Source organism: Tetrao urogallus, assembly GCF_951394365.1.
Source record: "Tetrao urogallus genome assembly, chromosome: 13".
Lineage (NCBI taxonomy): Eukaryota > Metazoa > Chordata > Aves > Galliformes > Phasianidae > Tetrao > Tetrao urogallus.
In genome coordinates this window covers 9,766,942-9,887,705 of record NC_136826.1, presented here as the reverse complement: position 1 = coordinate 9,887,705, position 120,764 = coordinate 9,766,942, and the positions used below count along the sequence as shown (strand labels likewise).

General features: G+C 42.7%; 3 protein-coding genes across 4 annotated transcripts; 2 read left to right on the top strand and 1 right to left on the bottom strand.

The window, feature by feature from the left end:
* Positions 1 to 5,748: 5,748 nt before the first annotated feature.
* HMGN5 (high mobility group nucleosome binding domain 5) lies at positions 5,749 to 13,226 on the top strand (the record flags this gene model as incomplete). Its single annotated transcript, XM_079541920.1, has 6 exons — positions 5,749 to 5,763; positions 6,768 to 6,797; positions 7,210 to 7,239; positions 8,184 to 8,234; positions 11,701 to 11,844; positions 13,179 to 13,226. The coding sequence occupies 6 exons, from the start codon at positions 5,749 to 5,751 to the stop codon at positions 13,224 to 13,226; spliced, it is 318 nt and encodes a 105-aa protein (XP_079398046.1).
* Positions 13,227 to 32,340: 19,114 nt separating this feature from the next.
* On the top strand, positions 32,341 to 82,158 carry BRWD3 (bromodomain and WD repeat domain containing 3; the record flags this gene model as incomplete). 2 transcript variants are annotated; one of them, XM_079542084.1, is made up of 41 exons in its annotated part: positions 32,341 to 32,377; positions 32,469 to 32,527; positions 32,716 to 32,745; positions 32,949 to 33,008; positions 41,074 to 41,224; positions 43,613 to 43,711; positions 50,238 to 50,398; positions 52,283 to 52,504; positions 53,265 to 53,365; positions 54,043 to 54,113; positions 55,519 to 55,619; positions 57,401 to 57,441; positions 60,587 to 60,691; positions 62,120 to 62,273; positions 62,771 to 62,905; positions 63,686 to 63,814; positions 64,213 to 64,438; positions 65,054 to 65,224; positions 67,025 to 67,208; positions 67,676 to 67,769; positions 68,442 to 68,591; positions 69,346 to 69,422; positions 70,374 to 70,551; positions 70,877 to 70,993; positions 71,300 to 71,407; positions 72,544 to 72,668; positions 72,888 to 72,970; positions 73,506 to 73,617; positions 73,890 to 73,951; positions 74,039 to 74,194; positions 74,471 to 74,591; positions 75,360 to 75,485; positions 75,577 to 75,658; positions 76,122 to 76,178; positions 76,699 to 76,842; positions 77,126 to 77,278; positions 78,601 to 78,764; positions 79,388 to 79,485; positions 80,002 to 80,160; positions 81,202 to 81,309; positions 81,371 to 82,158. In XM_079542084.1, 41 exons carry the CDS (start codon positions 32,341 to 32,343, stop codon positions 82,156 to 82,158), a joined length of 5,499 nt encoding a protein of 1,832 aa, XP_079398210.1. The 2 variants fall into 2 exon arrangements, with proteins under 2 accessions (XP_079398210.1, XP_079398211.1); XM_079542085.1 differs by lacking the exon at positions 81,202 to 81,309 and having other exon boundaries at positions 76,702 to 76,842.
* Positions 82,159 to 107,962: 25,804 nt separating this feature from the next.
* TENT5D (terminal nucleotidyltransferase 5D) lies at positions 107,963 to 109,147 on the bottom strand (the record flags this gene model as incomplete). The annotated part of the gene is made up of 1 exon (XM_079541887.1): positions 107,963 to 109,147. Exon 1 carries the CDS (start codon positions 109,136 to 109,138, stop codon positions 107,963 to 107,965), a length of 1,176 nt encoding a protein of 391 aa, XP_079398013.1. The 5' UTR covers positions 109,139 to 109,147.
* Positions 109,148 to 120,764: the final 11,617 nt, after the last annotated feature.

Genomic DNA, 120,764 nt, shown 5'->3' with positions numbered 1-120,764 from the left:
GCGCTGGAGCCGTCGGTTTGATTCTCAGCACGCAACAGGCAATTTTAATTCTTTGAATAACGTTGTATTGCTCCGATAGGTAGGCGTTTATAGAGATAAAGATTAATTTGGGGGGGGATAATACTACCTTTATTTTTTTAATATTGTTACATTGTTCCGATAGTTCAGTGCTTGCACAGCCCCTCTCCTGGACCTCCATTTTAGACGTCCATTTTGAGCACCTTGGAGCGCCCACATCAGTGCTGCTCTTTGGATCAGCAGCATGCTTTTGGAGCACATCTCCCACACTGTGCTTGGACATGCTGGCACAGAGCAGCCTCACAGCCGCCCATTTCATGGCGTTCAGATGACACCGGGCTGGAGGAAGGCTCCAGGTAAGCACACAGTACCCTGCAGCAGCTGTGTGAACACGGGGCCCTCTGTACCAGTTCTGTCACTGTTCAGATGCATTCCCACTGCACCGCAGTACCTGCAGAGGTAGGCACAACCAGAACTGCTGTGAGCAGGTGTGGCAAAACAAACAGCTCTGGCAAACATTTTTGGCAGACAGTATCTTTTACATGAAGAAAAAAAAGCACCCTGCACTGCTGCTGGCACAGGCTGTAACATGACTGCATGCAGCAGCAGGTCCAGGGCTCAGCAGCAGCAGCAGCATGGGGATTCCCACTGCTCCCTGCCCCTGAAGCTTCTCGTCCCAATGCTGACCTCCATCCAGGCAAAGGCTGGCCAGCTGCAACTCCTTCTTATGGTTTTGTCTCTCATTATCCTTGTACCCAGCACTGGCAATCCATCCCACCAGCTCCAAGCCATGGCCTGACTAGTCCTGTTGTGTTCTGGGCATCTCAAAATGGCTGTTGGAAAGGCTTGTAAAAAACAAGTGCTAAATGTGGTGTGACTTTGAAAATCTTCGCTATGCTCTTTAGGTCACAGCCCTCCCATGTGCTGTCTCTCCAGGAACTGTTTGTAAAAGCTGGTGCTGCATTAGCCATCTCCTAAGGCTTTGTGTGGAAGCAGTTTCAAAGGAAGACTTGCACACTTCTGCAGGGATGGTGGGGACCATCTGGCAATGGTTAGTTTGTTATTATTCACTTTGTCAATTTATTCTAACCCTTACTGGTGCTTCAATGTGAGACAGATCCTCAGACAAGCTTGTGAGTTCCTGTCTGGGAACTACCCCAGCCTTCTTCACAATAAACACATGCAAAAAGCTCATTTGGGGCTTCTGTGGCAATTCTGTCTTTTCTGTGTATTCCTTTGTATACCTTGATAGCAGATTGGCTCTAGAAGATGTCTCTCAGGCTTCCTGCTCCTGATGAGACTGAAAAGCTTTTTCAGTCTTTCTGCAGGTTGCGTGTCAGAGTTACATGTTTCAAGAAGGACAGAAGTCAAAGGAGTGATTCTGTGGATATTTTGCCTTTGTTCAGAAATGTCTTGAGTTGCTTAGGCACAAAAGGGTGATCTAGGAAAATATTCATCAAATATTCATCTGACATCAGGAAGAGGTTCACCTCTTCTTTGCAGGAAATTCCTGCCTCAGGCAACAAATATTCACCAAATATTATGAACAAGCAAACATTTTGAAAACATTCAAGACATGATTAGCAGCTCTTTGGAGGATATTGGAGAGATACAGATCCCTGAGTTGACTGGTTAATAAACAGAATAACCAGGAGTCAAACCAGTGCAGGAGCAAAATAGAGAAGACTAAGTCTTGCTTGATTTTGCAAAGATTGGAGGCAAAAAGTGGGCATAGTTGTGATAGATTCAGTCTGAAAGCATTTTCTTGCACATTGCTCGTCTGTAATTTCCCAGCCTTCTATAAATTTGTCAGCATGTGAGCACTGCTCTGTAAGTTTAGTGTGGGTAGTTTAGATTGCATATTCAGAGTGCTGGCTGTGTTGTTTTGGTTATGAGATAGTCATGGTATGTTTCTGTTTGCAGATGGGGAGGTTTTGCCTCTGTGAGTCTATAACCTGGTTCATTTACCTACACTGAATATAAAATTTAGCAGAAACTGTAGCACAAAAAAACTAATAATCATTTATCTGTAGTCTGGTGATACGCTAACATAAATTCAGACTTAGACCTTTTTGTACTGAACCTATAATACCAGTTTTAGGAAAAATGACCCCAAAAAGATCACATGACACAAATTGATGATTCAGATTAAACTTACATCCTGGACCCAGTCTGTCAGAAAGACCTAACCGAGTAATTCTGTGCAGGCGGGCTGTATGCCAAGTGAAGTGTATTACCTCCTGATACTGTAACATGTCATATCGAGTACTTTTTGTCTTCCCACAACACACGCAAGGCCACTGTACAGCCGTAAAGCCAGTGTAAGCCCCATACTGCGTGCTGGGATTAACATCTGTGAATCTGGATCAGATTTGTACTATTGCATTAGCGCCCATGGTAGCATGGCCTCCTTTAAGGAAGATGAACAGCAAAGAGCAAAGGTCCTCGTGGTGGCCATGCACGTGAGTGCTTCTCTTACCTGCTGCTTGGTTACGATCACAGCTGAACGTACAGCTGCCTGTGTGGCTTAGAAGAAAACTCAAGCAGCCATGGCCACCTTCCCACTTATTTGATAGGTGACTTCCTGTTCTTTCCAGTTATTATTACATAACAGAGTATTTCAGTGCTCCTTCCACTTGGCCTGAAGGAAAGGTGTTTAGAATATCCATAGGTATAACCAGGTCTGTAGGTCTGCACAACAACAGCTGCAGTGCAATGATACCATGCCACAGTTTATCCTATCTATTGAGAGGGAAGTGGTCTTCTAATTAATGATTATTCCGTTTAGTTTGTGGTTTAATGAACATTTTTGGAGCAGTTGAAATATTTGAAAAGTACAAAAACAAAGCACATGAAATGTGAAATTCCAAGTGAATTTTAAATCTGTCCTTAATTTCCAGTGCATATTTTGACCTGAGCTTTCAACCAAAGTGCTGTCGTGCAAGCTGTTCTCATCAGGAAAGCAGGCTGACCTACTCGACAGAATTCCTGCTCCTCTTCCACAAAGACTTGTCACAGAATACAGGGAGAATGAAACAGTAACTACAGACAGGTGAAACTTTCCAAGGCAACTGACAACAGCAACTGAAGCACAAATCTTAGCAATGGTGAACTTCTATTATGGGACACACATACTTGAATGAAGACCCAGGGCTTTTGAAATGTGTTTTAGACAATTTTTTATTTAGAAGATGGAGAAATGAGTGGAAACACTATTTAAAATCTTGATTAATAAAAGAAAATGGCTGAGAATATAAAGGTGGCGTGATCAGTGGGAAAGGAGAGCAGTTACTGAAGGGCATCAACAGAACAACAAACCTTCTAACATAGAAGGCACATGGGGAGAGAGCATTAACAACCGACACGAACAAGAGTGTAATGCAGCACTAATGGCAGTGTTAAAATATACAAGCAGACTTTCCAGATTGTGCAAAAAGTGGAATCAAGCACACAGTTAAGAATTAGCACTGCAGAATAACATGGGCAGGCAGGAACAAAATGAGAGGCAAAATTAGTACCTGAGAAGGATATAGGAACACGTTATATCTATATGCACAGGAAATAAAAGCAAAACAAGTGAAAATATTGTTCACTGCTGATAGAAAAAGAAGGCACACGCACACAGAAACCAGCACGTCAGTTTCTTCAGCCTTCAGAACTGCCTTGCAACCTGTTACTGAACCGAATGTTTTGGGGAGGTGACAGCAACAAGTAGCAGCAGGAAAGAACCCATTACATTGAAGTGGTTACGTGGTTACACAGGTTGGCAGCACTTGGAAAACACACTCCAAATTGTTCAGGATGCCAGCCAGAGAACTTCTGAAATTATTGGCGTGTAGCTACAAAAAAATATTGTGGAATTTGTGGGCTCTCCACTGATTGACTAGAGGAAGGAGAAGAAAGGTGAACTTGTGAATGGAAAACTGTTCAGAGTAAATCCAAGGTTCCAGGAAAATAATAAACTATTAATGTGTATGTACTTTGTGAATGAGGTAATTTAAAAAGTGACAAGTCAGAAAGTCACTATGAATTTGTAAAGAATGTGGGGAGCAGTTCAGATGACAGCATCACTGAAAGCGTTCTGGGGAGCAGAAAACGAATCTGAACCAAGATGGTGATGCCACTGCAAAGTTGGCAAACGCCATACTGAGATAGCTAGTCTGGTTAGCCTGATGTAGATGTAAGGAAGAGTGCAAGGCTGAAAGGACTTAGGCAGCCTAAGAATGAGGAAAGGTATAGAAAATACAAACTATGAGAACGTAACACATATGAGAATTTGCTAGAAAAATGAAGTTTGGACGTGATAATATTATGTGAAACAACGATCTAAAACTCTGCTATAAGTTGCAGATTGCTCTTACATAAACTCGGTGTTGGGCAGAGAAGCTTCAGTTAACTCACAGCCAGCTCAGATGCCAGGGCAACCTGTGCAGTGGCACCGACAGCCAAGCGCCAAAACGCTCTTGGCAGGCTGCGGAACGCGCCTTGCTGGGGGCTTTCAGAAAGGTTCGACTGCCTTTTGCCAGGAGTGAGGCCGTGCCTCAAGCAGCGGCTCCAGTGCGTGTGTGTCCTGCACTTTCCCCAGAGAGACTGACATAACAGGTGCCACAAGCCTTACTGGAACGCGCACTTAGGACAAAACGAAACATCGGTTTTGCCCGGGACCTCCGCACAGGGTCTACCTCACCGGAGGCCCCGCTCCAAGCAGCACCTAAGGCGGCTGGGCCGAGCGAACGGCGCCTTCCAGCCGGAGCCGGGGCCCACGGCCCCCGCCCGCCGCCGCCCGCCCCGGAGGCACTCGGGCCGCGCGGCCGCCCGGCTCCGTGCCGCCTCCTCCTGCCCCCCGCCCGGCACCTTCCCGCCCGCGCCGACGCCGGCACCGCGCGGGGCTCCGCGCCCCGACCTCGGCTCCCTGCGGACAAAGGCGGCGGCTCGCGGGGCCGCCCCGAAGCCCGTTCCTCAGGTACCGCTCCCGCCGCCCCCCCCCGGACCCGAGGCGGGATCGCCCCGCGCCATGGCGGCCCCGCCAGGGACAGAGCGGCCGCCATGTTGTCGTCCTGCGGCCTGCGCTAACTTTGGGGAAGTTTCTTTCCCGGCCTCTGGGGGGACGCGAGGAAGGAGGAGACGGGGGGGTGGGGGGGGGAAGGCAGCTCGGCGGCCGGCGGGGCAGCACCGCGACGCGCGGAGCCGTTCCGAGTGCGGCGGCGACGAGCGGCCGCCTCGCATCGACACCGCCCGCCCTCCGCGGGCCGCGCCGGGGCCGCCGGCGGCGCCGCGCCGTATTCACCGCGCGCGTTAGGCCGCTCCGCTGCGCAGACGGCGTAAGGCCGCCGCCGGCCCTCCGTGTGCGAGCGTCTCTCGCGCTACGGCCTCGGCCCCGCCCCCCGCCCCCGCCCCGCCCCTCGCGCCGTTTCCCGCACGCCCATTGGCCGCGGCGGCCGTCACTCTGCGGCTGGGCCCATCTCGCGCTCCCCATTCATGCAGTTTGGTTGCGTGTTGGTGTATTTTACTGTTTGCAATAAAGAGGGGGGGATTTTTTTTTTGTTCAGTTTCTGCTGCAATTAACTCTTGGTCCCGTCGACGTCTCTTTTTTTTTTTTTCTTTTTTTCTTCTTTTTTTTTTTTTGGCAATCCCGCAGGACGCTCGAAAACAGTTTGCCGGCGGTTCCCTTTATATTTTTTACACCTCTCCCGATCTCTCTATTTTGCAATCAACTATTAAGGTGCAACTATGCCCAAAAGAAAGGTAAGCGGGGCAGAACGGGGGCGGGAGGATTACGGCCGTTTGTGCACAAACAGCGCCGATTCGCCGTGTGTGTGTGTGTGTGTGTGTGTGTGTGTGTGTGTGTGTGCGTGCACGCAGAGTTTCGGCGTTTTCCATTTTTGCTGCCCGTCCAGCAGCGCGACCGCTCTCGTAGGGCCGGAGCCGCGCGGCGCGGAGCTGCGAGTTCACTTCGGGCCGCCGCCGGGCGCAGCGCGGCCGTCTCCATGCTGCTCCCGCCGCCTCCATGGTGCCGCCGCGCCTGGGCCGCGCCGCGCCGCTCCGCCGGGCGCCCACCGCCCCGCGCCAGCCCTGGGCAGCGCCGGCGGCATCTGGGCGCGGATATGGCCGTATCCCGGCGGCGCTGAGGCGCTCACGGTGTCCCTTTCTCCGCCGTTTGCCTTTGTTCTCCTTTTTTTTTTTTTTTTTTTTTTTTTTTTTTTTTCTCCCACTTCTTGTCATACCAGATGGTTGTGCAATGGTAAATCGGAGCCATTAGGCGGCGCAGAGTTTGAAACCGTCCTTGAAGGGAAGCGGGGAAGGAGCCGCCACCATCATTAACAACTTTCTCTCGGCCCACGCCGCCGGGATCTCCCGCCCCCCAGCCCCCCGCCCGGCCCCGGGGGACCCTCACCGCCCGCCCCTCCCAAGGGCTCCCAAGGGCCCCGCGCCCCCCTTGGCGGTGCGGGCTGCCGCGCGCTGCCGGCCGCTCCACGTGCTCGGAAGGGATCCCGGCGCGGCGGGACGCGGCGCGGAGCCGCGGGGCGGCGGAGTGCGCGCGGAGCTTTGTCCTTGCGCGAGGCCGGCGGCGACCTTGTTGTGGCCGCGGATTTGGCGGGAACTTTTTAAACGCGGCGACGCCGCGGCGCGGTGACGTAGCGGCTCGGCGGCCGCGGGGCACGCTGGGAGCTGTAGTCCGCCGGGCAGCTGTGAGGCCGCGTCCCCGCTCATCGCCCTGCCTCTCATCGCCCTTCTCGCTTCTCTTGCAGGCTCCAGCTGAAGGCGAGGCGAAGGAGGAGGTAGGATTTCCTTCCTCGGTTCCGCTCTGCGCAGGACTTCTGTGGCGGTGTGGGTTAAATCCGAGGTTCCCCTTACGGGTGTGAGCCCTCGGCATCCCGCTGCGGGACCGCCCGTCCGCTCTGAGTCCCCCAGACGCCGCTCTGCACACCGGCCGTTCGGGGCCCGGGGCTGCGGGCCTCCAGGCCCTTACAGCTCAGACATGGCCCTCGGGGCAGTAAGGGGACGTGGTTACCTGGCATCTCAGTAGGGCTGCTTGTGCAGGGGAGCAGCGCTGAGCGAGCCGTCAGCCCTATATCCAGAGGTTCCTAAATCCTGGGGTGTGCAGGGTGTGTGCTGTGTTGTGCTGTGCTGTGCTGGGAAAGCACAGCTCTGTGCTTGCTGAGCTGTAGTGACACCTCTTTCTTTATGCAGCCAAAGAGAAGGTCAGCCAGACTATCTGCTGTGAGTATTCCTCTCTGATCTCTTCATACTCCATCTCATGGGATGTTAAGTTCTGGGGGAAAGTTGCAGAGAGACTGTTTTTTCCTGCTGCTGCTGTTAGAGGCCAAGTTAACAGTATAAAAATATTTAAGAGTAAAATTCCTACTTTATGTGTCTGGGTTTTGAGCAGCAGCACGTTACAGGGCTCACTTTCACACATCTCATGTGAGTTGTGCAAGTCGTTTCATTCATCTATTAGTGAACATACGTCTGGACCCATGAGTTGGGTATCCAGACTCAAGGACTATTGATTTTAAGACAGACTTGGTGTCTGTAGGTCTCCTCACTACAGATACCTGCCCATAGCTCTTTAAATTGTCCACGCTTTCTTTAAGCTTGTAATTTGCCCATTGATTTTCAGTGTCCAAGTGTTGGGTAAGCTGAGATCTAGAGGGTGTAAATCTCTGTTGAGTGGTAGGGTTCAGCCCAGAGTCAGTCTTACCCAGGCTCTTGGTATCCTTTCCTACAGACTTAGTGTGCCCAGCCCTTTTTTAAGCAGTCTTGGAAATGCCAAGTGGATAACAGTTATTATTTAAAAAAGAAAGTACTTAATTTTAGTGAAAGCTAAGATGTGTGTTGACTTCTAGAGTTATGTGCAGATGTTAATACGTCTCATTTTTGACAGATGCTTGCCTTCACAGTAGACAGTGACACTCAGACACAGTAGTGATCCACTCACTAGTGCTAGTCAGCATCTGTGCTGTAGCCACTGTAAGGTATATGAGGAAATGTGAGTTTGAACAAGAAAAGATATTGACCCATCACTGACATTAATTCCTTATTACTACAGAAAGAAGCTGTCAACTCAAAATATCTTTTGTTGGAGTAGTTTTCAAAAGTTATCAGTGTAATGCTAAAACTTGTATAGGGCTCATCTGACTGTTTCTTATATGTGTTTTGTACAGAAACCTGCTCCGCCTAAACCGGAGCCAAAGCCCAAAAAGGCAGCACCTAAGGTAAGTGTTGAAGGTATCCTGAACTGAAGTTAACACTTCTGTTTTCCAGGGTACTCATAGAGGGGGAAAAAAGCACTGAAACAACCCAAAACATTCACAACTTTTTTTTTTTTTTTTCCATAGTTTTCTTTAAAGATTGAGTCTTGTGGGTTAAAACAATGTGAAATTGTGACATCAAATTAATTTAATCCAAATTCTCCTGAAGGAATGTGGTAAACTGATCAGATTTTAAGTCAGTTGTAGTGAGGCTCTACTGCTGCCTCACAAGGCCATTCTGTAGTTTCTTACCATGTATTGTTGGGAAATTGTATTGATTTCAATAGAGATCAGAGATTCAGTTAGGGAAGGCATTGAAAATCATGCTTTTAATTGCAGTTTCTTATTGAGTTTTCATTCAGAGGCACTCCTTTCATTTATCAGCTTATCAGATTTTAATCACTGGAGATAAAGATCTACATACTCATTTCCTTAAGCTGGATATTTTCCGAAATGTCAAAAATATCAGCATGTCTGACAATACAGCTAAACAAGAAGTATTTACATTTTCTTTGTGCTTTGGAGCAACAACTCGAAACATTAAAGGAGGCTGTTTCTGTGATCCATGAGGTATTTATTCTTCCTTTCTGCCACGCTTTCCCAGAGGTCACGGCTTGCAATCCTTTTATTTTAGAGCTATCAGTAAATACTCAGATTGCATTAGGCATTTGCTATTGGGAAAACAAAAAAAAAAATTCTCCTTTTAGTCTGTTTCCATCATACATTTTCCTTGGTGGTTTTGAGCAAAGCACAGGTTTTTAGTTACAGAAGGGTATGATGGCCTGAGAACCAGGTGCTTTTTTGTACACATTTAAAAGCCCTCACAATCACATACGGCATCATGGGCTTCCAGACGATGAAAAAACTGCTCTGCCTCGAGTTCTGCTGTGTGGAGCAGCAAAAAACGTCACGAGGAGAGGACAAGAAAGAGAACCCCACATGCTGTCTGGGGATCCCCCATCACAGTGGCGTCCAGAGCAAGTTTTTCACATCTGCATCTTGGCTGTGCAGCCTGAACTTCTAGATCCCATTCCAGAGCGGCGGGGGAACCCAGGAGCCCTGCTGCTCAGCATTCCTGCGGTGTGAGCCGCTAGCATTCTGCGCTGCACCTCCCTCTAGTGGCTGCTCCCTCGAGCCCACATTGCTCCTGTAGCCCCAGCGGAAAGAGAGCTGGGATCTGCAAGTGCTGGGGTCAGCTTCTGCTGATCACTCGTGCAGAGGTCAGTGCAATTGCATACGATGCGTGGTGATGGCTTTTCTTCAGGCTTGCTTTTTTATTTTTCATTTTGATGGAAACATCTAAAGATTTATACACAAAAGCTGTGCTAACAGAATTTTGGAGTTGCAGAGCTAAGCATTTAAAAGTTAAGGACTGTAAGTGACTGTTAGAGCCTACTCCAGTCCCGTGCTGCACGAGCTGTGTGGTGCATCTCCTCTCAGGGACTGATTGCTATTGAGTTCTGCTGGCAAGTTGTGAGTTGCCCCACACCCAGGGCAGCGGCATTGTTCTTCTTGCAGTTAAGGTGTTGGTTTGAATCTAGGACAATTGAGCTTTGGCTCTCTGAAGCTATCTAATACAGGACCAGCATCAATGCAGAAGGGGTTGTAGTAAGAGGTACTTAGTAATAATTCTACAGGATCCTGTAGTAATTCTACAGGATCCCAAGTTCCCAGTCACAGCTGTATTGTGCAAGGCACTTTCTTTCCATTCAGAGTCCAGTCGTAGAAAGTAATTTCTCTGGATTCTTCTCAAGTCTTGTTTTAAGAGGCTTTGCCAACAGACAGTAGTCTGCAGAGCAAGTGACTAACACACCTGTGCTGCTAGAGAGCCCTTCACAGCAGACTGCTTTTGTGTGCTTCAGAGGTCTCCAGAAGTTTGTTCAAGGGACAGAGAGCAAGCCAGTATCGCAGCAGCGTTGCAGTTCCAAACCTTAACACTGCCAGACACTTCCAGAACAGTTATGTGCTGGTGTTACTCTGATGGTTATTTTTCTTGGCCTTTTCCTTCTTCCACTCTGCCTCTTGAAAGTGTAAGTGGTGCTCTTTCAACTGGGGGAAGAGGGCGAGAGGAGGCAGATGGCTCTCTTTCCTGCTCTATTTGACGACTCTCTTCCTTCACTCTGGAAAAGAGCTGTTGTGTATCCTTCATAAGTCAGTCCCCACAATGGAGGAGAAGGTTCTGGAGAGTGGGCACAGCCTGGGGGAAGGAGACTTCTAATGCCACTGAGCTGGAGTTTTCCAGGTGGGCTGAAATCCCTCAGGAAGGTCAGGCTGGGGAGTGGGAGGATAGAGAGGAAAAAGCCTCACACCTGATTGGTGCCACCAACCTCCTGTCTGAGCTTTCCGCACTGTTACAGGACTTGGTTTTAATTTGGGTGAGTTTTTTATCATCAGCATTACTGAATAATCAGGTGGCTTTGCTCTTACCATTTTGTGTCTGTGATTGACATTAGCAAACAACTCATTTTTGGTGTGAATTAATTTTGTGAACTAATAAGCTAGGAGTTGAAATAAGCATATAGACTTTCTAGAAGTTTTAGACACTGGGACAACTCCATTTTCTGACTAGGTAAATGTGTGTATTTGCTATTTATGTGCTTAGCTTCATTTACCTTTGGGTAATAGTTTTGGAGGTATTTATTGTTCTTTTGTTGGAACCATGTTTATCAGTCATGATCTGCTTAGATTCTCTGATGGTTTCTGGTTTGCTGGTTCTTTATTGGCAGCAAGGGGCAGATCCTTGCAAGTGAAACTGGTAAGAAACCATGCTTGTTTCTGGGTTAGGGTCAGAGTTTGACCTTACTGTATAGAAAACTGTTACTACAGAAGTTGTGGCATTGAACTTTGTTTTGATTTAGTCTGATCAGCCATACAAGAAAGTGTGGTTAAATAATAACTGCAAAGTTTGCGTTGTTATTGAAGTGATGCTGTTGGGCCCCCAGCTTGTGCATCACACAAATGGTTTATTATAGTAAGGAATATTTCGGGCAGACAAGGGGGAAAGTCCTTTGACTACAGCTTTGTTAGAGTTTCTAAATAGGCCTCAATAGCACATCTGAAGTATTCTGGTATTTCCACTAGTTGCACATGTTCTTTTTGTTCTTTGGTATGCCTTTCAGCAGCACAGCAGAAATACAGGCCAGTTCAACTCCAGCATTTTTTAGCTAATTTAATTGAATGCCTATTTAAAATAGGAATTCTTTTAACCCCAGCTGTGACTGCTTTTATATTATGCACTTCTCAGTAGCACGTTTGGGGCAGAATAGAAGGAGAACACTTCTCCATAGAAACCTTCATCTCATCTTTGTCACTAGGAAGTTCTGTGTGTAGAAGAAGGTTGTGTGGACAGGTTCAGAGTTGTGAATGTGCAAATGAAGGCATACGAGTTGGAAGTCAGCATTTGCCATATCACAGTTTCTTTTCTTAACAGAAAGAAAAGGCAGCAAACGATAAAAAGGAAGACAAAAAGGCAGCAACAAAAGGGAAGAAAGGAGCCAAAGGCAAAGATGAAACTAAACAAGAGGATGCAAAAGAAGAAAACCACTCTGAAAATGGAGATACCAAAACTAATGAGGTACCTTAGCTACAGTAAACGTGGGAATAAACACAGATGTATTGGTAATGCATCTGCTGGAACTAATGATTGGGGCCTCCTGTCGGAAGGTGCTGCGTTCACTGCTGTCCTGTTAAGACACACCAGCTGCAGTGTCTGCGCAGGGCGACTCCCAGGGAGAGCCTGAAAGAATAGCATTCTCCTCAAACTCTTTCCTGCTATGTGGTAGAGCCCTTCCACAGGTGGTCTGTGCTATTGTAGTGTCCCTCTCTGTGTTGGCACAAGAGCAATGCAGAATATCTGGGGAACAATAGAGCTCAGAAAGATTGCTGTCCAACCCTGAGCTGACTTTGCATATCCTCTCTGGACTGCTGGATTGCCTATTCTGCTCAGCACGGGTTGGTACTGTGCCAGAAATCTGGTTTTAAGTTTTGCACAATTCTTTAAAACAATTCTTCGCATCAGAACAGTTCAACAAGAGTTCTTCAAAACAAACTTGGTCTTGTCTCTTGATCTGAAAGCCTCTTTCTTATAGGTTCTTGGTCTTGTCTCTTGATTTGCAAGCCTCTTCCTTGCAGGTTCTTACCGTATCAGCTACTTACACAAGAGCTGCCGTTTGCTAGGACTGGCTACAAGCTTCAGTCCGCTCCTGATGGCCTTTTCCTAGCACTCCTGTTGCTGATAGAAGTGCAACATTTGCTACAGGCTCCTTTTATCCCTGCAGCTGTAGCCTAGCCTGTTGTGTACTCCAGTGCTGTTGATTTACAGTGCTCTCTCTTCGTGTGCTGAGTATCGCTACAGAGTTAATGGGTCATTCATTTGTTCATTCTAAAAAACAATTCTCAAGCTTCTCTGCTAAAAATTAATATGGCACCATCGTCCTTCCAAGGACCGCTGATAGGAGCTTGGCAATTTTGATGTGTTGACTTAGAAAGTAATAGCAGACGTTTTATAGAAAACAGGTGAGATCTGCCTCCCTGAAGTTCGTACAACACAGTATTTGTGTGTAGTTCTTACACTTCCTATGACTGGACGGAGATGAGGACGTGAACTTCCCCTAGCACTTGATTGATCCTTATCTAAAACACGTTTCAAATTCTGTCTTTGGATTCTCTTATCATTCTGATATTAATCAGTCATCAAATGATACTCCTCCTCCACGGTGTAGTTTTTAGAGTTATCAGCCAACGCGTTGTTGTGTTGATATTATTGGTAGTAGCTGTGCTTTCCTGTTTATCTACACAAAGTGTTGTCCATGTGCGTGCTAACAAAGTAGTCTCTCTTTGATGCTTGTTAGAATGGGATCCGATTAGCATTACAAATAATATTTCTATTCTTCCCAAACACTTTTATAGGCACCAGCTGCTGAAGCATCTGATGATAAGGAAGCCAAGTCCGAGTAATGTTAACCCTGCCCTATATCTCCATCATTTGGTATCCGTACCTCCATGCTGTATTGTTAACAGAGAGGAATATTTTTATCAACTATTTTATAAATGCAGGTTTTTTTAGCATGAATTTAATTATGGAACATCTTCATCTCGGTTACTTGGGAATTAAATCCCTAACAAACAAAACAAAACAAAAAAAAAATCATTGTTTTTAAATTTTGTGATTGTAATAGTTTGTATGGTACATGGAAAGAATAAGTGGTGGTAGCTTTTGACTTCTGTCAGTGTGTCCCTTTTTGTGTAAGTCATGCTTACAGAGTTCAGATTTTAATTTTACCCTTGTACGTGTTGTATGGTTTCTTAAAGTGGGGAGGTCTCAAAACAAATAACTGTGTTAAACATTCCAGTGGTTCTGTGGGTTGCTTTTATAAAGAAGGTGAGCTATTTTCATGAAAAAAAAAAAAATACCTAAGAGCTGGAAATCTGTTGTTTTCCCAAATGTAATTTTATTTTGTCGGTTTTGAAAAATAAATAAATAATGAAAAAAAAGTGTAATCATGTTTTTAAATGAAATACAAGCATTTCTTTTAAAAGGGCAGGTCGGTTGTATGTACCCACTGTTAGGAATTTTGCTGGATTTATCTTAATAAAAAAGACTCCTCAAAAACTGACTGTGGTTCGTTGCTTGTGCTGCACACGCGCTGCTGGAGCTGTGCTGGCGGACCTGTGCAGCTGGGACCTGGCATCCACAGCACGGCCGGTGCTTGGGCCCCTGGCTCCCGCCGTTGTGTCAACAAAACCGACCCCGTGCAGTCAGGATGGGAACAGATGGTTCCAGAGGAAAGGCGCCGCCCAGCATTCCCACATGGGAGCTTGCGTTCTAAACCTTGCTTCCCCGAGAGAAGCTGAGATGTTGGTGTTGCCCAGCGTGCCTTAAGGGCTGTTGGTGTTATGAGCTCTGGTGGGTGTTGTCTCCTTTACGTTTCAGTGCCTGGTAATTGATAACGGTTTAGAAGAGGGGTCTTCCTTAGAAATAGCAGGTGAGCTTGGAGATAGCAGTGCTGACAGCAAACGTCTGGTAGTGTAAAATGGTTTTCTGTTATGCTGGAATGGCCATAGTACCAGATAAAGTGCGTGCTTACCTACCTTTTACTTATAGCCTCCTCTAATATATCCTACGTACAGAGCGTTTTCCTGCTTAGCTTCCCCCAGCATGATCATGTGTGTATTTACAGAAAATGGTTTCCATGAATGCAAGCCTGTTCTGGGAATTGCTGCTAGACTAGGCAGTATACATAGGGGTTTAATATGTTTTACCTAGTCTTATTTCTGTTGCTACAGCTATGCTATACAATTTTTTTCAAGGACACTTCACATTTTCCTCTCTAAGCCACCTTCTTTATGGTCTCTTCACATTGATGACCAAATTTATCATGTATTTGATAGGAAGAAAAATGTCTGCAATGCAGAAAGTATGTTTTGTGTGTGTGTGGGATTGTTTTGCAGCTCAGAAATGTGAAATTCCAGGAGGCTGCACAGTTCATCTCCTATCCACAGCCCAACTCGGTGTCTCAGTGCAGTGCCCTGTATGAAATGGCTGTTCCCTGAGCAGCACCCCGGGGTGCTGGCTACTCGGTGATGTTTAGTGGTGATTTCACCTCCAAGGCCTAAAGCACAGATGATTTTTATTTCTGCTGTGACACCTTTCATGCCATAGATGTGCCCTGTTAAAGCAGCCAGCGTATGTGAGCTACAACTTCCTTGCAGGGCTGTTACACAAGTTCAGGTGGTATTTTTCCCTCCTAGGATTTTCTATGGGCTGCATCTGTCGCTGTGTGAAATCTCATGGTGATTTAGTGATACCAGGAGATTCTGCGTATTTTAGGTTGAAGGGATCCAGTGACAATTCAGATGTCATCCCCACACTTTTACGCATGAAAATTACTGAATTTAGCTTGCTTTTGGGCAATGAAGGATCGCTAATAAGCACGGCAGTTTGTTTCAGAGACAAGATGCAATAGTTTTTAGGGTCTGACCAAATGCTGCTCGAAGTTGGTGCGAAATAGCAGTGGGCCTGCACAGCTTTAAGGATAAAATGCATTTTGGAATAAAGCATATTATAGCTGCAGTGTCTCCTCCCAGCTTCCAGTGGTTGCTGGGCAGGGGCGTAACACAGCACATCTGGTGTAATTAGGAAGGTGAGCTCTTTGTGCAAATCTCAGTGACGCCCCTCTCTTCCCAGTTTCATTCTCCCTTAGTGTTTCAGGCGTGGTTATTTAAATAGTAGCCAACAGTATGAGTATGGTTGGTATTTTCTTCCTAGCAAAAGGCTCATCCATGTGCCAAAGTGTAATCAGCCCATCACCCACTAATTGAGGTCATTCTGTATGTTAGGTCACATTTCTCCATTCTAATTCAGAAGCTGTTACACAGAGACGTACAATTGAGAGTTTGGTTTTGTTTAGTTCCCCTTTCAGTGCCAGGGCGAGAGTTTTCTTAATTCTATAACTATTGTTACAACCAGATTCCTGTTACAAATAAACTCAGAAAATTGCTTAAGAACTTTTCATACAAACCTCGTTGCTCAAGTTCACAGCTTTTCAGAGCAATGGGATATTTGAGTGAGTTGCACAATGAAATAGATTTCTGCCTTCTGCCAAGCCCTCCTCATCTGGTACTCTTGACATCTTGACACTGCAGCAAAGGCAACTCCAGTTTATGGCTGACCAAAAAGTGGAGGTTTCAGTGGGAAACTGAAACCTTTCACAAGCAGTCAGTTTGGGTGTCCCTGATTCCAGGCTCAGTTGGAAGGCATGGAGAAACCCTTCACCAAGCTCCTTGGCTCTCCACTGCCAGAGCTCTCGGGCATAAGAAACGTGTTTCCTATTCTAGTTCTGACTAGGAAAGGTTCTTAGAATGGCTACACAGGCAAAATCGATTTGGGCGTTTGATTACCATTACTGAAGATAACAACTCCAGACTCGACAAGGTGTGATGTGGCAAACAGCTTCCTGAGTCTTAAGACAGCAATGGTTCTGTAGTGGCACAGTGGTGCTCTCAGCAAAGGGAGGAGACTTCATGTGAGTAAGATGCATGTTTTGAGCAAGGCACATGTAGAACTGTCGGCTTGCATTTTGCACTGAGACCTGGTGAACGGTGGCGATGCTGCTGCTCATCATGAGTTACAGACTGTACGTGGAGGTAGTTTGATGAATGTTACACCCAGTTTAACGAGCGGACCGCAGGCACCAGTAAGCAGGAGCCCTACAAGGAATTGCAGAGTTGGGTGTTTGGCCAGGGCCAGGGCTGCTGGAACACAGTGCAGCGCTCTGGGTGCAGTGAAGCAGTGCTGGGTCACATTGCACCGTCAGCACAGAAACACAGCGTGCTTCCACCCAGCAAGAACAACGAACCCATTGTGGACCAACTGGAGGGATTGTGTGCACGCTTTGGACCCATCCTATTGTTAGGGAGGTTCTCCATGATGGTTTCATTTAGTAGCAATCATTGGACAAAGCAAGGCTCTTTGCTCGGTGCACAAATGCCCTGTGATGAAACTTAGGATGCAGTCTCTTAATGCAGCGTGGGGCTGAGCTTACTTCAGCGTGTGTATCGAATGTAGGATAAAGGGCTGAGACTTCGCATTCATCGATGTAATGCTTGTTCTACAGGAGCCTCAGCAGAACGTGGGAAAGTGTTTGCTCTGTGAGAGCAATGAAAGGCTTAGAGAAACTGCTGGGCACCTGGAAAGTGGGGTTTGAAGGAAGAGGAGGCACCTTGGAACTTCTCCCTTGGGTCCATCGTGAGCGATGTGTTGGGGCAGCACAGAAGGAGGAACACGAGGGAAGAGGCACAAACAGAACATGGAAATCAGTGAGGTCCTTCTGCTTGGAAAAAAACAGGAGGAGGGAGTGAAATCTCTTATTTTAAATGAGGAGGGGAGAATAACAACTCCCCCCAGACCACATACAAGAAAGGCTTTTGTAGATACATCCTATGTCCATCTTTGCTCCTTTGAGTGAAGTAACCGCATGCAAAAGCCAGAAAATCTGATGTGTCTGATTTTCAGATCAAGAGCAACTCCCTGGTAGTTAATGGAGTTACACTGGTGTTAATCTGATGAAGCAGAAAGAAAATTGGATCCCCTGAATAGAAACGGATGGCTTTTCTTTCCAGTTGTCCCAATGGTGATGTTCCTCCTCCATGCAGCTGGCGCAGGAGCCCTGCTCTGAAACCTGATCCTGCTGGATGGCTTCCAGTGAGCCGAGAACACCCCTCGGGCTGCGTCCGCGGCTTTCGAGGAGCCTCTCTCCTTCTGAGAGAACAATGTCAGCGTGGCTGCTGGCCAGAGAGCGTCCCAGAGCCCGGAGAGGGGAGGCGGTCACTACAGAGCATGGAGAAAGGGGTCAGAAGTCATTGCTGTCCATGCAAATAGCAGAGGGTCCTGGGGAAACAAAGCACTGCCTGGCTCGGGAGGGAGATGCTCACAACGTGTCACATGGGAACACTCAAGTGTTGGCCCTGTGTGTTACAGTGAGCCCAAGATTGTCACCGAGAGGTGACACCTGGAAGAAGTGAAATGAAGTAGGTGCTTATGTGATATGAAATGAACAACATCGCAAATTGGAAAGCGCTGCCTCTAAAAGAGCGGAAATCAAATTGACATCGCAAAGCTCTCAAAGGCATTTTAATATAGTTGGACACATCTTAAACATTTCCAGACGTTCTTAAAAAAAGGGTACGGGGAGGGGGGAGGGGGGGGAACAGTGCAGATAAAAATGTGGTATTGAAACCTACAAATAGACTGGGAGGGCCAGATTTAAACCAGGTTCGTCTCACTGGACTCAAGGACTGTACTGCTCCAGGGGTCGCTGCCAGGGTGAGGACTCGGAGCTGGGGGGAGCAGAGTGTGCCCTGCACACAGCCAGGCACTGCCCACCCCGCAGCCCTGGGCTGCTGCTCGTCCTGCGGTGCTGGAGCCACGGAGTTCTGCCATTTGGCAGCATCTTCTTCCCTGCCAAGAGGGGTGCATTGCTTTCCTTAGGGATGGAGGTGAGAGCAATCCTGGAATTCACTGTGAAAGCTGCTTGTAAGCGATCCAAGCACTGAAATCCAGAAAAATCACCGGGGTTTTATTAGTTTAACATTAACAGTTCAAGGAGGGAGTGGGAGTACGTTTCTTGGAGCTAAAACCAGATGTGAGACTTCGTAGCCACAAAGATTTCTGGTTCCCCTCTGTTTGCTTTTCCCTCGGGAAGATGAAAGCAGCAGCAGGGAGGGAAGGCTCTGATGGCAGCAGCTCTCTGCCTTCACCCTCACTGCAGGGATCCCGCTGGATGCAGCTCCACAACCACAAGGGAGCTGCTTGGATCCACGTGCTGCTGCAGTGGAGGTGGGTGCGCTCCAGCTGGGACACAGCCACAGCTTCCAGCCAGGGTTGATGTGTGCTGGAGCTGATCGCTTGTCCTTTGCAGGTCAGGACCCTGCTCCGTTTTGCACCAGGAGCACCAAGGAGGGCTGGACTCACAGTCTGAGGGAAGCCCTGCGAGAGCTGCCTTCCCCTCAGGCCTCTTCCTATAAATCTTTCTACGCTGCAAACAGAAATTTGCAAATCTAGGCCAAGCGTTCCCTGCTCCTATTTCACCACCCATGTTGTCAGAGGGCGGTTGTGCTGTGTGCTACAGAGATGCAGCATCTCAGGATAAGAGATAACAGACCGCTCTGCTCTGTGCCCATGCAGCCCGGTGGGGTCCTCTTCTATACCTGGACCATTACCCTGGGAGTAATTAAAATAATTAACAAGTGTAATTAACTGTTGAGAGTTTTAGCACATTGTATCAGCAACAATTAAATAAATTGCCCTTTTTGTCTTGCAAAGAATTGACAGAGAGGGGAACAAGGAGGAGGGAGGTGGAGAGAGTGATGCGGTGGCACGGGGAAGTGAATAGGGGTCGGTGGCTCTTGTGTTGGAAGACAAAGCAGACAAAGCGGTGCCCCACGGAATTACTGAGTGGCAGATGCAGATCGGCCACATTTCCCGCAGCGCGTAATTAAGCTGAGGAGCTCATTGCCCAAATGGATCCCCAAATCCGGGGGCACGGAGTGCTGGGGGCCCTGAGTAGTCCCCAGGTCTCTGCTGCCTGGTCCTGCAGTGCATTTGGTGCCACGACATGGCGGTGGCTGCTCCACAGAGTTAAGGGACACAATCCCAGCCATGTTCCAGCACTGCTCAGCCTGGCTCCAGCCTCCAGCTCGGAGCCTTGGGGCTCGTCTCTCCTCTCCGTCAGTGACCCTGGGTTGCATTTTGGGCAGCACGGGAGCCCAGAAGGATGGAGCAGAACTCGCATGCAGGTGTCCTTCTGCCCAAGGGACAGGGACAGTGGCAGTGCCAATGCTGTTGTGAGGGGAGCAAGTAGGTGCCCTGCTCCGCTTTGTGCATCTTGCTGAAATGCGTGAGCCCAAAGGGAAAGAAACAGCAGAAATCCAAGCAAATATGGAAGGTGAGGCCCATGGCAGTCAGTGGAGGTCCCTCTGCAGGCTGACCAGAGGGAGGGCTCCATCCCCATCTATCTCTGCTCCAAGCGTGCCAGCGCGACTCAGCTGCCTTTCCTGATTGAAATCTAACACCTTTTATATGGTTCACTTCTCATAACTTGAGGGTTTTTTTTAAGAAAAATTAATTCCTTGGACTCCGGCATCAGCAGGCAGCAGTAGGGGCAGAAGCTGTGCTCCTGCCCTGCAAAGCCATGCCCCCCCTCAACATCTCCCATCAGCACCTTCCTTCAGCCCATTTATTTTAGGGGAAACAAAAGCTCTACTTTCTGCCCGTTCCCTCTGTGCTGCCCGGTGCCACTGCCCTCCCTCTGCCATCTGCATGACAAAACCCACTGCTCCATCCTTTTGGGGATTGCCCGCACCACAAACCTTATGGGCTTCATCAAAAGCTCGGATGATTTTAGGGTCTAGGTTTTTATTCATTACAGCGTTGGCTGACAAAGCCCATTACATCATCTGTTTGGAAGAGAAATTCTCTGCAGCTGCTTGTGTGGCACAGGGGGGTTTGCTGGAAAAAATAAGACAGATTTTTTTTGTTTCATTCTTTCAGGGCAATTTTCGTTCAAATTGCTGGAAAACTGCACGTTAAAAAGGCTTCCAAAGTGGAAAGGAAAAGGGCAGCACGCAGCAGCTTTAACCATTCTTTTTTCCTTTTTTTTTTCATTTCCCTTCCAAAAAGCTGGGGGAAGGCAGCCCCCGCTCAGGGCCATGTTTGGTGCTGGGATGTGGGGACAGCAGGGTGCCCCATCCTGCCCCATTGCTGCTGGGAAGTCCTTGTGGCTCACCACCGGTGCAAGCAGAGGAATCCCTCCAGCATTCAAGAGGCTGAAGTGGTACCTTGGGTTGCTGTTGGAACGGCTGCTAGGCTCGAAAGAAAGATTTATAATTCATAGGGTAACGTGCACACAAGGTGCTATGGAAAATATCTCAGTTCTTCACTCACTGCAATTAAGAGTGAGAAAAACCCATAACTACAGATAAAAATCCATTATTACAGGTGAGTGTGACAGACCACTGCGTTTCCCCATCAAGTGAGCAACACGGATGGGCTGAGCCTTGTTACCACAGGAGTTTCACAAGTGGATTTCGAGACATTTTAACTGTATCCAGGAAAAGATGGGTCCTCACTGCTGAGCGTGTCCTTGGTGGTAATCTGGGTATGCCAAGGAGCACGGAGGTGTGGCGCTGACACAGCATGGTGGGCTGGCGGTCCGTCTTGGTGGTCCCAACCTTAATGAGAGGCTGCCTGAGAGATGGGAATGCTGCTGGGCTTTGGCAGCCTCATCAACGTGGAGAAGACGTGGGGGACGTGGGGTGATCCAGGTGGTGACCTCAGGGCTGCTGTTTAAAAGAATGGAGCTTCTTTCAGCGGTAGAGGTTGGGTCATGTTCGGTTTATGTTTTATCTTGGATAGAAATTGATTTTTTTAATAGGTCAAGAGTTCAGGAAAGCTAAAAAAAATAAACGAGGATCTGTCTTTTTCTGCTCCCTAAATACGTAGGGCTGCTTTCCAGCACACATTTCATTTTCAGGTGAGTTCCTTTGTTGCCATAGCAATATTACTCGTGTTTGGAAAGCCGCAGCTTTGGTTTTCTCCCAGGCCATGCTGTCACACGCAGGCAGCACCCCGAGCCCAGCACAGAGCCGCACTGAGCTGCGCCGCAGCATGCAGGCAGAGGGGGGCCATGGGGGAGCACAGGGCTCCCACCCAGAGATTCTGCTCTCTTCTCATCCTTCCACCCCACACCTCGCAGTGCAGCTTTGCAGTAAGGTCAAAGGAACCCTGGTGGCTTTACTAATTAGCGCTTATTAACAATGCTTTTCTGGCTGTGCCCGTAGCTCTCCCTCCGGGCACTGGTGCACATGCAGCAACGAAACCTGTGTGTTCCCCAGAGAGCACAGAGTCCCGAAAATCCCATTTGCTGCCACACAGGTGTCTCATTTCCTTGCTCTGCAGATCCCAGGCCCAATGAATTTATTTTATTACTCTGCTTTAAACACTGCCGGACATGCATTACGGGGGTCTGTGATAGCATTAAGAAAGGCACAAGGAAAAGGGATTCCCTGGTAAGGGAACGGTTCTGTGCACATTTGGGTGATAGGTATTCTGTACATGTACTAGGGATTAAAATTTGATTTTAAGTATTTGTGTATTAAATATTTAACCTCGTCATATCTAAATCATTTGATCTGGACAGACGGGATTGCTGGGCTGACGCCGATGGGATGAGCTTCAACACAACCAAGTGCCAGGTCCTGCAGTTAGGCCGAGCAACTGGAAGGCTGTGTGGGAGAAATGGACCTGGAGGCGCTGGTCAGAGCTCAGCTGAACATCAGCCAGCAGTGTGCCAAGTGGCCAAGAAAGCCAATGGCATCCTGGATTGTATCAGAAATGGTGCAGCCAGCAGGAGCAGGGAATCGATCATCCCTCTGTATTCAGCACTGCCAAGTGGTGTGCTCAATTTTGGGGCCCTCACTACAAGAAAGACATCAAAGTGCTGGAGCGTGTCCAGAGAAGGGCAATGGAAATGTGAAGGGTCTGGAGCACAGGTCTTATGGGGAACGGCTAAAGGAACTGGGATTGTTCTGTCTGGAAAGAGGAGGCTCAGGGGAGACCTTATTGATCTCTACAGCTGCCTGAAAGGCAGGGGGTGGGGGTTGGCCCCTTCTCCCCAGTAGCAGTGACAGCATGATAGGTACCTGCCTTAAGTTACACTAGGGGAGGTTCAGGTTGGAAAATAGGAAAAATGTATTCACCAAAGGAGTGGTGAGGCACTGGAATGGGCTGCCCAGGGTTGGGATGGAGTCACCATCCCTGGAGGTGTTCGAGAACCATTTAGATGTTGTACTGAGGGATATGATTTAGTGGAGAAACACTGGTGGTCAGTGGACAGTTGGACTAGAAGATCTTGGAGGTCTTTTCCAACCTTGGTGAGTCTATAATTCGTATCATTAAGTTATTAAAATATTTAATGTTAAATTCAGAATTATTTTTTTCTGTACTTCTCTAAATTAAAGCAGGCACAGAGGGCCACACATTAACCTAAAACCCTCTCCGTGACGCCGCAGCATAGCTATGGCTGCGTGCTGGGCGGCTGTTCTGCTGCACCACCATAAGCTGTTCACGTAGATCACGTTTAAAGGCTTTTTTTGCTCGCTTTGTTTGTTTGCTTGCTTTCGTTTTTTAATTCTGAATAAGCCCCGTTTGGATTAACAAACAGAGGCTGCGTGCACGCAGCAGACCCGTGGGTGCTGCAAGCCTTGCTGAGATGCAGGCAGCAGATGACAACCGCAGGGCTGTGTGGCTGCAGGGATGATGCAGGCAGAGCAGCAGACAGCAGTGCTGGGGGCACACAGCCCTGTGACGTTTCCTTTCTGTGGGGGAATGCCACCGGTGCAGCTTAGGGCTGTGGTGGCTCCCAGGATTACCCACGCACAGCCCTCCCATTCCCGGCAGAATCGTTGTGCCCAAACACAATAGGAGCCTGGAAGAAAGCAACAGCCTCGACAATGAGTTTCTCTGCTTTTATAGGTTTTAGTGGAGCCCATTGTGCTGTATTAACACCCTTTTTTGTATTTCGATTCCTAATATCTTTGACTGGGGGAAGGGTGGAGAGGGCACCGATTTAATTCGATAATCCCCCTAAGCCTTGCTTAATGCACTCACTCTATTTTGTGCCTGTGAATTTTATAGTGGTATTTTGGGTGGTTGCAGCACTGCACTGGAATACATCCCACCATTTATTTTGCAGCCATTGGAGGGAAATGGCTGGCAGTGCTGAGCAGCCTATTTACTGCGCTCACATTGTCAAACCCAGCAAACCGTCAGCCCAGATGTGGTCGGATCCCGGGGCTGCAGCAGGGATATGGGGAAGGGAGTTCAGAGTCTGCCTGCAAATTGCCCAAATGAATATCTAACCATGAGCAGAAGGCTTCCTCCCTCTGCCAACATTCTAAGCTGGATTTGGGCTGTGGGGACAGCTCATGGCTCCTTCTGAAGGGTACCACGTGAGACGTGCCTTTGGGCTCCCAAAACTTCATGGCTGTGCCACGAGCAATTTGCTCCTAGCAAGAACTGGGTGAAGCTGCTGCAAGATGAGGTGATGCTGAGCCATCCTGGGAGCATCTCAGAAGGTTGCAGCAGAGACAAAAAGTGCCAATGTAAGGGCCAGAGTGTCTGAGGCAGCTGGCATGCAGCAGCAACAAAGCTAAGATGAGAAGAAGGGGTTTGGAAGAGGTCAGGATTAGAAAGATGCTGTCTGTAGGGAACCAGGTCATCCAATGAGGAGAAAAGAACAAAGGAAGAAAAAAATATTAAGAGGCTGAGATCTACCTCACTGACAGAGAAGACAGAAGGGTGTCCACAGACATCACAGAGAGAGCAGGAGACCTCAGCAGGAACATGGCAGGGCTCCTGTAGTTCAGCAAACTGCCCAAGAATGTGCAGAACAAAAAGATGCTTTTGTTTTTTCACATATAGCCTGTGCAATTGCCTTCCTCACTTCTCACAGCCCAGCAGTAAGGATGTAATGCCTCATGAAAATAAGTGTGGATGGCTGGAAGTCTGTCTGTAAGGCTCTCATTTGCCTTTCACAGCCTCACCCCACATCTTTCAGTCTTCCATGCTATTTCTCATCACACACCAGGAGAGTTTTCAGCCACATAGAGCTCATGGATCTCATAAACTCTACAGAAAAGCTTTCTTTATTGGCATAAAAGAGACAAGAGGGTAAGTATTTGGAGGTGTTGAAAAACACTTCACCAGACATTAAATTATATTATTTATTCTATCAAGAAAAGCTTTATGGGACATCCCAAAAACGTGAGCCATCTTTAAATGGAGATAAGAAAGAAAACACACGTACTAGCAAGCTGTTTCTAAAGCTCTCATCAGTTGAGGCAAAAAAACAAACTAACAAAAAAAAAAAAACAAGTCGACGGTGGGAGATTTTGAAAATTGAACTCCTGAGAATGTTTAAAAAAAAAAGAAAAAAAGAAAAAGAGTATTTCCAAAAAATAAGAAAATTAACAAGAAGCTGGAATGCTATAAAAGAGTGTATCCATCCACTAAATGATGAGAGTTCAAGAGCTAAATGAAATAATTGTCCAGGAAGGTGGTGGAGTCACCATCCCCAGAGGTGTTCTGGAACTGTAGAGATGTGGCACTGAGGGACGTGGCTATGGGCATGGTGGGATGGGGTTGGACTTGGGGATCTTAGTGGTCCTTTCGAACCTTCTATGATTCTATGAGAGTCACTGTTTCCTACAGAGGAATTGATGGAGGTTTCCAAATCAAAGTCCTCTTAAGAGGAATGAGATTGAGAAGTTTCCTCACAATGAAGATCAGCAGAGAAGTCCTTAAGCTGAATAAATAAAATTAATGGCAACCAAATTCCAGTATGGAATGGCAAAAAAAGTCCTAGAGGAGGGCTCAGACATGAACTGCCTGACTACCTGATTAGTTTGAAGCTCATTGGCCATAGCAAGCCTGATACTGAAGGAATGGAACAAAAAATGAAACTAAACAAGGATAATACAAATTAATACCAATGGAAGCTACAGATAAATAGAACTGGGCTCTGAACTATGACAATTTAATGAGGAGATGCTGGCTTCATTGTGCTGATCGTTCTGCAGTGCCATACATGATGCTCAGAGATAGTCAAAGGCAAACAGGAGGGAATGGGAAACAAATAAAAACAAGTGTTGTGATGCCAGTGAAAACAAACTGCAGTTTCAGTCCTCCCATCTCAAAATGGGGACAGCAGCGTGAGAAAAGGTAGAGGACAACAGAAGAGAGTGGGGCTTGGAGCTGCCTTGAGTGAGTAGGATTGGGCTTTTGCTTTTTGGAGGGGACACACAAAAGAGGATGTGGTGCAGGCCCCTGCCCAGCAGCTTTATCAGTGGCTTTGGAAATCTGTTAGAAACTCTTACTCTTAACTCTTCCTGCTGTGGGCAAACAGCAAGGCAGTTTTCTAATTTATCACCTTGTGTGCTTATTCATGTTTAATTTCTATTTTTATAAGACTGTACTAAATGGGTATCAGCTTATTAACAATGTTTACATGTTATGGATATTGATGAATATATTTAGAAAATATATTTAGAAAATTAATGTATGTTTTTATTTAAATAAAACCAGCACTTTAAAAAACTCTTAGAACTTGGTGGGGTCGTTCACAAAAATACCCATTACTTTTGTAAAACCACATCAAAATGCAAAAATTCCGACAATGTAGAAGAGAAAGGATAGAGGGGTGTCAGCGACTTGGTGGATGGAGTAACAGCAGCATTTGCATTCCCAGCTCTGCGGGGACAGACATGATGAATTCTGAGCCACGCAGGCAGACACTGTGTGCCCAGACTGGCTGCAAAGCTATGGGCACCCCAGCAGGAAAAGCTGAAGATGCAGGATCAGGCCCTGCAAATTAAAAAACAAGCAAACAAACAAAAAAGGATTCAGCAAGACGTGAATGTTGTTGAATGATCTCAGCCGGGAAATGTCAGGTAGCATTTCTGAGGAGAGCCCTTTGTGCGCATCGTCCCCGGAGCGAGCAGAGCAGGAGCCATTTGCATGAGCACCGCGCTCAGCAGCTGCAGAACGCTGCGTGCAGAGGGCTCGCACCAACCCACGCTCCTGGCGAGGCAGCATCCGATCCGGAGCTACAGATGTGGGCACTGCCACTGCAACACCACCAGTGAGGAAAGCTGTCTCGTCACTTGCAGCTGTAGGTAATTTTCTTGCTTAGAGAACTTGATGAGTTATAGGCACCTTCAGGGGTAGTGCTGAGATTCAGTGATGCTGTGGCAGATTTCACCGTGTGCTGGCATTATTCACCTGGTTCTTCTGTTTACAGAGCTATGGGCACATCGGCACGCAGGCTGCTGTTGCCTGTTTTTGTATGCATTCCATCCATATTTGAAATTTTGCATTTATTTGTATCTAAAACAGTTTACATAATGTTCAGAGAGAATTAATTTGTTTGAAAATGAAGCAAATAGAAGTTAGGCAGTGGTACGGGTGATGTACATACCTCCCAGCAGAGCAGCAGCTAACTGCAGTTAATGGCTGCCATAAGAAATATGAGATATGGATCGGTCGGCAGAGTAACAGCTGATCCTGTTCCAGACAGGTGGCACCTTGTGTGCTAGCAAATGGATTTGCAGCTTCACCAGAGGAAGAGACGCCGCATTTCCATCACACAGAACAAATCTCTGAACTTAGACGAACTATTTTAAGATGGAATTTAGAAACAAAAGAGAGTGTTGCACTGTTTCCCAACAGCCTTTCCTGTGGGATAGTGCTGCACGGAACTCTCGGTTATGGAGCACCACCCAGAGGGCAGAGCAGAGGGATGCAGAAGTGAGATGATCGGATACGTAAAAAGAAGATCCTACAGCACACCTTACATAACCACCAGCAGGTACCGGATTGTTATTTAACAGATGTCGTCAAGAGAAAAAACTGCGAAAAGGAGATTTCTTTGTCAAGAGAGGATGTTCATCGGCACACAGCACCTCTGCACGCAAGCAAATTCGTCCATTTTGTTAATAATCTAGCACCTCTTATTTACTTAAACAAACTACAACACCAAAATTTCATTTTGAGGTTACTGCATTTTGATACCATCCTAAAGTAAGCCTTGACTTTTCAATACCTATACTTGGTTTCAGCAGTATAGTACAAAGCACCAGTTCTGAAACTGCTTCTAAATAGCACTTATTTTTGTATCAGTTACAGAAAAACTTGGATTTCATCTCAGGAACAATGAGTATACTTGTGTCTCACCTGGCTGCATAAGGAAAGACCCAAGATTAGCAGAAAGCACATTAAAAAATGGATAATAAATAGTCAAAAAAGTAAAAAAAATGCTTAACCTCTTGTACTCTACATCCAAAGGGATTCAGATACATGCATTCCCATATACAATTACTGGAGAGGAAAGGTACAGCCCAGGTACAACCCTGCACACCTGCATGGTTCCAATGCAGCTGTGCAGTATCTCTGTCTGGTTGTGGAAAACCTCTACCAGGCATGTCCTGACAGTATGCTAAAGCTAGAAAACAGAAAGCAGAATTTGACTCATCTAGAATGTATAACAATAAATAAAATAAGAGAGACACTCATTTGGTGTTACAAGCTGAGTAAGGATAAGATAATTTAGTGTAGCAGTGAAATTAAGGCGAGGTAAATCCTGTCTACTTGCATGTCCTCTCAACTACAGCACTACAGTGAGAGGTGGCAGACACAAGCTGGAACATGAGAAGTCCAGATAAGGAAATGATTCTGGATCACAAGGATGGTCAGACTGGAAGGGGTTGGGTTGCCCAGAAAGTTGGGCAATCTTCCTTCCTTGGAGGTGTTCAGACTTGCCTGGTCAAACGTGATATTTTAGGTCTGCTCTGTGCAGGGTGGGGACTGGGTGACCTCTGGAGTGAGGAAAGCAAAATAGGGCTTTTTTGAGAGGTTTTTGCAATATCAAATGGGCAGAAACAGTGGGTGTTTGACGTGAGAGTTGCCAGAACCAAGGTTTTCAGAGGGTTAAGTGCACTAGGTTAATCATATTTATTTAATATTAAGAGTGTTTTTGGTAAGTTAACTGTACAATGGCACAAGGAGGAGGCATTTTTCTGAGATTTTTTCCCCTGCAGGTTCTCACTTGGAGTAAGATGCATATACAGAGATGTTATGCTGGGGAACCAGGGTACTTATTAGTACCAAGCAATATCAGTAAGAGGGCAGAAAGATAGAACTGAGTCTGTGAAAGTATGAAAAATGCACACGTATGCAGGAAATTAAAATCTCCCGAGTCAGCTTCACCTATGACTTATATCTGGAACCTCAACAAGATCTCTTTCACCATATTTGTCATGATTTTCCTCCCTACGTGTTCAGCACTCATTATCCACCCTTCCTGCTTTCTACAGATCAGAATGCTTTGTGATGATCTGCGCTCTGTCTGGGAGAGGGAGGTGACCCTGCAACATTTGACAAGTTTGGCCATAGCAGAATGAGACTGATTTTTTTTGTGGGACAATGTGTAGATTAAAGTTTTATCTACAGATTTCTACTCAAAATGCTTCAAAGGCATTCCTTCATTGTTATTATTATTACTACTATTACTATTATGTAAAAAAGAGCAAGCATGGAAAGAAACTCACAGCGTAGCTTCTTCCTCAAAGCATCTCTGCTTTTGAGTGCATCTGTTGATCACCAGCAAAGACCGTTGTATCAGTATGTTCCTCTCCAGCAGTAAGCGCCACTGCTGCTGTTGGCATTTATATAACAGAATTCTGCTTTGGAGAAACGTGAATAAGCACTAGCATCAAATCTGCCTTTCACTAGGAGATTTACTATTGCTGTCCAGAACGATGCTTCTTGGATGCAGAGGATCCAGAAAGAGATGAGTCATGGAGCTGCAGATCTATCTGTGTATGGCTGCAGTGTGCTGTGGCACGGAGCTCCCAGGGAATGAAAGGCGCACCTGAAGATGGGCATTACTCACCAGAAAGACAAGTCCTTAAGGGGAGAGCTCAGAAGAAGCAGGAAGATCTATTGATCACAGTGCTTTGAGCAACCCTAGGGGATCATAAAGCAACTGGGAGAATGTTAACAACATGAAGCTGTGGAGCCACAGGATCAGCAACACAGGAAGAAGGCTGGGGGTCACTGCGGAGATGGAAACCCCAGCCCTAATTGCTCTGAAGGAGCCTGGCCAAGGGAAGCTATCCAATGGCTGCTCCAGGCATGACTAATGAGCTGTTTGTGTTCAGCCTGGATGCAGGCTGTGGTCTGTACACCCATAGTCTGCAACACATAGCTAACAAATAGCTGCATAGTTATTAATGTGCTCCTTTCTTGTTGACGCATGAATCAGCCTAGGCTTCAACGAGGGCACAGCCTTTGCATTAAGGAGCACCTCTGAGTTTTGAGCTGTAAGAACCTGTTTGTGTAAGCATCTAGGCATGCAGCAAGGCTTCCAGTGTGAATGGTGTGGGAAGGACACACGCAAGGGACAGAGGAGCTTCGTTTGGGAACATTTTCTATTTTGGCTTTCAATTTGAGAGCCCATTTCAGTTCCTGTAGGAATTCCCACTGGCTCTGGATAGGCCCAGAAAGAATAATCCTGCCTTTTTGTGGTGGTGCAGCTTATATGCTACTGCCTCCACGCTCAAATAAAGGCAAATTGTGAGGAGAAAGGTTCGGCAAGACCTCAGCCGGGGGGGGGGGGGGGGGGCAAAGAAACACACCGTATCCATCAAGAATATATTAGGTAACTGTTACCACTAGAACACAGGAGGCCCTGGTGCTACACAATGTTTATTGTGCTGTGTTTTCTCCTGACACAGAATTAAATTTAGCTCAGAAAGATTGATGTGCACTTTCAAAACATATTACAATACTCTTATCTATGTTTTTCCTTTGAATTCCTAGCATACATAATAAGATGAGCTTGCAATTATCAGTTCTGACGAGAGAGAAATATCGCTTCTAAAGATACAGAATATCAGAAGGCTCTTTTCCCAGAAGGTAATTTGTTTCCAGAACTATTTTACACCCAAACTCCCACAGGAACAGCAGGACTAACTTCAAAGGCTTGTTAGTAATGGAAAGCCCCCAGAGCTGAGGTAACAGCTTAGGAAGGTGGCTCCCTACATCTCTTTAAGTGATAACTATGAATCGGCCTTATAAAAAATTCTAAGAGCTATGATGGTAAGCAGGGATGCTTTATTTATTTATTTTGGCTATTTAAATTCTCGTTAGCAGCTTGAGAGCTTTGGAGGACAAAGAAGAAAATGAAGTCTATGCCTCAGCCAGCTAATCCAAGCGCCTACCACAAACAACTTCCACACCTGTATTAAGATGTAGGCGAGGCATGCAGAGCAGCTGGATGTCACACACCTGACTTGTTTCGGTACCCTGAAGCATCCTGAGAGCAGGCTGGGCTGCATCCTTGTGGTAACAGCAGGAAGAACTCCGAAATGGCACTCCACAGTGTCCAGTCATGCATATACACTATAAATATATGTGAAAATGAATTTATCCTTAATGTTTCAACTGCATCAATTTACTATGATTCAGCTCTTGGTATTCAAAGCATGAAGATCAGTTGTCTTAATCCTTTGTTTTTCAGTTATGACAGTGGTTGTTACCCTGCAAAGAATCAGGAAATTCTAACACCAAACATCAGGTATTTATGGCAGCAAAACAATTGTATATTAAGGAATGTTGACAATTCACTTAATATTTTAGCAAGTTATTGCTGAAGTGAAATACATTTCTGAAGCTTGGACAGGATACTTCTGGAAAAATTACTTGTTTCCCTCAAGAATGTCTATGGAGATCGATATTGCACAGAATTTTCTTTGAAGAGAACAGGTGCAGCATCATCCATGTCTTTATTTCCTGGACACTGGGAGGAAATAATTGTGATTCAGCTCCCGAAGCACTGGCTGTGAGCTAAGACGAGTGCAGGAGCTGGGCTCAACGATCCTTGTGGATCCCCTCCAACTCGGGCTCTTCTGTGATCCTATTTCTATGATCTTATTTCTCATCTATTTCTATGATGAGAAATACCCAATCTAGCAAAGCCACCGCAGCCCAATTCCTTCTCTACCACATTGCCTTGTCCCTGTGGTATACTGGGGACCACACAAGAGCAGCCATACCGAAATCCTGTGAGGTGCTGACAATGACAGGTGTCACGTACTGATGGCTGTCAGTTCCCATTTATGTTAATATGAGGGCACAGCCTGGGCATCTGGAATTGAACGCTGTCTTGAGGACCTTCGTGTTTACGGCAGACTTCTCATTTATGCTTTCACAAGGGTGCTCTGCAGGTGCCCCAAACCCAGCATTCTGCCTGGAGCCCCTTTGTGTTTGTGGCAGTCAGTGTGAGGTGCGCAAGGACACCTCTGGGTATCCAAAATCCAGCACTTCCTGTGTTTTCGGAGGATTAAACAGATTCTTTTTCACAGAGGAGACAACTCCACGAGCACAACTGAAGTTTATTTCCTGCGCCCTCGGTTTGTTACACGCTGATAAAATCGAGTAAAACACTTCACCCGCCCTTTTTCTCTCGGCCAGGCCCTCCAGCAGAGCGGCCCTCGGCCCTCGCCCTGCCCCTTCCCACCCGCACGAACGCCGCTCAGCTTTGCCCTTCTCCCCGCGGCGGCGCTGGCACGGCTCCGTTTTCTCGCGCTTTCCACACGCACACCCGCAGGCCGCCGGGGCCCACAGGCCTCAGCGCGCCCTCCCCGCGCCCCGGCCCTCCGCCGCGCGTCACCGCCCGGCCCTTCCGCCCCGCCGCTTCCCCGCTGCCCGCAACCGCTCCGCACCGCCCTCGCGCGGCCGGCGGCGCTCCCTGCACCCAGCTCGGCGGTCGCCTTCTCCGGGCCGGGCTATCTATGGGGCGAACGGCGATGCCATGAAGCCGGCGGAGAACGGCAGCGGGGCGAACGCCGCGCACGGGCAGCGGGGCTCCTCCATGGGCGTTCGGCTGCTGTAGGAGCGCCGAGTGCGCGGGGCGCGATCCGCCACCTCCCCTCCCCCTCGGGCCTCCTGAGGAGGATGGCGACGGCGGCCGCCCCGACCCAGCTGGAAGCCGGTGGGTAGCGCTGGCCGCGGGGGCTCCGCCGCCGTCCGCCCGCTTTGTAACCGTGTCCCCTTTTCCCGTCCCCCTTCCTGTCCCGGCGCAGAGCTCTATTACCTGATCGCCAGGTTCCTGCAGTCCGGACCCTGCAAGAAATCCGCCCAGGTGAGCGGGGCTGCCGGCCGGGCCGGGAGGGAGGAAAAGGAACGGGACGGGACGGGGAGAGGAGCCGGGAAGGGAAGCAGAAGGGACGGGGCAGGTCAGCAGCGGGCGGGCGGGGGCTAGGGGGGCACGGGGCCGCGCTGCGGGCTCCGGACTCACGTCCTTTGTGTGCGTGCTGTGTGTGTCCCCAGGTGCTGGTGGAGGAGCTGGAGGAGCACCAGGTAAGGGACGGCGCTGCCCGGCCCGGCCCGGCCCCTCCCGGCACTGCGGGGCCGTGCAGCGCGGTGCGGCCGGGGCCGCGGTGCGGCCGGGGCCGGGGGGCGCGGAGCGGAGCCGGCTGCCCTCGGCCGCCCGGGGAGGGGTCTGACCTCCGGCTCCGTCCCTCCTCCCGCTCTCTCTCTCTCTCCCCGTCTCCCTCCCGCAGCTGATCCCCCGGCGCCTGGACTGGCAGGGCAAGGAGCACCGCCGCAGCTTCGAGGACCTGGTGAGCCCCTCGCGCCGGCGGCTGCCCCGCGTCCCCGCCACACTCTGCGCTACCCCCGCCCCGCCCGACGGCTTCGCCCCCCTGGCCCCAGGCCGCCACCGGGCCGGGGCAACGGGGGCACGGCGGGGCGGTGAAGCCGGGCCGGGTGAGGAGGGGAGGGGGGGGGGGGTTTGGTTAACAGGATGGGGGCGGCGGGGACAGCCGGGGGACTGACCGCGACGCGCTATTGTGGGGCCGGGGCGGGTTATCTGAGGGCACGTACCGGGGCCCGGCCTGGCGAATGGCGCCGCGCCTTACAAGCCGGAGCGGCGCGAGCGGCGATGCGAGGAGGCGGCTGATTGGCTCCGGCGCCGCAGAGGAACTGGTGGGGGTGGCAGGGGGCGCGGGGCCGGGAGCCGAGGGTCTGGCCCGGCCCGCGGGGCGCTGAGGGGGCGGGCGGCGAGCGTGGGCCGGGGGCGGCGGCGGCGGCGGCGGCGGCGAGGGGTGCGGAACTGCGGGGCCGCCCCGCGGCGTTAGGCCTGCGGGCGCGGCCTGCGCCGGGCCCCGCTTGGGAAGCGTGGCGTTGAAAACACAAAAAGTCTGTGAGATAGATGTGGGGAGACCGGCGCGGGTGGGTCAAAGCCGCGTGGGTGCCCGCTGCTGAGGAAGGGCGGCTTTGCCTTGCGCCGGGGAAGGCGCGGCCGCTGAGGGCCGCAGAGAAAAGCGGCCCTATCGTCACTGCCCGCGGGTGACGGCTCTGGCACTGCAGCTGGCGGCTTGGCTGTAGCCCTATAACGCGCTGTGAGCGTCCCGCTCCGCACGCGGGGGGAGCTTCGTGCTCCCGCCCCGCAGAGCGCCGTGCTGGTGCGGGCTTTGAGAACGAGTGTTGTCCTGTAGCTTGCTATGCGGTTGGTTTTCCATTGTAGCACTATTTTAGGCGTTCAGGTGCAGGTGGGAGAGTTCCTGACATTGAGCTGAGACATTGGTGCTCCTGGCTTTCCCTTTCTGAAACATACAGAGAATTTAAGGTGATTGTGCTTTGTCATTCCTGTGATGGATAATTCTAGAGCTGTTTATTGAGTGAGCAGAAATGGAGTAAGTACTGCATTCAATAAATCTCAGTGCTGTGTGCGATTTTCCTAGAGCATCTGAAATCTAACAACAGGCTAGTTTGGGTTCAGATTGTGCCTGCATGCAGTGAAGGGTGCTAACAGCTGCAGTGTGAAAGCTGATTTCAGACTATTTTGCTTCATCAGTTGCACTGTGTCTGTTTTTCCACTTTGTTCTGTGAGGTGTGGCTAGGAAAGCATTAAAGCCTTTTCTTCTGTGTTAGGTGCTGCTGCTGAAGATGTATGTTTTTAAGACTTTCAGAAGCAGGAAGCAAACTGGAGTAAAATGAGGCTTGGAATTAATGGGAAGTTGCTTCTTGTAGCATAGAATTATCAAAGCCAAATATAAGATCTTTTTTTTCTTCTCTTTTAAGTTAATCAACAGTTATCCTTTTTTTGTCATCTCTTTCCTAGTTTTGTTTAGCTGGTTAACATGATAAATCAGTTAGGAACAGGACCACGAGCTAATCATTACAGCAAGACAGGTTGATGCTATATGGGTTGAGCTGAGCTTCAATTAATCCTCAGGCTGAAGCTTTTACTGTCAAGAATGTGGCAGGAAAGCCTTTTTCCCACTCTGCTTAGAGTTTGATGAATCTGGAATTTGGACCTTTGGATACATATGATTGTATATTAACCTGAACTACTTGACTTCTGTGCTAGCTAGATGTCTAGAATGTAATGTTTAGAACAAAGCTAGGGCTGTGGAGAAGAAAAAACTCTGAACTTAACTTTAATTGTCTCACTTAATGAGCAAAAAATTAATTACTGATGCTAGCAGTCAGGGATGGAGTTTTTTTCTACCCATTTCTCTTGTTTGACCACTGAGAAGCAGAAAGGCAATCAGTTACAATCTTTGCCTTGTGTTGCAACTGCACTGGGCAGGCAGGCCTGAGATAATTGAGCAAAATGAGAGATTTGCAAACCCGGAGAAGTTAGGTTTGTTTGCTTGTTTGCCCAATATTCTGCTCTCGCAAATCTGACAAAGACTTTATTGTCCTAATTGCTGATGTTTTTCTATTCTCTGTCTGACTGTTTAGTCTAGAGCTGGTATTTTTGCAAGAATGTGTTGATGCTCTTGTTGTAGAGTGTGCTATTGCTCTGAGTTCTTTCTGAAATGATAAAGATGGAACAACCAAATCGCCTAGCAGGTGGCTTTTATCTAGTTAATGTTTACTCCCACCTCCCTCAAGCTTTCAGTCAAGATCTGAAATCTCTCTGTTAAGAGATTTCTTTCTTTCTTATTTGAACTTAGTCCTTCGCTTTACATGTCAGGCACCCTCAGGCAGGAGAATAGTTGAAGATACACTCATAAGTACTGTATCTGGTGAGCGAAGCCACACAGAGAACATGAGCATGTTCTGCATTTGTGTTCCCTTTGTGTTTCCTGCTTCTTTCCACTTTGGAGCACTTTTTATGTGCAACATGTGGCTGCCTGTCTACCAGGTGTGCTCCAAAGGTCTGCCTGCTCCAAGCGGTTTTTACTTTGCCATTGGCTGCTGGTGGTCTTGGGACATGAAACATGCTTGTAAAGGGGAGGGTCCTCACTTTCATTATGAAGGTCTTAGGTATGTTGAACTTGCATGCAATTAGTACTTCTATTTTAAATTAACCACAGCAGCTTAATGTACACCCAGCTGCCGAGCAGACGAGTTGAGCTGAGCTGCTTTAGATTATCAGAGCAGTCTCCAGTGGGCAGTTTTTGGAAGTTATTTTTGTTTATTCCTGATAAAGATGACTTTTCTGGTTTTCAAGAACTTTCTGAAGGACTGTCTATGCTGGCAAAGGCTGTTTTGTTCTTTGTGCTGAAGTTAAGCTTAATTTTAGGAAAAACAGAACATCAGCTGTTGTTGGATGGTGTCTCTGAGTGGAGAATTTGTATCTGTGGATGGCTGCACTAGTATGGAACAGCTTATGGGATTTGGCTTTGGGTTTCTGCCTCGTCCATCTGCATTGATTTAAAACTAGCTGTGAATCTGAGGTGCCGTTATTTATAGCTATTGCCAATCCCAGCATTAGCAGCAGAGAGGTGGTGTGGTTTTGTCACCTCAGGAAAATGTCATCTGCTATATGATAGTTCCAACCCACTCTCCCTGAGGAAATTGAGTGGATAATGGCTTTTGAATTTTTGTGTATATGCATATTGTTGACGTCTTATGAAAGTCCAGTATCTGAGGTTTCTTTTGTTGAGATTCCATATTTGAGGTCTTGAGTAATTTCCTGCTTGCTCAGCTGTCTTGGTCCTCTGGTCTCCTCTGCTGCTTTTTGATGGAGCTGTCGATTGATTCTTAATTGATTGTTATTTTGGCAAATGAGAGCAGCATGGTGCGGCTGCCTGGAGGTCAGAAATCTGCTGCTGCTGCACGGCTGCCTGCCTGCCCCAGGACCTGGTGGGAAGGGGCCTTCCAAGGCCCACGTTGTTCTCTGCCTTCCCTCTGCTGTGCGGCTTTTGCATCAGATGGAGTTGGTGCTTTGAAGCCATGTTTCTCTAGGCTTCCCTGAAGAGGCGTTTCAGAGCTATCTCGTTCCAGACCCTGGGAACACAGGCATCTCATTATAAGTAGTAATCACAATGAGTTGGCTTTTTGTTTGCTTGTTTCCTGTTTATTGAACTGTTCTTGGGAGGAGAAACTGTCAGCAGTAATTCCAGGGGATTTTGTTTGTTTCGGGGATCAGCAAGCCTCTTGCCTGTGTCTTAGCTGCCCAGTGAGGACTCTTTTCTTAGCAGTCTGAGATTATGTCGTAATACTTCCAACATCAGGAGCATAAACAGGTTTAGAGGTATGACTTTCTTCTAGCCCTTACGTGACTTCAGCAATAGTTCCTTATTTGCAGCTGCTTATCTGTGTAGCAGCATATTTGCATATTAGTTCAAGCTGTTGTGATGAAGTTCACTTGGAGCTGTTTACATGGAGTTTTTAGGACATACTGGCTTTGCTTGATTGCTTGAGTTTTTAGGTCTGTAAGACCTGCAAAGTTGGTTATTGGAAAGCATTTCTGCGGTGTTCTGGCAGTCTCATGCTCTGATATTTTCACCTGTATAGGACTGTTTCATATAAAGGCAATAGCCATTTTTATCATTTATCTCAGTATGTCTGTAGAACTGGCTCTCACTTAGCATGCCTTCAGCTCTTCTGAGTTATTTTAAAACAGTCCTTTAAAAGCTCCTTGTTTAGCATGTTTTTGGCCTGTCTTGCTAGTTTCTTGCTTTTTTTTTTTCTAATTTGTATTTATTTTTCAAAAATAGTTTTTAATATTCTAAAGATATTTTCTAATGCACTTGAGGAGGTGATAATATGCTTACTGCTGTTTAATTTTGGCATCCCACCTCTTTGCCACACAGCAAATGTGGCTGTAGCTGATGTTAAGCTTTGCCTTTTTCTGTCCTTTGAATGCAAATGTGATCTGGGAGTCTTCATTTTTTCTCAGCCATGCGTTTGCAGCTTTACAATTCAGGATGATTTTTAAAATCAATGTGCAGCTCTCACGCAGAGGTGAGAGACAGGAACTTCGTTTCAAGTTTTTTTGGGAACCTGAAAACAAAATTCCTTGTTCTGCTCCAGGCTGCAGTTTAAGCGTTTTATTTGGAAGTTACTATGGAAAAAAATCTCCATGAGAATTTACTTCTACTGCTGTCTGCCTGCGTAGCTGTTTGGTAGTAACAATATTAATATACAGATTAGGGGCCACTTAGGCTGCTGTGGTTTGTAGAAACGTGTAAATGACAGGGGAAGGAGAGCCACGCAGCCTTTCTTCTTTAGTGTGGTATGGTTCTGATTGCAGGTGGCAGAGCTGATGGGCAGGGCGTGTTAATAAAGGGAACATACGCGCCCAGTCTGTGCAATATGCTCCACGTGAAATGTTGCTGAGGAAAGTTTACAGTCTAATAAAACTGAGCGCTGAGATCTGGCAGCTCCCTGGTGCTGCTTTAGCTCTGGCTCCGTGCTGGGTTCACCAACTTTCCTGGTCTGGCAGGGAGCAGCCAGATGTCTGTGTCCTGAGCTGCTTAGCGTCTCGGCCACCCAGACAAATCACCGCCAGGCATCTACAGATAGCTGCCACATGCTCGGGGTTCTGGCCCATCCATCTTTGATCTTTGAGTGCTGGCAGGTCTGCAGATGTGCTGGTGCTCATTCCCTTTGCTGTTCTGTAAAAAAACAAAAAACAAACAAACAAACAAAAAAACAAAAAAACCCCCCAAAAAACGACAACTGCCTTAAAGGTCTTTATGCAAGCAAGTAGCATTCCATTTCTGAATAGATGTACTGAGCCAGTCAGTTTTTGCTGAATAACGTGTGCTTTGTGTTAGTAGAGCCAGGCTCTGTCTCCACAGTAGGATATCTGCTGCCAGGCTTAATCCAACACCTCTCTCCAGACATAGAATAGCAGCAAGGCTTCAAACAGTGTGTTCCTGAGTGAAAAGGGATGTGTTTCGCTGTGTTACGCTGAGAGAATGTTCGGCCTTTCTGAAAGGTTTCCAGAGAGAGGAGGATTTCTACTCTAAAATTGAAATGAAAGTTTTTTTCTGCTTTTGGATTGGTTACCAGCTCTCTTTTAATCTTTGGAGCTTGAATAACTGCTAGAATGGATAGCTGTTGACTGAGAAACATGCTACTATCAGAGCTGTAAAAGAGCATTTCGCACTCTGAATTTAATACATTGCATATTTTCTCCTTAGATTGCTTTTGTTTCAGATCCTTCCCTTACAGTGAAGAGAGGCTAGCACATGATAACAAAGCCTTTTGTACTGTATGTATGTATATGTGTATATATATATATATAAAATATATTTATAATTTACAAATAGCTAAGAATGACAAACAAATAGAAAAGTTCACATAATCCTTGTATCTCATTTTGGCTACTGTTATATCATGTAGTTTCCAACTATTGTCAATTTATAACTACATCCTGGACCTCACTGGCTGCACAATTGGGTACTGATATCATTTTGAACCTGTATGGTTTTGGGGAAAAAAAAGTTTGGCTGCAGAAGCTGCTCAGAATAGGGTGACATTCGTGGTACGGGGTGTTCGTTCCTTAATGCTCATAGTAAGAAAATTAATGATGTGGGCCTTTGTTAATGTAGTTATCAAGTTTATGTTTCTTGCAGAATTACAAAGCCCAGGGCTTTGGAGGAGCTTGCCTTTCTGCTTTGCCTTGCAGATCTTTGGCACGCAGTGACTGAGAGGTTGCGTGGTGAAGCCTTACTCTTCTGTAAGAGTTTCCATTCAGATTGGGAGTGTTTGAGTGATTTCAATTAAATAGTACCTTGTATGGGTCATTAGAAAAGGCTGTGATTTGTTTGGTTAAAATCTCACTCGTGGATTTGTGGGACGGCGCTGATCCTGCCTGCGCTGCGGTGGTGACATTGTACAACATGACTCACTGCTCTGGGCCCCGTAGCACCACTGCTGCTGCCCAATTGGAATGAACCATTTCCCAATGACATGTGGTAATAACGCCAGTGATGACACAGCTCAACCAGTAGTGTTTTGGCAGAACACCTCAATTAAGTGGTTGTCTGTTCCTCTTTTCAGCTGCCTGCCGCTCCCTCTGCTGTTCTGGGGCATTCTCTCGTGGGTGTAGGTGAAGAGAGTAGCCAGACCTGTCTGGTGATGCTCTGCTATTAAAGGAAGCGGTTCTCTCCTTTCCACCAGCTTTGGTGGAAAGCTCTTCCATCAGCTTGTCTGAATCACAGTCAGCTCTGCAGAGTGCCTTTCCCTTCTGTGGGTTGAATGTTCTCTGAGCCTGGGGAGCCGAAACAGTTCGCAGTATGATAGATGAGCGCTGGGGCTGATGCCAAGGGAAACTATATCGAGTAGTCAAGCTGGGCAAAAACTTGTCCTGCACTTTGGGAAGGGACCTGCGTTGCTGAAGAGTGCTTAGAGCTCCTCACCAGCGTTGGGTACGACTGGACACAACTGCAGTGTTCTGGTGGGTGTGTGCATACACATGTGCCTGCTGCTGTTTCTTTACAATGAATGCTGTTCTGGCCTTTTCAGGTTGGCTTTAGTATTACTTGGCGTTAGCTTGTGGCTTGGGAAAACAAAAAAAGCTCTTTTAGTATCATCTTATTCTTCATAGTGTTGCAACAGATACAGCAATTGCAAATAGTTCTAGTTCAGTGTTTTCTCAGTCTTCAATCACAGGTACCAGCGAGTTGAAAGGCTGGCTGTTGTTGATCTTAGAAAAGAGGTGGTCGTAGCTCTACATCCTGGGTTGAAGGAGTCAAATGAACTCTGATGTTGCATATTTTTGTTGGCAGCTGGTGGGTGTAGTAGTAGTCAGGCAGCTGCAGAGCACTCTAGACATGGCAGCAAAGCTTATTTGCTGTTTGGACAGACTGCTGGGGAAGCTATCATATCCCCATAGAAAACAGTCTCTGTCTAAAGCAGAAAAGGAGGAATGATTTCTCGGGATAACTAATTAGGAGCTGGCAAATGTGGGTCTTAAAGTTACTATTCCTAGCAATTAGAAAATAAGGACTGGGTATTGCTCTAAGCATAATATGTAGGGTTTTCAGGCTTTGTACATGCACTTCTTACAGTGATGTAAGGCAAGGGTTTTTCAGCTAAGCAAAACATAGTGCATGTGAGAAGAATGAATTGAAGGGTAAAACAGACTGGAGAAGCCCCCAGGCAATACTTCATTTGATCAGACCAATGCACTGAGAATGCTGTGTTTCTGGGATCTTTTGTTTGTTATTAAAGAGCATTCTAAATTACCACTCTGGCTGTTATTACCTTGATTTTTCTAGTCTGACTTATTCCACATTCTGTGACATGTTAAAAGATATTTTAGGTATAATTAATTTTGAGGACGCTTTCACCATCTTCATTTTAGAAATCATTTAAGTAACTAATTTTAATATTTGAATAGGAATTAAAAAAAAATAGAAAATAAATAAATAAATAAAAACTAGCAGAAGTAAAAATGAGCCGATTTTCAGATACCTGTGTTGTCTGTATGTTTAGGTGGCTGTCAATGCACATATCCCTCCGGATTATCTTCTTAGGATCTGTGAGAGACTCGGGCCACTTTTAGACAAGGAAATCCCACAGAGCGTCTTAGGTGTGCAGACCTTGCTGGGAGTTGGGCGGCAATCTCTGTTAAGGGCAGCAAAAGGTAAGATTTTCAGTTTATGTCTGTCTGCATTTTGTTTTGAGGAACGAAACCTTTTGTTTCAATCCATATTGTGTTATCTGTATCTGTTTGTGTAAACCCTGGTTTATCTTCTCTGCTTTTCAGCTCCTGCTTACTTATTGTGGTCTTGCTAAAACACAGTTATTGCTGGCCCTGTTATTGTGTCTTTGGTTGGGAATGCCATCTCTGTGTCTATTATTGCCTTATCTTGTTACTTCTCCTTTCCCTCCCTAGCTTGTTGGACTGGTATTTGTGTCAACAGTGTGATGAACTGGATTAGAGATTTGACCCACCTGAAAAATAGCCATATTTTTCCAAATGCATAAACGTGTGCGTGTGTCTGAAATAACCTACCACAGTATATATTTTGCTGGGCTATCTTTCACACTGGTGTATTCCTTTATTTGATTGTCTGACGGTACAGACAGGTTGAAGGGTAGGGTGGCATTTGGGACAGCAGTTAGAGGGTTGGAGAAAGTGAGCCGTTCTTTGGTGATAGTTTCCTGCTTGTCCTTGCTTGAAGTTAATTTGAACAAAATCCCCTGTTCCCTTCTTGAATAGGACACCAGTCTAGTCCTTCTGAAAAACTGCTCTGCTTGAGACAGTGATCCTGAAAGCACACTTTTGTGTTATAACTAAGCGGATCTGAGAGCCATTTGCTATTGAAAAGAGTGGTTCCTCCCTTCCCTCCTCCCTGCCACTTCTCCCCTGTAGGAGCCAGAACTTGTCTGATCCTATGATGTGCTGATTCACAGCTGAACTGTTGCAAAACTTGGTATTGCTATGGTAAGTACTGAATTAAATGAGCTCGTGGATCAGAGTGCTGGAGGTGACAAAGGAGCATCCTCCTGAGAGAAGAGCCGGGGTGGAGAGCTGCACCTTCCTGTGTCAGTGGCAATTGAGCGCTAAATTTTCTGCATGTGAAGTCAGACTCAGATGCATAACCAGGATGGTAGCTTCTTGCTAATCCATTTGATGTCACCTGGTGCATGTGGTGTCTGCAATCACTCATCCAAAGTTTAGGGGTGAATCTATGCTTTGTTATAACTGGAGAACTTCAGATTTGCAGGGAGGTTCGCAGCAAAACGTTTCTTCATTTCACATTGCTTTGCATCTTAGAAGAAAACATGGAAAAGAATGTATCTATGCTAAGAGCTGGTCTCTGGGTTAATTAGGGAGCAGAGGCTAGATGAATTGCTGACGTATAGTGCTTTTTAAGTGACATCTTCATTGGAAAGAGAATTCTGCTGGACTTATGGGATTTTTTCCTTCAGGAAAAGAGCTGCTGTGACACTGCAATTCGGTGTGCACTCACTAGCGTGGGACAGTGTACCTTTTCAAAATTGATACATATGGGTTGGTTGTTTTTACTCTTAGTTGTGCTTCAGTATGAAGCTTCCATTTACCGTTAGCATTCGCAATTATTTTGATCAATTTGGGGAAGTTTAAGTGCTGCTTTTAAGATGCAACATCAGAATGCTCTGTGGCACAGTTTGGACTGTAATAGAGGGTGCTCTCAGGAGTCTTCTTGAGTCACGTAACCCTGTACACAGTGTTCAGAGATCGAGGTGCTGATACATGGATCTACCAATCTGTGGCACTGTCCTTCTCTTTCAGCTCTTATTCACTGTGGCAGCTCGTTTCTCCCCTCCAGATGGCCAGAAATGGAAGAAGTCCAGGTCTAATTTCTGAGGCTCTCTGAACAGTCTCAGAAAAATTGCTATTGTTCTGGAGAGAAGGCTCTCTGAGGCCAGTTGGCAGCGTGTAGCTGGAGTGCCTTTAAAGAAAACAGTCTTCATTTTAATAGCTCCTTTTGGGGGGGAGGGGCACAGGGGTGCAGAGGAGTATCTGAAGATAGGGCATATTGCCACCAATTGCAAGAAAACAGTTCAATTGAAAAAAATATCCCTTCTTCTCTTTTCAGGGAAAAAATGTATGTGAGCGTATTCTCAAATGTACAGTTTGTAAGGAGAGATCTTGTAGGTGTTGGGATTCCAAAAAGACTAAAATCACACCAGAATTCATGTTACTTTAATACAATGTGCACCTACTTTTTTTGTTCTCTTTTTCTTACCAGCAGATTAGAAACTATTCACCAAAATGAAGCAAAAACAAGCTAAAAACATTTATGGTCATATTGCTTAGGAATGAGAAATCAGCTTCACAGCCTCCCCCCATTACATTTCTGACAAACTAATCAGAAAGATAAATTTTACTTTTCCATGAGAACAGTTGAGCCTGGAGGCTGAGAAATGACAGACAAGGGTGCTAGGAGTGCTGCTTGATGCTGTTGCTTCTGGGAAGAATAGGTCAGTTAGGCCTGGCTTGGCTGATCATTTCTTTAACCTGCTGTTAATCTTTCCCATACAGATTTCAGACACACACTATGGAAGGGATCAGCATTTGCAGCTCTTCACAGAGGCCGGCCTCCCGAACTACCTGTAAATTATGGGAAACCACCAAACGTGGGTGAGTTTTGAAACATAAACGAGGTGGTTTTGCCTTCTCTGTGTTTTTATTAATATTCCATCTTAAAGTTAACTCTTTCTAACTGAATTGCTAATTTGGGTTTTCACAGAATCACAGAATGGCCAGGGTTGGAAAGGACCTCAAGGATCATGAATCTCCAACCCCCTGCCACATGTAGGGCCACCAACCTCCACATTTAATACCAGACCAGGCTGCCCAGGGCCCCATCCAATCTGGCCTTGAACACCTCCAGGGATGGGGCATCCACAACCTCTCTGGGCAGCTGTTCCAGCAGCTCACCACTCTCTCCGTAAAGAATTTCCCCCTGACATCCAACCTAAATCTCCCTCCCTCAACTTAAAACCATTTCCCCTTGTCCTGCAGTTATCTACCCTTTCAAAGAGTTGATTCCCCTCCTGTTTGTAGGCTCCCTTTAGGTACTGAAAGGCTGCAATAAGGTCACCCCCCAGCCTTCTTTTCTCCAGGCTGAACAAGCCCAGCTCCCTCAGCCTGTCTTCATAGGGGAGGTGCTCCAGTCCCCTGATCATCTTCATGGCCCTCCTCTGGACCCTCTCCAACAGTACTGTGGGCTCCACACTTGGACGCAGTTTTCCAGATGGGGCCTCACAAGAGCAGAGCAGAGGGGGACAATCACCTCCCTGTCCCTGCTGGCCACCCCTCTTTTGATGAAGCCCAGGATACAATTTGCCTTCTGAGCAGCAAGGGCACACTGCTGGCTCATGTTATCATTAATGTTTTTATTAGTGGCTTTTTTGAGATGTCACCATTAATTAATCTAAAAAACAATCCTCACTGGCAATCAAATAATTGTTTTTGCACTCTTCTGGCTTCAGCCTTCTATAATATATGTACACATGTTTAGGTAGAAATAGGCTTTGATCTGTTATGATACACCCGTGTAAAAAGTGCATATGCCCATATGATTGAAAAGGCATGGTCACAGGAGCATGTAGACAATCTTTCATTCAAGATCTTTAGCTGGAATAAAGCACCTGGTTCCCAGATAACTTTTATCTCAAGAATTCATTTTAGTTCAATTATGACAGAAAGCAGACTACTTGCAGCATCCTTCTACATAAAAGGAAATAATCACCGAACCAGCACTTGTATTTGCTTTCAGTTGGATAAAGAGCTTGTATAGAAGGCAGATGTATGTATGCATTCAGCTTATTTATCATCACAGAGCTCTGTTTTGCTTAAACTGAAACCTCTTTTACTAGTATGGTCCGAATTTTCATTAACTATTTTTGCAGCAAGCAAATTTGATTCTTACAGGCATAAATATAAGTCCTGTCTGTCATGATTTCTTTTCATATTAGGGAATTTTATTTATGATTACCATGTGAATTTTTGTGATGATGTATGGACTTCCCCTGATTTGTTAGGGGATTTATTCATGTGCATTTCTCTTATCTGTTGAGTGGAAATCTCTAATGGGAAGTCTCTGTTGAACTCCATCCAACTGGCATGATTAATTTAACTTAAAAATCAGAAAACTGAGTACTAAGGATACTGTTTTTCTTTTCTTTTTTTTTTTTTTTCTCCTCTTTTTCCTGACCACAATCCTTGTTTAATCTCTGAAAATAATTCATTTTTTTTAAAGGAGATTCCATTCTCCTTCCCAGCCATTTCTCCTCTAGAGATGTAGGGATCATGGTGACAATCTTCTGCTTCTACAATGTCTGTTCCTTTGTTTATGTTTCTGCATTTTCTCACTGTCTCTCCTTACTAAAAATTAACCTTTGTCTGACGTAAAAGTGACAAAGTCGAGGCTGCTTGTGGTTGAAACCAGTGGCACACTTTGCATAAGGTCTGTGGTGTTCCAGCAACAGTGACAGAAGAGTGAAGTTAATATGGATCTCCTGTATGAAAAATAAATGAATATTTGCCTAGAGCTTGTTCATAATTAACTATTACCTTAGTACTTTTCCTGCTTTTGCCAGGTGATTTGAACTATACTGTCGTTTAAAAAAGAAGGAACTATTTCCATATATTGGTAACGTTACTTCTGTGCATATCTCTGTATTTATTCTTTTAGACTGGTTCTGAATTTACTTTAAAATTAGCACTTAAGTTGGTGGACTGTTAATAAGCTGGATTATAGGTTGACTGCATAACCTCAATTTCTGTAGAAATTGTATTTCCATAAGGGGTTCTGGATCAATGCTTCAGAAGGAGCTTTTTGGAATACTTGGTGTTACTGATGAAGCATAGTGGTGTATTGGACTTCAGCACATGACATGCTATCATGACAAAGGTCTCTGCTGCTTGCTTGGTATCTGTTTAATGACTTGGAAAACAGAATGTTTTCTTGTTTCTGATATTTTCCCACAAACTGCTATTAAGAAATACAGAAGTGTTGTGTGGAAATGAGTCTTTATAGCCAGGAGTTCCTTTTTGTAAATACCAGTTTCTAGAAGAATACAGTCCTCCTTGGAGTAGATATATAAACTACCAGTTAGAGAGAAAAGTATGGGCAAAGTTTAAAAATACAGAGATGTCCTGTTCTAAAGGTGTACAGGAGACAGAAGCTTGGTTCTGGTGTTCCCAATGGCTGTACCTGAATCGAGTGTCAAAAAGTTCTTCTGTGTGGATTTGTGCAAAATTGAGTGGGATTTTTGTTTTGGTGAGTGGTGCTGCAGTGTCCATGTCTTCTTTTAAAATGCTAAACAAAGAAGTACAAGCAGGCTCTTTAATATTTCAGCATGATTGTGAATTCCTGTGCTGTGCTGACTTAACATGGGATGGCCTGGGGCAGTCAGATGGGGACAGCCTGGGGGTTTCTGGAAGTACTTGCTGAAGTGCTGGAAGTAGTTGTGCTGAAGGAATGGGTGCCCAGCATCACGTGCAGTCATGAAATTAAACTACGGTGCAATTGCCTGTGCAGATAGTTAACTCAGGTGTAGAAATAGTGGGTAGAAGAATTCTTACATCGTTTCCATTCTTGTGATAAAGATTTAAGCTTGCTGCCAGCAGGGTATCGTGGTGAACTTGGTAAGCGTGGCCTTTCAGACTGTTTCTTTGCTGGTTTTGTGCTAACGGTATCTTTGGGACTGAATGAAGTTCCACAAAGTCAGCAGCTCTGAAAGCCAGAATGCTTTGTTTCTGTGCTTTTAGCAGGTCTGGCTGTCTTGGTGACACATTTGCTCTTTGAGAAAGTATTTGGCATGTCTGAGCCAACTGCATGTGTTTCCCAGTGTCCATGTGAAATCCAGGCTCAAGATGCCTCTCTTCTGCACACTTTGAGAGGTGCACAGCCTTCAGGCCTGATGTTACATTTGTCTTGTTATCTCTAGCAGTACAGACTGCCACTTACAAATTACTGTTTTACAGTGCGTTTGAGTCCCCTGCACTCACTGCAGTGATGCCTGTACTTGCACTGGAAGTGCAGGCTTTTTTGGAAGTGCGTGTGTGTATTCAAGGACCAAGGGCTGTGAGAAGCAGAGAAATGCTTTACTGCACAGCACCCCAAGCTAATGCTGCGGGTTGGTGCTTCTGTAAGCCAGGGCTTTCCCTAGCTCAAGGAGTCAGGAGTCCACATCCCCACCAGTGTGCTGCAAGAAGGATCGCATAACCTGGATTCGTTTCTGAGGTCAGCAATCTCTCCTTACCAAAGGGAGAGTGTGCCAAGTTCTGTGTGGCAGTAGGGAGGGTTTTGGAGATCAAGAAGGTTGTGAGTAAGGAATGTTTTGGCTGGTGAAAGGCTATCAGCAGCAATGAGGTTTGTGGCATCTCTGCACATGGGTAGCAGTCATGTTAACAGCTAGAAGAGCAGAACTTCATCTGAGAAAGCAGTACTGTTTGCAGGAGAAAATTGCTTCATTTCTTAAAAAGAAGACTGGATATGCTCACTGTTAATATCACATAACATCAAGACAGTTTTGAAACCTTTTCTTAGGAGTAAATAGTGAGGGGAAGGAGAGCGAAGCTGGCAGCTGTTAGGCCTAGTATGGCACCAAGTGCTGCAGCTTTTTAGATGTGTTTCCCAAAGTTTTTAGGGGTGCTATTTTGCTAATTCTACCTGTGGGAATCAGGTTTTTTTTTTGATGATTTTAGACTTCGAATATAATAACTTTATTGTAACAAAGAAGACAGATTTCCCAGGGCTCTTTATCCTGTACTTAGGTATTATTCCCATTAATCTTCTACCAAAAGATAGGAGAACTAGATTTGTGCATGGTTTGTTGTTGTTTTCTGATGTGTGTATGAGAGCTCCTTTGAAGGCAGTGAGAGTTTATGAAGTGTGGGTGGACTAAAATCTCAGTGATGGCTTTGTGCATGAGGTAGACATTTCTGGTTTACACTTAGCTTTTTTGCAGTGAGAATCAGGTGTGTTGAAAGCTTCCTTTTTGTTCTAAGATGCACTTGTGCCTGGCTGTTGTTACGCTTTGTGCACGGTGTGTCCTTTGTGTGAGTTACAACAATGAGCAGTGGTACATTTCCAGAAGAAAACACTGCGGTGCACAGAAGGTATTGTCATTATTGGGAATATATTGAAATACAGTTGCACCGTTTTGATTCACACTCGTGTGTGTGTGTGTGTGTGGGGTTAAAAATGTTCAAAGACATCTGAAATTGTTTCAAGGCAGGTAGGCTGTTACTGTGTGTTTGTATGCTCTGAAAGGCAAAGCAGAATTACTGTGTTGCTCTCCGCTTTGCTCTAACAACTCTACAGCCGTGGGTGAAGGGAACTGTAATGTTTTTAAGAAGTTAGGTGTTCAGCTGGTTTGTCTGAGCAATATATAAAAATAATGCATAGGTGAAGCAAAAGGTACCATTTTACTGCATTTATCACAAAGGGAACGCTGTTCCCTTCTGTAAGAGGTGGGCAAATCTTCATTTCTACTTTGCTAAGGGAGGCAGTTTCTATATAATGTAGCAGTTCCTATATAATATCAGATATTGCTTGAATAGTAGTTAGATAGTAAATTAATTCGGCTTAGTGTGTTTTACTTCTTTAGCACTGCTGTGTATGTGTTTTTGCATGAAAAACAAATATTGACTGAAGATAAGGTCATGGTGGGAGTCTGATTCTTTTCAAGCACAGACTTCTTTCATGCTACTGTGCCTTTTTTCTAATATGTAGCTTTTTTTGTTGCCTCCAATTATTAAAAACAGCCCAAGTTTCAGGGCACAAAACTGAGAAACAAAAATACCTTCTGTAAACCCGGATCAATTCATTTTCTGCCCTGCTTATCTCTCTGCTGTGTTTAAATGCCTCAATCTTGTAAACGTACAGAAGTGTGTAACCAGTTCATAACTCTTTGAAAAGGTGCTTCTTGACTTTGTAATTTTCTAACATCTTCCGTGGTCTTTTTTTTTTTTTCCCCCTGGTGTTTGTGTAGGCAGGTAAAAAGTATGATGATGCAATTAAGAAAATGGGTCAAGTTGTTCAGTATGCTGTTAAAATAAAGGGCTGAAAGGCACTCGAGAGCTTCCTGTGGTTCCTGGGAAGTCCTGCCTACTGCAGTGTGCAGTACACAAGATAAGGGGATCTGCAGGGAGCCTCCTATGGCAAGCAGTCTGCAACCCACCAGTACAGCTGTGTATCTCGAGTGGCGTTCAGAAAGAACTCTCAAAACTCTGAAGTCAAACGTTCAAGTGGGATGAATTAGGACAGGTGAAATTAAATGCCAAGAGTTATCTCAAATTATGCTTTGGGTCAAAGATTAGAATTAGCGTCTTTCTGTATTCTGCAGCCATGATGATCTGCCTGCAGTGGTGTGCCCTGGCAGTCAATTTCATGCTCAGTCTCTCATTTCCTAGTGAAAAGCTTCATAGTTACCTTCAGCAAATCTGCTAGCAGTGCTTGTCTCTACCTTGTGCCTTTGTGCATTGAGGTTTCTGCCTCTTTTCGTCAGGACCCCTAGGAGTGGCAATGTTGGTTTCATTTGTTGTTGAGGGTTTTTTCTGTGCTTGATGCTCTTGACTGGAACTCTTTCCATCAGTGCTGCATATTTCTTGTTCTTATATCGTGATAAAAATGAAAGGAAGTTGCTGCTACTGCCAATAATGAGAGAGACATTATGGAAAACATAGGAAACTTTTGATCCTGACGTATGATGCAGTGTCCTTTCCAAATAAATCTTTTTTTATCACAAATTAAAAAACAAACTAACAAAAGAGATGCCATCCAAACATAAATTTGTGATGATTATTATATGGGAATTACATATTACTAATACCAAATTTTCAGAGTCCATAGAGTGTATCTGTGGCCTGCTCGTGATCTGAACTCTTGGATTAACTTTTGGTAATTATGAAAACACTTTATTGTGCTTTAATATTTGTTAGGAAACCAGGTGTATCGTGTGTGGTAATAGGCTTCCTTCATGGTTGTGTATTTTTTGGAAGGCTGTACAGAATGTCCTGATAAGGTGGCAGGGGTTCAGATTTATAGATTATAAACGTTGTTACCAAATCTTATATTGACACAGTATTTGTTTCCTTTGAGTCCTGGACACAAAATGCAGGTCTTAGTTTTTGTTATTACTTTTTCTTCCAGTGAATATTCTTTCTGCACGGCAATTAACTGGATGTGGACGTTTCAGCCACTTGTTCCCAACATCCACCTACCAACAGATGAAGATGCACAAGAGGATATTAGGGCATCTATCTTCTGTTTACTGTATAGCCTTTGATCGCAGTGGGAGAAGAATTTTTACAGTAAGTCTAATAATTTAACTTTTCTTTGAAGATTGCTTTGCTTAGTTTGGTTTTCTTCTTTTTGAGTCCCTTATCAGCCTCTTTGTTTTTGATGGAGATGTGGAAACAGCCTCCAGAAAAAGAAGGGAAGAAAATATTTGATATATATGAAAATCCATCTTTTTCATTGTTAGTTTTCACTTTTCATTTGAGTTGATGTTTTAAAATTGCTTCCGGCTCTGGGAGACTGAAACAGCTATGTACTTGCCAGCCCTTACAGAAGGGCTGTTCCAGTCCAGATCTTGTAGCTCTCACTTGAAATGTGTGCTCATTTCTATTGGTTAATCGACTTTCTTGCTAAATGGCACCTGAATTATTCTGGACTTTGTAATTATTGTGCATACTGCTTGCTGAGTTCAGTCTTAACACTTTTTTTTTTTTTTTTTTTAAACTACATTTTACCTTTGGTAACCTTGGAAATTCTGGCAGTCCTCTTACATTTCAGTAGAAACTTGGTGACAAATAAAGAGCCTCATTACTTCATCTGCAATTTACACCTCTGCTAAATGTACTTTCTAGACTTCATAGTATGTCAGTATATATTCACATGGATATATGAATACCATTTTCAGTTTTTCATGATAATATATAACATACATTTCTATGATACTACACATGGTTTTTGTTGTGTTTAAAAACCAACAGATTTTTTAAATTAATAACTAGTAATGCATTTTTAAAGAGTGAATGCTAATCTTGTCTTGGCTTTTCTTTGCCCTTGCCTCTTATTGATAGCTATTTAGCACAGTTTACCTGGAAGGCTAATTGTTACCTCTGTTTTTCTTTGCTAGCTTTCCCACTAGTTATGTATTGGTCAAATAGAGATATTATTATTGTTATTACTCTGGATCACAGTGAGGGCCTTTCCATTTTTATCTATATCATAGAAAAAAAAAAAAAAAGATCTTTCTCACCTGCAGTTATATGAAGTACTGAAACTGATTTGTCTGTGAACTTACATGCAGCTAATAAAATGTAATTTAAAGTCAAATGATGTTGACATTATGTTTAGTGTTACTGTGTTGATGTGCCTGAATGCTCAGTGGTAATCCTAGGAGAGCATTGGAGAAACACAGGCTGAGACTTGAATGTAGCACTCTGCTGTTCTTTTGCCTACTTGAATTAGGGTCAAAATTAGTATTGTTTTTAATATTTGAATAGTTCAAGTAACTGTGAACTGCCTAAAAATTGTCTTTAATATTCTGAGACTTTAAGACTGAATGTGAAGTTATGTAGATGCTATTAGAGGTAGAAGAATTTTACAATAAGCTGCTGTTGGATTGTATCCTGTCCCAAACCGAATTCTCTCAGTTGCGCATGATATCCATGAGTTCTCTTTTTGTGGTCCAGCTTTCTTCCATCAACAAAAATTAAACCTCATGGTACAGCTGACTACTGGCAGCTCTTGAGGCCTGGCAGAGGTTCTGAGGAGCCTCACGTGCTCAAGTTCTCATTTTCCTTAGAGCTTCCTCCACCCTTATGGTCACCTTACATTTAGTATTGGATTCTTCCTGCTCGCACAGATGAACGTGCCTGTTAATAACACATAATTAAACATCTCATCTGAAACTTGATTACTACTGAAGGTACTGAGAGATGTTATATTTGCAGTGTATATTAGGTATATTAGTACAAATCAAAAGAGCATCTTCTGTTTTACAAACATCTCAATTCCTGCCGTCACAAAATGATTCCCAAACTCAGATGTGTTTCTATGGAATCCTGCTGAAGTTGTTCATCTCGAGGTGCTTTAGATTCTTGTTCATCCACAGCCCACATGTGTATCATGGACACATAACATGTATATTATTTTATATAATCTTTGGAAATTTCTTCTGGCATTAGGGGTCAGATGATTGCTTGGTCAAAATCTGGGCTACAGATGATGGGCGCCTGCTCTCAACGCTGCGAGGGCACTCAGCTGAGATTTCTGACATGGCTGTTAACTATGAGAACACGCTGCTTGCAGCAGGCAGTTGTGATAAGATTGTCAGAGTGTGGTGTCTTCGAACCTGTGCCCCAGTTGCAGTCCTGCAGGGCCATTCTGCTTCCATTACTTCTATACAGGTAAGGAATAATATTTCTTCATAAGCTATTGAAATAAAATAGTACTAGCAGATGGGAATAAAATTTCTCTTTCCATTGTGTTTGGCAGTGTAGGTTTGTCCCAGCTGAGAGCATCAGATGAACTGGCAGGGTCAGGGAAACAGCTGGCATCCTTGAAAGCTGTGTACACAGCAACTGGGAACCTCATTTCTCTTCCCCTTGTCTGTACTTCCACTTTTGTCTGAATTTAACTCTGTTGAAATGTACTTATTATATTATTAAGGCAATATTTTACAGCTTGATTTTGTATTATATATATATTTGTATAAACAAGATATTATTTATGGTATAGGTATACAATGTATATATAACATTCCTCACAAGCTTTTTTTAAAAGTTCTGATAACTTAGAAAATAATCATAATTCTTTACGACTTTTTGAGGAAACAGGAAAATGTCATGCACATATTGAATTACAGAGGTATTCTCTCATCTTGTTGCCCTGGTCAGAAGGACTAAGCTTGTTTCCTTTTGGAGTTGAATTTTTTGTGGCCAGAATAGGCTCGCTGGTCAAAATGTGTTTGGTTTTTGTTTCTATTTTCTTGGCTTTATTTTTATGCAAGTTCATTTTCTATGTTTGTGCCTGTTCCTGCTCTCTGTAATCCTGAGGAGAAAGTTAATGTGCTAATGAAAAATATTCCTGTCAATGTCCATTTACTGATTTGTAGCATGGAAGGGGGAGAATGAAATTAGCTGATTGAATTCTAAACTGTATTTTCAGTTCTCTCCAGCAAGAAAAGGCACAACACGATACCTCACTTCTACTGGTGCTGATGGAACAATCTGTTTCTGGCAGTGGCATGCAAACACCATGAAGTTTAAGTAAGCCTGTCAGATTATTATTATTATTTTAAAAGAAAAACAAATTTATTTGGAATTTTAAAATGGAGAGGAATACTGGGGTAATTAAAGGCATGTTCCTTCTCTATGAGTAAGTTCCTTGGGGAGGTGTTCTGCTATATACTTGCTGCTGGATGACTGTGTTGTGGCTGCCATACATAACACCAGCGTGTGGGGCAGAGAGCACTTTATCTTACATGTGTTGCAGAGTCTTGGAGTTACAATGCAGAGGGGAGGTTATTTTTTCTTTTTTATGTGCTTTGCTAGGCAGTGCTATGGAAGAAGTTAATGCTTTTGTGTTTAGGACCACATCTTTGTGTGAAATGTACAAGCAAAGATATTTCATTGCTTTTGATCAGAAGAACACGGATCTATAGACGTCACCAAAGCCACACTTAATAGGAAATAAATCCTATTATACAAGTGGCTTGCCAAGTTCTGTTTTAAGTAGATTTAAGTTGGTTAATATAATTATAAATAAGTTAAATATTTTCAATTTAGAAAATGGTAGTTTTATTAGTCAACAAATAAAAATAAGCTCTAGCAAAATAAGGTATGAATTACGAAACGGAAGATTTTAGGATGAATGCGCTGACCTTGCGAGCTGCAGTGTGGGAACAAAGGAATGAAGAGTAAAAATGCTGTGATGTCGCATATAGGGATCGCCCTGTGAAATTTGCGGAGAGGTCCAGGCCTGGCGTTCAGATATCTTGTTCATCTTTCAGTTCTGGTATGTATGCGATATGAGGTAGCTGGAAAGTATTTTCTGAACTGTAATTCCTCTGGTGGGTGACAGAGCTATTACTTCTTTATAAATACAAATGATACCAAAGCCTTTTTCAGTTAATCACAGCACTGTCAAACTGTGATTGTTTGAATCTCTTTGTGCAGTGTGTGTTTCAAGCTGCTTCTTTATTTTTTTATTTTTTTATTTTTTTTATGCATGTGTGTGTGCTTGTTTCTTCGTTTTAAATTTGACTTAAATGTCTTTACCATCTCAGAAAAAAAGTTTCAGTAAGGATTTTCAATAGAAAGTTCTTGAAATCTTCCAGACAGGTGACTTCTGTTTAGAGATGGCTCTTTTGCCAGTTCCAAATTTGGCTGTATTCTAGAAAGATCAGTTTTCACTTAGAGACTTCTTTGGGCTTCAATAATTCCCAGTATTTCCTTCAGGGCATTTTTGCCCTCCCTCCTTCCCTCAGGCTGCCCAGGCTGCACGTGGTGCTGCTTGGCAGAACCGTGGAGGCCAGACCAGCCCAGGAGTGCAGGAGGGAGACAGAGTTGTCTCATTAGTGAGCAGCTATTCAGTAATTTACTTAGTACTGAAGAGCAAAGTATAAAATAATCTATTGAGTGATTTGTAAGTGACTGAGTCCTTATGTTCCCTTGTATGCGTTTGAAAATATCAGCTTGAATAACATCCTCTGTTACAGCTCTTAATCCTCAAAAATAGTGATTCTTACTAGTAAAATTGTGTAATTTCTTATTTATTTTTGTTACCTGGATTTGAGAACTATTCTAGAGCCACACAACCCTTAACATATTCCTTTTTTAAAATCTGGGGTCCTGAAATCGCTAATACCATTTTGATGCCATAAGCTACACATGAGCACCCTTTTCTTCTCTGCAATATTATTAACAGAACAAACAAACATTACAAGAAAATAACTTAATCGCTGACTCCCAGTTCATCAATAATTTCTCAAAACACTTCAAATAGATGTGCTTCCACATTTGGTTTGGCCAGTGAGGATATCAAATTGCTCCCCTTCTATTGTTCTGCATAGGCTGACTGAGGGCACTGTGATAATTTCTGAAGGTATGGGGGAAGGCAGTAGAATTAGTAGATTAGTTGATGAGGGTTGTAACTTGCAATTTTTCTTCCTTTGGTCACAAAGACCTACAGCTGTAACATGTTGTAGACCTCATTGTTACATTGAAGTTGATGCGGTCTGAGAAAGTACAGGTTAAAACAAAGCTTGTCAGGGTTGCCTTATTTTTTCAGGATGTGTGTTTGTATTACATTGAAATTTTCGGTTTAAAACTTCTTTAAAACTGTTTCTTTGGCAATAAAGCAGTAATTGAATTTAGTTGTTCCTTGGATGACTTCTCACCAGAAACACTGTCTGTCTTAGGTGGCATGTTCATTGCAACAGGCAGTACTGACCACGTGATAAGAATATATTATTTGGGCTCAGAGTCTCCAGAGAAAATGGCGGAGTTGGAATCTCACACGGTAAGAGACAGACGGAAAGGAAATCTTCCTTTTCCCCCTACCTTATTTCAAGAACTTAGGCTTTGTATACGCTATTAAACTTCTTTTCTGTCTTCAGAGTTTGGTTGGCTCTCAACACCGTGGCATTTTAATGCCTTGAAGTTTGTAATATACTTATTCTAAAATTCCCCTCAAGCCCGAGATGCGTGCAGAATATTTTATGTATTTTATCCCCTTTATTCCAGGAAATGGGAGGAGGGACTGGGTTGTTTCATTTGTTCCTGAAGAGAGTCTGTGATGGGGTGGGGAATTGAAGCACTTTTCATGCAAGACATTATTATTCCTATTAAATTTGTTCTTGAATATTTAACTTGATTTGTGACAAAAATCCATGTAATAAAAAGACCTCAAAGTCATTCTAGTTTTAGAGTATGGCGTCAGACTCTAGATCATTTAGAAAGCAAGGAAAACTTAAGAGTATTCTTTCACTAGTGGTGCAGAGGGATTCTCATTAAAATTAAAAATATTCTGAATATCTCTGTAACCTTCAGCACTAGTTTCTAGGTTTCCAAGTTTTGATGGTTTCTATTAAAACTATTGAATGTCTTAATTTTAATGAAATCTGATAAAGATCTGTTACTAAAATAGTGTCAAATCTGTCTTCATTTCTTAATTGTTGCGGAGAACAGAGGATGACAGAATTATTTATTGTGTTTGTAAACAATATATCAGAAAGGCCAACTTACAGCAACACTGATAGGCTTCTGAATGATGAGGAGCTTGGAGCATTTATCTTTATACTGTAATAGCCCAGCCACCAACTTTCATAATATTTTGTGCATTAGGGCTGAGGACTAAATTGATTAATTGAACTTCAGTGGGAGTTCATGAGTCCTGTGTTTACATCTCAGAGCTTCAAGTCAGTAAATCTAGCAAATGTTTTACTCACCAGCAAGATCTTGTCTTCTGTATTCAGCACATCAGCTTGGGAATAAACTGAAATTCCATGTATTTTTGAAATTCTGCTTAATAACTCAGCTTGCTGTTAGCCTGCCCCTGAAGAAGTCCTGAGCTGGACACTTGTCAGGACCTGGGAATGCTTATGGGAGGAAAGATTAGCAAGTGCATGTAGCCAATACAAGTATTAAGCAAAATAAAATAATAATTTTTAAAAAACATCTAAAATTTAATGCTAGTTTCTCAACAATTAAGAAGTGGAAATAAAACCAAGGTTTGTTTGCTTTTTCAGTTGTTGCTGGACAAAATATTTTGAACTGCTTTAACATTGTATCTAAAAATTGCAAACCTCTTATGTATGTTGTTAAGTCATTTTTTTTACCATTGTATTGAGTGCTGTACCTACCAGGCCTTGGGACTCTGGGAGTGCCTAACTCCTGTTAACAGTGCAGTGTTAAATGTGCAGGGTTCCCAGGCAGGGTTTGCAGTGTGGCGTTGTGCAGGAAGACTGTGTTCAGGTAAGAGCAGAGCTGCTGCAGCTTCTTCCTCCTAAATATGCAAGTATTGAAGAGGCTGAGCCAGAAATCCTTTGTGTCTCTGAACTCCTTCTGGAAAGCTGTGGATTCACTGCCTGTTCGAGATTTTTCTCTTTTGATGTCTAACACAAAATGCCTGCTTGGGGAAATTTTAATAGGGGATGTGACTTTTGAATTTATATGATAATGTATTACAGGAGACGCATAGGAAGGTGTAATTTGCTAAATAGCAGTTCAGCAATGAGATCTTTTTGGATGAGCATTTCATCTTACAAAGCACTTACTACTATTTTTTCCCTCCTTGTTTAGGACAAAGTTGTCGCAGTCCAGTTCTGTAACAATGGAGACAGGTGAGTGGCTGCCCTGGGATTTTTCCATTGAAAGTATAGTATTTAATTTTCAAATAATCCAAAGTAAACTTAGTGCAACAGGAAGACTGCATGTGGGCTCTTATTAATCTTAGACAAATTATTTAAAGTGTACTAGGAGTTAAGTGTACCATATCCACAAGGTTAATCTTGCTGTCTTCTGCTGTAACAACAAAAAACATTCTGTGACTCTGCTTTTCTTGGTGTGGTTTGGTTTTTTTTTTTTTTTTTTTTTTTTTTTTTTTTGTTTAATTAAATTGAGTAAATAGGAAACCAAATTTTGTATCCTTTTAGTGTCTCACCTCACAGGTAGGCTTGTTAAGTACAGGAAGGGTTACTTCTGGAAAAGAGCACTGTAATAGACATAAGCTAAGCTAAAACTGTTACAGATTCGTAGATGGTCAGACAAGCAAGTGTGCTTCATGGACTGGAGTGCAATCATCTGCAAAGAGCTGTGATCTGATCTTCATTAATGGGGTTTCTGTTGCAAGGTGCTTTTATCTGAGAAAGTTGGCAGTAGCAACTGAGTGTATTCAGGTTTTCAGGTTTACGGTAGGATCTGGGATTTCTTTTTCCAATTACTTTGCTTTATCATTTCAGTCCTGTTAGGGCGAGGTGAAGAGCAAGCATATGTACTTACCTGTTTATTTGTGTGGCTCATTTGGTAATGACTTCTGACCACCTATTTTTCTGGAGCACCAGGAAGCAAAGGGGTAGCATGGTGGCTGTACCACACCTGTTTGCCAAATTCAGCTTGTGCTGATGGCCAGCTTAGAGCAGTGGACTAGCTACCAGTGATAGCAGCACTTCAGTTAGCTCTTGCATTCAAAGGCGATCTCCTCCCATGTTTCTGAACTGCAGAACTGTTATATGTAGGACTCTTTTTTTTTTTTTCTTTGTTTAATTGTGCACTTATCTTGTTTAAGCTGGTGGGGTTGTTGATAGATTATGTATGTGTTGGTTTTTATTTTAGTGGAGTGGGTTTTGTGTTTGTTTTGTGGGTTTTTTTTGTTTTTTGTTTCTTAGTTTTTAAGCCTTTCTTGTCTATGCTTTCTGCATCTTTTATATCAGCTGGGAACCAGAAAGCAGCCAATGATTTGCATAATTTGAAAACATTTTCTAAATAATATGACATTGCTGGTATTTTGCTGAGCCATGAGGTCATCCACCCTTTGCTATCTGTCTAATTTAGTTCCTCGGTGAATGGTTTCTCCTGTGAGGCCCTCTCTGGGCACGTTGACCAAGCAAGTTCTCTCTTCTGGTGCTCAGTTCTGAAAAATTTGGGAAGTGTGTTTGTTTTAATGAATTCGCCAGTTCTTGACTTGACTTCAGTGGGAGTCTAGTGAAGAACATGATATGATGAACAGCCTCCAAAATGACAGGAGAAAATCTGATTTGTTCTTGAAGGGGAATAAGCACAGAGCAGCTCTTCAGTGGGCCTTTGGGTCTCGTAGACAATTTTATTGGTCTGCTTTATTATTTATAGAAATTTGCTTCTGTCTGACAACGTGTCTGCAAAAATGTGAATTTTTAGGCAAATCCTGAATTTCCAGTTAATTAGTTTAGATGACTACTTTTGCTTTTTAAATCTGCATTAAGTCAGGGTGCTGTTGCTTCTGTGGGAATTGCAATCAGGGTGCCCATGGTGAGAGGTTCCTATAGGCATATCAGTGTGACAAGCTTTTGCAGCATAGCTGTGTTAGAGTGCAGTATGACAAGCTATGATTAGTGACCAATATCCTAATGTAAATGCATTTATGCCAGCTTTTGCTCATTTTCCTTATTTTGCTTGGCAGAAGGTTTAAGGGATTTTGCATGCAGGAGTCATCCAAGCAAAGCAGTGCCTTTGCCAGAGCAACTGCACCTGTACTCAGAAATCTTTGTCGTGGAAAATTATATGGGAGTGTACTGATATAATGGTACAAACAGTTCCTTACTTCCAAGGAATGTGAGAGCACAAGTCCCTCTGAGGGTATTACGTCAGGTAGTCACTGAAAATTATACTCATATGCTAAATGGAAAAGTTACGGCCGTGTTTTTATTTTATATTAAAAAAATAATAAATAAAGCAGGAAAGCTTGTCATGCATATATTTAAACACTTTTTCATCATCATGAAAAATTTCAGGACAAGAAATGTGAAAAGGTGAACCAATCATTGTTTCTGTGTGTAAATGTAGTACATTTTTAAAGGCGTTTGCTTTCCTGGGAAAGAAAGTTATTCGAGGAGCTTTTTTCAGAATTCTCAACAAAAATGACTTCTTAATATTGATGGTCAAAGCTTTATGATATGGTTTTGTATTCAGCTTCACAGGCAGGGCTACTACTTTTATTCAGCGTGGGTATTTCCTTTCTGTCTTCACCTTTTCCCTAAGTTAATGCATTATAATTTAGGCTAGACTCTTGGCATGTAATTTCTTTCTCTTTGCTTCCACTATGAACTGCTCAAGGGATTTGCTGATGTCATTTAAAAGGGAATGTGCAGCTTGTATGAATTACGACATTGAAGTCATTCCAAGGCCATCTGCTAGCTATAACCAAATGTAATTAATGTTGTGAGATATAAACTGTTTTCTGCTGTACAAAATCTGATATGAAAATTGTAACCTCACTGTCCTTTAATTATATTCTCTAGATCAGAGATGCACAAACAATATAAAGAATAAGTGTTGAAAAAGTATTAAATACATTCTAGCTTCTGTACTGACTTGAACACGTGTGCTCTTGGCTTGCCAAATTTTGTAGCTTCTTTTTATTCTGTGGTATCAGTTCATGGGGATTTTATGACAGATTAAACATGCCTGTTTGTAGGCATATAGAGAATAAGGCAAGAGTATACACACAAGTATGCATCTCCAAGTGTTTTACCTGTACACATGTATGTGTGTGCATATTTGGTGCAGAGGGAAACACAGTCCTCTGCCAAACTCCTAAACATTCTTGCCACAGCATTTAGTATGCTCTGAGCATGTTGCTGCTGAGGATAGAAAGCTCCATAGTGAAGAAACCGAACAGTGAGCATGTAAGAAGGGCATTTGGGTGTTAGACAGAAGCAGCAGTGACTTAATGCTTATTCAGAATTTCATGATTCATTTTTTTGTTTTTGTTTTTCCACCTCCACCCCATAGTTTAAGATTTGTCAGCGGAAGCAGAGATGGAACGGCAAGAGTATGGCAATATCATCAGCAAGAATGGAAGAGTGTAGTCCTGGATATGGCGACTAAAATGACAGGGTAAAGCAAACTAAACAAAGCGTGCTGCTTACCACTGTGTACATGAAGACCAAAATCTGCCATGGAATTTAAAACTACTTACTTAACTTTAAGTTAACTAAAAATGCATGTTTGTGGTGTATTGAAAATGCCATGGCCCTATCTGTTAATTAGCCCCCAGAAGAAAATATTAATAATTGGTAGTTCCTGACTGTAGTGGTTGGGGATACTTAGTATTTTACTGATGAGGTAAGAATGTCAAATAGAGTTCACCTCATGGAAAGAGATTTGCAGTAGAACCTCATTGATCCTATGCAGACCTGTATGTTTTTAAAATAAATGTGTGTGTGTTTGTTGAAGACAACTCTTGTTTTCTCTCACCTGTCAAAAAAGTTCTAGTAGTTACTGCCATAGTTTCCTCAGGTCATTAGTATTCATTTTATGTCATGTATACTGTTTTATTTTTGTACTATGGGGTACAGTTTAGATTATAATGAGTTCATTGAGTTTAAAACGTTAAGAAGAGCACAATATGTAAAACGAATGTGAATCTGGACGTTTGGCAGTTTCCAGTGTTGTGCAGCCATTGTTACAAATAACAGGCAGTTTCTTCAGTTATTATTCAGATAAATGAATTTAGGCCACTGGTGCTTTTTTTACTTACTTGAGGACAAATGACAGTAGGCAGAAGGTTGATGAGAGGTTTGACGCTGGTTCTTTTCCATAACAACCTTCTTTCCTGTGTAAGCGCACTTCCAGGTTTCTTATTTTAATCCAAGACCTGAGTTGCTTTGCAGAATTTCTTGTAATATAGAAATGTATATCCAGAGCAATTATTAACATTGCTTTTTTCCCTAAGCCTTCAGGTAAGAGATGAGTTGTGTTCATTTTGTTCTCAGGTTCAATTAGATTTTTGAATTTTTCTGTTTGAGGTCCTTTCCAACAGACTTCTGAACTGGATGACTTCTGAAGTGGCCTTCTAGTTGAATTTGTACGATAACAAAAATCAGCGCAGGGGAGATCCGCTAGGCAGCTTTTTTTTCTGCATTCTTTGTATTTCAAATGGTTACAGTTTTAATAAGCTAGCTGCTGAAGTCTGAATCTGATTTATTTAGGAAGCTTTTGCTCACTAGAGTTTACTTGTGTTGATGACCAATAAGAAAAAATGTCTTGTAGAAATGAAAGAAGGAGTTATGGTAGGTGAAGATGGTCATTGAAGAACAGGAGGGAAACTTGTTCTTTTTAAGGCGGGAGAACTGTAAATCTCAGTGGTACTGAGCATTTTCTGTATCTGTTTTTTGCTACTGCAAACGCTCCCCTTCCTTCTCCTTCATTAGCCAGTAGTGGTGGCCACTGTGCTCTCCCTAACTTCACATTGAGTTAGTGCTGTTAAATGTTTCTGTGTGCAGTGACTCATTTATTTCTTTTTTAAATTATGAATTTTCTTAGAAACAATGTAGCATCTGGAGAGGACAAGGTGACTAAACTGAAGGTTACAATGGTGGCTTGGGATAGATATGATGCAACTGTCATCACTGCAGTCAACAATTTCCTTCTCAAAGTGTGGAACTCATCCACAGGGCAGCTTCTTCATAGCTTATCTGTGAGTAAAGTTTGAGTGAATAATCCCTATTTGTTATAAATGAACTCTAAAAGTGATTTGAGGCTGAGCTGCAACCTCATGCCTCCTGTTAAGCAGTGTTTTATCCTGAAGTATGCCAGCTGTCTCGTGCTTTTTGGGAGGATGTGTATCATGAGGAAAGGAGCTGATGATCAGAGTGCTGCTAGACCATGCTGATTGTTGGCTGACAAGGGACATTTGGAGGTCACAGTTTCTGGCCTGACTAAAGGGCTGCAGCTGTCCTCAAAACTGATTTCTGCTTCCTCTCCTCTCTCCTCCTTTTGTGCTGAGCTACAGTCTGAAGCAGAAAGTATGATAATACCAAGCCTCTGACAAAATGTCAGCTAAGTATAGATGCAATTCTAGTTTAAGATCTAGTAAACTGAGCTGTTTTAGATAACCTCACACTAAATACTGGTGTATTCAGAGATATTATGTGGAAAAACATGACTTTTTTTTTTACCCTGCTTTTGCTATAGGGTCATGATGATGAAGTTTTTGTTCTGGAGGCCCATCCATTTGACCAAAGGATTGTACTTTCCGCGGGTCACGATGGAAATATTTTCATTTGGGATATAGACAAAGGAACAAAAATTCGTAATTACTTTAACATGGTAAGAATAATCAGGAAAGGAGTTTTGTTTTTTTACATTTATGTAAAACTGGTCTTGAGGCAAGAGTGGATTTCATCATGTACTTGCTGTGAACAACATTATAACAAGATTAGTGGAAAGTTCCTGCATATTTAGCAGAAAACACTATACTCCTCAGAAGGCAACACCCAGATGTGTTTATTGTGTTTTTAAGTGTAGCAGCAAGTCTTTCATGGGATCTGTTAGGTCAGAATATTACTCATTTATATAGCTATACTATGCAAAAGATAGTAGTCATTTCCAAGGCAGAGCAATGAAAGCCAGTAAATTTCTGTGTTGTAACACAGTGCTGTGGTCTGGAAAACAGTATGGTTGTCTTGTGTGGCATCTGTCTGAATCCATGCAGTGTCAGGTTTGTTGGTCTGATTCCTCTGCTGAGTAAATGCAGCTGTGCTGTTTCAGGACCTGAGCTAGCTTCCTGGCACCTGAGGCTGTGAAATCTGCTGGTATGGAGCTACTGTGTATATGAATTCTTTGCTTGCTCTGTATCTTCCACTAAATAAAATTTAGACTTCTTGTTTCAGAACATAAATTAAAAGTTGCATTGAAATTTCAGGGCAAAGAAGTAATTTGACTTTATTGATCAGTGATACTTTAATAGTTGAGTAGAAAAGTAAAAGCAAGCATTGAGTGAGTTGGGAGTGTTCACAGAATTAGGATTTAGTACTTGAAGGAGACAAGTGAAATTTTCTTTTCATAGAGAATACATGATTTTGAAAGGGATGCTCTGTTTGTATACAGATTGAGGGCCAAGGCCATGGAGCTGTTTTTGATTGCAAGTTCTCACCAGATGGACAGCATTTTGCCTGCACAGACTCTCATGGACACCTGCTGCTATTTGGTTTTGGATGCAGTAAATATTATGAAAAGGTGAGTTGAGTGAATCTTAAACTCATCTCTCTTGGTCTCATTTTGTCTTAGGAGTAGTTGTGTTAGTTTGTTGTCTCCCCCGTGCCCTGAACTAAAACTAATTAAATAAGGGAGCAGTTACTGTTCATCTAAATCAGAAAGATGTAGACAAGAATTACTAGATAAGGGAGCAAGACATTATCTTCTTTCAATTCACCTTGGCATAATTTACTATTGAATATTTGCATCAAGTCTTGATAATAAAACACACTTGTGGTAGGTGTCTGTTCTCTGTCATAACATTTCTTCTGCTGATTCTAAGTGTAGGAGTTGTGGTATGTGGGTATGGGAGCCATTCCAAAGCTTCATGACAGCTGCAAATGGCCGTTTATTTATTTTCTAAATTGCTTTTCTTGCAGATTCCAGATCAGATGTTCTTCCATACAGATTACCGACCACTGATCCGTGATGCAAATAACTATGTTTTGGACGAACAGACTCAGCAGGCTCCACATCTTATGCCTCCTCCATTTCTGGTGGATGTTGATGGAAATCCTCATCCCACGAGATTCCAGCGGCTGGTACCAGGGAGAGAAAATTGCAAGGATGAACAACTTATTCCTCAGCTGGGTTATGTAGCTAATGGTATGCTGTCTAAGTCTCATGCATAATGCATGTATTGCACAGTATTGAGCACCAGTTCAGCAGGATGGTACTATAAAGATTAATTCTGTTTCTTCTGAAACAAGTGGTTTAAAATCAGTGTAGGGTAGAATAACAAACGGGGTACCGTCATGGCATAAAGGAAGTGTATGGGATTAACTAGACTAGAGATAAGACAAGGAGACTTCAGTATTCCAACATCTGTGGACCTCTATATACATTGATGGCAGCATGCTTCAACTATTGTTCTTGTTGTTGTTGATGTGACTGTGTATGTGAGTAAGGAAGCAAGGAAAGTAAGACAGGCTTTGAAAAATGCTGATCTCTGATAGAGGTCTTCCACTGTCACCTACTGAAGTATAATTTCTTTCTGTTATTACCAAGTTCTTATTTTTATTTTATGTGCAAGTCTGTAAGTATAGGTTTTTCTTGCAGATAATCTTTTAAACTTTGCTTCCATTCTGAGAGCAGAAAGACGGCCTGTAATCAGATGTTTTGCAGGGCAGACAGCACAACTTAAAATTTGATTGTTTCTATAGTGTTTATAAATCAGAAATTAAACATTTTGTAAGCAATCATGACCCTGTTCTTGTTAAGGTGATGGTGAAGTAGTTGAACAAGTCATTGGACAGCAAACTAATGACCAAGATGAAAGTATCCTTGATGGGATGATCAGAGAGCTACAAAGGGAGCAGGATCTGAGACTAATCAATGAAGGAGAAACTCTTCCAAACCCTCCACTCAATAGATCTCACTCTGTTAATGGAGGTAAGCGTCCCCTCTTTTCCTCTGTCATTTCTTTAAGCAAAGAACAGTAAGGTACTAATCAAAACGTGTTCAAGTTTTTGTGTTTTAGGGCAATGTCTTTCAAAACACTTTCTCTTGTTCTTGCACATTTTATTAACCTGTCTGGGGCACTTGCTAATACTGTCAAAGGAATTAAATGTTGAAGGTGCAGTCGATCACTTACTAACTGGACATTATCTGATTACTTAGAACTGTTAATGTGCTAATTCTAGTATAAATTGTTTCTAAAGATAAAGTTCCCTATATTGTCTCGATGTCAATCACTATGGAGGTGATACTTTCTAACTGAATAATGTCAAGTTAACAGCATGTAATTAGAGAATGCCAATGGAATACAACGTTGTGACAGGCTGATGGCTTCCTTGTGCAGAATAAATGCTAAAGCTGAGCATCAGTGTTTATAAAATAAACATGTCTGCTCTGTCTTAATGTTTCCTGAGAAAGCTTGAGATTGTTCTCCTAGTGAGTGTTCTGCTATTGTGACTGTAGTTTTAATATGCAAAGTGATTAAAAATTTAAAACAAACTCAGTCAGATATGAACAGCTGACTGTGAAGCAGCTGACTGAGTGCAGTTGTCATAACAGAACAGATGCTGTGGACTTCTGCTGCAAATCATCCTGAGCTTTTAAAAAATTCACATCGCTAATAGATTAATTTTAGGTTAAATGACTGATTATAGTTTTGTATTTGAGTTTCCTGGCAAATCTTAAATTGTTAGTTTTAGAGTTTAAATTCGAGAAGGAATAGGAAAAATATTACTGGAAACTGCATAAAATAGACTTTTGCTTTGATCTGGATTGGTGTTGTTATGAATGTGGCCTAGCAGGCAGCTTCAATTCACAGGAAGTCCTCTCTGCTTCTTATGATAGACTGATGTGTAATCCCAGTTTTCAGTTATATTGGCAAAATATGTACAAATGCCCCTGTATTATTTGTGTGAGGGGGAGTTTCTGTATGTGAGACAGTAGAAATGAATGTAGTTACTTTGCAGAACTTGCACTGTCAATGTTTTTCCCACGTGAACTGACCCATTTGTGTGAGTCAGTTAGAATATACATGAAGTGATTGATATTTTAATAGCTGAATATCTCTATGCAGGGTAGTACAATTGTAAATTCAGTTTTCTCATGCTGTTAGCCATACTTAAGCATGTAGAAATGGTTGGTGCTTTCCCAAATAACGAGATAAATTAAGGCAGTGACAGCAGCAATTCTGATGTTGTCAGCGGTATTTTCTTTTTGCTACCGTGAAATTTCAGTCTCTGTTTTCTTCTGAGTGTGTAGCACTGCACTGTTGTGCCACCTGATAAAAAGTGTGCCTGTGCACACAAAGTAAGCATTGCAAATACAGGTATAGGCACAAGAGACATGTTAAACCTTGCAGCGGTCTGTTATTTTAGGTGATAATCTCCTCTTTTCTTCTACCACAGAATTTAAGACTCCTGACTTAAAAGCCTTTAAACAGAAGACAAGGTTTGGATTTGAGGGTCGCTTAAATGCCTTTACAGTTTTTCTTATAGTTGTGTTCTCTGCTTGCCACAGACAACTCTAAGGTATTGCAAGCCACAGTGATATTACTAAAACAAATACATCTGCAGTAGCCTATGGCCGATATTTAAAAACCTTCATCTGAAGCAAAAGACAAAGCCACCTGACATCTAATTAGTGTTCCATAAAGACGCTTTGCAACCTTTAAGCTTCAAATTTTGGGTTTTATTGATTGGTCATAGAAGTGAAGAAAAATCTTTTTTACCCCCTCAGCTCTTCGAAGTCCAGCCTTGGAAATTGCATCTCCACCAAACGTTGGTCTCCGGAGAAGCGGTCAGATTGAAGGGGTCCGGCAAATGCATCACAATGCTCCCCGAAGTCAGATGGCAACAGAGAGAGATCTCATGGCATGGAGCAGAAGAGTAGTGGTGAATGAGCTTCCTCCAGGCATCAGCAAGTAAGAGGCCAAATGAGATAGGGAAAGAAGATTAAATTGAACGATGTTTAGTGATTCTTCCATACACCTAGAGTAGGTTTTAAAAAATGATTTTTCGGAAATAATTTCAGGTTTCTGGGGATTTGTTTGGAAATTCGGATAGTAGGATCAGAATGGTAGCTTCTGCTGAAGGCTTAAGAATAGTAATTCCTTCTCTTTTCAATTAAGTCTTTTTTTAGTGGTTCCTTCTTTTTAATTTCAATTTTCTGATTCTTCTGTCTTGCTGAAGGTTTGTTTAAAGACAAACAAACCCCACACTAATTGTAATACATTTAAGTTTCCTTGGAGTGAAGTGTATGTAAACACTGTTTGGAGGACCTGTGCTCAGATTTCTTGTGGCAACAGGCACAAAAGTATTTTAATTTATAGAGACTGTTGAATATATAATGATATAATGAATAAAACAGATGTCTCCTGCGTATAATTAGGGTCCAGGAAGAATGTCGAGCTGCCAAAGGTGAAATTGAAATTGGTTTATACACTGTTGAAAAGAAGAGAAAGCCATCCCATACCTTACAACGGGTAAGTTAATTCACCAGAAGTGAGAAACCTGGGTATCAAACAGTTCTGAGAACTGAGCTAAAAAATAAAATGAAAGGAATTGATTTAGAAGATCAATAGTGCTAATTGTTACTTTGGCTCTTCTGCTTTTCTCTGTAACTTGTCTGTTTTTATACTGTGGCGTGCAAAAAACAATGGTAAATCTGTGTCCATAAGGCTTCAGTTGTAGGATGATTCTGGGAAAGCAAAAGAACAGCAGCATGGTAAATGCTCAGCTTGACTTACAGAAATTAGGAGAAATTAGGAGAAATTAGAGGTGCCACCTGTTAAGTGGCCAACTTTTGTCTTATCCAGAGGCTGCAGGTATTGTTTTAGAAAAACTATATTTCATCATAGAAGTACTTCTTAGAAAGAAAGGTACTTTAAAAAACAGTGTTGATATTAAACAAAAACCATCCAACTAAAAAAAAAACACAAACCAACATATGCTGAAATGAGCAACCACGAGTCTCTAAAAGATGTCTTTTCAATTCTAATTCTAAAAATTTCTGGTTGGCATTTGTAGATGGGATAGAACTTATGTCTCTAAAAAATGTCTGTAAAAAGTCACTGTAAAAAGCATCTTTTAACTCCATCGTTCATTACTACATATGTACTCGTTTTCTTTTTATCTCCCCTCTCATGTGATAAAAGAATGATTACCAACCAGGAAGTGGAAGATCTTTGAGAAGGAACCAGCGCAAACGCCAGCACGCGTATCAGACCCGCTCCACGATAGAGCACAGTCAGCAAGGAGCAAGTCAAAACTCACGTGCACGGGAAGAGTCAGACAACTCCTCAGAGGTCTGATATGTCAATGATTCCTCCACATGTTCCTGGTTCAAAGACTGTCACTGTCACTGCTAGGGCTCAAAAGTTTCTGCACTTTAAAAAATAACGCTCAAACTGTTGAATCCTTTGGCTCTGTGGTGTTACTGTAGCATGTTAATCTTGGAGAGAGGAGGATCATTTACCTCCGCTAGTACAATATTCAAAGCTCAAAACTAGCTTAAATACACAAGTTGTGTATTTTTTGAAATCTGAAATATTTTCAAGTAATTTTAACTGGATTGGGTTAAACCACTTACAGTTTTGGACATTCACATGCTGCGCATATATTCTAGGTCAGATTCAGTACTTTAATTTCGTCTGCATCTGTAAACTGTTGTTGAAAGACATGTTGGTATTATTCATTGATATGTCAATAGAAGAACTTAAAATATATCAGATTAAACATAACTTTTTCTCAGTAGGTATAAAGTAAAAAGAGACTGCAAATTGTGAATGCGCTGAACATACAGAATAGCTATAAGAACAGGTGACACCAAAATTTATTAATCAAACACTTAAATACAACCTCATTCTATGGTGCAAGTACTGTTAAAATTCACACCAGGAATTACATATGTAATATAATATTAAGTAAGAAATGGTGGAATTATTTAAATTAGCCCTTAACTACAAAGCTTCCTGAAGTGAAACAGACCATGTAACTTGCAAATAAAAATGGTACATGTTTCACTTTGAGGCAAAGTTTTACCTTCTGTTTTTAATGCAGGAAGATGAGACAGTTGGCACAAGTGATGCATCTGTGGATGATCCTGTGGCAACATGGCAAAGTGACAGCAGCTCCAGGTACATTTATTAGCATCTTTATTATATTAAGTAATTTGAGTAAGAGAAATCAGACATTTGTTTTGATATTGTGAAAGATTGCAAGTTCAGGAAGAAGTGTTACTGAGTTACCTTGTAAAGATACTGATTTGTTGATACCCTATGACAGATTGAAGCGAACTGTCCTAAACTAAAGTAGTTTAAAATGTTAACAACACAAAATTCCAGAGTCTTATCAAGTAAATACTTGTGTATACTTGAGTGATTTTAATATGGTGACTTCAATATGTATGAGAAAGTTTTTGAAGAGTGCCTCCTTTTCTAATCCCACTTAAAGCATTTCCTTTTTATTTTTGGAATTGAAAAACAATTTTGAAAGATTTGAAAGATTTTGAAAGAAATTTTGTTTCTATGAAAATCCCCATTTAAACTAAAAAATTATTGAAAAAGTGATGCCATTTAGTGGTATCTAGTAGGAATATTGATAGGCACGCATCCATATCTTCTGTTCATGTTTCAGTAGTTAATTTTTTCATTGTCAATATGTCTTGGTGTACAAGTTCCACAGTCTCTTTTCTTAATGCTGTGCTTTTATGACTGGAAGAGATGTGAGCTAATACTGTGAGTCTTATTTGGGTGTTAGAATTGGAAATGTATTTTTAAGAGTGCTCTAATTTTCTGATTATTTTCATGCAATTGAATCAGTTTTTATAAAGTCGGTCTATGAATCAATGAGCTAATTAGTATGAAAATAAGTACCAAACAGAATGCCTAGATTTACCAGCAATTTTCAATCATTAAAATGATCTGCTAAGATATCACTTGGCTGTTCTTTAAGAGAATGGAAATGCGCCCTAATCCTGACGTCTGTTTCACATGACCAGAAAAACGGGTTGAAGGATTGGACCTTTCATTCCATTGTGTGAGAACTGAAGTGCTGTTTTCTTTCTTACAATTTTGTATTATCTACAGTGATTCATCAAGTGAATATTCTGACTGGACAGCTGATGCTGGAATTAATCTCCAGCCTCCAAAGAGACAAACGAGGCAGGCGGCTCGGAAAATCTGTAGTAGTTCTGAAGATGAAAATGTGAAGGGAACAAAAGGAGTGGAGCAAAAGCGAAGGAAACTAAAACAACCTAGAAAAAAGGTTGGCATTTTTAATTTATGAGGGCCTTTTTGACTTCATAAATACATGTTTTTTTCTTTAACTGTTTGTGTTTTTTTCCTAATAATCGTTAAAGAAGACCGACAGTGTATTTTTAAAGAAACCTAGTCTATTTATGAACATCTTAATCTTCTGTTTTATTGATAATGAACGTTTATTACCACCCATGAGTTAGTTGAGATTTCTGGAAGGTTCCAGCGTAGCTTTGCCCTTCTATATAGTTATCTTTAGATCATGCTTTATAATCTATTGTTGTATACTCTGCCACAGTAACTGCAGTTTGTGCTCTAAATTTAATATATTTAAGAAACCAAGTGGACTGCTTTCAATGGAGGGGGAGCCCAGTGAGGAGTGGCTGGCCCCGCAGTGGATCTTGGACACCATACCGCGCCGCTCACCTTTTGTCCCGCAAATGGGAGATGAGGTAATTCCAACTGTAGCAGTCTTTAAATTCCCATCTAGGCTGATGAACTTCTGTTTGGTTGGCACTATTAAATCTAGCTTTCAGTGACTCATGGTCAAGATAGCTGACTTAAGGAACCAGATGTTTACAGATAGCTGTCCTATGTCCCTTTATGTGCACATGCAATTTCTGAATAGAAAGAAGAATTGTTTGTGCATTTTCAAACAAATCTCTGTGCTTTGTAATGATCTCAATTTTGAAAGTCTATACAGGAACAAAACTATCAGTAAAATAAACTTTTTTTTTTTTTTTTAATTCTCATTTTAGATCATATACTTCAGGCAGGGCCATGAAGCTTATGTGCGGGCAGTAAGAAAAGCAAAAATTTACAGTATTAACATGCAAAAACAACCATGGAACAAAATGGAACTCAGGGTAAGTTTAAGGGATACTTCAAAGTGCTGAATGCCTCTGTAGTGTTAACTTGGCATTACAAGCCAGTATGAAAGAGTGTTGGACTAGATGACTGCCAGAGGTCCCTTTTGCATTTGTTTTTTTTTTTTCCTTCTTAACTCTCATTCAAGCAGTATCCACCCCACAAAAGATGCTTATAGTTCTATCAATGCTCTGCAAATGACCTGAACATATAGGTGGTGTCACTGTTTTAAATGTGATTGCAACAAGTAAATAACTTAATGCATGCATAAGCTTCCTTGAACAAGATATAGTTAAGCATATAATTGTGTATGGTAATTGTTGGAAGAGCTTGACATAATATTACAACATGTTTTGACAGAATAAAAGTGTTATAGATTGTTTGGCTAGGTATTATACTTATGTAGTTCTTCTATTTTTTCTTAACCTTTTTACTTTGAGTTACTGAGTCCAGTGACACCGAATGCTCAGTATTTTCATATTGTGTTTTGCTTTATTTAGATTTCATATCAAGCAAAGAGCATATATAAGTGCTAATATTCACATACATATGAAAATAAAATTGCTTTACTGGAAATATATCCTGATATTAGTGCTAGTTACTAAGTGATTTCACCTGTAATCTTCAAAGACATCACTAGATACCTCTCAAAGAATAAAGAAATGCTATTTCACTTAGGATACACATCTTAAAACCTGCTCATGGTTGACAAGATGTGATTGTACAATGCAATATTGAATTTCCACTCCAGAAGGAAGAGTTTCCTTTTCCTTCCCTGTACATTGCTATACAAGGGTGAGAGGCCTTGGCTTTAGTCAGGAATAACCCTTGGTGCCATCACTGTGGTTGAAACAGAAAGTAGTGTGCCTTAAAGTCTTCTCACAGAAATTAAATGAGTTGTGGGCATCTTGCTCAGTGCCTCGGTGTATTTGTGAACATCTTTTATTTTTAGTATTCTTTTTAAGGACACTGTGATTAATTTCTAGTTTTTGGTAAGGAAAACTTTTATGGGTGAAATTACCTGGGCTGCAAAATGGGAACATTTGTTTATTGTTTATAGGTCTGGTACTTTAATGTGGATGTTCCTATTGTAAACATGTTAAAATAATATTGTTCTGTGCATGTTGGTTAATAGGAACAAGAATTTGTGAAGACTGTAGGAATTAAATATGAAGTTGGGCCCCCTACACTTTGCTGCTTGAAGCTTGCATTCCTAGATCCAATCACAGGCAAAATGACAGGAGAATCATTTTCCATTAAGTGAGTAACTGAAATTCTGATGGTATTCTTTAAGAAATTGTATTGAGCCTTAGAAGCTTCCACCATTTTTTTCCTTCTCTTTCAAGATATGATGGCATGAATTCATTATTATGCCAAATGTGAAAAGAAAATGCATGAATTTTTGTGTTAGGAGACTGTATTGTATGTATGGTACAATGCTTGTGGGTAACAGAAATAATATTTTTCTATTTCACAAAGGTATCATGATATGCCAGATGTTATTGACTTCCTTGTGCTGCATCAGTTTTATAATGAAGCCAAAGAGAGGAACTGGCAAATAGGTAACGACTTCCACTTCCATATGTTTGCAGAGTTTCTTTGCTTGCTTAATAGGCTAAAATTTGGTGGTTGTGTTCTTTTGATTTTCTCTGAATATCATATATTTCAGACATTGAAGTGGGGGAAGAAATGCTGACGTCACAACAGATTCTAACTTTTAAGTATACAAACTCTTTTTCAAGCAGTGATTATCCTAATGTAAAAATAATTTTACTATATACTCTATTAATAGCTTTACTTTGTGATAAAGATTTTAGAAGATTATAAGTTTTATTTTGTAATTAATTTACAAATCTTGTGTTTTGTAACTCTCTGATATTCCTGTAGCATTCCCACAGCCTGACTTCTTAGAACAAGGCTTGTGATTTGTGGGGAAGTGTTTGGAAGATGATGTGCAGCATCTTTATAACACAATGTGAAAAGACCCAGTCACACTTGATACTATAGTGATCATTGGAAACGTTATTTGATGTTTACTACAATTCCTCTAACAGAAAAGAGAAATGATAAATTCTGCAAAAATCCTGTTCCTTGCAGGGGATAGATTTCGCAGTATAATAGATGATGCTTGGTGGTTTGGAACTGTGGAGAGTCAGCAGCCTTTTCAGGCAGAATACCCTGATAGTTCCTTCCAGTGCTACTCTGTTCAGTAAGTACTTACATAGTTGCAATGTATGACACGTTGATATGCTCGGTGTGTACTTCAGGAACATGGATCCTTTTTTTCCATTTAAATACATAATAAGCTGCTTTGTTTTCATGTATTTAACGATGATCTTATTCTTAAAGCAACTCTTCTAGCATAAATAGAATTACTGTGAACGCATGGGAGGAAAAATATTTGTTGTTATATTAAGCCAGATGAAAAATTAAATGCTTTAATTTATGTATTTGAATGTATTTTATTTTTATTTTTAAAAGCTGGGACAATAATGAAAGAGAGAAAATGAGTCCGTGGGACATGGAACCAATTCCAGAAGGAAGTAAGCGTTTTTTGAATTCACATCCGTATGTAAAGAAAATAGTTTTGTGTCACTGCCAGTGCTCACTGTTCAATTCTTCATATTTAGCTGCTTATCCAGAGGAGGTTGGTGCTGGAGTCCCTGTGACTCCAGATGAGCTGACGGCTCTTCTCTACAAACCCCAGGAAGGAGAATGGGGGGCCCATTCCAGAGATGAAGAATGTGAGCGAGTAATTCGGGGGATTGAGCAACTTCTTTCTCTTGGTATGTTTGGAGAGAAAAGGTGGAAGTTTTAAGGACGTCAGCATGGCTCCACGTGACTGAATGCTAGATGAGGTGGAATTGGCATGAAGTATTTCAAATGTTCTCAGCTAAGTAATTGAAAAGAGTCTGTTAAATGTCATGTGGCGTCCATGTATTACTTTTGCTGAGTTCTTAGAAAGGAAACACAGAAACTATTATAAGGCATCTTCTTATTTTGTAACTTTCTTGCTGGTATCAGCTGAGGCATCTGAATTACTTTGACCTTTTGTCTTTCAGACATTTCTAATCCCTTTGCTGTTCCAGTGGACCTTAGTGCCTATCCCATGTATTGCACTGTAGTTGCTTATCCCACTGACCTCACCACAATCAGGAGGAGACTTGAAAACAGGTTTTATAGGTCAGTTTGTTTTTCACTTATTTGTAATCTACATTTTCTGTGGACTATTTGAGCAAAATATATTTAGCTAAATAACATGCAGTGCCATTTAGGCAACGTTTGGTAAACTGAAAGCATATACAGTAAGATTCTGTTTGACTTTGTAGAAAGTAAGTCTTTGCTATATGATCATTTATTTTGGCCACACTGTTAAGGCAGAAGCTGATATGTCTGGATCTAGAGTGCCCTTTTTGTTACACATTCAGAGTCTTAGTCCCTGGGTGCATTGTAGGTAGACTATATTTGATCTGTATTTTTGCTGCCTTTGGACCAGATACTTTTCTAGTGCTGTGTTTGCTAGAATTGGGCTAAATAGTTCTTTAAGCTGGAAGTCTTAGTTTTTTCAGTTAAAGTGGTTATAGCTAATATCTTTTTCTATAATGCTCTTTTCCCTGGGGGACCACTGTATCTGCAAGGTTTTCTCTATCTGGGAGAGGACAGTAATCTTCTTCAGTAGGTTTGTCTCCTCTTTTCTTTCCATTCATTGCTGATTTGAAGAGGGATATCTTTCCTCCACAAAGTTACCTGAACCTGCATTCTTAATGGGGCAGTAAGCAGAAGTAAGCAGAACAGAAACCACTTACCTCTGTCTCTGTCAACCTATGTACTTGAATTACTCAATTTTTATTATTATTATTATTAACTCTGTAAATCTACTGAAATCAGAAGGTGAATGGTGTACCCCTTCCACTCCATCCCTTTCATTTTTTTTTGTTGTTTTTGTTTCAGGAGAATCTCTGCACTGATGTGGGAGGTACGATACATTGAACACAATGCCAGGACTTTCAATGAGCCAGACAGTCCTATAGTCAAAGCAGCCAAAATCGTAACAGATGTGTTACTTCGTTTCATTGGGTAGGCATTTTTTTGTCATCTTCGTAGACCTGATGTCTTGAGTTTCTAAGAAATTCACTTAGGTATTTTGACTTTTCTTATTGCTCTGCAGGGATCAGAGTTGTACGGATATATTAGATATATATAATAAGGTGAAAGCAGAAGATCTGAGTAGTACTGATGAAGAGGAAGAGGTAAGACCAGTTAGTATGATTGTGAGAGCTGACATTTTTAAGTTGAGTATCTGGAAAAAATTGCAGAATTTAATGTAAGAGACTACGTGAAGTCAGAATAAACTCAGTACAGCTGCTCATAGCGTGAACGTTTAGGCAGAGGTATATAGCTCAGCAAGAATGAGACTTAGCTGAATTCTCAAGGACTGAACCAAGCCACTAATATTTCTCAGATACTTACGTGTGATTTCTATGGAAGCAAATTTGGGTCGGAAAAGAGTGGCTTTTCTACCTTTTTTTCTACATTCTACCCTGAAGTTATGTAATTTATGATTTAACACTGTTTTCTGTTTTGCTCAAAACTGTCTTTTCATTGGAGTAGTTTGTAATTGTATTAGCTGTTATTTAGTTATAACCCTGCTTGTTTTCATTGCTCTGTGTGCACACAAGCTTTCATGTTTGTAATCATCACCTTTTCCTTTAGGTGGCAGAAGTAGATGTAGATTCAGATGCTCCAGGAACTTCCTCTGGAAAACGACGGGTGAGTAAATCTTTCTGGTTGATTTAGCTTATGAAGACAGGTAGAACAGGTACTAAAATAGTCATTTAGTTCTGAAATAGTTTAAATCTTTTATCAGCCTATAGTCTGTAGTTCAAACAGTATGAATTCAGTTGTATGTCAGTACTGCCAAACGAAGAATGTTGTTGTCCAGGAAAATTTAATTGCTGAAGAATCTTGTTTGTTTGTTTAATCTGAAGGATATCTAGAACAAGTTCAGTTTCCAATCAGAACTGAGGGAAAAGTGACACCAATAGCAGGCTTGAATCTGAAATATTGTGTACTTCATATGGATTTGAGTAATTGTTGCCAGAAAAAGCATATTTCTGCATTTTGCATTCTGCTTATTGTTGTTTATTAAAGCATTAGCTATGCTTTAACTTCTTGCAGTTCTGCTTTTAATTATGAAAATCTATTTCAAATCAACACTAGTAAATTAATAGGAACTTAAAATGGAAATTCTGAATATTTTGAAAGATGATTAAACGTATCTGTTTCCCAGCAGGTAAGAAGACGAATAAAAAGACAGCCTGTGAAAGGAAGTCCTGACGCTTGGAAAGAGCAATGCAAGCAGTTGTTAAACCTGATTTATGAAAGAGAGGACTCTGAGCCTTTTAGACAGCCAGTTGACCTCTTCTCCTATCCTGTAAGTGCGACTTCCGTACTCGAAGTTTTAACAAGCTGATGTTCATCCTTTGACAAAGTTCCACATTGAACATGTTTCTGATGTCTCTTTTATTAGCTGGAATTGATCATGTTCAGTGCACCAATATTTTCAGAGAATTATCTGCAGTAACTCTCAAATCTCTGTCCTAAGTGAAAATAATTACATAACAGCCATTGTTGTGGATGATAATGTAGATGTTCTCAATTGTCTGCCGTAGACATTGTTATTATCAGCTTTTATTAATTCTTGAATGTTCTCGTAGGATTACCGAGATATTGTTGACACTCCTATGGACTTCAGCACTGTGAAAGAAACCTTGGAAGCAGGGAATTACACTAGTCCCTTGGAATTCTACAAAGATATTCGTTTAATATTCTGCAACTCTAAAGCTTACACTCCTAATAAAAAGTCTCGAGTAAGTAAAAATTTATATTTCTTCTTTACAAAGACCTGGGCCTTGCATGAATACAGTACGTGAAGGATGAAAGGTGGGTTGGGGTAAGCTCTGAAGATAGACTAGTTATTTTTGCTTGCTCGAGTAGAGAAAATATTAGTGGAGAGTCACAGCAAGACAGGTGATTTGAGAGTGTTTTATATATGCTTGACGTCAAATTAAGCTTGGTGGTGCATTATTTACTGCTGTGCACCCCCTGGGAAACTTCCCTGTGTATTTATAACTGAACAGCTTGTGAGTCAACTCCCAAATTACTTTAATAAAGTGGTGCATCAATATCCATTTGCTTAAATGCTGTGAAGTGCCTCAGTGGGATGATCGTTGTGGGAGGGCTGGGGCACACAGCTGGGCCTTCTGCCACTGTAGGTTCATCTGCTACCAAATGTGTGTCAACATCCTGAGGTTTTCTAGTCTGTTTTACTGTCTTGGCAACAGCATCCCAAGTGGAGGCAAGAAGGGCAGGACAGTACATGCCAGAGCTAAGGAGACATTGCTGCAATGTAAGAGCCAGGGGACAGGAATTAAGTTGTGTGAATGGAAAGAAAACTCCTTGTCAAAGAAGTTTGGTATTCAGAAAGACTGCAAGAAATGGGAAGAGGTATAAGACATTGATACTGTTGTCTTGATGGTATTTACGTGACATCCATAAGACTGTATGCAACAGAGGAGTATAGACATGAGAAAGAAAAGAAATTTTGCTTTTGTATATGCTGAGTTTGAACTATGAGTTTACACAATTATAAGTGAAAAACATTCTAAGTAAAATTTTGAACAGAAGTAAATTGTCTGAAATACAGAGACATGAGTGAATTTAGGAATGAGGATAGCCAGAGGTGTGGTCTAGAAAGAAGACAGGGAAATAGCTTAAAGATTTTGATATCTGACTTGTAAAAATCAGGAGCGAAGACGCTTTAGGTAGCTTTTCTCTGCAGCTCTAAAGGGATGAGTGTGAGGACTCTTCAGAGGGAATTACAGCCAAAAGCTTAGATGAGGGGACAACAAAGTTGCTGTTGTTTTTTTTTTTTTTTTCCCTTGGTATTTCAAGTTATTTCATGGATTGCTTCCATGCTTTATGGTGATTAAGAACGGAGCAAAACGCTTTCTGTCATAAGAATAAAATTATCTCATGAATGGAAATTATCTGTAAAGAGCTTTGTAGTTGAAGTCACCATGAACTTTTCTTTTGCACTGAGAAGCTGATGTCTAGGCAGTTTTTTATACTTTTTTGCCGATTTTCTATTTTATGAAGTTCTGATAAGTATGGCCATGCTTTCTCACCCCAGATTTACAGCATGACACTTCGACTATCTGCCTTATTTGAAAATCATATGAAGAATATTATCTCTGAGTACAAGTCAGCAATGCAATGCCAGAAGAGGAAAAGGCCCCGGTACCGAAAACGACTAAGAAGCAGCAGCAGTTCACCATCAACTAGCAGAGCCTCTAGGTAACATAATGCTAATGAGATGTGCTATCAGTATCATTTGAGACACAACATAATGGTAGTAGACAAACCTTTGTAAATATGCAGCCAGTAATGGTATTGCTTGTTTCTTGATACAGTTGTTCTTTAGGATGGTAAAATCATGAGCACAAATCCCATGCTCACTTCATGTTTGTGCCTAATTCTGCTAAGTCTATGGAATTAGAAGTAATCCCTCTGGATAAAATGGAAAACCAAATTTATTTTTGCCCTTGTTTCATGAAGGTTGAAAAAATACTGTGTTACCACTTCATTGACTTCTGTATGACACGTTATCTATGAAAACTGAGTATTCCAGTTTGAAAAGGTGAGATGAAAAAAAAAAAAAAGAGCCCTCACATGCCTTGCACTTAAAAGCTCAAATGCCTTTGCCAAACAGGATATTGTAAGTAAGTTTAGTGTTATTACATCTTTGCAGGCACCAAGGGGAAAAAGATCATTAGTGTTATGACTTATATGCAAAAACAAAAACAAACAAAAACAAACAAACAAAAAAAAAAAACCAAGACATCTTGCAGGGAAAGTTGTCATCTTTGATTCCTTTGGTATAAATAGTTTTATCTCTTTGGGGTGTTCTGTGTCTTCAGTCCAAAAGGGAAACAGAAGCAAATGAAGATTCAACCTAAAACCAACCTGAATACCTCATTGCCTTTGACTAGGACCAGCTCTTCAGTTTCATCTCATGGTAAGAAGTTTTCTAATATGCATCCTTTCAGCAGCTTGTCTGCAGAATGATGAAAAAGCTGAAGGATATATAATATTCAGTTGGAGTATTATATTCATGAGACACATGCAAAACTTACCTGTTGAAAAAGCAAGTAGCAAAGTCTTGTAAATACTTTGGTCTTGTAAATACTTGTAAATACGTGGTCTGTAGATCACGTTAACAGGACATGACCCTCTGTTTGTTGGTAAGTTATTGGTAAGGTTCAGAGAATAAGGTAACTTGGCCTGTCCTTGCTAAGAATTAGTTGAGCTTGGACTTCCTGTACATAGGCTTCCTTCATATAGCAAGTACAAATACATTAAGTTACTTTGGGTTACACTGTGGAAGAATCTATGTCTCTTCTTGACTGGAGAGGCAGCTTGGTGAGACTAACCTCCTGACTTTTAGGCCACTGACTAACTACAGAACTTCATTTCAAATGTATAAATAGAGGATGAAAGATCATCTATTGAGCGAGTGGTATCCCATTTTAAGTTTCAGATACAACAGAGGAACCTCTGGGTTCAGCCACTGGTGAAGAAGTGGAAGTCCAGCCGTCTTCCTCAGGCTCAAATGCACAGAATCGAAGTGGAAATACCATTGATCCAGGGAAAATTAAACCAATCAGAAGTAAAGTGACACCAGTGAAACAAGGTGGGACATAACTTTTCTTTCCATGGCTGATTTCACTAGAACTGGAAGTTGGTGCTTCTGGTTGATCTTATGGTATTCTTGTGTGGGTCTTATATATGGTAGCCCCAACCCATACTCAAAGTAATTTAGCTTATTATTTACAGTTCTTGTTGTCTGAACAGTGGCATGCACATAATGCTACATGTAATTCAGTGGAGTCCTTTAAAATTTCTCCTGATGGAAAAACTTCATTGCTTTTAAAAGTCTTGGGAAGTACATTTTCTTCAAGAGTGACAAAAAGGCAAAAAAACTGAAAGAATTTCCACCCCAAAACCTTATCCTTTTAGTAATCAAGTTGAAACCAAAGATAAATAAAAGAATTCCAATTTTAAAAATATATTTTTTATTATATTTGAAATAAGGTGTTATAATTGGAAGTGGAAACAGTTTGAAACCTTCACTATTTTGTTTTTGGGGTGCATCAATCAGAACTTTCACTGTGGTAGGCATTGAATGAGCATTAGTTGAAATTTCTGGAGTCTTTCTCAAGTCCATGCTACTGTGCTGCAGCAGTACTGTGTATGGCAGATGAGTTTTTTGTATCCAGTGTGAAAGAAGATATTTACAAACCTGATGATGAAGAGTAACCTTAAAAACTAATTTGGTCCCAAGACAGCAAAGCACTTTGCAATGTTTTTAACTCAAGGCATTCAGAAATCCCCATGAGCAGTTTGGGCTTGTTTATTGTCCTGAAACTGTTTGCCACAAATGCTCCCTAAAAAAAGCCTTTTGAGAACTTGTGTTTGATGGGAAACAAGTACTACTTGCAGACTGTTGTTTCAATGTATATTTTGGGAGTTTTAAATAGATTTTGGTGTTTTTTTTCTTGACACTATTGGTAGGATTTGTCTAAACTATCAGACATTTGTGTACAAGCATGTCAGTATGTTCTCCTTTTATTGAGTGGATTTGTACTGGACTCTTAGTCAAGAGAGTCTACAGTCTTTACTTCAGTATGTGGTGTACTGTATTTACTTCTGATCTGATAAATTTTCCTCTTAGAGCACCAGTTTGCATACACAAAACATAAAGGTTGTCTCTGGTGGCTAGCTCAGAGTTGGATCATCTCCAGAGCTTGCCACAAAGACTATGAGGTGAATCCCAGTTTCTGTGGCCCAGTTTAGCTCAGACATGATTATGATGATAACTGGATAATTTTGTGTTTGCTTAGATCACTCTCCTGATGGACCACTTACAAATGGGGATGGCAGAGAACCTCGGACAGGAGTGAAGAGGAAGCTAATAAGTGCATCAGAAGATGAGCATCTAGAGGAGGGAGAGGCAGAGGAAGAAGAAAAAAGAGAATTAAAGGAAAAATCTGGTTTGTCTTCATCAGAAAGTGGGGATTCAGGATCTAGTTCAAGTTCTGAAAGTAGAAGTGGCTCTGATTCAGACTCTGAATCAACATCTAGAACAGATCAGGATTACATTGATGGAGACCATGACTACAGCAAAGTTGTGCAATCCAAAAAACCCAAAAGAAAAATCAAAAGAAAATTCACCAGTGGGAAAAGGACCTGGCAGAGCAGAGGGACAGGGAGGAGAGGTAGGTGGGGAAGGTGGGGGAGATGGAGCAGAGGGGGAAGAGGCGGTAGAGGTGGAAGAGGCTGTGGCAGAGGAAGAAGAGGTGGTGGCAGGGGTGGAAGAAGAGGCCGAGGAGGCAGAGGAGCCTCACGAGGAGCCACCAGAGCCAAACGTGCCCGAATTACAGATGATGAATTTGAAACTCTGTTTGGAGGACAATTTGGTGAAAATGTGTTTGGAGGCCGATTCAGTAGAGCACCTCGAATCAGAACGAGGAATGAGGGTAGAAGAACTGTCCTGTATAACGATGATTCTGATAATGACAATTTTGTGCACACCGAGGATCCTTTGAACCTTGGTACTTCCAGGTCAGGCAGGGTGCGGAAAATGACAGAAAAAGCCAGGGTCAGCCATCTCATGGGATGGAATTATTGACAGATGAAAAACTTTGGAACAATTTTAAAAAGAACTTCAATGGCCTTCTACTGCAGGGATTTTACCAGAAAATCTACCAAGCAAGTTGTGCGGGGACTCCACTCACGTTTCACAGTGGTGCTTTTCCATTCTGTCAGTTTGCGTTTGTTTTGAAACTTTAGATCGCCACACTTCATTGGTCAAAGCAAGCCTTATTCATTAGGCCTTAAATTACAGAGATTCTTCCCCACGCACTACGAGTTCATCGCATTAAAGAGGCTTCCAGCTTCTCAATAAGAACGTGACATTTTGAATCATGGTTATGACTTCTCTCCCTTGTTTTGTTTTTGTATTATAGAAATAGCACCTTCTTACAGAGTTTTTATGTGGTTTTTGCCATAAACCCTTATACACAGTAATAATTATAACTTTTGCACAATACACCAATCCTAAAGGCAGCTATAAAATGTTTACAGTTTCTATATTGTAAGAAGGATCTGGATTATTTTAATCTTCCCAGGCCAAACAGTCGTGAATTGCGCTGAACTGAAGTATGTCTATACTACAGTCATGAGGGTCCTGATGTGCTTTCTATCGGTTCTTCATTCGTGTAAAAAGTGACAAAGGGTTGGTGCCTTGTAAATATGTAGCAAACCTTTGATGTGGTGTGTCCTATGTGTGCATTAACTTTATTAAAAAGAGAATACTTGAGAAGTATGAATATCTAGACAAAAGGTGCCAAATGCAAAAGTTATTTGCATCTATTTTCTTTTTGTCCTCTCATATTTTTATAGTATTAATAGAGATTGTGCAGCTAAGTGGTAACTTCAACATTTGAAAGGTTCCTCCTCTTCAAAGCAAAACGTGATTTTTAATAGTAGCTTGGCTACCTCTATTTACAACTACTGGAAATTTAAAAGAAAATAGATGCTATTATTCAGTACGTGTTGAAGTACTGGCAAGAAGGAGCTGTAGAAGGATGGAATTGTTCACCGAGTTGTGTAGTAAAGATATCTTTGTTGACACAATGAAAACAAATCTAAGTAATTATCAGAGTTTTCAGAAGCATAACGTTTTCAGCAGATGGCAGTTTGTTGGTGCGGATAGGCCAACTGTTTCCCATACAATTCTGCTGCCACTTATTCAGTGCAAATCTGTGTTTGTTTTAGTTTGTCCCTTGAAGCTGCTGGGGAAGCAGAATGGAACTCTGGTGGCTGGCAGTGCTGGGAAGTCGCTGTTCCATCCTCCACACGAACTCTGGTATCTCAAGCTTCCAGAAGTGAATTCATGTTGCACTGTATTGTTGTGATACTGCAGAATGCTAACTTGAAACCAGAATCATTTTGGTAGTAGTGGTAGTAGTAGTGGTAGTACAGTGTGTGATGATACAAGGGAAATGTAGAGGCTTTTCTGTGGGTGCAGAGCCAGCAGCCAGGAGCAGGCGCTTTGCGTGGGCTGAGCTGGTGGTGGCAGCCTCTTTGCTCAGCAGGGTCTGCTTGGAATGCATGTGGAACTTCGGTTTTCTCCTGTTGTCTAAAAGAATCTGACAGTTCCAGCTCAGTTGGGTGAGTTAGATTACACTGAAGGAAGAAAAGGAAAGAAAGAGATTGGACGTTTTTGGTGGAGTTTTTCAATATTCTTTTTAAAAACAAAACTAACAAACAAAAACTTTCATCCAGTATCCTGAAGTTCTTCTGTGCACGGCTTGGTCAATGATTCTGGAAAACCTCAGGCAGCAAAGAGTGACCCGTGTATATTCGCAGATGCAGAAAGAATTTAGTTTTTGCCTTTCTATATTGAGCACTATCTATTTTATCTCGCTTTCCAGAACCTCTAGTTAGAAACAAAATGACTTGAAAAAAAACAAAGGTTTAGTTTTGTGATGGAGGAAAGTATATCCTAAATTTCTCAGAGCATTAATATGACTTAATGGTACAGCAGAAAAATCACACTTTATCAACTGTTTTGAATCAGCCATAATCCGTTTCTGAACTTAATTCAGTTGTGTCTTGGTGGAAATACAGTGCAGAGGCACTGCTAGCTCTGTATTGGGCTTTAAAATATAAGTACCTGTCCTATCATCTCTCTCTCATTTTATATATATATATGTGTATATATATATATATATATATATATATATATATATGTATATATATATATATGTATATATATATGTATATATATATATGCATATATATATATATATGCTTATATATTTATTAAAAAAAAATGTATTATTTCTTTGACTGATGGCTCCTCCTACATATGGTAACCTGGAATAGCACGTACGCATCAGCTCATAGTCAGAGCCGTACCTCTTTTAGATCAGTCCTGTTGAGCTAATGTAAACACTATGGGTTCTGTTCTAAAGCCTGAAAATCTTGAAATGCAGAAGAAATGCTTTCCGTATATTTCTGACTGGCCGAAGATCCACTTACATATTTATTTTGTGTAGGGGTTGGGGGGGAGATAAATACGTGGATTCCAGATAAATCATTTTATAATTTGTGTATTTTAGCAACAGTTAGGATAATATTAAACATATTCTCAAATGTATCTTTTCTATGTAATGAAGTACTGTGAAGATAACAGTGAAGCATCACTTTGCTGTGGCGTAAGTATTAATCATATGTGTTACATGGTTAAGAGCTAGGCAGCAGGGTGTGCTGGAACAACAGAGCTATTGCTTATTTAAAAAGAAAACAAAAAAAAAACCTGTTTTGTGCATGAGAACTTTTTTGTAAGCATGAAAAATAACTTGGGTTTAGAGATGTTATTTTTACTCGGTTTTATATCTGGATTCTTTCTCTGAGTTGGGCAAACGATTTCTCATCTCCTCATTCTATGGGATAATTTTAATGTTATGGCAACTTGGATGCTTTCTCTCAAATCCAGATTCTGCCAGGAGCCACTTGCTGCTGCAGAAAGCCCTGCGGGTCATCAGCAGCAGTGAGCTGGTTTAAGCCTTGTGCTGTCTACTCCAAAATTGGACCTAAGAAAAAGGTTGGCAGGCCTGGTTATTAGATCCCTGAAGGCTAGCAAGGCATGCCTGTGGGCCTGGGGCTCCTCTGCTGCTGCTGGTTAATTCTTGAGCTTCTGTGCTGCAAGATGCAAGCAAGGTTCTCTCTAGCCATGAGAGGCCAGGCGTTCTTCGGCTGTGTGGCCCTTCTTCTGAGTGCTGGGGGTGTGAGGGCACTCTGAGGTGCCCTGGGAAAGGGGCTTCTGTCCTGGGGTCACTGCAGTGGATCCTCACTCCCAGCTTTGTGCTCTGATGGAGCTTAAAATCCATATTCTTGGATTTCTCCTGGCTATGGATCTGTGCTCTGTCCCATATTTTCCTCGACTAGAGCGTGAAATGCCAAGCTCTCTTTGCAGTTTTCTGATGTGCTGTTGCATCTCTTTAGCCTGAACTTTGCCCACTTTTGATTTTCTGTCATCTTTTGCTTTTCCACTTGTTGTATTCCACCCCTCTTCTTATCTTCTTGTTATTGCCCCAGGTTATTTATGATAGTTTTGGAATTCTATGGTATCTCAATGAATTTTATTTCAGCTAGGCTGTTAGAGTGTAAGACTTCATTCTTTCGCCTCCTGTTTGTCTGGCAGGTGAACTTTCCCACCACTTCCCATGTTTTTCATATCTTCCTCTCTCTGTGTGAGCACCATTCCCCAGCTGCTGGAGGTGCCGGGGATGCATCCATCCATCGTCTCTCCTCTTTCTCATCCCTCTCATTGCCAGTTTTATTAAAAAAGAGAGGGCTCATTGTGCTTGCTTCATAGGGCTTGGAACAATCTTGGGTTATGCTTTCCAGTAATAGAAGTTTGCTGCAGAGCAGTAAGCAGAGGTCACTCCCTTCTCCCAGGCAGCTCCACCCCGCAGGTGGACCAGCTGAGCAGAAGCATTGGAAGTAATTTGTAGATGATTTTCGGTTGCCTAAAATGTTGTACCTTTTACACATCTTCGTTTTCCCTGAACGTTCTCTGATATGTACTCCTCAGCTGCTACTTCTGCACAAAGTGTGCCGAGCCAAGGGAAGAACAGATGTTGTGTGCTAACAAAAAATGTGTTCAATTTATAAAATATGGAAAGATAGACTTAAATATGTTGCTTTTGACAGTGGCGGAGGCTCTGCTGACCTCAAAAAGCAAGATAACCTTGGCAAGCATTTGGAAATACTGCTCCCACGTGTCTGACAACTGCTCGAAATCACACACTGCTAATATAAGGAAAAAAAGGTTGGAACCTCTAATGTCTGATAAGAACGGAAGGTTTCCACCTCATCTTTAACTTTGGGTGGTGAAGGTCGGGGAAGGCCGAGTAGCTGTTGGTGTAGGGAGGTCTTGGCAGCCCCACAGGGCGTTGCTGCGCTGTGTCACGAGTTCCATGTTTTAGTGACGTGTTTGTGTGCTTACAGTTCTTGATTTACTTCTTTTAATCGACACGGCAAGTTTTATGAATTACGAACTGCAGGATAGACCGAAGGAGCAGTTACCAATCCGAGGAAAAATCCCTATTAGGACCACAGGGAGCTGTCATTGTGTTCTTACAAGTATGTATTATAGAAAATTACTGCGCATGTGCGATAGATAATTTTCAAATATTAGTATATGGGAGCTGTGCACCTTTGGGGAAAAAAACGAAAACAAAAAAACTCCTTTCTGTACAGTAACAGCCTGCAAAACCTAATCTAAAAGTTGTCTTTAGTATTAGAAACGTGAAGACCAGTTGGGAGCTTGTACATGTTTAATACCCCCCAGCAAACGTACATAACTGTGCTATGGATCCCTGAACCTTTCCAGTGGAATTGCTGTCACGGCCTTAACTCTAGTATTATACAGATGGTGCTTAAATACGTTTATGTGCATGGATGTGGGTACCTGATACAAGAACTCAAAACGGAGCAGCTTAGTGCTGTGTTGGAGAGTTGCTGCTCCTGGGAAATAACTGCAGCCACATTGGTGAACTCCCAGATGTGGAACTCTCTGGAAAATGCGTGACCTCGTGGACAATTAAGGGCAGTCGCTCCGTTCTTGGGTTGCGTTTTGCATTGGCAGTGCTGGGCAGGATGGGACAGGGGCTGCTGCTCTGGAAAATGCCAGCGCTGCCTTTCTGCCCCTTGAAGCGCCTCCCGAGAGCAGTGGCTGCTCAGATGTATTCAGAAATCTAAGTCTGGTTGTTGTTTTTTCCATAGAAATACCAATATAGGCTTTTCGTTCCTACATGAGTTGTTATAGCAGACTTTGCTTAGAAGTACCGCCCCTACCTTTGGTGTTGAAGCAGTGACATTCACCACATTTAGGCTCTACAGTTCATGCTCTGGATGACTTACAATACTCCAAGAATGCACAAAGCTATTAGAATTATATACTTTCTCTGTTGATTTTTTTTTTTTTTTTTTTTTCAGGTGATATTTATGCCCATATCTTCACATCCGCTATCTCAGGTCCCTTTAAATGAATACTTCAGGGATTTTGATGCCACTCGTTGGCAGACCAAATGTAATATTTATATGCAATGAGCTGTTAGTTTTTGTATTGTACAAATGTAAATTTGTAAAGATTTTTTTCTAGAGTTTTTTTGAAGTCACTTATGTAATCTAGGATGTTTCATTTTCCAGCTGTGGGATTGACTTAATAAAAAAAAAAAAAAAAAAGAGAAACTGCTTCTTTGGCTTTGCATTGCTTACTGAGTAGTTCAGAGTTCTTAGACAAAAACAACTCACAACTGTGAGCTTTTCGTTCTTTATTGAACTGTATCATTTTGTACTTACAAAGAAGGATGCTTGTATAAATGGAATGGATGTGGATAATTTAACCCCATGAGGGGATGGTTGACCACAGGAGGGGCTTAATGGCATGGTGGCTGTGGGCAGGTTGGTCGCTGTGGTGCTTGGGGTGCCAGGGGCACATGCATGCTTTTATTCCTATTTTATCGTGCCTTATAGGGATGGAGCTGCAGTGCGTTAATTCGTTCACTCAGCAGGAAAAATCCAGTGCTTCTGGACTATGGAGCTGTGTTATTTTCACTCTGCTGCTGAAGAGAGAAAGGCAAACGCTGCCCAAGGAGTTTTCAAAGCAAATTGCATTTCTGCTTTTGGTGGGGCTCATTTCTGACAGATGCAGGTGCCCCACCATTTGTTATGTCACTTCGTTACGCTCCGCCCGCACTGGGCTCCAGGACAATTTACAAATCTGTCTACACTAGCAAGAAAATATTTTATTTCTGTATTTTTCTCAGTAAATCAGTCTGAATTCCCACAGACTGTTTTGATTCCTGGGTGTGCAGGGAACTGCTGGGCAGGGATGGAGAGGGGCGGCGAGGTGAAGGCAGTGCCCTGGGACACAGCTGGTGCCTGGGCCGTGCCACCCTGCTGCTGCTGCCCCTGGTGCTGTCCCTGCACCAAGCCCTGTCCTCCCCGTCAGTGTGGTGCTTCAGGCTCCAGGAATAGAAGGGCTTTTTCGTGTCTTTGCTGCACGCTGAGAACAAAATCAAATTTCTGTTTTACCTGTGCTGAAGCTGTACACACCGGTACTGGCTTTAGCACTGGCAGCTCCTTCACCTCCATCAAGCCACTCCATCAAACAGCTGAAAAGGGAGCATTCTGGAGGAGTAGTTTTTTGTTGTTGTTGTTCCAAAAGAAGCAATTAACACTTTTTTGATAGCTGTATTACGTGGTCAAAACCCCAAAATGCTGTGTTTACTGCAGTTGGGAATGTATTAAGTTTATTCACTGCAACAAAATGGATTTTGTTTAAGCCGAGGAACAGATGAAAGGCGCTAAAACCGTGTTTTTCCTCTGTCTCGGCGCTGCTCAAAAAGCGTTGGAGGAAGGTTTTGTAACAGGCACGCTGTCTATCCAGCGCCGTGCCCGTGCTGCCACGTAATGCAGTCACGAAGAACCGAGGCTGATTTCCACCCTGAGTCACTGCTGGCGCTTTGCTGGGCGCCTCGCAGCGCTCGCTCCAGCTGCGGGCAGGCAGGGCAGGTGCACGACGTCCTGCTTTGTGTGCACAGCAGCTGTGAGCAGGGCAGGGAGCAGCACTGCCAGCCACAAAGCGCCCGGAGAATAATGCTAAATGACGATCAAAGCGTTTCTGATGAAGCATAAATTGCCAGGGAGAAAATGCGCTCTGTGAGAAAAAGTGAAGTTTTTGAATTTGTGGAATGGGGGCTCGTTTCAAAACCAGACATTTGTCATTCGTTTCCGTGTTCTTGTAGCTCTGAATTGCAAATGAAAACAGCTTCAGGAGTGGGGAAAGAGCGGATGGACCACGTAGTCATGGTGCTGGGGGCAGCCGGTCCTGCAGGAGCTGAGGAAGGAGCTGAGGCTGCGGGTGGGCTTCCATGGAGGCATCCCAATGCAATCCCACGAGGTGCTGGCTCCAGGGCATCGCTGTGCGTCCCCCTGCACCCAAATGCTGGTTGCCAGCACCAGGTGAAAGCTGGGTCCTGCTCCCTCCTTCTGTGAGCATGTTTAAGGTCTTGGCCCATGTCAAAAGGTTCAAATAATTCAGTTACTTTCAAGCATTTTCATCACAATATGCTGCTACCTGTGTAGGTTATTATATTGTTATCTTTACTGTATATCTTTAAATGGCTACTTCTCATTTAGAAAAGGCTGAGATACAGGGGCTCAGCCATTTCACCATGCTGGTTGGGGAAAGTAATTTCAAGGGAAAAAAAGCTAACCCTGAAAAGTGTGATAAACCAAATGGGAAAAGTTCCTGACCAAACCTAACCTGCGTGTTGCTCAGCTGTGCTCTGCATGCCTGCACCTCTGCACGCTTGCACTGCTGGAATTGTACCGCAAGGAGACCCCTCTGCACCCAACAGCAGCCACAGGCATGGGTGGAGGCAATCGAGAGGAAATCAGGAATGTCCCATTCCATCGATTAAAGAACTCAAACTGAAACAGTTTCAGCTTATAATTAATCAGTGAGTGAAGGCACCAAGCATAGCTCTGTCTGTCTGCCCGTCTGTCTGTCTGTCTGCCTATCTATTTGCTGATGGCCACAGCTCAGTGCACAGAGCAGAGCTGAACCTGCTGCTTAGTGTCACCCTAAGCTGACATCTTTCCAGCAGCCTCCAGTGTAATTAAAGTACTTTATGGATGGCAATGGTTGTGTTAATTAAACGCTGCTGATTATTATTAAATAATGAAGCTCATTAGCATGGGCTGTGCAGCAGGGACGCTAAGCACCTGTAGATTCACTGCTCCCACCCTGCACCCGGCCACGTTCGTGCTGAGGTGTGGAGATATTTTCACTCATTTTGGCAGAAGTACTGAAGTGGAGAACATTGTAATGAGCTGCACCATGGGCCATCTATATGCATACTGCTTGGGGTCACTTCTGATCCCTTTATAACACTCCATAGGCACTGGAAAATTCAGAAATACAGCACATTCCCAAGGGGAACATTTTTGCATTTGTACAAAGCAATTGATTGCAAGCATGCAGCCGGTGCCACAGCACATTTAAGCTCGTTATTTTGCTGGTACATCACATAACAATGTTTTTATGAAAGCTATATAGTCACTACACAGATAATTTTCATATTTCCTGAGCTAAGCTGAGCAGTGCTGTATTAAAGATTCATGTATGTTGAAATATTCACAGTATAAAACGCACGCAACGCTGATTTGAAATGTTCCAGCCTTTGGGTCAAAATAGAAACAAGGAAAACAGCAGAGCAAAGCAGTGCTGTGCCCCAACTTGTTTCCCCACCCTGTTGCACACAGCCCTGCTGAATCAGAGCCGCTCGCTCCGTGTCGTTCATTATCAGAGGGGCCAGCTGGGACCACTGTGGGAAGGGCTTGTCAGCACTTCCATTATAGCTCAGCCATACACTTACTCAGAACTGTGATGTTCCACGTTCTGTGCTTAGCACGGCATTTTTTCTCCACAGCACCTTATTTTAAAGTGATACAGGAATATCTGTGGGGTCCTCACGCTGCTGGGGTCACCTCCATTTCCTTTATGCCAGTGGAAATAAGATGTGATCCTTGAAGCCACGTCAAAGGCAGAAAAATCAGAATGGGGAAAATTGGAGTAAATGCCCTTTTTCTGAAATCCATCTCTGAGCACAGTACAATGAGCAATGTAATGCAGAAATGGCAAATGAGCTCCGTGCTGGAAAGCAGCAACACAGAGCCCATCCCACAGCCACAAGAAGACCCAAATGCCTCCCTTTAGTGGGCAGGATGTGCACGGAATTGATTCCTTCTTTAAATAAAGAAGAATGGACAAAGTTAGAGGATTGCAATAGTTTCTTGTTCTCTGGAGTAAGGCAGCCAGCCCCAGCAGAGGCCTCTCATTACCTGTAGCTGCTCATCAAAACTGCTTTGTTTCAGGTCTGCAACACGTGGCGGAGGACTGTAGCTATTTGAATGAGAGGCTGATATCTCATATCTTCATGTACAGTTCAAAGCACAGATTTTGGGCTGTCACGATGGTCTGTGTCGTCCTGGTGCCGCGGCTGTTCTTTTAGTCATGCACTAAAAGTGGGCAGTGGGGATATGAAGTTGTGAATGGGGCTTTAATCTGGTTTCTATCCCCAGGTTTCAAAGCACTGTGTGCTTTCTCTGGGCATTGAGATTCTCAGTGCAAGGATTGGTGTAAAAAAGGTACAAAAGAGAACGTTTCAGACAGTTGGCTTGGGAGAAGAAACAAAATGGCTGTTCACTGGGAGATCTCAACTGGAGGATCTCAGGAGCAGCAAATTGGCTGAAACTGCAGCCTATAGTTACTGTTCACTTGCTTTAAATAGCCTGGTGTATCTCAGAAGGACAGGGCACGGGGCAGGGCTGGGCACGAGAGGTTTGTTGCCCATAGCTTAGCAAGAAATCAGGGTCACCAAATCACAGAACCTCCGAATCACAGAACCACTCAATCACAGAACCACCTCCTGTGCTTGGGGAGCTGGGGAAGCCCTGGGCAGGCTGCTGCGTGCAGGACTCATTTCCTGCCCGGCTGGCCTGGGATTTCTCCTCCTTCATCCCATCTGTCATGATTCTATCACTGCAAACTTAAAGGGATTTGGATTACTTTTCAATTGATCCCCAATTAATTATCTCCGTTGAACGCTGTACAAAGTGGAGATTCTTTATCTCCTCTGCCCTGTGAGTGATGCTCTGCCCATCAAAGTCCTAGCCTACAGGCAGAGAATTGCAGAGGTGGTGGTGGCTCAGTCTGCCCATAAAACTCAGAGAAACTCTGAGGTGTTGCTTGAGTCTTCCCATTTTCTGGCTTTTTATAGATGTCTGCATGCAGTCAATCATAACAACTGTTTTCTCTAATATCCTTGTATGTTTTTTACAGTTGTGAATGGTGAAAGTCCTTTAAGAAGGCCATGGGAACATGGCTATAAACTGGCAATTAGTGGGAAGGAACACTCGCTTATGATTTTTTAATAATTTCTATGAAGCATTAAGAGTCACATTCCTGAAACCCACTTGCACTGAGAGCTCATCAGAAGCACTTATATTGCTAAATGGGCCAGCAAGCCACATTTATTGAAATAACTTAAATTGAAAAATGTTAAGTGACATAGGAAATGCAGATCCTGGGGCAGAGGCTCCTACATCTATCAGATTTTGTTCTTCCTGTGAGACATAGTTAAAACCAACAACTTCAGTGTTTGCACTGAAGTGTTCATGCTTATAGCAACAGAGCTGATCGGTCAGAAAACTGGCGTAGTCGTGGTGTTTTGGGGGACAGGATTAGAATTTGGCACTACCAGCCCCAGGAGAACCAAGGGTTGGAAGCATTCCCTGAGGAGCACTCCAATTATTTCTGTATTTTGGCCTCTTAACCTCCCTTGATTCAATTAAGGCTGTGTCAGATAGAGATGCCGCCTTCATCTTAAGAAGGTTTTGAGGTTTAATTAAAGGCCTTTGAAACACTTGAATAAAAGGCATTGAAGAGCCAACCACTGATGAGAGTAGATTAAGGATTGCTGGACACATCACGATCTGTAAGATTGGCCGAATCCTGAGAGGAAAGGAGAATTTTGGAGCCAGGTGTGCAGCTGTAGGATGTGGGCACTGGACGTGGCCTTCCCTGGGGCTTCTGCTGGGAGAAGGATGGCAGGAATCCATCCACCAAAATCAATCGTTGTCTCTCCTTTATGGATTTTGAATATAGCAATACGTTGTGAAATCGGCAAGAAATAAATACTGACAAGAGTTTGGGATTTTGAAATAGATTCCTGAAAATCACTGTTAAAGATCTGTTAGCTGTCAGCAGTGTTTGGGAATTGAGCTCTTCAGCAACGTGGCTGTTCTGCTCTGCTGCTGTACAGACCTCATGAAAATGTGTGCTCTGTCAACGAGAACACGAATGCACTGAGTGATGAACAGAGCTGCAGAAATGCATGTTCACAGTTCACAAGCCAGTCCATGGGCGTCATTCAGGAGAACCTTCCCCACTGTTTTTCAGCTGCTGTTATGCTTCATGGGTGTGAGAATGTTTATATTTTCCTTTGACTAAAAAGCTGCTTAAAGCATAGCTGGATGGTATTACTGAAATAGACAAGATGTCAAAACTGGCAATTAAGAACTCGGGATTTTGGCAATGGTGTTGTAACACCGCTGCTGGAGTAGTCAGTGTGCTCACACTGGGTTGGCACGTCTTGATGGGGGTGAGCACAGGTGGCATTTATAGCCCAGGCTGTGTGCAATAGCACACATCCATATTCAAATTAAATCCTGAATGGTATTTGTTTATGGAGATTAAGCTATAGCTATCAGATTGTAGCGTGCCTTTTTTTTTTCTCTATAACAAAGCACAGCTTATTGGAGTGGATGCAGCAATCAGTTACTCGGGGCAGCGCATCTCACTGCAGTATTTCTGCTCTTCTGTGTCTTACTGCAACTCCTTCTGTTTTTAAAAGAAAATGAAATCTTCCACATGTATTAGCATAATGTCTTGTGAAGGCGACTGTGCTAAAGTCATTGACTAATGCAACATATTTTTCAGGGAGATTACTTCCAGAGAGATATGCAAATACCACCTTATTTTTATTCAAATATCTTATTGAATTATTATGAATTATCTGTGGGAAGTTAGTGTGTGATTGTTCTTCAATCATTATACAAAGCGTTTGTACACTGACTGCATATTAGGAGTTGCTATTTATAACACCTAATGAGTCAACTCCACCAAGGTCGAGCAATATAAATGGTGCTATTGGATTCATGCAAACACCATTCATTAAGGATCAGCATCTGCTCTCTAGTAGCAGAAAAACACTGAGGTAACTATTTGCCTTCTCTAGATGCTTTAAGATAAACATCCTATGGCGTCGAGCTTTCTGATATTTCCCCTATTACTTGTGCAATCCAGATAGGGGGAGGTAGCAAGAGTTGATTGAGATTTCCAAAAGTCAAGCCTTGGGTTTTCATGGAGCACTGCAGGCTGAAGGCTGAGGGAGTATGGGGACAAGTGGTGCTCAGGAGCTCCTTGGGAAGGTGTGCAGGCTCCATGGTGTGGTAGGAAAGCAGGAAACTGTGTGTTCGGATTCATGGTGAAGTTGGAGTGCTGAGGAAGGTCAGTGGGGTGAGGCATCGGAATGGGCTGCCCAGGGAGGTGGGGGGGTCACCGTCCCTGGAGGTGTTCAAGGAACATGGAGATGTGGCACTGAAGGACACTGTTAGTGGGCTTGGTGGGGATGGATGATCACAGTGATCTTTTCCAACCTTAATGGTTCTGTGATTCTAAACAGTTATGGCTCTGGACCCCTTCTGCCCCCAGGGATAAGGAATGGGGACACGTGCCCTGAAGTCAGCACAGCACTGGGAATGGCAAAGAGCATAAAAAAACTTGCACCACACTACGGTCCAAAGCTAATGGATGTTAACAGCTCGTTAAAATTCTAATATGCATTTCTCCTGCATATTAGTAATGAGTCTGAAGCAGTGAGGAGTATTGTGCAAAGGAAACGATAATTGCAATATTTAAGGGAAAGTAAGTAGATAAGCTGATGTGAAATGGCACAGTGCTGTTTTAATTTTAGCATGCGATAACCAGTGTTGGATGACAAGGAGAAGGGAGAGGTCATCTGTTGCCTGCAAACATTAGTGTCCCAGGTACTTGGATATTGACATTCTCAATGATATCTTCTCTTTGAGAGGTGGCACAAAGCAAACGCTGCAGCGTCTGTTTTCCCTGTTCTCCACATTCCCTTTTCCTGGTCCCTCTCCTTCCCTTTGCAGAGCACCCAAAATGCTCCGTGGGAGCCAGAAGGTGCTTTGTTTTCCTGGAGCAGATTCATCTGGGAGAATCTCTGACCAGAGCAGGAAGTGCTTTGTGCTGGGAGCTGAGTTCTTACCCAGCCCAATCAAAGCATGCAAGTAATGCAAGCAGCCAAGCAGCTGTCCCAGAATTAGCTGCAGGGGTTTTTTTTGTTTGTTTTGTTTTGAGCAGAGGTTGCTCTTTGCACACTTCATGATGCTCAGCTGGGAAATCCCAAGGATGCCAAGCAGAAATAATTGAATATAAAATAACAAAGTGGTGTTATTACGTACTATAGACTTTCCACTGAATCAATACCTGTCAGGATGTGTTTTCTAGGCCAGAGTTATCCACTAAGGAGGCTCCCCATGACACTCCTCTAAGCGCAATATCTTGTTCCTCATTTTGCAAGCTCTCCCTACACCCTGTTATAATATCCATATCTTTTCCAGGCAGCACCTGGAAAAAACTGTCGTTCTCATACAACTCCCCTCTCTTCAGTGAGCTTCCACCCTAATTACCAAATGGCTTCACTTAAAACATCATCTTTCCTTTCTGCCCCATCCCTCTTTATTCCTGTGCACTCAGTTCAGCAGAAAAGCAGAGCAAAGTGCCTGCAAACATAGGGCTGGGCCCGGAGGAGATGCTGAGCAGGCACTGAGCACTACTGTTGCTCAGTGAAAACAGGTGGCAAGTGACCTGGCTGCTCGTTAAAAGTTGATTGTGTTCTGCCATTAACTGCTACCAGGTGTCCTGGGCTGAATAAAAGCAGAGCCTGAGGAGGGCCTTAGCCTAGAGAGTAAGGAAGGAATCTGAAACTGGCTGTTTGAGCTCAGGAGCAGTGATTCACTAACGTATAGGAAGGTGTTTCCTTAATTTTTATGCAACAATAGTACAATAGCAATACAAAACAGTAGCACAAGTGTGATGGCTGTATGGTCTGTGAATGGCACAGAAGGGAGTTCTGAGAAATAGGAGCAGGTCTGGATATTGCTCCTAGATAAAACAGGGGCTATTCTGGGTTATGAGTATACCACATACCACCATATAGGTATATAGTGGGATATTCTTGTCTGGTTTCTGTGTAACATCAGCAGTGTGAATGTAAACTTGCTGCGTGGTGATTATGCAAGCATTGCACCAAGTGTGTATGTGCTCACTTTTATATTGAGAAACACAAAAGTGAGGTTAGCAGGGAGAAAAGCCACCTGTCTTCAAGAAGTAAGCAGGCCTGCTCCTTCCTATGGAGCTCACTTGTTCTTGCTTCCCCTTCATCCCAAGAAACTGTGTGGTGAGTATGGATGTACCACCTTATGTTACCTGTCCGTAGCTTTACATGCCTTTCAACAAGCATAGAGTAAGTTCATTCTTCTGATTTTAAAAATGAAAAAAGTTATTTTCTTTCTCTTGAGTCTAGAAGCAAGAGGTTGCGTGCTTTTTGTGTTCTGTGCATTTCTCAGAGCGCCTGTACTCTGTGACTGGGTCCCCCCCCATGTTTCCTGAATTCCAGGTGGTGAGCTTGGAAATGTCCTTTATTCAGCCCAGACTCCTGGGCAATGCACACAATGGGCTGCTCTGCCACCATCTCAATATATATAGGGTTATTGGCTATTTGACCTGATTCCTTTTTGTACTACATATATCCTACTTGCAAAATAATCATGATTCTGTTTCCACTGCAGTTTAGATCCAACTTGAGTGTATGTTAAATTCTGTTTTTTATCATGCTGTCTTATTGCCACTCTTAATCTCCCAGTTATAAATTCTCCCATTTAATGTGCTGTAATTCCACTGAGTGCTGCCTCTTGAGCTTGAAACCAAGTTCTGTGTTCTCTGTGCATTGCTTTGCTGTAAAAGCTGTATAAGTTGTACAGGAAGATGAAAACTGTAATATTCAGGGTTCCTTAACATTCATTTTAGTTATTTTTATCACTTTTGCAGTTGATTTTGAGTTTCTTTGTAAAAGCACGTTCCCTCTGCTCCACCTGGAGGCAGAGCCCAGCTGAGCCATGGGAGGTGTTCATCCTTCCTAGGTCAGTGGTCATTTCTGGGTAACAGCTGCTGTGCTGGGTATGGATGTTAGTGTGTGTTGGTAGGCATCCTGTGGGGGCTGCAGGCACCAGTAGGCATTACTCTGCCTTTTGGTTTCTAATCTGTGGGCTGCTCTGTGTGATACAGGCATGTATAAGGTTGTGGAATTGATGTTCTGATGCAGATTTAACTCTTCTGTCAAATTACTGGTGCCTCATTAATTTTTTTCTACTTAGATTAGCTTACATCAAAGAGCTTGATTCTTGCCTCTGGAATGACTCCAGCCTGAAAAAAAGGAGAAAATGGGCAGGTGCATCCACCTGTGTTTGCTTCATGTGCATTAACTACAAATAACTAGTTAACCTTCCCAAGTAGACTCTATCTGCAAAGAAACAGTAATGCATACCTGCAATAGAAGGCTGCCTCTCCTCTGTGTCACAGCCGGAGGAAACAGTTATGTTTCATGCAGAATTAATAAAATATATGGTAGTCTGTGCCTAATGAATGCTAATTCTGTTTTAAAGCTCATTTACCAAATATGTGCAATTAAAGGACAATGAAAGGCATTACTTACAGAGCACACTCAAGCATTACTAAAATATCTCGTTTGTTTGTCACAATAATTGTAAAATAAAATACATCAATTGCTACATATTTATGAGTTCAAGAGCTATTTGTGCATTCTTCCTGATGTGTAATGAAGGTTATAGAGGGAACAAGCATTTTAATGTAAAATACAAGGAAAACTCCCAAACTGCATGAAATCTGAGAAATAAGACCTTGTGAGTCAGTTGTTTATCTGTGTTCTTTCCCACCAAAGTACATGGGTGGTGATGCAAGCAGGATGTGGGTGGATTTGTGTATATCTATGAGCAGGTGCTTTTCAACTAGATTCAGTTTCAAGGTAATTGACACCTGGGGTGAGCTTTGCCCAGGGGATGGTGGTGGGCATGGGAGCTTCTTTTGCGAGGACTCTGGGTTACAGTAACAACTGGATTTCAGCAGTGTGTTGGAGACCTTCAGCTCATCCTTTTCCCAAGGTTTCCTGGTAGGCAAATGGAGAAAGATCCCCAAAACCATGGTGCTGAGTAGGGTAGGGGGTGCCAGACCTTCCCTTCTGCAGCTGTTTTATCTAGGGCAGAAGCACTAGATGGGACTGACGTAGATACCTTCTGCTTCTTTTTACTGGCATGTTTGAGTAGTTTTGACTTTTTTCTACAAGGAAAAATATACAGTCAACTGGTTTGTGTATGTTTTGTCTTTCTTTAGACCTAGAAACAGCTGCAGCACAGAGCTGCTAGGGAACCCCAGGTACTGCAGGGGTGGTGATGTGGGTGGTGGGGGTGGATATGTGCATCCATGATGGCTGATGGATGGAAATAACCGTGAGCACCGTCAAAGGAGTAGGCATCTAAACTGTGCAGCTGAAACCCTAGTCCCCAGGGGACTAATTCCTTACTGCTGCTCCAAAATTGCACAATTTGTTTTCCTTTCCAAAAAAAAAAAAAAAAAAAAAAGCCATCAACTGGGCACTCAGATTTATCTCTGGTGCTTTGAGCCCATCTCCCTAACATCCATCTTCCCCCTGGTTTACGTATTCCCCATAAAGCTGTGCCACTTTACCAGGGCAGCCCCCAGCTGAATGCATGTAGGCTGTCATCTGCCAGCAAAGTGATCCTTCTTTCCCAGGCGAGGGAAATTGAGGAGGAACAACATAGTGTCAAACTGGATGGCTCCTGCAGTGTGTTTTTGGTGGCCTTGTGGAGCTCTCCTGGGATGGACAACTCAACCACCAACTTCAAATTCATCAACCAACTGTAAACTCTTCTTGCAGCAAAATGCCATGGTAGGTCTGCAGAGCTGATGCATTCAGTCTCTGGACAGGAGTTTATCCTTTTTTCCTTCCAAGGATCACTTATTGGCTCACTATGGAGCTGTTTCCATCTTACTGAAGAAACCAAAGCCAGCTTTCTTGGTTATGATTCATTAAACTTGTTGAAACCCCACCGGTAATGGTTGGTCCCTGGTATGTAGACCTGAAGAGAAAATAAGAGGAGTTATGAGCCCAGAAGGATGAAGGCATTACTGTTGCTGTGATTTCACAGCCCTGATCATTGCCCATATGAGCAAAGGGCACGGAGTGGAATGAAATGCAGAGATGGTTATGACTCTACCTGTGAGGCTTCCTATGCCATGTTGGTACAGGCTGGGAGGACAGGGCCTCTCCCTGGCCCCCACTTCACTCTTGTTGTTTTGTTTTTTTTTTTTCCCCCCCCACCATTCAATCATTACTTTTGTGTCAGTAAATTTTGAGTTGTGAGAATTTTTGGGAAGGAAAGGCTGAGATATTATGCTGAGTGCTGATGGAAATGTTTTGGGCAGAGTGTTTACAAAATCAAACTGAATTCATGATTGGTTTCTAGTCCTCTAAACAGTATTTTTCTAGAAAATGCAGAATTTACCAGGGAAACTTTAAAAAAAAAAAAAAAAAAAAAAAATCTACCACTTTTACCCCAAGCTTTTTTCTATCATTTCCCTGAATTTGTAGCAACTTGCAGATGGAATATACTTAATACATAAACTTAATATTAATAAGGATGACTCCAGAGAGTGTTTCAGGGCCACACAAAGAGGTGAGGCACTCTAAAGGAAAGGGGCTCAGCTCATGGAGATGTGTTGCTACTGAAATAGCTAGCAGTTGGGGTGAGACATCCCTGTGGGTCACCCAACAGATGAGCAGCAGGGATACATCTGGCCACCAGGTCATGAGAGCCCCCTGTGCACATCCCCAGTGTGGCACACAGCGGGGTCATCCCCATGGAGATGTTGCCAGTGTTGGACATGGGAAGGTATGTATATGCCAGTTGTTAAGTGGCACTGACACTAATGGCGTAATTAGCTGTGTTAAAAGTCCTGTCTGGTAGCATCTACTTTGTTTCCAGGGTGACCAAAGAGCCATAAGTAATGATGTCCAGCGGTGTTGCCATAGAGCCGGGGGCACGGGGCAGAGGGGTTTGTTCATGGTCAGTGGGCAGAAGGTGTAAATGTCAAAAGTTTCCATCCTGCACTGGCAATAGTGAGATGGCTGAATCTTGCCCTGATCAGCGGGATGTGCCAGTAGCTCTGTGTTTAAGGAAACCTGATGAGTACTTGGTGCTCAGAGCTGTTTGTGCTGGTTGGATGGGTAAAGCTGGCACTCAGAACACAGGCCTGTAGAGGGCCCATCCCATTCTCCAGCTATGGAGAAAAGTGAATGTGGGGCCAAGCTGAGGTCCTTCCTCCTTGGCTTCCCACAGATATGTGACATAAACATGCCAGGGGCTTGGTCAGCAGCTCTTTTTCTCTATGGGTGGAAACCCAGACCTCAGTTCTCACTTCCAGAGTTGCCCAGAACACCACCCATTGAAAACCATTGATTTACCCAGATGGGAAACACCATGGGTATAGTACTTCTCCTAAACCACAGAGCGATCAACATTTGTTGTGGATTGGTGCTGCTGATTTCTGACATCTTGCTTTGGGGAATATCTGTGTTTTACAACAGTGTGGCACTGGGAAGAAAGCTAACCACTAGCGAACAGCACTTGCATCCACTCATTTTGCTGTGTTTTGAAGAAGTTGACACTTGCAATTATTTTGGTTTTCTGCCAAAGCAGAGGGCTTGCTTCAGCTGCTCCAATACATTCATTTGTGGGGGCTGTTCATTTTCAGGTTGAGGGAGCACCAACATTCCCCTTCTCCTTTAGGAGAAGAGAGGAAGCTCCAAAGGGTCATCTCATTCCTCTTCCTCGCTCTATAAATAAGCTTTTATCATAAATAAGCTTTTGTTGTTCATCACAAGCACATGTTTACTAATGCATGGCTTTGCAAGTCCAGATCACCACGGAAGCCCTTAGAATTTGTGTTCTGCTATTTATCACTTATAGGAGAGAGTAATAAGCTTCTTAAATTTCCTGAATGTTGAATTGCATTGTGTGCATGGGGTTCCCCATAGGATTGTCACTGCAGTGGTGCAATGACACGCCAGTGCAAAATGGGATTTGCAGGAGCAGGATAAGCGTGAAAGAAAACAAATGCCAGAAGCAAAGCAGGTGAAAAGCAACCAAAATATGGGAAAATACAACTTTCAAACTGAAGATGTTAAAAGCAAGACAAAGCACTGGTTGAGAAAGTTGAGAAAGAACAAAACAACTTTCACGACAAACTAAAAACCAAAAAACGTTGTAGTGCTGCTTTATAGTCTGGCTTAATACCTTAATGGGGAGACAAACTTTTGCCGAAAACTTGCTTGTCCCACAAATCTTGTGGCTTTTCTTCTGTAATCCTTTTTTTGTGAGGACAAGGGGGTGGTGAGGAGCTGTTCCCACATGGGCTCTGAAGGTCACATCTGCTGCACCCTGATGTCTCTGCCTATAGGCATGCACTGGCTGGAAATGCACCTGGTAAGCTTGTTTCCTACAATAAGGGTTGAGAATTCATTGACTGAATGTGTTATTTAATGAAAGGGATAATCAATGGGTAATTTAGAGGCTGGCACCAGATCAGCTCTCTTTATTGCACACTACTGAATCCCACAGCAGCACAGTTTCTTATGCCTCTTTTGGTTGAAAATGCTACTGAATGTTTGGGCTGTAACTTACAGTTTAATTGACTTCTGAAAAAGTGAAAAGTTGTTGGTGCTTTAATAGGAGGAGTTCGATGCTCTTTGTTCCAATCTGATGGGAGTACATGAACTGTTTGAGGCGGGTAATGAATCCAGACCCTTCACTGGTAAATCTCATTACCTGGGAACTGTTGGGGATAAGCAGGCAATACAATGAGAAGAGAGATACTCCTGCATCAATTTTTATCCTTCAGGCTACTCTATGAGCTGCAGCTGCAGCTTACTGTCAGGAAGTGGTAAAACACTGGGGAAGAACTGATGGGCGCGGAGGCAGCTCCCAGCACAGCCTGGAGGCTCAGGGTGAGAATATCTTCAGGGTAATGCAATACAGGATGGGGAAAAGGACCTAGTGGAAGGCAAAGTTTGTGAGGCTGCATCTCTGCTGGGTTTGCTCTTCTGTTCATATTCGCATGCAACCAGCATACAAAAAAAATAGAGTATGAAATTGTATTTTCCAATGAGTTCATATTTGCCCATACATGCAAGTATGCATATGATAACATATATGCATACGATCTCAATCCAGTTCTCCAGAGGACATGTATTTTTATTTTCTAATACATAGCTGAGTGAGTGGCTATTTATTATGCTGTTGAATTGCTTTCCATGGTAACTAATTGTGATTTCAGAAACACAGGTTCTGCAATGGTGCAAGATGAAATGGAGTTGAATATGGAAGCAGCCATTAAGAAAGTCACTTGCTTACGAAATAGGTCTTAGTGATAGAGACTGATAGAGTAGGAAAAACAGGGAAGCAGAGATCAGAAAACAAAGCAGCCCTCCATTACCTTTGTGCATTGCTTTAGATTTTGAACTCCTTAGGAAAGTGTGTGGTGAATATCTGAGGAAAAGAAATCCCCTGTGTAGACTGCCTTCCCATTTCCCACTTACCTTTTTTATTGAGAGAGACCATTAAAAAGATGGCTGCATAAAAGAAAAGCAATGGTTAGGAAATGAAGTTTATGATTAAATGGCTATTTCTGGTTGAAAAATGGGGAGGTGGAGACTTACAAAAGCTTCTCTGTTCCCCTGTGAAAGAGGACAGCATGTTTTGAACCTGGGGAGAAAGGAACAAAAGCACAAATCCCCTGCTGCTTCTGTTCTCCCTGCTTCCACCAAATGGGCTCATTATTACTGTATGTGAACCCAAGCAGCATCTCTTAGTACTGCATGGCTGGCACTGTAAGGGGACAAAATGCAATTAATACCTAAATCTGGGATCTCTGACCTCTAATACCAGGCTGAAACCTCTGAATGCTTGTTCTTCTCTGCTGTAAGGCACCGAGAGAGCATGTAGGGTCTAACCCAAGGTAGAAAGAGCAGCATTGACTTGGTTCTTTCTACAAAAATCTAGAATTTAATAATCAGTAGTTCAGAACCCAGCCCAAGATGCTGCCCCTCAGAAAACCCGGAATGTGTAGGACTTTCTCTGACCATTTCCCAAAGCCACCAGCACAAGTCAGTGCTCATACTCAATAGCGGTCTTTCAGCCTGGATAAATGTGTTCAGATTTATGTGAATGTGCATTCAGAGTAAGTAAAATGTATTCTTATGCACGTGTAGAGCCAAATAATTTGTCAAGTTAAGTATTCATTTTATTTACCCAGCAGACAGTCGTCTTTATTACATAAATGTATAACTAGGCACTTAAAATGTGACACAAGCCTGTTCGACAAACTAGTGTGGAGGCACTGAAATGTATCACAGATGTTTATGAGCATCTGAATATAGCCTTAACTGTCTGACAGCCGGATTGCTGCTAGCTCTGAGTCTGCAGCTTACTGACCCAACAAACCGTAACCAAACCTTTCCCACTTGCAGTCACGATGCTCCGGTCTGGCTGCCTGACATCCCCAGCAAGAAGTCGGCAAATTTGGGCTGACATCCAGACAGAATAGTGAGTATATTACAAGCAAACCATTCATTTAACAAGAAAGTTATTTTAATGATTGCTTCCCGAATACCCAAAGGCACTAGTCAACACTGTGGACTAATGGCCTACAGATCTGTGTGATCAGTACACATTTTTAGCGTTACAATGGTTTTTTAAACAGCTTCAGATGGCACATTATGTGAAATACCTCTTACAGCTTTGTTTCTGTATATCCTCCCATTTCTTTAGACAAAAGGAAAATATATCAAACAAAAACTGACCATTAGAATCCCAGTTATTCCGACTTGTCTGAACTCAGTGCTGTTCTTTCTCCAGGTATTTCCAAACATCGTGTTGGATACCCCCTGTGTAACTCCAGATCCAAGTTTATGTTGACATAACTCCTAACATAAGTCAAATTACATAGCTAAAAAATCAAAGTGGCACAGTGGTAAATTGGATCCATTATTTTACAGGATCAGTGTAACACAACAGACAATATAACAGCTTGAGCAAGGACAGTTTTACATTTCTTTTATCCATCACAAAAACCTCTGTAATATGTGGAGTATAAAGCTCACAAATTACATTTGAAAGGAACTACCATAAAGTATATGCATCAAATGGACCTTTTACAACATAACACAAAATTCAAATTACTTTTTTTAGGAAAGCACTTAAAACTTCAACAATTACATCCTGACAACATTAGATTACTGTAAGCTGTAAACCTTGAGAAGTTCTGTGATTAAATAAAATCAACCTTACAATTTCCAGGTATAGTAATGATTGAACAGATCATAACAACATGATATATTGTAAATGTGAAGATTAGGATACTGGTGCTGAGAAGACCCTCTCAATTCTTTGTAGATTTGCACATAGTGAAATAGGTAACAGCTGGAGTAGAGGTGAAAGTATTACGTTTTACATATTGTTATCAGTGCTTTGCAAGCAGCGGTCTATACAACTTCATCTCTGTTCTAAAATAGTTTTACGGAATCAATACTGCCTTAAAAACCACCTCCATTTCAAACTCTGCTGCCAGATCTCCTTCAGCATTTGGAAGGAAATATTTAAAAGACAACATCAGATATTGTTAATGACCTGTACATGTGTAGACACGTGAGATTTTATATATGTAATATATATAAAATCGCAAACCTTGCTGAAGCTTCAAAATGGAACTACCTGTAGGTAAGAAATACAAGTCTTTTTCAATAAAGTTAAAGGGTTTATTTATACCTGAGACATTTTTGCATATTGATGTCTTTGTACCTTTAGGTACTCACAGAAATCCTTTGCACTTTTTGGGGTCTCACCCGAAGTCCATTGGAGTTAGCTGGATCCTCCCCTCTAGCTCAGTGGACTTTGGCTGAGTCCTAACTTATCTAACCTGGATCTATAAACAAAGATGTAAGATAGTGAAATATATATATTTGAATGAGCAGTTGCTGTACAAGTGGACAGGCTGGTTCATACAAGTCCAGAGTTCATCATTTTGCATGTGTGATTCAAAACAGAATTGTAGTCCTTCCTGCAGGGGGATACACATTTCCACTTGGTTTAAAACAAAACGAAAAACCAACAAACACAATTTCTTGAAATATTTCTCCAGGTAGTGGATCATGGGATATACCCAGTATATTGAGAACACCCCCTTCTTAGTTGACCTGCTTTCTGGTTCTTGAGGCATTCGACCCATTTGTCCTCCCAGGAAGTGAGAGAATCAGGAGAGGAGGAGTAACAAGTTGCTGTAGCAACGTTACATTATGATCACAGGTCAATGGAGCTGGGCTAAGTCGAGCAAACTCAGGGAGTGCAAGAGCCAATGAAGGCGCTGGGTTGCCTGACTCCTGCAGGTTTGTCTGGGTGTCCCAGCTGTGCACAGCCCAGCTTGCAGCTCCTGGCCCTGCGGAGAGTATGTGCTGAGCAAGCACAAACAGGGGCACAACCTAAACAAGGCTCTTACAAAAATTCACAGTGCTATTTAGTTTGGAAAATATCAAACTAAATTTAAAGGTGCACTCTATGAAATAAACAACCCAGTTAAGAAAAAAATGCACCGTGTCTCACTCCATTTTGCTTCTGGCAGGGAATCTTTTCATAGCATTATCACATTTGATAATGTAGCAATTAGAATTGCCTATTTTATGAAATATAGTTTAATCAGTGGAAAAGATACTAGTGGAAGTGAAATAAACTGTGCTTTTAGATGTGGAATTGGACTTGAGTAATCAGGGAAAATAGCAGTAAAATAATTCAAGGAAAAATCACCAATTGAATCAACTTTCAAGTAGATCAGTGTACTATCTTAATGTTGCACTTCTAATTTATTACTCTGCACTATGTTTTTTGCACTGTATTTTACAGAAAAGGATGAACTGTAGTGATGATGGTCAACAAAGTTGTCTTTAAAAAGCTCTTTGTTCTACTGTACAGGCATATGATGGGGAAGCTACATTTCACTGGTAAGTAGAACATCACAGACCTTACACATCCTGCAGATGTTTTAAATGTTTGTATGTAACATACTTTTGTGTAAAATAGATCAGATGTTCTTTTCCAAGTAGAAATTTCTAACACCTGACACTTGTTGTAAATAGATAAAATGTACTCAATGCTTTTAAAAATGAGGAGGACACAAAATGAACCAGTAATGAATGCCAATGTGACACAGTGACATGTTAAGCATCAGATGTACAAAACTCTGTTGCTTGCATTTCCAGTTGACTGTTCTGATTTTACAACTGCATCCCTTCATTCCCTTTTCCATCACTTCTGTACCTCATTCAGCAGCTAAACTGGAGGTGTTTTGGAGAGAGCAACCTCAGCACCCTCTGTTCCAAACCTGCTCATACTAAGGCTACAAAGGCTATATACTTTTCTTTCCCTTCTTATCATTCAGGAGCTCTCTGGCACACCTGCAGACAGCATTCTAACTTTCACAGAGCAACTGGCACAGGGAGGCACTTATGTGACATGTTTAAAACTTATCTTTGGTAAACACACATGGAAATTTGCAATGCTTCCTGAACATAAGAGAATTCTTCATTTGCTACCGGGGTATGAGTGCAGGTAAGGAAGCTGACGTGACACTACCATTATAAAACTTTTTGTTCTGATGCTACTGCCAAGGGTTTGTTTTAATTCACCTAAAAACAACGTAGTCCTGGGCTGTTCTTTCTTTTCCCCTGACTCTGTTTATTATGCATTGAAGCATCTCTGATCAATAACAAATTAGCAATAGAAAGCAAGCCCTGTGTGCTCAATTTTCACCTTCTTTCTCACTCTGTTACCTTATTGTTCAGGGCTAATCTAATCAGAATAGTACTATCTCTTTTATTACCTGTGAGTCAGAACCTGGGGTTCAACTCTTAAGTAGCAAAATCACTCAGATCAGCAGCAATTTTGGATACCCAAAAAGTCTGATTCTGCTCGTGGTAGGGATATTTCATCCCAAACCCTACTGAGGAGTGGGGAAGGGACCTCATATCTCTGATGGAAATGACCAGGTATAGCTTACAGAGTGCACTCAGTGCATCCAGAAACAGTCCCTTGTTGTGCATTTTCAAAAGATGCTTTAAATAAGTGGTGTTGGAACCTGCATGGGTATAACTGTTGGATGCTCTAGTGTAAAGTACCCAGAACACCAGCAATTCTAGAATTAGGCATTTCTACTGAGAGGTATCTGATTAGCTTAATTTTACACTTTCAAAATTTTGATTAAGAATTTATTAGAACCCAGAACTTAGTGCATTTCATCTTATAGAATTAGAATAATTTATATCCTTCTCTTTTCATCCAAACACAAGTGGGAGACATAAATATATCACCGTGAATAACGAGAAACATTTTTCTTGTGATCTGCTTAAAGGTGTTTGAGACAATGACCAAATAACTTTGGCAACTTGCACAAAAATATGTCTTCAAATCAAAAGTTATAATAAAACTTGGTTGAATGAGGCCTTTATTACGGAGAGAAGTAGGAAGAGAGGGGTGCGAGTGCTGAGAAGGTTACCGTGTTCCTAAACCATGCCACTTTGCATTTGTATGTGAAATGGGTATGGCTGGTAGATGATAGGTGGTTGTCCATGAGCAATGTAATAATTGCTGAAGTTTCTGTCACTGATATAAGGAGCAGGCTGATAATAACATGTTACATTAGCTGCGTTTGGGATAATATTTTGTTCTCCGAGAACTTTTAAAGCCAAAATCGTAATCATATTCAGAGTTTGTCTTCGCTCATGTCCCATGAGACAGACTGTGCTCTCATTTACAACTCCACGCAGAGTCATCAAGTAGTCATACTTGCTTTTTTCTTCCCCGATGAAGTGGTTGCGCAGATATGACTCAATTTTCCTTTGCTGCTCAGCAACATCTGGAAAATCAATGAAGAATCTGGAGCACATGTAACGTTCCAGAGATTTAATTTCAGCCTCATCTGCTGGCTTAAAGTCACGAACCAGGAGATTGCTGTACTTCAGAAGGCCACCTCCTCTGATTTCCTCAGGGTTCCTCGTGGAAATCAGTTTGTATTTTAAATGGTCCATTGCTTCATTGAAGTCTCCATACATACTCTCCGCAATAATAGTGGGGTGAGAGTCTTCTGTCAGTTTGCAGTCTGTTTCTCTGTAAACATTTAAGATGGAGTCCAGCACGATTTGGAAGGAGTCCACACTGAACTCAAACTGTCGCCTGAGCGAATTGACAAACTTTAACTCCACGTTCTTGCCGCTGTTGTTTGACAGTGAGATGAGGCTCCAGCGATCGTGATCGGTGGAGACTTTGACCATCTTCTGCACGTAGGCATCTTTCATAGTCTGGGCAGTGATTTTTTCCTTATTAACACATTTTGGCAAAAAGTCTAATAGGCAATTAAGAACTGCCTCCTTAACAACCTGAAACTCAAGCTCGCTTGGAAGTTCCACCCCGAAAATGATGTCTAGGTCCTTATAACTTGTTCCATTCTGCTTCACTAGGATGTGGCTAGCTGTTGAACCATTCAGGCGGATATCTCGTATGTTGATTTGCTTTTCAATGAGCTGCTCCTTAACCACACGAATTATATCCTTTGGTTTTACTTCCAGTGTTGGAAAATTCCCTCTTCCATGAATGGGTATTACCTCTGCTAAAACTTGATCCAGGATTTTAATCTGATCCCAAGTGAGACTACTGAACCTGTGGTCTAAGTCCTCAGTCATTGTGATGTAGGTTGGCTAACTATGGAGAAACAGAAATTAGAGAAAAACATTAGAATGTACTCAAATACAAGAGGGTCTGCATTTCACTCTGCAATGACAAAAACATCTTGGTTCCTCTGTGCAGTGACAAAGCAGTTCCTTTTACACAGAGACACAATCCGAATTAACTTTCTGAGTGAACCACTGCACTTCTCACAGGCTTTTAATTGAATTTTAATGCAGTTCAGGTTTTAGTCCTGCGGAGAAACTGTTGTGCTATTATATAATAAGTCAAAGCCAGTGCAGTAAACCGTACAGATTTCATTTAAAACTACTCAAAGGTTAATAACACGAAATATTTGCTGGTTGTAATGAAACTCCAAATTTCACTGAGCTAAAATGAGCAAATTGAGTTATTTCTGTCCTGTCTAGAATGTTCTTTGCATCTTCATTCACTTGCACAATGAAAAAAATAAAGATGATGCAACATGCTCGTTGTTTACCCAGTCAAATGCCTTGAATGTACTTTGGTCTCTGTGGGTTATCTATATGCATGCATCCTTTAATACCAATTCTGACAATTTAAAATTGGATATCCAACAACTGTGCAGTTGCTTCCTTTATATTTCTGAAGCAAACTATTTTGCTCCTGTTCCAATAACTGTCCAACAGCAATCAGGAATCAGTGCTCCAAGTTAGGGTTTGCAATGCTGAAAAGAAAACCCCTTCCAGTCTGCACTGATACCCTAAAACTTCTCAACAGAGCCAGCAAAGAAATCTGCCTAGAAGATAAAGGATAAAGCTTTCCAAGGTTAATGCTGTGATTAAAAAAAATAAAGGGCTTTGAGAAGAGAATGTTCAAACCCCTTCCTTTAGCAGAGGAACCCGCTTAAAACACTTTTGGAAAGCTGGAAGATGGAAGCCCCTAAGTAGGATTGGAAATCCATCCTTTATTTTTACATGTTATTAGTTATTTTAGATCTCATTGTTATTTACTAAGATTTAAAAATGACTTTGCTGTCGAAGGTAATGTCACTGAATAGTTCTTTTGCATCAAAGAGAAATTGGATCGCTTCCAGTCCTCTAAGAGCAGCACCTTAAAATTTCGTTCATCTAAAGTGACTCCTGGAGAATCTGCTGATGGTTTGTCAGTTCAGAGCCTCAACATTTATGTCTGAGAAATCTTTTACAAAAAATGCTAGGAGTCCAGAGCTGAAATGGTGCCTTCTGATTTGACAGGAAAATGTCTCAGAAAAAAATGGAATTATGTTTTCAAGAACATAATTAATTTACAGACAGACCTGGATAAGTTTGGGTTTTCTTTTAATTGTATAATTTTCTTACAGTTTGTAACAGTGCATAACTCTGCACGTTCTTAGAAGGATTTTCTCTTGTTCTTTCCCTTAATCTTGTTAGGGAACAAGAACAATTTCCAGGCTATTTTATAGTCATTAGGAGCCTTATTTCTTAACTAGTGGCAAATTTATTTACTGAGGTGTTCAACCTAATGTCAGGAGTTATTATGAATACAAGTAAAACTCAGAAGCAATAAATCAGCAGAAATCTTAAGACCATAATTAGTCAAAGCACTAATTAAAGCACTTCACTAGCGTAAAGCGAGCGAGATGGTGAGAAATGAGAAGGCAGCTCACTGGAAGCCCTGTACAATGAGGAGGGTGGGAAGGAGCGCTGGGTTCGTGGGAATGGAGACTGAATGGCAGCTTCATTCTCAGCTATGACTGCATGGAAACTGGGAACTGGTGATGTCTGCTAGGGAGAATGATCCTGGGAGGCTGATGTATCTCATGCCCCATTGCCAGCAGCTGTGCCATTTGGGTGATTCTGTGTGTGGCGCTGAGAGTTGTCACCCTGCCGCACCTGTCTTCCTTAGGCCTGGCCTGTTGCTCCCTGCCAAAGAACAACCTTTCTGCGACTTCTTCCATGTGAATAGCTGGAAGCATTTCGTATGCTTTATATCCAGAGTTCCATCTTGAAGTCCATCCATGGGCAAATGGAAGGCTGCATAAACACTAGCACTGCGACAGCGAAGAGAACAAATAGCCTTCCGATTGTGTATCGAAAAGTGTTATCTTTCCTTCTTACCTCATCAGCATTTGGAACTTATTGAAATTCTCTTCTAGGGACTTTTTTAGGTTTTGTTTGTTTGTTTATGGGATTTATACTTTTACTATATACTGCATTGGACCCTGAATTTTGACCAATTTAAAATCTTTGGACCAAACAACTATGAGTTTGGTTTCACAGTGATAAAAGATTTAGCTAACCAACTCTTAGCATTCTGCCATATGCCAGCTTCATAAAAAAAATAATAGGACTATATCTGGCTTTACAGCTCTATCAGGAAAGTCTGCCAGAGTAATGATAACTTTAATGCTGCACAGAATTTTCATGGAAACAGATGCAGTCTAGAGGACAGTCTCATCAAATTTAGCTTATATTTTACCAGAAAGCTGTTTAAGAATCTCTTTTTATGTGCTCTACAACATTGCTTCAGTATATTTTCAAAGGGTTTGCAATATGCTGGCATTGTCAAGCAGAATACATCTGAAATAGTTCTTGTGCAGCTGTGTTAGCTCCAGTCTCTTCCCTTTGATTTCATCTACTGCCCAGTTTGTCTGTTCTACAGCAATTATCTGGAATACTTTAACACTCCAGTTGCCTTTACCTTTGTCTGCACCTGAAGCCAGTTGCTAAGGGACCTTTTAGAAATCAAGTAAGATATCTTGCCAGCTGTAGTAGCTTCGCATCCTGCCATTTTGGGATTTACTCCAGAGATGCTGAAAGTAGCTATTGCAGTTGTCCCCCAAGAACTCGGTATTGCTTTTACTCCATACACATTATATGCATCATTAATTATTTCTATGATATCGTGCTAAAGCTTTATTTTAATTCAGCAGCACAGTTCTCTAATAAGCTGGACATTTTCAAGTGTTTTACATACGTAGTGGCTTCAGGACTGCAGCTGGCTTTAGCTCTGAAGGCAAGAATGTTGAATGTGGAAGGAGGTCTGGGCATAATTTGAATGCACATGAGAGATTCAGAAGCAGTAAAACACCTGGGGCATCTTCAATGTGAACACATTTAAACTAGATGGACAGGGTTTTTCATGAGTTTTTCCTTCCATTACTGTTAATGCATACAGTGAAGATACTGTTTATTTTTCCTGTTATTGTGAGATAACGCATGATTTGCCATAAGTTTTCAGTACAGTTACCATCTAGTTACCCTGAAATAACAAATAATAACTCAAGGCCATATGCTGTTCTCTGGTGAGATAAGGCTGCATGGTGTGCAAAATAGGCTTGAGTAGAAAGCAGTTTGCTTGGACTATGCCATAAAATATCACCTTTAAGGGCAGAACAAGCAAAAGGAGAAGGGAAACAGAGACATTATCAACAAAAGTGTGTACTGCCTTTTCTCCAGCACAACCCAAGCAAGAAAGATACCCAACACAGCCATGTACCAGCCTGGATCACCCCTTCTCCCAAACTAAACTGATCTGTAGACAGTACAGCACAAGAGCAGCCAAACTCTTCTGCAGAACAAAGCTGGGAAAAGGAATTGAGCAGCCTATACCTCTGCTGAAACATTGCAGGATACTGGCTTGCTGGTTTTGGAGTTCTTAGAAAGGAAGAATAAATAAGGAGTTTACTGTGGGCAATTGATACTAATACATAATCCGTATGATTTCATCCTGGAGATTAGGGTTTTTTGGATGCTGAATTTTTTCATCATGACTCACAGTGTGTTTGCTCTCGGCTGCATGTGGATACCATGGGGCAGCATTTTCAAGAACAGACATGCTGCGCTTTTTCATCAGTTCCCACAGCACACAAGGTTCCTCCTTACACGGTCTCCAGGTTCAAACAATGCATGTCCTCTTAAATAACATGGTATGAGGTATATTCAGTTTTCTCATTTGCTCTAAACTACTTTAATAACTGAAAATAGTGGTGGTAATATTTGGTCTATTTTGGGCTGTGGTCATCACTGAGAAAGTTACTACTTTACGAAAAGGTAATTTGTACTACTGAATGCATCCTATGAGCTAATTTCTGAATAATGTTTATGAAGAGAATTCAGAGTCTCAGGCTTACCGTGGCAGGACGATTGGCAAGCATGTATTTCAGCAGAGCTAATAGGATGACTCACTGGATCCTTGGGTAAAAATACGGATTGTCATCTTGTCACTGCTAAAAACACGAACCTCCCAGGGAAAGCTACATGGAAAAAAAACACAAAAACAAACAATAACATCCTTTTTGAGATAAATGTTAACTACAAGTCACCTGCTGCACATAATAAATCATGCATTATGACTTGGTGGTCCCACAGTCGTAACAATAGCCTTTTAAGTCAGAAATGATAAGGTAAAAGCAGTGGCAAGGCACAGAAGTGCTCAAAAAGTCTCTGGTCATACTTAGTCTTCTCAAAGGATGTTAATAACAACCTGCTATTTTCCCTAAGGGATTAAGAAAAAGTATTTAACATTACTGACAGACATGCAAATTAGAAGAGACGGTGGATTCATACAAAAAAAATTGGAACTAATAACAACTCAGCAAAATTAAATATAAGAAATTGTGAAATTGCTTCAAATGCTTCCTAAAAATGTGTACAGATGATGGGAAGGTCTTATTTCTTGGCAGACTGGGCTGTTGGTTCATTTACAGTAAGCCCAGTATTCAGTCTATTGCTGGAATTTCCATGCACTGAATGGCCTTTGACTGGCTAAGCAGGAATTGTAGCTATTTCTGTAAATAATTGCATGCGATCACAAAGGCGCTTCTTTGTATTTGTTTCTACTTTCAAAGATATATTGACAGCAAGGCAACCTTTTGTAAACCTTCATTCAAAGAACCCCCATCTCAGTGTCCAATCCCACAGAGTTCAGAGCAACTACAGAAGGTTCTTTATGCCAAGGAGCACCCATCCAGCATACAACTTCATGCGGGTGTGAACTTACTCCCCATTGCTGAGTTATGCTTCACAATCTCATTTTTTAGGCTGGAAGTATACTTGTTTCTGAGTAAATGAAACTTAGAAAGTATGATTTGAGTGTAAATATATGCATAATCTGCAAGAAAAGCTGAAATAATAGCCAGGAAGGTATGGACTATAGCATTCGCTTTATTAAGAACATTATGGTGGTTCTTTTCTGCCATGCTATAGCAATTGCATCTTCATCACTGAACATGCTATATACGCTGCCAACAGCCTAGGACTCTGTTTCCTCATGCAGTCCTTGCTGTGCCAGGACTTATCTGCAGCTCTCATATGCTTTCCAACTCATGATAAGCTGCTGACTGAATGACTCTGTGTTCCCTGTGTTGCTACCCTGGTCCATGCAGTGTTAGCTAATGTTTGCAGCTGGGAATGCAGGGGTTTGTCTAGCAAGTGCTGATGTCTGTTTAGGCTGAGAGTGAAGAAGGCAATCTTGGCAAGGAAAAGAGGTAGAAGAGTCTCAGCATGTGCAGTCTGGCCTTCTGGAGGGAAAGTCAGACTAATATATAGCCATTCACTTAAAAAAAATACAAAATTTAGTCTTTTTAACAATGAGTTATTGTTATTCCTTTCTGTGTGAAGGTGAAAGATTTAATGGATATATGATATCCGTTAATGGGCATATCACTGTGATAGATTGATGCTAAAGTAAAATTGATGGCTTCCCTGGTGATGTATAGGGGAAGGAGTGACAGACTTTTATACAATTTGTAAAAGACCCATTTTTATACAATACATTCATAAAAACAGCAGCTGAGACTGATGAAATGCTTTGGCTGTAGGGACCTTATTTTCAATGACTGCCTTTTACTGGCTCAGTCGTTACAGGAAAAAGTGTACAATTTCATTATTCCCTGCTCAAGGTTTCCAGATTTTTTTTTCTAACTGAAGAAATAAAAGAATTTATCAACAATTTTATTATTTTATCTCTGGTATAATATTTTTCCTGCCCTTGAATTCCAAATGTGGATGGTGATGACACGTACTAACAAATTCATTTCCAAGTCTCTTCCTCTAGTGTCTCTGTGCATAATGAGCTGAAGTATATAATGACAGTGCATGGCTCTGCGTCATGGGCTCCCAGCACTCAGCAGTGCCCAGTTCTGCAGGACTGAGAGCCAGGGGCCAAGGGATGCTTGCCTGCCCTTCCTGCTTGCCAGCTCCCCATGCAACATCTGATTGCTCTGCAAAGCCCTCCAGACTAATACCAAAATCTATTTATTCATTCTAGATACCAGTGACTCAATCTGAAGCTCACTTACCAAAAAAACTATTGTGATGACTAAACTGCAGCAAAAGCAGGCAAGGTAAGGAGTGAAGCAGTCCATCTATTAACTATCTTTGTAATTGTCTCTCCTCTTCAAATGCCAGAGAGGGAGGGATGAGCTGCAGAGCGCCACTGCAGTCCCAGATTTAGGCTGCTTTTTGAAGATTAAAGGCATCACAAAGTCTAGGCTTTCCTCAGAAATTTTATCAAAGGGGTTTCCTCCCATCTTCTACACCAAGAGAGACTAAACAAGTCATAAAGAGCCTGTCTGGTGGAATGGCCCTGGTTTTGAGAGCATCAGAGGATGCCACTGGGCTTGAGGTCAGGTCTGTTTTGAGGGGATTCCAGCACAACATGCACAGTACATTGGACAGAATTCTTTTTATTGAATGTACCAGAAAATGCTGTACCTTGCTAGAAGCTGTACTTGGTTGATTCAATCAATGAAATGCATTTTTGTTTTCTGAATCAGTACTGAGCCATTGATGCATCAGGCTGGTTTTTGATAGTGTTTTCTGTAGCACAAGGCATTTGGAGAGGCTTCTGTGGGGTGAGCCAGAAAGCCAAAGACAAATGTGCTTGTGTTCCACAAAGACCTTTCAGCATCACCCCTGCTGTACTCTGCATATTTTATAGAAGTGTTTGCCATTAAGCAATCACCCTGTTTCGCTCCAGAACTGTTTTCATTTTATGGCGGAAAACACGAACTCTGTGCTGTCTCCCTGTTGATTTGCTGAGCATTTCAGGGTCCCTTGGAATACAGGCTGTTTATGACTGCTGCAGTAAATTCTGAGCTTAAATTGATTTGGAAGAAACTCCTGTGTCCTGAACCTGGTTTGGCTGGCATCCTCCAAAGAACACGTATCAGCTAACTTGTAAGGTAGGATATGGGTCCTAGTCAAAGATAACTGTATCTCCAACTGTTTGTTTTTATTGCTATTTGTGCTTACAATGTCGATGTGTAAATTTAATTCATATTTTTATGGATTAATTTCCACAGTTATATTAGAAACCTGTTCTCTGACTATATAATGCAGTAGTGGGATTTCTTTTCAATGTTCTTTTCCCAATTTTATGAGTTACACTGTAACACTGGGGGAAATACATGAATTATTTATTAACTTAAAGCACTTGCTGTACAAAAATTATTCTTAATGTTGCATCAGTAAGAGCTTGCATTGCCCTAGAAAATCACTTTTTGATAACCAAAATGTTTTCCAGAGTTACGTGATAAAGTAGAAACCACATACAACATCGGGCAAAGGATTGTATCTGCAGCAGCAGCACCAGGAAACTGATGCTCTTCCATGGTGAAGGCAGAATGAAAAGTCTCTGTCGACACTGTTATTAAAACGCAGAGAGAGAATAAAACAATGATCAACCAAAGAAAAAGGCTTGAGCCCTGCAGCAAAGATGTGTGTATTCATGACTTTTCCATCACTATCAATAATGCATAATGACCATCATGTAGATGACGACACCAACTTTTGAGACAGGCTGAGTCAAGCTTTCTATAAGCTTTCACTAAATGTGAAAAAACATTCGACATGACATTGGATGTCAAAAAGCTGGGACCTGCTAAATAAGCAAAGATCCAGCAGAAAGGGTAATGGAGAAGAAAATCGGCTGATGCTGACATAAATTGACATCTGTTGTACCAGTTTGTAATGCTCTATGGAGGGAAACTTTTTTTGTTCTTGTTAATATGTACTGAAATAAAGTTTTTGGAGCTACAAAATTATCTCGTTTAGGAAAAAAAGGATGTGCTAATTCTTTGTGAGCACTCACACAACATAAAGAAACTACAATCAATACGATGTTCAAATTTTACAGCTATGTTCTTTTTTTAGTTAATGCACTCTAATTTCGCATAGGAGTGGACAGTAGGTACATTGCTAATTCCCAGTGGTGTCTTAGATTCTGGACCGATGCTCTGAATAATTATTTTTGCATAAAGATCATGGTGACAAAGGAAGAAAGCAAGACTGTGACTTACATATCTATATATCTCTTTATAAATAATATTTGAATTGGCATGAATTCAGTTCTCACACCTGAAATTCCTCTGGTGTAAATAGGAGAAGAATTGGTTGAGCATGTGCATAGTTGGGCATATGACCTGAAAGAAGAAAACTGTGAGCTCTCTTCTACTTCATGCAGTCCCACCAAACCATCCCTACCCTATGCTTTCATGATCAAATTTGATGGAGTTTGCCTACAACTCTTTTAACTGTTCCTGGGCTTCATCCCATACCATTAAAACCAGTTAATGGGAGTCATACATAAGCATGTATCTTACATGTATCTTACATATGTCTTATATCCATAAGACAAATACTCTCCCCACATGGAGGTGGCAACCAAGCTTCTGGGAGTTCAGCGCTGTTGGTAATCTCAATGTGACCCACCATGGGGCATGAATGAAGGAGGCAAAGCAGAGCACCAGCTGTTGACATTTCCACCTGCTGCTGTGCCCTAGTGCTGGTGGAACAAACCAGGCCCATCCCAATTCCCTTGCAGAAGATGCACAGCCATGGCTGATGGAGGAACTGATCATAGAAGCCGAGAGGCAGGAAGTCTGTGAAACTGACCTGGATTAGGAGTATTTGGAAAATCAGGTAGAATTTCATTCCTTCAAGCAGTGCTAATTAATGAATTAATTTCCACTGCCAGCCTAAATGCTGTGTAATTTACTCTTCAAAAAACTCCGCTGAATGTGATTTCAATGTGATCTTTCAAGGAGTTTCATCCACTTATCTGCTTTAGAGCAGATTTATAAATTACCGGAGCCTACTGTGTCAGCAGTAACTTCTGAACTTGGGCAGGAGCCGCTCGCATGCTCTGCAGGGCAGGAAGTTAAGTTCAGGGCTTTGCTCACAGGGGTCAGCGTTAGACGTCTCTCTTTCTGGCAGCTGAATCATTACAGGTCACCCAGTCCTTCCTACTGTGCTGTATGTCTGATGCCTAATGAGGCAAAACAACCAAATTTACTGTAAAGTTATGCCTTTAATGCAAAGCAGAGCAGGGATGATGTGCAAGCAACACTGTGATGAGGTCACAGGTCTGAAGCAACAACAAATTAGGATTGTTACTGTTCTCTTTAAACTAAGCTGTAGGAGTGCAAGAATGTTGAAGTATAAAGGAGAAAATATAATTCTGGCCCTGCTGTTCTCCCCTCTGCACATCAATCCCTCATTCCCTGCTCCCAGATGCTGCAGCCACAGCACCCAGGGGAACAACTGGACAGGGGAACATGTTCACATTTGTGAGTGGGTCACACACAAGCCACATCTCACTCTATAGGTTAAGGAAAGCGTGAGCATAAAGTATGGGAGAGAGTCTCTGCTCCCAATTCACTTTCAGTTATTATTCATTTCTTGGCCTTTAACAGCGATCCACATCATTATTCATACCCACCTTTTGCTTTTTACAGGAGTCACGAAAAAACTATTGCTATTAACACAGCAGCACGTGGAAGACAATGTGTGTGCCTGTATAGTCAACTGTGCTCTTTATGACGGAATAATAAATGTGTTCAAAGATTTGCAATGGCTTGACAGATGTACCAGAGAGATGTGCCTGCAGATTAGAGAAGGCAGTGAGTGCTGAAGATGCATTTTCATGTCGAGAAGACGGGACTGAGTGCAGATCTCGTGATCCAGACCTGCTGGGAATCAGCTTGGCTTTGCACGGATAGGGTTACCTACAGGAGGAGCGCTTCTAAACACTCTGGGTCAAAGAACCCCAGAGGTCCGGCTGTCACCTCCAGGCTGTGAGCTCTGTGGGGAGCACAGATCGCCCTGAGGACCACATGGAGGTACTAGAAGGCCTGACCCACAGCACGTGTGCTGCGGCAGGGAGGGCTGCTCTGAGGAGACAGAGCTTCCAGCAGAACCGGACAGCGAGTGGAGAATGGCACAGCACGCCTCTGCTATTCTACTGCCAATTTGGTGGTCTCACCCGAAATTCAAGAAGTTTTCAGGATTCGCACAAAGAACGCCAACATCAGAACAGTGCTTGCGTGCAACGAGCAGAGCCCCCGAAGCCAAAAAATCACAGCAAATTGACCAAATCCCTCTCTTTATAAGTTGATAAAGTTGTTTTATGGAAAACGCCGTACGGAGGCCAAACCCGAGGCCCCCCCTCCGCGTCTCGCAAAGTTTTCCGGCGGTCGACCTCCCCCGCCCACCCACCGTCCCCCACCACCCCCAGCGCCTCCCGCCCGGTCCCGCTCCCCTTCCCTGCGCTCGGGGGCTCGGCTTACCGCGAACGGCCGCCGGAGGTTCCCGCAGAACTCACCGGAGAGCTTCGCCGCCGCCCAGAGACGCGCTGACCCGGCGCCGGTTCCGCGGCGGCCGCGCAGCCCGCACCGGAGAGCCGCCGCCGAGCCGGGGCCGCTGCTGTCCGCGGCCGCCCTGGTGCTGAAGCGGCCCCTCCCTCCCACCCGCCCCCGCCGGGCCTTGTAGCGTAAACGGGTGGCCATGGCAACGCGCGTCACGCGGGCCGAGGCGGGGCTCCCGCCCGCCGCAGCACGGGGCCGGCCGCGCGCCTCCGCCTCGGTGTGCCCGCAGGAGCGGGGCGGGACGGCGGGCCTTCAACGCCTTGACGCGCGCCGGTAGCTCGCGGCGCTGCCGCTCTGCCGCGGGGCGTCACTCGCCTCTCGCAGCACCGGCGCCGTCCCGCCCAGGGTGCGTGCCCTCAGCAGGCGGGCAGCTTCGGGCACCCAGGGGAAGGCGGCTTCGCCCTCCCGCTGCCCATCTTCCGTCCCGTCCTCCCCGAGCAGTGCCCAAACAGCTCCTTCGCTGCTGAGCTCCTTCCCGCATGCCGCGTCTGCGGTTTTGTTCTCACTGTGCCCTGAGGCGCAGCTCAGCCCTCGCCTGGTGGTGGTTGTCCGGTGTGGGCACGCACAGCGAGGGGGTGCCGAGCTGCCGAAGGACCCCCGTGAACACATCTGAAGCTTCAGGGCCGCAAAGTAGAGGACTTGTGTTGTTTCAAGTGGCGTAAGTGCAAGGAACTGCTCTTCAATAGGTTAAAATCCAACGTTATGACTTAGACACAACACAGTGCTTCCCCCCCACGCTCATTTTCCACACAGCCTTCAGTTCCTGGGAGAGGAGCTGGCTCTGCAGAAGCTCTGCTGGGAGAAACCCTCCATGCAGGCTCCATATGCTCCTCAATATGCAGCGTGTCACTAATTTGGTTCTAGTTTCAAGTGGTGAGATTAGAACAGCAGTCTTTTGAGCTGTGGGGTTCTAAAATTAAATCTCTTTGATCAATTACTGAACTTGCTGGATGGAACAAATCCCTGCACGGAATTAGGTTACGGCATCTGTGTCTTTCTTCGTTGTAGTACTA